Source organism: Bufo bufo, chromosome 2, assembly GCF_905171765.1.
Source record: "Bufo bufo chromosome 2, aBufBuf1.1, whole genome shotgun sequence".
In the NCBI taxonomy this organism is placed as follows: Eukaryota; Metazoa; Chordata; class Amphibia; order Anura; family Bufonidae; genus Bufo; species Bufo bufo.
Window position 1 is genome coordinate 704680483 of NC_053390.1, and position 144179 is coordinate 704824661.

Consider the following 144179-nt stretch of genomic DNA (forward strand, 5'->3'; position numbering starts at 1 on the left):
ATATATACAGGGGCCCTGTATATATTCATTTTGCCCCCGGAGCCGGGCCCCTGTGAAGGATTTGCTGGTGCCTGCCAATAGTGCCATGCCAGGTGCGGTGCCCCCCTGTGTGAGTTATGAAGCCAGGCTGCGGTGCGCACATTTAAAAAAAAACAAAAAACACTTATCTCGCTCTGAGAGTGAGACTGTTCTTGCTCTCGCTCACAGCCTCCCACAATCCCGTCTTCGGGCATGTGAGATCACAGCAAGAAAGCAGCGCCGGGCCCAGATGGGTCGAGGCCGGGTGGAGCGGGCCAGGATGGGTGGATGCGGAGCAGGGGCAGTGGCGGATCCAGAGTCTGGTCTCGGGAGGGGCACCTCTGCATCCATCATACAGTGGGGCACACGTCCGGTGCCCGTATATATTGGGGATCTGCTATTACGGGCCACAATACAGGCACAGCCATGTGCATGAGCCCTTACACATGATAAGCTTAGATATGTGGTTCAGCAGGCAGTATTACACATGATAAGCTTAGATACAGTAGCTCAGCAGGCAGTATTACACATGATAAGCTCAGATACAGTGGTTCAGCCAGCAGTATCATACACAGTCTTTGGCTGCTATCAGTAATATTTTCCTTGCAATCTACCACTGCATTTCCAGTAACAGCCTTCACAGCACACGATGACATCACACAGATATGCTATTTTGACCTTCTCATCATGGCCGATCTTTGCAGACAGGTTTAGCTTGGCAGGAAGTAGCCGCTAAGCCTGCCGGTCTATCAACCACCTAGAACATGACGTCACTTTCTGCTGCTGCTGTTTAGATGCCGGTGTCCGTGGGCGGGGTGTAGTGCAATGGATGGAGGTCAGGGGCATTGCTAGGGTTGAAAAAAATCCGGGCCCAAGCCCCAATAATTATGGCCCAATTCTCTAAGTCCCCCCTCCCCCGACACCGCATTTTGTTGTACTTGCTATACAGTCCCACATACCTCTTACAACCAGTGACGTCTCCTTTGATGTAGATGTTCTCTTTCCTCATCTTCTCCTTTCAGACCTTCAGACCAGACCATCATTTTTCAGCCATTTTTCATCTCTGCAGTTTGACAAACAAAATCTTAGTTTACTACTTTTCCATCCTCCTCCCATCTTCTGGACAAATCATCCTACTACCCCCAATACTCTTCCACTGTGCTCCCCAATATTATACTGCAGAAACGGATAAACCCCCTGATTATACTAGTACCACACAGAGCCCCCTATATAAAATACCCCTTTGTGGCCTCAGTAGAAGCCCTCATAGTGTTCCTCTCCCCCTATAAAATATTCCTTTGTGGCCTCAGTAGATGCCCCCATAGTGCCCCCAATAATGTGCCAGTAAGAGGTGCCCCCATAGATGCCCCCAATCATGTGCCAGTAACAAGTGCCTCTCCATGTCCCCCCCAATTCTTTGCCAGTAACAAGTGCCTCTCCATGCCCCCCCCAATCATGTGCCACAAGTATTGTCCCGTATAAAAATATAGAACACTTATACTTACATCCATGGCAGCGATGCGATGCAGGCCTCTTCCAGCCTGTGTCCCGCGCTGTACGGCTCAGGCGGCGCAATTACATCATCACACCGCCTGCATCGGCCTCTGATAGGCTGCCGACACAAGGCCCGCAGCCCATCAGAGGAACAGGGAAAGGAGACACCTCTCCCTCCCATGCCCCGCCGCAGCACAGCCATCTGTATCGCTGTCCTGAGGATGGCTATACAGATGACTATGGAAATGAGTGCTTCCACAATGGAAGCGCTCATCTCCCCCGATCCGCTCTCCGCCCTGACTCTCACTATATTCTTGAGGGGGGCAATTGACCCATTAATCCCCCCCCCTCGTGGATCCGCCAGTGGGCTGGGGGTGGTGGGGAGGCTGGAGGCGCAAATGATTTATTTTAAAAAAATATATATTATTTTTCCGCCCCCCCCCCCCTCTCTGTGCCCTAAGGCAGCTGCTTGGTCTGCCTTATTATAGCCCCGGGCCTGGGTCAGACATCCATGCCCACTCCTCGCTTGTGAATAGTGGAAGCTGAATGGAAAGGCGATGACCATGTTGCAGCTGGTATTCCACTACTGCCCTCTGCTGCTCAGAAAGCCTGGCCAACATGTGGAACGTGGAGTTCCAGTGCATGCTCACGTCGCACAACAGCCGGTGAGCTGGCAATTTCAAGCGCTGCTGCAGCGTTGACAGATCAGCTAAAGCTGTTGGTGGCTTGCGGAAATGTGCAGACACGCGGCACACGTTCACCAGTAGCTCAGGCAAACTGGGGTAGGTTTTGAGAAAATGCTGAACCACAAGGTTGAAGACGTGGGCTAGGCATGGGATGTGTCTAAGCTTGCCGAGCTCTAAAGCCGCCACCAAGTTACGGCCATTATCAGACACAATCATGCCTGGTTCTAGGTTGAGTGGCGAGAGCCACAGCTCAGTCTGGTCTCTAATACCCTGCCACAGCTATGTGGCGGTGTGCTGTTTGTCCCCTAAGCATATCAGCTTCATCACAGCCTGTTGCCGCTTCCCCACTGCAGTGCTACACTGCTTCCAGCTAACGACTGATGACTGACTGGTGCTGCACGTGGATAATTCGGAGGTGGAAGTGGAGGAGGAGAAGTGGGGGTTGGAGCCACTAATGTAGGTGCTGGCGGAAACCCTGATTGACGTAGCGCCCGCAATCCTTAGCGTCGGTAGCACCTGTGCCATCTCAGGGTACGACTCGCTCCCAGCCTCCACAACATTCACCCAGTGTGCAGTCAGGGAAATATATCGTCCCTGGCCGAATGCACTTGTCCATGTGTCCGTGGTTAAGTGGACCTTCCCAATAACTGAGTTGGTCAGGGCACGTGTGATGTTATGGGACACATGTTGGTGTAACGTGGGCACGGCACACCTTGAAAAATAGTGGTGGCTGGGGACTGCGTAACGCGGGAAGGCCGCCATCAGGCTGCGGAAGGCCTCAGTGTCCACTATCCTAAATGGCAACATTTCCAGGGCCAGTAATTTGGAAAGCTGCGCATTTAGTGCTATGGCCTGTGGGTCGGCGGCTGGGTATTTTCGCTTGCGTTCAAAGGCCTGGAATAAGGACATTTGGACGCTGCGCTGGGACACGGAAGTGGATGTGGTCGCTGATGGTGCTTGCGAAGGTCCAGGTGCAGGGTGGGAGGCATCCGGGCCTGCGCCTTCGACAGGGGATTGGCCAGCACGTAACATAGGGGAAGAGGAGGCAGTGGTGTGACCCACAGACACAGATTGTGGACCCAGGCGTTCGTCCCACTTATTACGGTGCTTGGATGCCATGTGGCGGATCATGCTGGTGGTGAGGTTGCTAATGTTCACGCCCCGGCTCATTTTCATATGGCACAGTTTGCAAACTACTATTCTTTTGTCGTTCGCACTTTCCTCAAAAAAGCGCCATACTGCGGAACATCTACCCCTTGGCAAGGGAGATTTCCACAAGGGGGTGCTCCATGGAACATTTGCGGGCCTGTTTGGTGTGGCCCGCCTTCTCCCTTTTGCCACCCCACTGCCTCTTCCAGCCTGTTGCGGTGCTGCAGATCCCTCCCCCTCTGTACTGCTGTCCTCGCTCGGCTTGCCACCTTCCCAGGTTGGGTCAGTAATCCATCTAGCTAAAGTTCCCTTACTAGCCGATTTCCCTTTGTTCTGACCGGAATACAAAACTAATAAGATTGGAAATTAGCAAATGTTGTACCCATTCACAAGCAAGGTAGTATGAAGGAATCGGGCAACTATAGGCCCGTAAGCCTGACATCAATAGTGGGGAAATTAATGGAAACCATACTTAAGGAGAGGATTGTGGAACATATAAAATCCCATGGATTGAAAGATGAACAACATCATGGATTTACTTCAGGGAGATCATGTCAAACTAATCTTATTGATTTTTTGGATTGGGTGACTAAAATAATAGATGGCGGAGGTGCAGTAGACATTGCTTATCTAGACTTTAGTAAGGCTTTTGATACTGTCCCACATAGAAGGCTTATCAATAAATTGCAGTCTTTGTGCTTGGACTCCCATATTGTTGAATGGATTAGGCAGTGGCTGAGGGTTGTAGTCAATGGAGTATATTCAGACCATGGTGTTGTTACCAGTGGGGTACCCCAGGAATCTGTTCTGGGACCCATATTGTTTAATATCTTTATCAGCGAAATTGCAGAAGTCCTCAATATTAGTAAGGGAACTTTAGCTAGATGGATTACTGACCCTACCTGGGAAGGTGGCAAGCCGAGCGAGGACAGCAGTAAAGAGGGGGAGGGATCTGCAGCACCGCAACAGGCTGGAAGAAGCAGTGGGGTGGCAAAACACCTCTGCCCAGCGAGCCTTAAAGGGAATCTTTTTTTAATGAATCCATGTGTAATAAAGTACCTTATTTCCATAGGTCTTGTTCTTTTTATTGTGAATCTTGTCATTTCTTCAAAAAAATGGTTCTTATGATATGCAAATGAAGCTGTAAGGAGCCCAGAGGGGAGTTATTCTTTCTCCACGCTGCCCAGGAACGCCCCTCTGAAGTGCCGTGCCCGCCGAAATTTGAAAACTAAGAACTCCTCCAAGTTCAGCTAAATCGCCTCCCAGAGGCGCGGCTAAGTGCTCACCCCCCCAGCGCCGCGCTCTGCAGCAAACACCCCCGATCTTCCTCTCGCCCGCATCCGAAATCCCACGCAGGCGCAGTGCCGGCGATTGCCTGCGCGATGATAAGACGACTGAGGGCAACAGCGTCACTGGGCATGCGCCAATCCCAGTGACGTGTTCGCTGTTTCCTCTGCCAGCTAAATCGCCGGCACAGCGCCTGCGCAGGATTTCGGATGCAGGCGCGAGGAGGATCGGGGGTGTTTGCCGCAGAGCGCGGCACTGGGGGGGAGGGGGGGAGGGGGGGTGAGCACTTAGCCGCGCCTCTGGGAGGCAATTTAGCTGAACTTGGAGGAGTTCTTAGTTTTCAAATTTCGGCGGGCACGGCGCTTCAGAGGGGCGTTCCTGGGCACCGTGGAGAAAGAATAACGCCCCTCTGGGCTCCTTACAGCTTCATTTGCATATCATAAGAAGCGTTTTTTTAAAGAAATGACAAGACTCACAATAAAAAGAACAAGACATATAGAAATAAGGTACTTTATTACACATGGATTCATAAAAATTTTTTTTTTGCTAATATGCTAGTGACAGATTCCCTTTAAATCCAGGAAGAAACTACTCCCCATGTAGCTTCACAAAATAAAAAACCTGCAGGTTGTCCTTCCAGGACAGGAAACCATTTAATGAGGGAGAGGCTCCTTTTCATTTATACCTGTGGGTTTCCTGTCCTGGGAGGCAGATCCTCTCTCCTGGTGCTGTCATAGGACGTAGGGATAAATATATTGCTGCTGTCACACACAATAGTCCTTACAAGGACTTTTGGGTCTCTGAAAAGTTTTTGCACACTTATACTATTCGATTACACTCCCTACACGCTCTGTCTCTTCCTATCCTCAGCTCTCTGGCTTAGAATAAGCCAAACACGCGTCATCGGGTGCTATATAGCACCCGATGACGTGTTCCGGCCAGCCAATCACTGTAATGGCAGTAGCCAACATGGCTACTGGCATTACAGTAAGGGCAGTACTTACCTGCACGTTTATTGGCTGCTTAGCAGCCGCGAAACGTGCAGGAAGGAGACTCGAGCATTGCGCTCGAGCACATGCAGTACTCGGCTGAGTACCACCATGTGTCGAGCATAGCGATGCTCGAGCCGAACTGGTATTTGGCCGAGCATGCTCGCTAAACACTAGTGGACATGTTCTTCTCTTTAGTGTTGAATCTATTTTTATTGAATAGAAAAAGAACACAACAATCAAACATAGCAACCAAGACATTGTATGAAAAATATCCAATTCCATTTCCAAGACCATGCGAAACATAAAATAAAGTGCACAGATGGATTCAGAGACCACCATATTTCTCTGGGCCGCAACAATGAGGACCAGAGAAGACAATTGCCATCAAATAAATGCTAAAGGAGAGATTCAGCAATACTAGGTACATACAGTGTGATATGAAGAACCTTGACTGCTAAACGGGAAGGCAAAAGGAACTTAGGACACATTCCTGAGATATTCAGTGATGGCGGTTTAAACAAAGGGCTACTAATATGTAACTCTTAAGTGAAACAAATTAAATCGTTAACCTAGTAGAGACAGGGGGACAGACAAGAACAAAACACGACAAAACAAAAGACAGGGGAGGGAGGGGGGGTGGAAAGTGGAGGGGGAATAGGGAAAAGGACATGATAGCATATCACGTGTCCCAGGTACAGTCACCTGAGACCAACCAGGTTTGAAGACGAGAAGAGCTCCTGAATTGTTTCCAGGGTTCCCAGGTTAGTGCAAATGTTTGGACTTGATTAAAGGCCTCAGCTTCCATTTCTTCCATCCTGAATAAGGCATCCAGGGCACGTATCCACGTAATTCTCTGCAAACTGTCTGAAGATCTCCACTGACGTGGTATGATCTGTCTCATAGAAAGGACAAATGTTTTAAGTACTCCCTTTTTGACATGTTTGATCCTACCCGGGAATATAGAGAGCAGGGCAATCAAAGGGGAAGGAGATATAGTAGACCGGTAAAGTGCATTATACAGAGCAAAAACGTCTTGCCACAAAGGGGCGACCCCAGGGCAGTCCCACCAGATGTGTAACATGGAACCAACCTCTGAATGGCAACGCCAACAGGTGTTGGGGACCGATGGATAAAAATGGTGCAACTTAACCGGAGTCCTATACCAACGAGTAAGGATCTTATAATTCAACTCCTGTAAGCGACAAGACATGGATGATTTATGCATAAATAAGAGGGAGCGATTCCATTGCTCCGAGGACAGGGAGAACGTCAGTTCACTCTCTCAACCAGAGGCAAACCCAACACCTCTCATCTGTTCAACGAGTGATAGGTCCCCATCCCCACCGGCACCCAGCAGGCCATATATCAAAGAAATACCATGATCTGGGCCTGTGTTGGCAACACAGAGCTTTTCAAAATTTGTCAGAGGGGCAGACAACTGCGATCCGGGAGCCAGAGAGCCCAAGAAGCTACGAAGTTGAAAGTAGTGGAACCAGTGACCCGGGGAATTTTGGAATATGTGTGATAGGTCCTCGAGAGGTAAGAGCCCCAAGCTGTTAAAGATGTCCCTAATTAGGATCCGGGGAGGGGGAACTGCGCGGAAGAATGAGAGATTCCTGATCTGTGAGGGGAGGCCAGGGTGAGCCACAATATGTGTCAAAGGACCCGGTGCGGAAATTAACTTGATTTTGGAGGCAAATCTACTCCACAGTTTAATCAGGATCTGAAGTAGGGGAGAACAAAGAGTATGTAGAAGGCTATTTAGTGTTGCTGTAGGGAGCCAAAATATCCCAGGTACCATATGGGGCTCGAGGGTGTGTTCTATGTCTACCCAAAGTTTCAGAGATCGTTTGTGTACAAGGTCTAGAACACAATTAGAGATGGAAGCTCTAAAATATGCCTGGAAGTCGGGTAGGCCAGCTCCCCCCACACTCTTCGCTCTGGATAAAACTCTGTAACTCACCCTGGCCTTAGTGCCATTCCAGATAAACCTAGAAGCTAATGACCGCAATTGGGCAAAAAAACTATTTGGTATAATACACGGGGCAGTCTGGAACAGGTAGAGGAATTTATGTTCTTCTCTTTAGACTGTGTTGACTGACTCCCTCTCTACTGTGATGTAGTACTATCATGAATGGGGGGAATGATGAACGTGAAACACAAACCATTAGTCAAATAAGTGGAAAATTTAGAAATGGGGCATAGGACTCAAACACTAGAACCACATCCAAACATGAGTTTAGACCTCAGTTCACACCCATAAATAAATGTAATCCTTGGGCCTCTTAAACAAATAGACACCTGACCAGACCCTAAAATTAATTCAGACTATAGCCTAAACCCCACAATTAATTCAGACCTCAGACCAAACCTAAACTAAAGCAGACTCTAGACTACTTCTTGAAGGAGCAACCAGGGGCACAAATACAAGTATGTGACATCAATATCTAGAAACAGGAATATTTTTTATTTCAGATGATTCCAACTGATTTTATGTTTTGCAAGATCCACCAGAGAAATGAAAAATGTTATCCCTTTCAATAAATTTACTATCATCAATTACAATAACAGTGCATCCTGTGTACAAGAATAAACATCTGCATAGGTTAGAGAAATTTGCATTTTTAGAACGGAGCCCACAAAGTGCAGGAAGGTGCACCACACTTGTGTCACCGCCCTCCATTCATTCTTATGGGAGCGCTGAAAATAGCAGAGCACTGGATCAGCTATTTCCATCAACCTCATAGAAGTGAATAGAGCGGTTGCAGCACTTGTGCGCTGCACTTCCCATTCATTTCTATTTTCAGTGCTTCAATAGAAATGAATTGAGGGAGGCTGTGCATGCACAGTGCACCTTTCAGCACTTTACGGGCTCTGTTCTACATATAGTTGAGGGTCCCAGAGGTGGAACCTGCAACCATGAGACATTGGGGGCATATCCTAGCGATATGCCCGCAATGTCTGAAATGGAAATACCACTTCAAAGCTTTTAATTTTCAGGCTGTGTTTTTCTTTACTAAGGTGGTGTGGTTTCCATAACTTCCTCATGTACAACATGTGAGAATGTGCAGTTTCTCTTCTTTCACACCCCTATTCAGACTATCAAAGGCAAAAAATACTGTGTAATAAAGGAGAAAAACAACAGATTCAAGACTTTAACAAATAGAACTGCAATTAATATTTATTTCTCAATCCACAGGATAATTTGCATTCTACATATTAGATCAATAAATCAGTTTCATGTTAGGAAACAAAAATTAAGAAATGTGCCTGGAAATTGACATTCTGCTAACAAACAGGAAACTGAGTCATAAAATAAATCTGTTGTATAAAAAGACAAAAACAATTATATTCATTTTATATTTCTTTCAAATTAAATATGCCCTGTATAAAACAATAAAATAAACTTTGGGAGAGATTAGTTATATCTTTCTAATTTGCATAATATTAATATTTGCAGGGAGGCTATACAATCGGTGAAGAGAACTAAATTCCTATTGTACCTCAAGTATGAGCAAATTTTTAAAATACGCTTTATTTTAATAATTATTTCATCATAAATTCTGTAATTTTAATTTATAGTACACAAGCCGTTCCTTGCTAGAGGAGGCAGTCGTCTTCTTTGCTTTTGTGAATATTTATGGTTTGTCATGAATGAAAATCCGTGCAGACAAAATAATTTGGAGGTGTTGCCCATAGTAACCAGTTAGGGGATTTCTAACACTCTGTAACCTGCACTAGGATCTGATTGGTTACTACTATCCACACCTTAACTTTTTGATTGCACTAGTCTCCTTATATGAGGCCTATGATATGCCCAACCAGGGCTGTGGAAGGCGATGGGCCTTAATAGAATTTACAGCAGTACTATAGACAGCCATGTTTCCTGTGTAAGTGCTTGTCTTTTAAGGTGCACAAGCAAAATGCAAATGTGCTAAAACTGCTGCATAATTATAATGTACATATTTACAATATAGATTTATGTATTTGGGTAGGATATGAATATATCCCATCGATATCTAAACTAAGGCCATTGTTATTTTGACTCACAGTCTTGGTCCTGTTTTCAGTTTGTCCTTCTTGCAGGCCTTACTCCTGAGAAAACCTTAAAGGAGTTGACCACGATTTTAAGAAACTTGAGAAATAGTACATCATAAAAACGTTTCTTAGCCCTTAAATCCCTACCATTTTATCACTAGCTCTCTAGTGGTCTATGTGATTGACTACAGTGGACACATGAATGTTGTGGTGTCATCACTGCAGGACCAGTGGGAACCAGTGGAGTGGAGCTGCTGGAGCAGAAGAGGATTTAACGAGTGCTTACTTTTTTATGCTGTTCCAATTCCTTTGCTTACGCAAAAGAACCCCCTTTAAGTGTTTCCTCATTGATCTTCCTTGAACTAAACAGAATCCAAAAAGGCAGACAAATGTGAATTAAATACTATGACAACAACTATGAAAACAATTTTCTCTCTCCTGAACAAACATAAAAAAAACTATGGACAACATAAGTCCTTGTTAGAATGTCTTGAGTCTTGACTGAGTAACATCTGATGTTTTCTTAATGACGGTAGCTCTGGGTTCATTGTCTTTCCTATTGCTGGTTAATGTGGAGATACTGGATGTTTGTGTATAAGAGTTTCCTTCTGGAAAAATTGGCCATGATGCATTATAGGGCATGGGACATTTCTCCTCTTTTATAGTAACCTGGAGGTCTGGTTTATTGGAAGTTACAAAAGTTGCCATGCCAGGGAGATTGTACAAAGGTCTTGGGCTTGTTGTCCGTACACATTCTTTATTTTCAACGATCTTACGTCTCTGTAATCGGCTCTTAAAAAAAAAATGGGAAAGAAAGTGTTAGTATAGATACTCATATAGGCATTGCCACTGTAATTCAGTTAGTTCATTTCTGCAGCAATTATAGCATAATACCATAACTAATAATAATACCACAAATACACATTCAATGGTTGTACAGGATTAAGGCTACTTTCACACTAGCGTTCGGAGCGGATCCGTCTGATGTTTCATCAGACGGATCCGCTCCTATAATGCAGACGTTTGCATCCGTTCAGAACGGATCCGTCTGCATTATAACTTAGAAAATTTTCTAAGTCTGAAAGTAGCCTGAGCGGATCCATCCAGACTTTACATTGAAAGTCAATGGGGAACGGATCCGCTTGAAGATTGAGCCATATGGTGTCATCTTCAAGCGGATCCGTCCCCATTGACTTCCATTATAAGTCTGGACGGATCCGCTCGCCTCCGCATGGCCAGGCGGACACCCGAACGCTGCAAGCAGTGTTCAGGTGTCCGCTCACTGAGCGGAGCAGAGGCTGAGCGCTGGCAGGCGGATGCATTCTCAGCGGATCCGCCTCCACTGAGAATGCATTGGGGCCGGACGGCTGCGTTCAGGACCGCTCGTGAGCCCCTTCAAACGGAGCTCACGAGCGGACACCTGAACGCAGGTGTGAAAGTAGCCTTAGAAAAACATGTATTTCAGTAAGACAGATAGATACACATATGTATTTGCTAAGGCTTAACTAGTGAGTGGAAAATGTCTAACATACAAACCATTTACAATGAAACATCTTTGAGACCCAGGCCCTGTACCAACGTTGTTGGAGACCTCCAAGCCCAAAATTTGGTAGGGTGTGGTTCATTGAAGCTGGACATAAACATTAGATAAGCATGAGCAGATGCCACCAATGTCAACAAGACCCAACAATGTATAAGGGTCACCCAATGCCTGCAGTGGGTATAAACAAGGTTTGGCATGTTAGTTTTCTACATGCATTAGGCATTTTTAGGATGTGGGAAATAAGAGGATATTGAAGGGTCTTACAGCAGTTTATCCACGTATCCCTATGGCAATTAAAAGCCTTGGTTAGCCACTACAGACCTTCACAATTTTTCCAGTTGGGAGAGCAGGCCCCATAGTAAAATCTGTGTATTATCTTTATAAAAGCATATATATATATATATATATATATATATATATATATATCTCCATAAGGAAAATCTGGCAGCACTCCCTTCAGCAGTATCACAGGGTGCAGGCGGTAGTCCCTCGATTTTTGACAACGAGACACACGGGGTCTTTCCAGTGTCTGGGATGTGTGAATTGTAAACTGATGCACAAAGGGTCGGTGTTCACACACCCAGACACGGGAGAAACATTTAACACGAGATATTACCCTACATGTAATTCAACATGGGTGATATACGTGTTATGGTGCCCGTGCAAAAAGCTCTATGTGGGTGAAACCACGTGCGACATGAAAATTAGGTTAAATAATCATAGACAATCCATCAGAAATAAAAGAAAAGATTTGCCGGTGTCTAAGCATTTTTGTGAAAAAAATCATAGGGAAAATGATCTGAGATTTATGATCTTGGATCATGTGAAACCGTTAGATAGAGGAGGAGATAGGTTGACTATATTAAAAAAAACGGAGCTCAGATGGATTTTTCGTCTGGACACCTTGAAACCCAAAGGGTTAAATGTCGAATTCAGGGTAACAGGGGGAATGGTTAGTTAGCATCCTTTTATAGGGCCCGGTTTTTTTGTGTATCCAGCTTGCTGTACAGGGTGGAAGTAATAGAATGTTACGTGAAGATGATATTATGTGATTTCGAATCAGGCGCTCTACCTATGCGGGGAGGGTTATTGTAACTAAGAGGAAGTAATAGAGTCAGAAAGATGATGGATATTGTCATTGCCCAAAAGTTTGCCCTAATGTAAAATGGCGGAAGGAATCAGTGAAGTGACGCTGGTGACTGGGATCTCGGGTGTGCGGGCACGTGATGTGCGTGATGCGCGCCGGATCGCAGTAAACCGGCGGTCATGACGCATGGTCTCCGCCAGCTAGTGACGTAAAATGATTATGTACCGCCTAACAGGAGGGGCAAGAGACAGACACATGCGCACTGACCAATAGTAGACGCGGAGGAACGGCGTGCTTTCACAGAAGCCAACACGCCAACTCCACAAAACCTCCAGCGAGGTATTAGATGTTTTTAGAGCACTATGCACTTTGTTATATGCACTTTAATGTATCACTGTTGAAAATTATAAGCGATATTGGGGTTATAAATACACAGTATATATGTACGACAGTGGACACATTGATGTTCATGTGAACAAATGTTGTCAAGTAATGAATTGTAACATGTCTATAAAAGGAGAGTGCACTTTATTTGTACTGGTTGATGAATTAATTGGTAACAACCTGATTATGTATTTATACAGGCACCACTGCACTTTATGTTTCACCTGACTTGAGAAAGGTTCTGTGAGAGAACCGAAACGTTGTCAATATTTTATATGTGTGAATAAAGAGCACATTTTATCTTTCAAGGAGTGCTGCGGATCTTCTTTCATTATTTATATATATATATATATATATATATATATATATATATATATATATATATATATATATACATACATACATACACACACACACACAGTCATGGCCGTAAATGTTGGCACCCCTGAAATTTTTCAAGAAAATGAAGTATTTCTCACAGAAAAGTATTGCAGTAACACATGTTTTGCTATACACATGTTTATTCCCTTTGTGTGTATTGGAACAAAACCATCAAGCAGCCGACTACCAAAAAGTAAAGGGTGAGATTTTGGCAAGACTGGGGGTGAATGTGTTGGTCAGGGCACAGCGGGTACATCAGTGGGGATTTAAGCCAGCTGAGCCTGCGAGGACCCAGTATTATGACCTACTCCACCTGTTGCAAAAGTGGCTACAGCCTGATGTGCCGAGTCCCCCGGCTATGCTGGATAGACTATTAGCCGATATGATCTGGAGAGCTTTGCCATACACTCTCCAGCACTGGATCGGTCAGGTGTCTAAACCAACTACGAGGTGAGCCTATTGAACAGGTGGTGGTGCCCAAGGCTTATCCTAAGCTTGTGTTAGATCTAGCCCCCCAACACGTTCTCGGGGGTCACCTAAGTCTGCAGAAAACTCTGGATCGTATTCTACAGCAGTTTTACTGGCCCAGTATATTCAAAGAAGTGGAAGAGTTTTGTAAGTCTTGCCCGACCTGCCAGATAACTAGCCCCCAGCCACATTTCCGTAGTCCCCTAGTACCTCTCCCGATTATCGAAGTACCGTTTGTCCTCATAGGCTCAGTACCAAAGTCCGCCAGAGGGCATCAACACATCTTAGTCATTCTAGACTATGCCACTCGGTACCCGGAGGCGATTGCACTGCAATATACCTCGGGCAAACTCATAGCTAAGGAGTTAATGGAGATATTTTCCCGAGTAGGACTACCTTAAGAGGTTCTGACCAACTGAGGGACCCCTTTTATGTCCAAGGTGATGAGGGAACTCTGTAAGTTGCTGCACATAAAACAACTACGGACGTCCGTTTACCATCCGCAAACGGACGGTCTGGTTTAACGGTTTATGGCAGACACCCTCACGGTCTCTTGGACGTGGCCAAAGAGGCATGGGAACAACAACCCACTCCACATAAAAGTGTCATTGAGTACGTTACTCAGATGCAAGATCGTATAGAGACAGTGTTGCCTCTTGTTAGGGAGCATGTGGAGAGAGCTCAGCGAGCACAGAGTCGGTCTATAATCGGCAGGCTCCGGTCCGGATCTTTAACCCGGGTGATCGGGTTTTGGTTCTGGTGCCGACCGTGGACAGTAATTTCCTGGCTAGGTGGCAGGAGCCCTACAAGGTACTCGAGAAAATTTGAGATGTAAACTACAAGGTACACCAGCCAGGGCGGCAAAAGCCGAAGCAGGTTTACCATGTGAATTTACTCAAACCATGGAAAGATAGGGAAACTTGTACAGAAGACAGCCCACAGACGGGTTTTCTAGGAGAAGAGGTACCGGCCCTTCTGTCTGATGCAAGAGAGGCGGCTGCCACAGTAAAAATTCATGACAGCCTCTCCTCTAAACAGACTCAGGAGGCCAGGGAGTTCGTTAGTCGGAACACTGATGTGTTCTCGGACCTCCCTGGACGCACTTCCATAATCCAGCAGGACATTGTCACTGAGCCTCAGGCAAAAGTCAGATTAAAACCATACCGGGTGCCCGAGGCTAGGCGACAAGCCATATCGGAGGAGGTGCAGCTAGACGTCATTGAGGAGTCAAAAAGTGAGTGGGCCAGTCCTATAATATTGATAACCAAGCCGGATGGGACGTTGCGGTTTTGTAACGACTTTTGAAAACTTAATGAGGTTTCCAAATTTGATGCATATCCCATGCCCTGGGTGGATGAGCTCATTGAGAAGTTAGGACAAGCCTGGTATTTTTCTGTTTTGGACCTCATGAAAGGGTACTGGCAGGTGCCCTTAACGGAGGCTCCCAAAGAGAAAACTGCCTTCATTACGCCTGAGGGGCTGTATCAATATAAGGTCTTACCCTTTGGTCTGCATGGCGACTCTGCCACTTTTCAGCGACTAATGGACATTGTGCTTCGTTCACATAGTCGGTCCGCTTCAGCTTACCTGGATGATATTGTCATCCACAGTACCGACTGGGAAAGTCACCTACACAAAGTGCAGGCTGTAGTGGACTCCCTTCAGAAAGCTGGCCTAACCGCTAACCCCAAAAAATGTGCGATAGAGTTAGAAGAGACTAAGTACCTGGGGTATGTCATTTGGCGCGGAGTCATCAAACCCCAAGTGAACAAAACAGAGGCGATACGGAATTGGCCCCATCCTGTCACCACTAGGCAAATAAAGTAATTCCTGGGAATGGTGGGCTATTATGTTCCTGCTTTTAAGTCAGCCCTGTGCAGGTCACCGGTTTTGGTGACGCCCGACTTCAAAAGGGAGTTTATAGTACAGACCGATGCCTCCGAAGTAGGCATCCCATTGTCTTCCTCAGCTGTAGGCTCACCCCAGCCGAGACCCAGTATAGTATAGTGGAGAGAGAGTGCCTGGCTATCAAGTGGGCACTAGAATCTCTCCGCTATTATTTATTGGGGAGAAAATTCCGCCTGGTGACTGACCACTCCCCTCTCAAGTGGATGAGCTAGGCCAAGGACAGAAATGCCCAGGTCACCCGATGGTTTCTCTCTCTACAAAACTAAGTTTTCGGTGGAACACAGGGCAGGCCGGTTACAGGGAAACGCGGATGCCCTGTCCCGGGACCGGACCAGATTTTAGTGCCGGTCTGGGTTTTGGCAGTAACTGGCTGTCCTTAAATAGGCAGCTGGCCTCAGAAGCCAGGTCTCTGTGTTGGGATCTGGGAGCCTTGCGGCTGGATGAAGCCTTGCTACCTGTTTGGCGTGAAAACAGGTTTGTGCTGCTATCAGCAAGGAGTGTTTGAGGAAGAGTTGCCACATGGTGTGAATTACCACCAACACTGCAAGGTGACTTTGTTTGAATATGACTGCTTGTTTTGTCACTTGCCTAAAGTGTGAATAAAACACTGAACTGTTTGATCCAAAGAACTTGTTGTTGCTTCTGTACTGTGTCCGCTAATCCTGTCTACCAGAGCGAGTTCCCACAATTATATATATATATATATATATATATATATATATATATATATATATACATATACATACACATACACACACATACATACATACACACAGTTGTGTTCAAAATAATAGCAGTTAGACATCACTAACCTGATAAATCACTGTTTTTGGTAGAAATGATATTTCTACATGGCAAATAATTTACTAGCAGGTGTAGTAGAGTAATAGAAACCCAACAGACCCAACAGTCATGACATGCATGCTGCTGATTCTGTGTAATTGAAACACTAATTGAAAGGGACATGTTCAAAATAATAGCAGTGTGGAGTTCAATGAGTGAGGTCATTCATTCTTTGAAAAACAGGTGGCAATTATTGCCCTTATTTAAGGAAAGAAGGCAGAAAATGTTGTACATGCTGGTTACAGTGCATTTCTCTCTGAAATTCTGAGGAAAAATGGGTCGTTCCAGACATTGTTCAGAAGAACAGCGTACCTTGATTAAAAAGTTGATTGGAGAGGGGAAAACACATAAAGAACTGCAGAAAATGATAGGCTGCTTAGCTAAAATGATCGCAAATGCTTTAAAATGGCAACCAAAACCCGAAAGACGAGGAAGAAAGTGAAAAACTACCATTCAAATGGATAGAAGAATAGCCAAAATGGCAAGGACTCAGCCAATAATGAGCTCCAGGAAGATCAAAGAAGGTCTAACGTTACCTGTGAGTACTGTTACAATTAGAAGACGCCTATGTGAAGCCAAGCTATCTGCAAGAAGCCCCCGCAAAGTCCCACTGTTGAAAAAAAGACATGTGCTGAAGAGGTTACAATTTGCCAAAGAGCACATTGACTGGCCTAAAGAGACATTTTGTGGACTGATGAAAGTAAGAGATTGTTCTTTTTTCAGTCGGAGACAGTTTGTCAGACGACCCCCAAACACTGAATTCAAGCCACAGTACACTGTGAAGCATTGTGGCGCAAGCATCATGATATGGGGATGTTTCTCATACTACGGTGTTCGACCTATTTATCGCATACCAGGGATCATGGATCAGTTTAAATACATCAGAATACTTGAAGAGGTCATGCTGCCTTATGCTGAAGAGGAAATGCCCTTGAAATGGGTGTTCCAACAAGACAACGACCCCAAACACACCAGTAAACGTGCAACATCTTGGTTCCAGACCAACAAGATTGACGTTATGGAGTGGCCAGCCCAATCCCCGGATCTTAATCCAATAGAAAACTTGTGGGGTGACATCAAAAATGCAGTTTCTGAGGCAAAACCAAGAAAGAGAGAAGAACTGTGGAATGTAGTTCAATCATCCTGGGCTGGAATACCTGTTCACAGGTGCCAGAAGTTGGTTGACTCCATGTAACACTGATGTACAGCAGTTCTCAGAAACACTGGTTATACAACTAAGTATTAGTTATTCAAAGGAAAGCAAAATCTTCACACATTGTTCAGTTTATATAGTGAATGTTTGAGTTTGTAAAGAAGAATACAAACACTGCTATTTTTTGAACAGTATAATATTCACTTTTCTTCAATTTTTTTAGAGAAACAACACAAATTTGATATATTTTTCTTCATGTTTTGATTTGGAATAGAATGTGTAGTGTTCCCAATGCATTTGTGTGTATGGAAATAAAAGCTATTAGAAGGATTTCGAGCTTTATTCACTTTTGTAAACACACTGCACACTGTTGTAGTTTATAGCTTTTCAAAATTTTATATCATGCCCTCCTAAAAATCAACCACTTGAGCCAATGTATACAGGATAGGGCATCCAGATTGGGACGCTATTTTTTTAAATGGGCAGTCTTTTTGAGAAGTTTCACTGTACTGTATATAACACACACAAATAAAAAGCCGAGCTAGCAAGGACACCATTCCCAGAATAAAGCATTTCTCTTGTTTCCTCTGCTGAAATCACATCCAGTATGAATACAGCATCAAGAAGTTTCAAATAGGTCAGTTCACAGGACAATGTCCATAGATCTTAAAGACCAAGCATATGCTCACAGGTTGCCCTTTTTAATATACATCATACCTTTGGCCTGGATAATTTGGCATCCCACAGCCCCAACTGTACTGCTGTTAACACTTTTCAATAAAACTGTATCCCAAATAAGGTATACATTATGTTTCTTAGCCATCAATGGCAGACATACACATTAGATCCACTGCCAGCTCCCGATGCTGCTCCTGTGAGGGGACGAGCAGCCTCCCTAGTGTCACCCGTGATGCTAGGGAGGTTTGTCCCCGTCTGCCATTGGCTGCTCCCCCCGACACCGGATGAGAACATCCGTGTACAGGGAGAAGCAGCGGTGCGGGGAGCAGGGTAAGTATATTACCTGTGAGGGGCAGGGAAGTTTTAGAAATCGGATAACCCCTTTAAAGAGAACCTGTCACCCCAAAATGCAATGCAATCTGCAGTCAGCATGTTATAGAGCAGGAGGAGCTGAGCAGATTGTTATATATATTTGTGGGAAATTCAGTAAAACTTATAAATTTACAGATTTAAATCTCTGCTCTTTCTGACTCTAGTTGTACACAGGGTAGGTGTTATCAGTGATTGATAGCATTCTCTGTGTTTACTAAATCTTTTCCCACAAAACTAAATATCAATCTGCTCAGCTCCTTCTGCCCAATAACATGCTGCCTGCAGACTACATTGCATTTCCAGGTGACAGCTTCTCTTTATAAGAGAAAATAAATCCATCCATCTCCACCTGGAACTTGAGATTATTCTCATCTCAGCCATGGAAAAACTTGAGAATAACCTCATCAAGTGCCTGGAGGGGGCTGGATGGACTTATTTTTATGTTACTCACTTATATAGCACAGACATATTTCCCACTTCACAGAAACTAGCATCACGCTATACCAAATGGGGCTCACCATCTAAGTTCCTTATCATATGTCTTTTGGAGTATGGGAGGAAACCGGAGTACCTGGATGGAACCCACGCAAACACAGGGAGAACATCGAAACTTCATGCAGATGTTGTCCTTGGTCGGATTTGAACCTAGGACCCCAGCGCAAACGACTGAGCCACCATGCTGCCCACTTATGAAAATATCTGAGCAGCCGGCACTCCACTGTTTCCATAACTCTCTTAGCAGTGAATAGGAGCTGCAAAAACTGCGTACCACAGAAAGCTAAACTGATTCCATAATTCCTGAGATACATAGATAGTGTAGCTTATGGTGCTATGCTGCTTACATAGCCTCCCATGCAGTGCTATGGGAGTTAATGAAAAGCAACATTGGCCACTCAGCCACTGCCATCACTCCACCTTCTTTGGCCAATGCTTACGGCAGTTATTCCCATCTTGGTCTTAAAAGGCCCATATGTGTAAAATTCTTTAAAGGGGTTGTCCAACTTATTTTTATTGTTGACCTAGGCTTCCCTACATTTTTTACCTGCTCAACGTTGCAAACGCAGCAGCGAGCAGGTGTAATTACAAGAAGCCATCCCATTCATTTTTATGGTAAAGCTCCTTTCTATTCAAGTGTATAGGAATGAGCAGTACCATTGAAGTGAATGGCTTCTTATAATTACACCTACTCACACCTGCTGTTGCGACGGTGAGCAGGAAAACAATGAAGAGAAGGCAGCGCTGGCACAGTGCGCGCCTTCTCTTCAAACAGCTGATTGGCAGGGGAGTCAGACCCGCGCCAATCTGATATTGATGACCTATTCTTAGGTTAGGTCATGAATAACAATAACTTTGACAACCCCTTTAACTCCTTAACACAAAATGACGACAGGTACATAATTTTGTGTTAAGGACATGTATGGACTGTGTTCATAAACTCAGATCTCTTGATAAATGCCGGGTGTCAGCTGTAAAATGCAGCAGACACCCTGCCGCAATGAAAGGGATCAGAGATAATTGGGTCCCAGTCATATAACCTCTCAGATGCCACTGTCAATAGCAGCTGCAGCATCTGAGTGATTAGACAGAGGGAGCAAATGCAACTTGCCCCCAAAAAAGGGATCAAAAAGTCTTATGTACCCTAAAATGAAATAAAAACTACAGTTCACCCCACAAAAAGATGAGCCCTTAGACAGCGCTGCAGACAGAAATATGAAAAAGTTATGAGTGTCCGAACTTGGTGATGCAAAGAAAATGTTTTTAAAGGTTTTTATTTTTTTAACATAGTGAAACAAAATGTGGTATCATTGTAATTAGGGATGAGCGAATCGACTTCAGATGAAGTTGTAGGGTATTAGAATGTATTGGCTCTGATGAGCCGAAGTTAATGCTTCGCGAAGACTCGCGAGACTTCAAGTAATAACCTTATAAATTAATTAGTTCTGTAAAAAAACATTTCCCGAACTCTGTTTCGGTTCCAAGGTTCCAGTATTAGAACAAAGTTTTATGCAAATCGACGTTGGATGTTTTATCCGGAGCCTATTCGCTTATCCCTAATTGTAATCGTACAGACCCGCAGAATAAGGTCGTCAGCTCATTTTTTCGCATAGTAAACACCGTAATAACAAAACCCAAAAATCCTTGGTTGAATTGTCGAATTTTCTTTTTAATTTCACCCAATAAAGATGTTTTCCATTTTCAAACAAAAGGATATGGTCAATTAGATAGTGCCATCAAAGCATACAACTTGTGCTGCAAAAACTAAGCCCTCACATGGCTACCTGAATAGAAAATTTAAAAAAGTTGTGGTTCTTGGAAGGAGGGGGAAGGAAAAAAAAATTGGCCTGGTCCTTAAAGAGTAGATGTTTTAAAGCTTCAGTCTAGTTAGTATAAAGTTAAAAATTCTCTATTGATGCTGGGGGGCACTCATCTTGAGGTCCCATCACACATTAGGCTATTGTTGGATGAAATACTTGAGAAACCTTGGCGTGGTGCTCGGGCTCAGACATGTCCCCCTAGTGGGATATGTTGGCTAATCTCTCAATTTTATCATCAGTTTGAGGGTTTAGCAAGTCTGCAGAGTGCAACTGTCTTTGCTATTATTATATTGTAATACTGATTTTCACATCCACATAATTGCTATCTTGTGTAGGATGTCTATTGTGGTACTTGTGGTCCACTGTAGGCATCCTCCACTGTATGCATTTTTGCTGGGGATTGCCATTAGCAATGGGTGCACAAGTGCAGGATTTGCTCCCCTGTTTATATATGCACAACTGTATATGGATTTGAGCACTTCTTGCCTGTTTAACACCACACCATTTTTTTCAGTTTATTGTTGGATGAACCTGCCATTTTTGGTGGGACTGGACGACAGATGTGACCTTTTAATTTTAACCGATCCTCCTGTTCTTCCAGGAGATAAGCCATTACCACTGAAGACACATACACGCTAGGCTATGCTGAGTGTGTGTGTGTATAGGGGTGTTGGGAGAGATAGCTTTTGACAGCTGTTTGGCTGACAGATATTGAAAGTGTATGGGTATCTTTAGACTAGAGAGATGATGATCATAATGTATATCAACAGATTTAGTGCCAGGAAGTCCAGGGGAATGCCTGCCTAAAATAATTACTTTTATTACTTTTTGTTAAACTGTATTTCTTTCTGAATTCTTGTATTTTTTATTTATATATTTATTTTTTTCATTTATACCCGGCATTGGACAAGCTAAAAATACCAGCCAGCAGAGTGCCGGTAATTCTCCCCCCCCATGAATGATCCGGATGAAGCATAGTATTGCATTTTACAAGGTGGAAATTGACTACTCCATTAAAACATAAGACAGTGCTCCAGACTAAAAAAAATATCAAGGAGCCATTGGCTCCTAACCTGAAAAATTTAGGAGCCAAATTAAATTTTTAGTCGCCAAACTTAAAATACGTATAATATAGCTGGGATGCTTAGGAGCATGGGGTTTTCTAAGCTACAGCCCCCGCAGCTAAAGGGGTTGTGCACTCATGTCAATGACCTGTCGGACTAGCCGCGTTGGTAATCCCTAGGTGCTGGGTCCCGGCTCATTCGCTTCCCGGCCTCCACTGCTTGTCTTGGGTTTCTCCATGAAAACGTTTGGCTGCAGTGGCATCAAGACGATCGCTGGCCACAGTGTGAGGGTCTTCACCCAGCAGACGTCTGCAGCGTGTGTCTGCTGGAAGAAAGCCAGAGCAGAGGGTCCAGGCGCAAATGGCGACAGGACAACAAAGTCTTGTTGCCATTCTGCAATTCTATTCAATTGCATTTTGGTCGCCATCTGCAGCACTGGCGTCCGCAAAATCCTATTTTTTTGCGGATCTATTGCAACAATGTCTATCCTTGTCCGCAAAACGGACAATTTCTATCTTTTTTGCAGGGCTACGTAACGGACATACGGACACAAAAACAAAATACGTTCGTCTGAATGTTGCCTAAAGGTGTATTCACACGCAGCAGATTTGTTCTAGAAATTTCTGTGACCGAAACGCACTTCCAATCATCTGAATGGGGTTGTTCCTGCAGCAGGTGCATAGTTTACTGCCTTCAGTTGAATGGGACAGTCACAGAAATGTCTCCAATAAATCCGCCACGTGTGAACACACCCTTAGACACCAGAATTACTGTAAAGGATTTACTAAGAGCTAAGGGGGTTCATCAAACTGGTGTAAAGTAGAACTGGCTGAGTTGCCCATAGCAACCAATCAGATTCCTCCTTTCATTTTCCAAAGGAGCTGTCAAAAATGAAAGGTGGAATCTGATTGGTTGCTATGGGCAACTCAGCCAGTTCTACTTTATACCAGTTTGATAAATGAAAAAAAATAAAAAATAAAACCTTCATAAGGCTGTATCCCCGCTGAGGTGCACCAAAAACTGCAGGTGTCCAGCCTAAACAGTCCCCCCCAATTATTCTACCAGACAAGAACATTTTGGGGCGTCATATCCTCTGTGAGGCAGTTGCCCATAGCAACTAGTCAGCCTGCAGCTCAGAGAACATGAACGGGTCCGATTGGTTGCCAAGGGCAACTGCTAACCGTCCTCTCCTACCTGCCGCAGTGAGCGCCTCACACGCCGCCACCTGGAGCTGTCGCTCTCCTCCTGTCCCGATGTGAGCGCGGCGGCCCGGACTTCAGCGGTCACCAGGAAGACGGCGCTGAGGAGGGAGAGAAGAGTGGACACCGCAGACCTGGTACACACCGGGGCCATTCACCTTACTGGCAGGCAGCATAACCATCCCGACCACAGCGCCCCCTGCAGGCAGGAGCTTACAGGTATCCCTCAGTATTTCCCGCCGCTGGCGCTGTGATGCCGGGAGTACCAGCGATTTACGGGCGGCACAGGAAGAATATCAGTCCGAAGCGAATAGTCTGGTTGAGGGGAGGCCGCGGCTGGTCTGGGCCCGGTTTCTCCCGCTTGCACTGGTTTTCATGTTTCGGGGTTCCATGCTGTGAGGCCCCCTGTTCAAAGAGGCAGAGCAGTGGAGGGTCTAGGCGCAAATGGCGACAAGACAACAAAGTCTTGTCGCCATTTTGCAATTCTAAGTCGCATTGGCGACCATTTTGGTCGCCATCTGGAGCCCTGTAAGAAGCTTCATTTCCACCTGCAGCATTCTAATTTTATATTTAACCAGTATAGAGCATGACTATCGTTTGAACCTCTTAGTGACCAGCCTGTTTTGGGCCTTAGTGACCAAGCGATTTTTTAAAAAGATTTCATTGTCGCCTTACAAGAGTTATAACGATTTTATTTTTCTGTCAATGTAGCCGTATGAGGGCTTGTTTTTTGCAGAACAGGTTCTTAATGGCACCATTATAGGGTACACATAACTTACTGATTAACTTTTATTACGTTTTACTTGGGGGAAGGGGGGGTGAGAAAAAACAGTTATACTGTGAGTTTTTACATTATAAATTTTACATAATTTATTTTTTGGCTTTTACTCTCCGGGTCAGTACAATTACACTGATACTAAATACACTGAACAAAAATATAAACACAACACTTTCGGTTTTGCTCCCATTTTGCATGAGCTGAACTCAAAGATCTGAAACATTTTCTACATACACAAAAGACCCATTACTCTCAAATATTGTTCACAAATCTGTCTAAATCTGTGTTAGTGAGCACTTCTCCTTTGCCGAGATAATCCATCCCACCTCACAGGTGTGGCATATCAAGGTGCTGATTAGACAGCATGAATATTGCACAGGTGTGCCTTAGACTTCTTACAATATAAGGCCACTCAGAAATGTGCAGTTTGATCACACAGCACAATGTCACAGATGTCGCAACGTTTGAGGGAGCGTGCAATTGACATGCTGACTGCAGGAATGTCTACCAGAGCTGTTGCCCATGCAATGAATGTTCATTTCTCTACCATAAGCATCTCCAAAGGCGTTTCAGAGAGTTTGGCAGTACATCCGACCAGCCTCACAACCGCAGACCACGTGTAACCACACCAGCCCAGGACCTCCACATCCAGCATGTTCACCTCCATGATTATCTGAGACCAGCCACCCGGACAGCTGCAGCAACAATCGGTTTGCATAACCAAAGAATTTCTGCACAAACTGTCAGAAACCGTCTCAGGGAAGCTCATCTGCATGCTCGTCGTCCTCATCGGGGTCTGGACCTGACTGCAGTTCGTCGTCGTAACCGACTTGAGTGGGCAAAAGCTCACATTTGATAGCGTTCTGTTCACGGATGAGTCCCGGTTTTCACTGTTCATGGAAGATGGCAGATAGCGTGTGTGGGTGAACCGTTTGCTGATGTCAACGTTGTGGATCGAGTGGCCCATGGTGGCGGTGGGGTTATGATATGGGCAGGTGTATGTTATGGACAACGAACACAGGTGCATTTTATTGATGGCATTTTGAATGATATAGAGATATAGAGATACCGTGACGAGATCCTGAGGCCCATTGTTGTGCCATTCATCCACGACTATCACCTCATGTTGCGGCATGATAATACACGGGCCGATATTGCAAGGATCTGTACATCCCAGTTCTTGCATGGCCAGCATACTCACCAGACAAGTCACCCATTGAGCATGTTTGGGATGCTCTGGGCCGGCGTATACGACAGGGCGTTCCAGTTCCTGCCAATATTCTGCAACTTCGCACAGCTATTGAAGAGGAGTGGACCAACATTCCACAGGCCACAATCAACAACCTGATCAACTCTATGCGACGGAGATGTGTTGCACTGCATGAGGCAAATGGTGGCCACACCAGATACTGACTGGTTTTCCGAGTGTTTTTTTATTGTGGGCTGTCTAAGGCACACTTGTGCTGTCCAATCAGCACCTTGATATGCCACATCTGTGAGGTGAGATGGATTATCTCGGCAAAGAAGAAGTGCTCACTAACACAGATTTAGACAAATTTGTGAACAATATTTGAAAGTAATGGGTCTTTTGTGTATGCAGAAAATGTTTAAGATCTTTGAGTTCAGCTCATGCTAAATTGGAGCAAAACAGAAAATGTTGCGTTTATATTTTTGTTCAGTGTACATACAGTTTTTTTTTACATTTTACTACTTTTGCTGAAAAAAACCTTTTAAAAAAAATGGTTTTGCATCACCACATCTCAAGATCCAGAACTTTTTTTATTTTTTGGGTTACACTTTTTGATCAATTTAAATAATTATTTTTATTTTTTTCTACTGACAGTCACCAGCAGACTACACCAGAGAGGCACAGCCTGCTAGGCACACACTGCAGACAGGCCCCAGGCTGCCATGTGAATACATCGGCACCCCCGCAATTTCATTGATAGGTGCCGATGAACAATAAGAGGGAGCTCCCTCCCTCTAAACCACTTAGATGCTGAGGCTGCTATTGACTGAGGCATGTGAGAGCAGAGTCCCTGCTCTCCGCTGCACAGGAGACCTGTGCAATGCTTAGAATAGTCCAGCCTAAGGCCCCATAGTACAATCTCTTCAAAAGAATAAATAAAAAATAAAAATAAAATAAAAATACTGAATAAAAATAAAATATAAAAGTTTGCCGCAGTGTTATAACCACGGAGATTTTATCCTGTTTTATGTCTACTGATTTTATACCTTAACTTTTATATCTACAGAAGGGTGGTTTTGTAAAAAAAAAATTTCCTCCTGTGGAACTTCGATGTTTGACAATACCAAAAAGCTGTTGTATCCCATCCTGATCAGGACTCGTGAAATATAGCCAAAGTGAGGCAGCGCGACTCCCTTTTTTTAATTAAAGCCCCATAGTGACCGCCATAGAAAGGCATATGGGTGGTCACTAAGGAGTAAAAGTCCTATAAAACCATGTGCCAACTTTACAAAATGTGTAGTACAATCTGTAACTATGTCACCTGAATTTCCTTTGTATCCTGCTTTACTTCATGGAAGGACTCCTCCATAAGCAAACAGTCGTGCCAGTAAACACGAAGCTGGCACATTAATTTGTTTGCTTTTTTTTTAATTCAGTTTTTGAAGCCACAACCAGGAGTAGAGTTAAAAAAAAATAGGAGAAGACCCATCAATATCTGATAGGGGAGGGTACAAATCCCAGCACCCCCACCTTTCAGGTGTTGGAAAGCCTTCGGGCAGGTTGCATTCACAAAAATTAAATTAAAAAAAATGCGTTTTAACTACAATGACATAATCTTTTTTTTTTACAAGTGAAACATTAATTCAATGTGTATGACATGTAAAAACTTTTTAAAAAGCAACAAAACAGCAACATGCAAACCTCCCCCCCTCCATAGACACATGACCAGTTGACATGTTTGGAGTCAGTGTGCAATGAACATACTCTGAAGAGCAAGAGACGGATAAGATATACTGTAAAATAAACATATGGCTTACACTCATATAAACCAGTTTTATAAAGGTAAACTCACCGAACCCTCTTCATCACTGGGCACACTGTCTGTTTCACTTTCTCCTGGATAAATGAGAAAAGGAAATTAACACAATACATTGCATCAATATCCACGCAAAGGCCCTGGCACCTTATAATATGCATACAAATGCATTCAGAAAGTCTTCTGACCCTTTAAATGTTTTTTACATTTTATATTGTGCTAAAATAAAATAAAAATCCACATCATTCTGCACTCAATACTCCATAATGATAAAACAGTAAAAAAAAATGTAAAAACAGAATGTTTGAAATCTTTGCAAATATATTGAAAGGGGAAGACTAAAATCTTACACTGAGTATTCAGACCCTATTCTCAGTACTTAGTTGAAGCACCTTTGGCAGCAATCACAGCCTCCAGTCTTGGGTATGATGCCACAAGGTTTTCACAATTGGAATTTGGGAATTTCTGCCATTCTTCTCTGTAAATCCTCCTAAGCTCTGTCAGATTGGAAGGGGACCATCAGTAGAAAGCCTTTTTTAGGTATCTCCAGAGATGTTTGATTGGATTCAAATCAGGGTCTGGCTGGCCCACTCAAGGACATTCTCAGAGTTATCCCTAAGCCACACATGTTTTGTTTTGGCTGTCTGCTTATTGTCATTGTCTTGGTGGAAAGTGAACCTTTGGCCCAGTCTGATGTCCAGAGCACTCTGGATTAGATTTTCATTAAGAATATATATGTACTTTGCTCCATTCAACTGTCTCTCAACCATGACCAGGCTGCCTGTCCTAGCCACAGAAAAGCACCCCACAGCCTGATGCTGCCATCACCATGCTTCATTGTGGGGATGGTATTGGGCAGGTGATGATCAGTGACTTGTTATACCAGATACAACATTTAGAATGGAGTCTAAAAAGTTCAGTCTTGGTTTTATCAGACCAGAGAATCTTGCTTCTCACAGCCTTAGCATCTTTTAGATGCTCTTTTTACAAACTGCAGGTGGGTTTTCATGGGTTTGACTGAGGAAAGGCTTCTTTCTCGCCACTCTGCCATAAAGCCCAGATTGGTGGAGTGCTGCAGTGATAATTGACATTCTGAAATTCTCTCTCATCTGCACACAAGATCTTTGGAGCTCAGCTAGATTTACCGATTACTTAGTTCCGTGGGGCAGCCAGCTCTAGGTAGAGTCCTGGTTGTTCCAAACTTCTTCCATTTAAGAATTATGGAGGCCACTGTGCTCTTGAAAACTTTGAGTGTAGCAGAAATTATTTTGTACCCTTATCCACATTTGTGCCTCCACACAATCCCGTCTCTGAGCTCCACAGGCAGCTCTTTCCTCCTCATGGCTTGGTTTTTGCCCTGATATGCATTGTCAGCTGTGAGACCTTATACATACAGGGGTGTATCCTTCCAAATCAGGTCCAATTAACAGAATTTACCGCAGGTGGACTCTAATCAAAATGTAGTAACATCTGAAAAGATGATCAAGGGAAATGCGACAAGGCCACAGCATAACAATATGTGAAAAAAAGTGAAACGGTCTGAAGACTTTCCAAATGAATTGTATGTCCGGCTCATTAACAACGCAATCATGCATAAATAACAAACACCAAAGATAAACAGTCATAAAGTAAAGCGGTCCATATATGTTATTTATTGGGAGAAGCTCTTATGTGGATTAGTGCTGGCAGACCTGTGCTCTCCACTGTCAGGGTCAAAGATAACCGACCATGTCGGTTTTAGACCTTCATACGTGAACAGTGAGAGACATCTGGTATCCACTCACCTTTCTGTACCTTCAGTCAAACGAAAAAAAACATTCAGCCAGCATTTACCTACAGTACTTACCTATCCTGATGATCTACAATGTGCTATCACAGGACTGCAGCTAAAACTACAGAATGTGATAGCACAGTAAAGGAATGATGAAACTTCAAATAGTTAAATGACAAGTCCAACTCTGCTACTTCTGTACACCATTATAGATGCATTAGTGTTCTGCTTTTGGGTTAATGGTTATAATCACATAACTGCTGCTTTTTTATTGCATTCTAGTTCCCAGTTTCATTTTAGGATTTATTTTTGTTCTTATCTCTAAGTAAACAAGTCCAAGACATGAACACAGAAGTGAACATAATGACGGGTTGAACATCACCTAGATAAATCAATTTGTGTTCTCGGAGGCCTAGTTTAACATGACAGATGCTCAGCTGGTTACCATGGTACAAGAGGAGCCTTCCCAATTAACCAAGGACATAAATCTCAGAAGGGCAGGGGAATCGGCACCAGCAGAGTTTACAGCCAGCAAACTCCACTCTGCAATTCAATTACATGTGAATGCACAGGGGTAAATGAAAAATCTACAACAGGCCCCCAACCATGAAACCCACATCTTTCTGTAAAAAAAAAAGAAGGGAAAAGTGACCTAGAGTTGTCCCCTTACGTGAGGTCTAATAAATGTCTGTTGGCAACAATCCTGCGCACACGGTGGTCATCACCCAGGACTTATTTTTTTCTATTGAATTTTTAGCAGTGCTTTGTAATTCTAATGACAGACCGCCCACTAGTGACAATGTCACCGTAGTCCAGACAGTCGTGCTGCTCAGACATTTAAATGAGCTTTCATCAAGGCGAAACACGTGACATCAGTAAATAATACCGCATCTGTGACTTCAACCTATTGCGAAAACTCAACGCTGGATGTGGCGCCTAAACAGAGTTCCATGAAGTTCAGCTGCTGCATTTTCTTCCCAGAACAGCACCTCTGCAGAAGAATACTAAACCGTGTCCTATAATGTCTAAGTACAGAGCCAACCTCATCGTTATATGCTGCTTATCCCACTAGCTAGTCTTCACACAGTGAAGTATTTTATGAATGTCTCACCTGCACACGAAGAAACTGGCGATATCTGCAGAGGGTAATGTTGTGGCCGAAGAGATGGCTGCTCGTCACTTTCTGTCATCACTTCCACAACCTGGCAAACATCGGGGGGATTGGTGACTATTAAATCTTCCACTGTATTGGAGCTGAAAGTGGTGTATGTCGTTCCATCAGCTACAGTAAAGAAATATAGATAAGAAAACCAAGGGTGGAAGATAAACTTTGAATACAGATATATTTTAGTAATGAAATACCGCTAGTTTCCTGCTGTCAGTTATCAGTCCCCTGTTCAGTGGCATGCATCATATTCTGCAACTGATATACTCCTTCTTGAGGGATACCAACAGCTGATATGCCAGAATTAGCGAATCTTCCCAAAGTTATTGCTTAAAGGGAACCAGTCACCGAGAAAATGCATATTAAACCACCAGCAGTACCTGATTGCAGCCTGTAACATGATTATAAAAAGGTGTCTGTGTCTTTTCTGTGCAATGCGGCAAAAGTAAAAAAAAAAAAGACTTTTATTCAACGGGCCACACTATGTGAAGGATAGTCTTGAAGTCAAGGGGGCAGCAGCTTTCTCGCCTGAAGTCAAGCGCCCCACCCCCTCTACCTCCCCATAGAGTTTGGTTGATAGGATGCCCGATTCCTTCACTGCCGGTTGCTTGAATGTAGTCTCGCGCATGTGAGGGCTCTCGTGTGCGAGTGCCTGAGCATTGATCTTTTGAACAATACCTCATAGCGCAGTGGAACAGTGCACAGGCGCTGGTATTGCAGGGACACAGCGCATGCGTAAGACTACATTCAAGCGTCCAGTAGTGAAAGAAATCCTATCAATCAAACGCTATGGGGAGGTAGAGGGGGCGGGGCGCACTTGACTTCAGATGAGAAAGCTGCCGCCCACTTGACTTCAAGACTATCGTTTTACATAGCGTGGTCAGTTGAATAAAAGTATTTTAGACTTTTGCCACATTGCATAGAAAAGATAAAGACACCTTTATAATCATGCTATAGGCTGTAATAAGGTACTGCTTGCGGTTTAATATGCATTTTCTAGGTGACAGGTTCCCTTTAACCCCTTAAGGACCGGGGTCATTTTCACTTAAAGGACCAATCCATTTTTTGCAAATCTGACCAGTGTCACTTTATGCATTAATAACTCTGGTAAGCTTTTACCCATCACACTGTTTTATCGTGACATATTGTACTTTACCACTAACATAAATTTTCACCGATACTTACCTCATTTCTTTGTGGAAAATTCCCAAATTTCATGAAAAATTGGAAAAGTTAGCATTTTTCTAACTTTGAAACTCTTTGCTTGTAGGAAAAATGGACATGCCAAATTATATATTGATTCGCATATTCAATATGTTTACTTTATGTTGGCATCATAAAGTTGACATGTTTTTACTTTTTGAAGACGCTAGAAGGCTTCAAAGTCAAGCAGCAATTTTCCAATTTTTCATGAAAATTTCAAAATCTGATTTTTCAGGTACCAGTTCAGTTTTGAAGTGAATTTGAGGGTCTTTATGTTAGAAATCCCATTATGAAAACTGCACCCCTCAAATTATTCAAAGTGACATTCAGAAAGATTGTTAACCCTTTAAGTGTTTCACAGGAATAGCTGCAAAGTGGAGGAGAAAATTCAAAATCTCCTTTTTTTACACTAACACGTTCTTGTAGCCCCTTTTATTTAATTTTTACAAGGGGTAATAGGAGAAAAAGCGCCACAGAATTTGTAGCCCAATTTCTCCCGAGTCAGAAAATACCTCATATGTGGATGTAGGGTGCGGGTGAACTACACGGCTCAGAAGAGAAGGAGCGCTATTGGGATTTTGAACAGAGAATTTGGCTGAAATGTTTTTTGGGGGCATGTCACATTTAGGAAGCCCCCATGGTGCCAGAACAGCAAGGAAACCCCCACATGGCACACCATTTAGGAAACTAGACCCCTCAAGGTACATAACACCCCACAGGTGTTTGGCGCAATGTTGTTGGACGTCAAAATGAGTTGGACGTCAAAATGAAAAATTTGATTTTTTTACACTAAATTGCCGGTGTTACTCCAAATTTTTCATTTTTACAAGGGGTAATAGGAGAAAAAGCGCCCCAAAATTTGTAGCCCCATTTCTCCCGAGTAAGGACATACCCCATATGTAGACGTAAAGTGCTCTGCGGGCGAACTACATGGCTCAGAAGGGAAGGAGCGCCATTGGGATTTTGGTTGTCCAAAATCCCAATGGCGCTCTGCAGGGAAAAAGCGCCAGCCTCTCTGTTAATCGCGACCACGGGACCGCACATAGGCTAGTGCTTTTTCAGGGTGGCCGTAACCATGGAAACAAGTGATGTATAATGTGATGGAAAAATTAATCCAGCCAGCGAAGAAAGCAATATATAGAATCACAACACATTAGTAGGTGCCTTGTATTAACTTTCTCTACACGATAAATGCTATTTGCTGAAGGGACCCTTTAAAAAGGGTTTTCCCATCTCAGTAAGACCCCATTCACACAACCGTGACTGTTTTGCGGACCGCAACCAGTGCATCTGCAAAACACAGACACTAGCATCTGTGTGCTTCCGGGTTCATGTGGCTGCACTGCAAAAGATAGGACATGCCCCATCTTTAAGCTGGAAGAGTCCGCATCGCGATGCAGGGTGCATATGGCCAGTATCCATGTTTTGCAGATCTGCAGTTTGCAGTCCACAAAATGGACATGGGTGTGTGAATGGCCTAATTCATGGCAGAGATCAGAATAACCACATTATGCAGCAGCCAGGGCTCCCATTCACCTCTATAGGAGTTAGGAAACAGCTTAGTATAGTCTGCACGGCATGTCTCTGGCCACCTTGGCCATGCATTAAAGATGGATATTCTCCTTGGCCATGCAAGGCTGAGGTGAGAATACCCCTTTAATGTATAAATCAACACACAAAAATAACAAATTATGATTGTTAAGGCCAATTTAACATGAGCAATGGTCACTGACCCATTCAACTGATCCACTTTCCGGATGAACCATGCCAAGAAAATTGCAGCATGTTCTGAATTTGTCCACTTTTCCTGCAAGACTCATTTATTAAAATGAACTAGTCTAGTCTACACAGACTCCATCTGTGTGTGGTCCATTAAAAACTCATCCGTGTTCATGTCTAGAACATGAATGAGTTTGCCATCAGCCGCTTGAAAGAAGCTTTATAGACCAGATGAAACTAAAGAAGTTGCCTAAATGGGTTCCCCAGGAATGATAGGTTGGACAGGTTGCTGGCGGCCATTTAAAATTATTCCTGGAAAACCAATTTAAGACAACACTGGCGTAAGGTCACTGAGTCACTGAGATTTATTTGTCCACTACAAATTAATCACTTAATTACAATACAATTTTTGTGTTTTCCTTTTTACCTTATTGCCTTCCTGGAGCCATAACGTTTTCCCTTTTCTGTTCACATACTGTATGAGGGCTTATTTTTTTGCGGGATAAGTTGTACTTTCTTATGCATACAATGTAGTGAGAAGCTGGAAAATTCCAAATGGGTTTCCACCACAGTTTTATGTGTTTAGTTTTTACAGTGTTCCCTATGCGGCAAAACTGACCAGTTACCTTTATTCTCCGTGTCAGTACAATTACAACAATACCACATTTGTATAATTTTTCTTTCTGTTTTAATACTTAAAAATAATAAAAACTTTGGAAAATATATATAATTTTATTTGCATCACCAAATTCTGAACTATAACTTTTTTATAGTCATGTGCACAGAGCTGTGTTATTTTTTGCGGGGCGATCTGTAGCTTTTAATCGTACGCCATTTTGGGAAACGGCGGGTCCTATGATCATTACTTTTTATGGTTTATTTATTTTTAGGGGGGGGGGGGGAGATTTGAATTTTTTTAATATAATTTTTAAAAAACATTTTTCTTTAACTTTTTTCAAACATATTTTAAAGAAGACCTGTCAGCCCTCTTAGCATTTGAGTTTTAGTAACTACTTGCATTCCTCATGTAATAATTCCGGAGCATTTATTCTTATGACTCCGTGTTGTCCCATTCCTGTATTATTCCTGCTAGAAGTTTACAAATAAATTGCCAGCAGTTTGTAATAATGGTACTACTGGGTGTTACCAGTAGTGGGTGCATCTAACTCTGTCCAATTAGTGCTGCCAGTATCAGTAGAGAAGTGGTTGAAGATCTTTAGATATTGTTCCATTTAATGTTAAAATGGATTGTATATAGAACAACAAATGTATATTTATGATTTTTATCCAAAACTAAAACTAAAAATCAATATTTCATGACTAAAAATATATAAATCAATGTTCCATAATTAATCCATGAAATACAATTCATAATTAATGGGGCCCCAATTATATAAATCGCATTCTTATAAATTATAAATAGTTCAATGTCTTGATGTATTGTCATTACTAATGGTGTTCATATTTGTTTACTGTTATAACAATACATCAACTATTGGTTCCACCCATATACCGTACATAATTTTTTAAATAAAAAAAAAAATAATCAAATTGATTCCCAAATTGTACAAATAGGTGGTGAGTGGTGGTCACTTCCCTGGAACTATGGTCCACATTTACTAATATAAATCTGCCCCTATGTTTCAAGATACCATAGGGCTGTATTTTTAAGCATGAACAATCACCTCTAATGTTGACATTATGGGGATAGGTCCAGACCACGGCTTGAAAAAAAGACTAGCCAAATAGCTACACTTTATTTTTTTCTCTCAACCATGCAGCTAACATAGCTAATAATGGTGCAGACAGGCAGGACAGCTATGGCGCGGTCATGCAACCCATGGCAATATTCTATTAGCTCATCTGAAACTGATTGGTTATTCGGTGATTAACGATGATGGCCGACCATTAACCTGTAAAACAACTCGGCCGTTAGCAATGCACACTAAAAGACCAATCAGTCACTGCCACCCAGTCTGGCTGTATCTTAAAAGTTCTGAACATTAAACAGATTCCCAGTAGTCCCATTGAATGCTGCCATACATTGACGTCAGTACTCATTAATGGCTTAGTGATCTAGAAGATACAGTGCAGCCCATAATTATTCATACCCCTGGCAAATTTGACTTAGTTACTTTTATTCAGGATTTTTACGGGAAATGACATAGGTGTCTCCCAAAAGATAATAAGATGATGTACAAGAGGCATTATTGTGGGGAAAAAAACATTTCTCAGCTTTTATTTACATTTGAGCAAAAAATACAAGATGTTCCGCACTGTGGAAAATCTCAGAGGACGTGGTCGGAAGTCAAAAGTGACATGCGCTGGCCAGGAGGATAGTTAGAGAGGTGAAAAAGAATCCAAGGATCACCACCAAGGCCATCCTGGTGAATCTGGGCTCTGCTGGTGGCAATGTCTCAAGGCAGACAGACACTGCACAATGCAGACCAAGGAGGACGCCACTTCTCCAGATAAGGCACAAAAAAGCTTGCTTGGCCTTTGCAAAAGCTCATCTGGACAAAGAAGAAGACTTCTGGTCTTCTGTGTTATGGTCAGATGAAACAAAAATTTAATTGTTTGGTCACAATGATGTTTCCTTCATTTGGCGTAAAAAAGGAGAAGCCTTCAACCCAAAGAACACCATCCCCACTGTCAAACATGGTGGTGGGAACCTAATGCTTTGGGGGTGTTTTTCAGCCAATGGACCAGGGAACCTAATCACAGTAAATGGCACCATGAAAAAAGAGCAATACATGAGGATTCTCAATGACAACATCAGGCTGTCTGCAGGGAAACTTGGCCTTGGGCACCAGTGGACATTTCAGCATGACAATGACCCAAAACACACAGCAAAAGTAGTGAAGAAATGGTTAGCAGACAACAACATTAACATTTTGGAGTGGCCCAGCCAGAGTCCAGACTTGAATCCAATTGAGAATCTGTGGAGGGAGCTAAAGATCAGGGTGATGGCAAGAAGACCCTCCAACCTGAAAGATTTGGAGCTCATTGCTTAAGATGAATGGGCAAAAATACCTGTGGACATATGGAAAAAGCTGGTCTGCAATTATAGGAAGCGATTGATTGCTGTAATAGCCAATAAAGGCTTTTCTATTGATTATTGAGAAGGGTATGAATAATTTTGGACTGGACACTTTCTGCTCAAATGTAAATAAAAGCTGAGAAATGTTTTTTTCCACAATAATACCTCTTGTACATCGTCTTATTATCTTTTGGGAGACACCTATGTCATTTCCAGTCAAAAAATTACTTGCTGGTTGAATAAAAGTAACTAGGTCAAAATTTGCCAGGGGTATGAATAATTATGGGCAGCACTGTAAATCTAGTGGTGAAAGATTCAAAAAATAAAGGAAAAAAATAATGAGCATTACATATACTTGCTTCTCGTAAGTAGACAGGCATGTGGGATACCTACCTAGAATATTTATAGTACTATCCACTTCTACTTTTATTGCTGAACACATGAGTGTATACGGAGAGGTAGCTGTACACGCCCCATTCATGGCTGACATCGGCGTCCTGCTCAGCTCATCCTGTGTCAAACACAAACAACTGATTCACTGAATGTGCTCATTAAACTATCATTTAGAATATAGTAACAGATGACAGTAAACATTATGGCGTGTGGGATTCTGTATTTCCATAAACTGCTATTGGTTCTTCCACAAATGTGAACAATAAAGCTCCAAACTGAGAAAATGAGCCTAATTTTACACAAGTTTGTTTTCCTAAAGGGAATGTATCAATAGAAAAAGAATTACATTATTTAAGTTCCATTTTTATAAAAAATTGTAGTAATTTGGGGTTGGGTTTTCTATGTGACTACTAGGGCTGGGCGATTACAACAAAAATGAAAAATCGCGATTAATTGAATATGTAACCTTGATTCCGAATACTGAATGACTATTTGGGGTGTGGCTTGGGCGTGGCTTAGCACGGAGTGTTATAGGACACCAATGGTTAGATCATATTTTGAGTTTTGCGCTTTTAAAAATAAAAAATAAGGCACATTTTTTTTTCTCTATTGGGGATACTCCTGTGTATATATGCATAAGTATGAATTGGCCTGGCCCACATATACAGTATCCCAGGCAGAGAAGGCTGTATACTGGTCTGGCCCGGCCCACATATATCCCAGGCAGGGAAGGCTGTATACTGGGCTGGGGCTGGCTGGATTCCTATTGGTTGTTTGCATCTCCCCTCCACCTCCAGAACAGAGGAGTGGAGGAAGTTGGGAAGCCGCTCCTCCCCCACCCATGACCATTCTGCAGGGCCATCCATCTCTGAAGCAATATTATTGGCAATATTGTTTGTGTAGTGCAGGTAATTATGGACGCGGCAATATCAAACGTGGAGTAGATTTTATTTTTGCAATTTTTTTATTTAAATATTTTTTTTTCTTACTTTTTTTTTTAACCACTTACTAGTCCCACAAGGGGACTATAACAGGCAATCTTTTGATTGTTTCTAAAATACAATGCAGTATCCCTATAGTGCAATGCATTTTAATGTCAGTGCTATAATAACATTGACCAACAGGCTGCGCCAGAGAGGTGCAGCCTGCTGGGGAACACTCAAGGCAGGCTTGGGGCCTACACCAGATCCCGGCCTGGCTATACACACACCTCAGCATCTTGCGATCGCATTTAAAGGGTTATGATTGGAGACAGAGGGAGTCAGCTCCCTCTGCCATCACTTACATGAGTTGGGCGCCATTGCCTGAGGCATGTAAAAGGTTACAGAGCCAGGATCGGCACTCCTGCTGGTCCAGGTTGTTAGAGCTGGAGTGCGGCTCTCATGGGAGAGCTGAGCCCCGACTCTCCACTGTGAAAAGGCGGTGGCCCAGCCAAAGGCTGCCGTAAAAAGGTGGTCACTAAGGGGTCAAGGGAAAACTGTACCGAAAAAACCAACATAGGCAAATTGCCGTCGGTTAATCGTACTGATATTCAGTTTAGTTTTTTCCCGATTAATCGCCCAGCCCTAGTGACTACCCATATAAAAATTAACATATTACCGTTTAAACTCTAACCACTACAGCACACACAATAGACTGACACTTTCTGTTTTCTGCCGTTCACGTGTCTACACAAACAAGGCAGGCAGGAAGACTGCAAGAAGGTTACGTTAAAAAAAACACTGGGACAGATTTATTAAACTGTCTAAAAGAAAAATTGGATTTGTTGCCCAGAGCAACCAAGTGCACTATTAGGAATGAAAGCTGCCCTGTGATTGGTGGATATCAGCAATTCTCCGATTTTCTTTCTACTTTTGTTTATAGTCTTAAATATAATAAAATGAAAATTAAATTGGCGATACATTCTCTTTAAATATTTTAGGCCAGGAAATTTGGCATTGAATGATATACTGTAATCAGAATTGCCAGAAAAACCCTACAAATATTACAACATGGACTTTTAGACCTATGAATTTTGTCTAGTTAAAACAATGAAAAGAAAGAACATTTTGCTGTATGCAGTACATTTTAATGGCAACAGTTTCAATATATATATATATATATATATAAATAAATAAATAAAATAAATAATCTGCAGCACTATGAGGCTTATAATTAAAGGGGTCATTCCCATCTGGGACATTTATGGCAAAGCGACAGGATATGCCATAAATGTCAGATAGGTGATGGTGGCGTCTGTGGGACCTGGTTTTATCTCCAGAATGTGGCTCCGAAGTGAATGTAGAGCACATCGGCATGCTGTGTACTCTCTATTCACTGCTATAGGACTTCTGAGAAGTCAGTGCGCTCAGCTATTTTTGAAAGCCCAATAGCAGTGAATACAGGGTGGCAGCGCATGTGCGGCTTGTCCTCCCTTCCATTCAGTGACCCGTCCTGAAGATAGGATCAGGTCCCTCAGAGGGGACCTGATCCTATGTGACATTTATGGAATATCCTATCGATATGCCACATTATGTAGATTTTTTTTCTACTAAAAGTATTGCCCCTTCAGAGTAACCATAAAGCAGCACATAGGGTGCCTACAAGTCCTTAACATTAACACATGGCACTCCGTTTGAGTGCAGGGGTTTTTGCTGTGTCCATGAGCCCTAATAGTCAAATGCAGCTTGCAAGAATTTTTACAATGCTCTATCATGGGCCATGCATTTTCAAGAGATGTCAGATGATGAGCCACATATGCATAAAACACATTTTCATGTACAAAAGGTGTCCAAAAAGTATGACCGTCAACAGCTTTCATAAATGGACCGATTGTAAAACACATTGTTCATATAATGGCAGACAGGTTATTTTGCATTTGCACTGGGTATGAAAAAAAAAAACTCCATTACTTTTCCATTTCCAAAAGTGATGTGAAAATGATACTCTATATACATGACCCGGTCTCTTTCTGTAACTTGTGCAGACAAGAGTCCACGTGGTATCAGAATCCTGATTTCTTCCCTTTTAACAGAAAATATACTGCAAATGCAAAATCCATTGTTGGCATCTGCTGCCTGTAGAATATGTTTATTTTCAGGTCTAAAAGAACCTAACGCGGCATTAAAAATAATTCCTCCTGCACCCACTGAATCAAAGTGAAACTGCACATCTAAAAAACAAGTTTCACATATGGTTAGTCTTTTAAAGCCATTTGGACCAAGACCAAAATCCATGTGTCAGAATTCTGGGACAGACCCCAGGACTGGCCTGGTAACAAGCACCGGTCGATGAAATAAAAAATAATAATTAGTGCCACAAGAAAGAGGTGATAACTTGACAAATAAGCATTTGTTCACAGGGCAATGACTGAGAATGTACAACTCTCATTCCCAATCATCCCTCTAAATAAGTCATTATAATTAGCCATCTTTTTGGTTATATTATTAGCTCTCTAAAGCTATCCCCCCTGGTGTTGATCGAGCACCATGGTGCTCGGGCCGAACACATCGGGATGCTTGGGTGCTCTACCGAGCACCCAAGTATAATGGAAGTCAATGGGAGAACCCGAGCATTAAACCAGGCACCCCCTGCTCTGAAGAGGGGAGGGTGCCTGGTTCATAAGAAAAGGTCAGAAATTGATGCAAACACCACTGAATTGGTTCGGGAACATGGGAGGATGTCTGGATGCATCTTGGACTCCCAGGTCGCTGCTGGGAACGATGTTGTCCGAGTACGCCACTTTTACAGACTGACAATAATACGCACCAAACCGAAGACAAAATCGATTTTAGAGGAAAAATTGTTAGGAAACATTCTTTCCTGTATATTTACTTGTATATAAAGTGTAAGTGCTGCCAAAAATTACAAGGAAGAGGCACTTTGATACAACCTGTATATCACATAAAGGAGGGCCTCATTCACATTGTGGTATAATTGTTCATGTAGTGAGACTCCTACACTCATAAAGCCTATGCACTAAGTGAAAGGGCTGCCAAAAATTACAAGGAACTGGCACTACAATACACCCTTTGTTACACATAAAGGAGGGCATCAAACACAGCCTTGAAAAATTATGATTGATGGCCTTAAAACATTATGTGCGAGGGCCTGCTGCCGCTTTGGTGACTCTAGATAACCTGCTGGTGAGTTGACCCTGTAAAAAATTATATGCGAGGACCTGCTGGTAAGCTGACCCTGTAAAAGATTATATGCGAAGGGCATATATGCGAGGGCATTATATGTGACGAATAAGCATGCTTATCTGTTATAATGCCACCAGCAGCACTAAATACCTGCTCAGACAAAACGCTGGCGGCAGGGCAGGCCAGCACCTCCAAGGCGTAGAGCGTCAGTTTGTGCCACGTGTCCAGCTTGGACACCCAGTAGTTTTTAAGGCACTGAGGGATCATTGAGGATGCTGACACGGTCTGCTATGTACTCCTTCACCATCTTCCAAAATTTTTGCCTCCTTGTGACACTAGGCCACGCATCAGGGTGAGGGAGCTAGCGGGGTGTCATGAAACTGTCCCAGGCTTTGGAGAGTGCTGCCCTGCCTATGTTGGAACTGCTGTGTGTTCCCATTGTCTCCCCTCATCAGTTGGCCAAGAAACTACGGACTCCACCAGCGTTGTCAGATGGAAAGTTTTGGAGCAATTTTTCAACAAGGATCTTCTGGTATTGCACTGTTTTGCTCGTCCTCTTTACCAGAGGAATGAGAGATGAGAAGTTCTCTCTGTAGCGGGGGTCGAGAAGGATGAACAACCAGTAATCCGTGTTGTCTAAAATGCATATAACGCGCGGGTTGTGGTAAAAGGCAGCCTAACATGAAGTCTGCCATGTGTGTCAGAGTACCAACAGGCAAGACTTCGCTGTCATCAGGAGGATCACTCTCAATCTCCTCATCTTCTTCTTCTGCCCACCCACGCTGAACAGATGGAATTAAACTTCCCTGGGTACTACCCTCTGTAGCGGAGTCAACCGTCTCCTGCTCCTCCTCTTCATCGTCCAATTCGTGCTGAGAAGACGAACTGAGGGTGGACTGGCTATCACCCTGTGTAATGTCTTCCCCCATTTTCACCTCTTCCACATGCAAAGCGTCGTCCTTAATTGTGAGCAGCAAGCGTTTGAGTAGACACAGAAGTGGGATGGTTATGCAGATAATAGCGTTATCGCCGCTCACCATCTGTGTTGATTCCTCAAAGTTTCTTAAAACCTCACAGAAGTCAGACATTCATACCCACTCCTCGCTTGTGAATAGCGGAAGCTGACTGGAAAGGTGACGACCATGTTGCAGCAGGTATTCTACTGCACTCTGCTGCTCACAAAGCCTGGCCAACATGTGGAACGTAGAGTTCCAGCGAATGCTCACGTCGCACAACAGCCGGTGAGCTGGCAATTTTAAGCGCTGCTGCAGTGTTGACAGACCAGCTGAAGCTGTCGATGACTTGCGGAAATGTGCACACACGCGGCGCACCTTCACCAGTAGCTCAGGCAAATTGGGGTAGGTTTTGAGAAACCACTGAACCACAAGGTTGAACATGTGGGCTAAGCATGAGATGTGTCTGAGCTTGCCGAGCTCCAAAGCCGCCACCAAGTTACGGCCATCATCAGACACAACCATGCCTGGTTGTAGGTTGAGTGGTGAGAGCCACAGCTCAGTCTGGTCTCTTATCCCCTGCCACAGCTCTGTGGCGGTGTGCCGTTTGTCCCCTAAGCATATCAGCTTCAGCACGGCCTGTTGCCACTTCCCCACTGCAGTGCTGCTCTGCCTCCAGATACCGACTGATGACTGACTGGTGCTGCATGCGGATAAATCGGAGGAGAAGTGGGGTTTGAAGCCACCAACGTAGGTGCTGGCGGAAACCCTGATCGACGTAGGGCCCGCAATCCTTGGCGTCGGTAGCACCTGTGCCATCCCAGGGAACGACTCACTCCCGGCCTCCACAACATTTACCCAGTGTGCCGTCAGGGAAATGTAGCGTCCCTGGCCGAATGCACTTGTCCATGTGTCCGTGGTTAAGTGGACCTTCCCAGTAACTGCGTTGGTCAGGGCACATGTGATGTTACGGGACACATGTTGGTGTAAGGCGGGCACGGCACACCTTGAAAAATAGTGGCGGCTGGGGACTTCATAACCCGGGACGACCGCCGACATCAGGCTGCGGAAGGCTTCAGTGTCCACAAGCCTAAATGCCAACATTTAGAGGGCCAGTAATTTGAAAAGCTGCGTATTTAGTGCTATGGCCCGTGGGTTGGCGGCTGGGTATTTTCGCTTGCCTTCAAAGGCCTGGGGTAAGCACATTTGGACGCTGCGCTGGGACACTGAAGTGGATGTGGTCGCTGATGGTGCTTGCGAAGTTCCAGGTGCAAGGCGGGAGGCATCCGGGCCTGCACCTTCGACAGGGGATTGGCCAGCACGTAACATAGGGGAAAAGGAGGCAGTGGTGTGACCCGCAGACACATATTGTGGACCCAGACGATTGTCCCACTTATTACAGTGCTTGGATGCCATGTGGCGGTTTATGCTGGTGGTGGTGAGGCTGCTAGTGTTCACGCCCAGCTCATTTTCGTATGGCACAGGTTGCAAAGTACTATTCTTTTGTCGTTCGCACTTTTCTCAAAAAAGCGCCATACTGCGGAACATCTACCCCTTGGCAAGGGAGATTTCCGCAAGAGGGTGCTCGTTGGAACAGTTGCGGGCCTGTTTGGTACCCCACTGCCTCTTCCAGCCTGTTGCGGTGCTGCAGATCCCTCCCCCTCTGTACTGCTGTCCTCGCTTGGTTTTCCACCTTCCCAGGTTGGGTCAGTGACCTCATCGTCCACCACCTCCTCTTCCACTTCCTCACTCTGATCATCCTCCTGATTTGTGGACCTAACCACAACCTCAGTGATTGACAACTGTGTCTCATCCTCTTTATCAACCTCTTGAGACAGTAATTGCAGTAGACTCATTGGCAACTGTGTCTCATCATCATCCACCTCATTAAACACCAAGTGCCGTTCCCCACCGTCATGTTCTTGTGACTGTGGATGCTCAAGAGGTTGGGAATCAGGGCACAAGATCTCATGTCCCTCTTCAAGCGTGCTTGGCGAGAGAGCCAAATCAAGTAATGGCGATGAAAAGAGCTCCTCGGAATATCCGAGTGCGGGATCACTTGTTTGGCCAGACTGTACATGGTGGGAGGAAGGAGGATCAGGGTGAGGATTGTGTTGACCAGACTCCTGGCTACTGAGACTGGACTTGGTGGTAGACAGGGTGGTGCTTAACCGACTGGAAGCATTATCTGCTACATTCCAACCGACCACCTGGTTGCACTGGTCTGACTTCAACAGTGGTGTCCTGCGCCGGCCTGCAAACTGGGACATAAAGCTAGGTATCGTGAATGATTGTTTTTCTTGTGCTCTGGCAGCAGGCACAGTTTCTCAGCGCCCAGGCCACGGCCTCTGCATGCACCATCAGCATCACGTCCCTTACTGCTCACCTTCTTCATATTAAATGTTATATATGCTTGAAAGTATGTCACATGTACAGTATGTGCAAAGATTTTTAGAAAGGTATTTGTGATTAGGAAACGTTATACAGGACAGGTACCACAGGTAATGTCACTGTTCGCAGTGTCTACGGAAAAAGGTACACTGGATGTCACTGATATTGTAGGGATGCGCACACTTTAAACAGGAGATGTGGCGTGGAAAATTTAACTGTCCGCAGCGGCCTATTACACGGTATTTAGTGCAGGATGCGCTAAAAATATATATTGCTGCTGTCACACACAATAGTTCTTAAAAGGACTTTTGGGTCTCTGAAAAGTTTTTTGTATAAAAATCTTCCTATTACCCTCCCTACACTGTCTTTCCCTTCCTATGCACACCTCTCCCTAAGGGCTCATGCACACGAACGTATTTTCTTTCTGCTTCCGTTCCGTTTTTTTTGCGGACCGTATGCGGAACCATTCACTTCAATGGGGCTGTAGAAAATACAGAAGTTACTCCATGTGCATTCCGTTTCCGTTTGTCCGCATGGCCGTTCCGCAAAAAAGTAGCGCATGTCCTATTATTGTTCGCAAATCACGGTCCGAGGCCCCAATCAACTCAATTGGTCCGCAAAAAATACGGAACCATATTGCTCATGTGTTTGGTGATTAATAAGTTACTGTGTCTGTATACGATCCGCAAAAAACTGATCAAATACGGAAACCATACGGATATGTTTTGTGCAATAACGGAACGGAAGAGGACTTAAAATCAGAGGAAAAAAAACTTCCGATACGGAACAACAGATCAGTGAAAAACGGACTGCAAAACAACAACGGTCGTGTGCATGAGCCCTAACACTGAGCAATTTAGCACAGGTTGCGCTACAAACATATATTGCTGCTGTCACACACAATAGTCCTTACAAGGACTTTTGGGTCTCTGAAACGTTTTTGTACAAAAAAAATATTTTATTACACTCCCTACACTCTCTGTCCCTTCCTATGCTCAGCTCTCCCTGATTACGAATGAGCCGAACATGCTGTTCCGGCCAGCCAATCACTGTAATGCCAGTAGCCAACATGGCTACTGGCATCACTGTGAGGGCAGTACTTACCTGCACGTTTATTGGCTGCATAGCAGCCAAGAAACGTGCGGGGAGACTACTCGAGCATGGTGCTCGAGCACATGCGGCACTCGGCCGAGTACCGCCATGTGCCGAGCATCGAGATCCCCCCTACCTTTTCTAATACTGTATCTTTTTGAAAGGGAGTAAGTCCCATGCATTGAAAAGGAGTCAAATAAGTGGCACGTCAAGATATCCCACCAGAGGAAATAATTCAGTGGATCCAGGGTCTTTCTATATAGAATAGATATATGACCACTTTCCAGTACAAACATTTCTCATATCATTGGAGCAAGTGACAAACTTCACATTGGCTTGCCTGCTATATCTTATAGGCCCCTAAGCTGCAAACTGTCCCATTATCATGTCAGTCTTGGGCCATCAAAAGATCCTGTGGTGTATTGGTCCAACAGTGCAGCCAACATCACCATGATAGTATGGTACCTATGCAATTAGCAATAAGAATGTCTGAAAACACATACCTTCTCTTGTTTTAACTTTTCCTCTTTTTCTGCTTTTGCTCTTTTTCCTGGAAAAAAAAAAAAAAACTATTTTAGATTTCAATTTTTTTCAATAGCATCTCTAGCTAGCAATCCATCTATCTACATATATATACAGAGACCAGGTTACTGCAGACTTATTTCATTAGACTTTGGTGCTACCTGTACTATTACAGCATATGTCTGACATAATATGACTAAGTGCTTCCTAAAACAATTCTTGCTCAACATTTTATGGTTTCACAATCTGGCCAACAAAAAACCTCTTAGTGACTGCTATAAAACTGTAGTTGCAGAAGTCTGATCAATATATTCTTTGTACACAGCTTTGGAAAATGAAAGAAAGGCTTATCATCAGAATGACAATGTATAATCAAACATAAGGAACACGTTTCTGAGATTTTGACTGATATTGTATTGAAATCAATCCATATATCTCAGTACTTTCATGTTTCTACATCTAGCAATCTCCTTATTATGTGTATTATTACTTTACCGTTGTATCAAAAACTATCAATACTTAGCAATAGTCTACCTAAATATTAAGCATTGTAAAGTGGTGTTTAGCGGGATTTTCATAACGAGCATTCATACGAACGTTTGTTGGAGATAATCTACCGATGTTAAGGTGCCACTGATTACCTGATGAACGAGCAAAACATTCATTGATGGGGGTAACAGGATCGTTGGTGCAGACACCTAAATCATCATTTACTAGCAGCAGATCGTGTTGTCTACTGCAGGCAAACAATGACACAGTATGGGGACGAGCGATGGCATTAGTGATTGCTCCTCTACTGACAAGAGGCGATTGTCGGGAAGGAATGCTTCCTTCCCAACAATTGTGTGCTCCATTGGGCTACGTAAAGGGGCCTTTAATATATACAATTATTTCGTTATAAGTTAGCATATGGGTTCAAGCACATGCTTTGTTGTCCACAAATTGCGGATCTGCAAAGCACAGATACCGGCAGTGTGCATTCCGTGGAACGCAACAGCCGGCCCGTAACGTGGACAAAAATAAGACACGTTTTATTTTTTTGTTGAACGGACATGCGGACACGGAACGCACACAGAGATTTCAGTTTTTTCTGCAGCCCCATTGAAGTGAATGGTTCCGCATATGAGCCTGGAAAAAAAAAAAGGAACGGGCATGGACAAAAAAATAATAATTGTGTGCATGATATATATATATATATATATATATATATATATATATATATATATAATGTTTGCATGCAATGTGCTCCTGACAAATTGGTATTACATAGATAGATATGAAGGAATGACCCTTACAGATATGAGGAAGTAAAAAAAAAAGGAGACTATGAAAAAAAAATATATATATTTTTTTAAATGATCCAAAAAAAAAAACCACTTGCAGGGAACTTGTAAACAATAAGACACTACAAAAGAAGCAATAGTTAAAATAGAACAGATAGGGCACCCTTGTGCCCTTCAGCTTCCTGCAAAAATCCAATAATGTATGACCACAGGGCCAAATATCTACCGTTTTTTTTGTTTGTTTGTTTTTGTTTAGTTTTTTTAGTTGATGATCGGCATTTATGCATTTTGGAAACATTTTACTTTGAGGGGGAAGGAACTAATGTCATATAACTCACAGAATATTTTTCAGCAGTTTTCAAAAAGTTTCATTCCCAGATGTGTAAAAGCATCAGTAACCCTTTCATGTATGGTGGTAACTAACCAAAACGGTTATGATGCTCAATTTATTTTGTATACTTTTACTTTTCAAAGCTAAGAAAAAGGTTAGTCAGATCAGAGTGACAGTATATCACTAAAATCAATGGAGGTCCAACCTCTGGGGGCTCCCACCAATGAATAAGAGGCTGCAGCAACGCTTTAGCGCTGTGTCATAGTTCATAGTTTTCACCAGACCACTGGATGTGCAAGGAGCAGCAGCATGGCCCCATTCACTTGGATGCACAGCTATATCACTGTTGCAGCCTCTTCATTGACAATTAATAAATATCCTAGCGATATGCCATTATTTTATAAGACAAGAACAGCCCTTTATGTTTTGATATATCATTTACTAAGCTAAGTTCTTTTAACACAATGTTTTCTGCTGCACTGTAGAAGGCAGATTTGCCAGAATCAGCTTATTGCTCAGTGCCTCGAGTAAAGACTACATTTTCGAGAAAATTAAGGGAAGGCATTGAACAAGCATCTCTTTATGCTGAATATATTGATATGAAAACTGTAACATGGAGTTCAAAAGGTAGACCAATATTGTCCATATCAACAAGCCAATGCTTTCATTTTGTAAACCTCATTAGAAAAATAAAAGGGCAAATGATATGTGTTCAAGCAGAAACCTGGCCGTGATCATGCAGGAACCTGGTCCTGTCAATCAATAAGATGGAGGGGCTGACAGAGGAAACAGGAGGAGCACTCAGAGGCTTGGGTCCACCCTTGGTGCACTTAACTGCTCATTTGCCTATGGATTAAAAAAACAACAACAGAATTCTCCATAATGATGCAACAGATCACTAAGTTAAAGGCATCATTCACTTGAGTTAGTCCTACAAGGTGTTGTGCCTGGTTTAACAGTAAATTTCCTACTTATAGACTCCCTTTATTTGGGCACTTGTAGCACTGTGGCAGTAATAAGGACACTCGGGGAGGAAGAAGAGCAGAAGACAGCTTCATGTATTTCCCATGTAATAATTATAGAACAGCTATTCTTATGTCTGTATGTTGTGCCATTCCTTTATTATTTCTACCAGAAGTTATAATTGAATTTCTATTAGCCTTCAGTAAGGGTACAGAGGGGAGGTAACCAGTTGGGGCGGTGTACCTGCACAGACTGACTCCATCCAATCAGTGCTGCCATGTTCAGACTGTGCAGGTACACCCCCCCAACTGGTTACCTCCCCTCTGTAGCATTACTAAAGGTCTAATTGCAATTCATTCATTCATAATTCACAGAAACATTTTTGTTATTGCCAGGGGGCAGGTCTTTCAAGTCGCATCTACAATGCATTTGTAAAGCCTTAAGACCCTTTAACCCTTAACCCTCTTTTCACAGTTGGTTATATTGCGGCCTTGAGCTAAAAAAAAAACGTTTTCTCCCATGAGTCGGCACTCAATCTCCCTTAATGAGAAAGTGAAAAAAGAATTTTAGAAGTATTTGCAAGTTTATTAAAAAGGAAAAACCATAATTTTGCATGGACATAAGTATTCAGACTAGAGATGAGCGAAACAGACGAGATTTGTTTTGTTTTACATTTGAGCGAGAGAGACAGACAGACCAGTACAGAAATGTGTATTTCGAAACAATGTGTGTTATCTAAGGGGTACTATTTTTAATTATGGATAGTTTATTATACACAGTATGCGTACGCAGTATTGTAGTCCAGGTGATGCACCTGGTATGCCGAGCATGTGTGCACAGTCTTGTAGGCCAGAAAATGCCCCTCTGGGTTTCTGGGAAAGATATTAAAATTAGCTTTCCTAAACCAATCTGAAGATGTTAGGCATGATAATTTGCATATATTTTACCCCAAAAAGAAAGGATTGTCTAGCCTACAATAGTCATCACGTAAATCAACTGGTCTCCATAATAGAAATAGTACCCACCCAGAGGTTTCCCCTAAGGCCTCGCAACTAGAAAAGCTGTTCTCATCTACATTTTTCTGATTAAGGGCTTTTGTCCTGAAAGAACTACTGGAAGATGTGAGGCTGACCAAGGGCTGTCAGATTGAGGCCATGGTCTGAGAAGTGCTTGAAAGCGCAGAAGCTGGAGTGGTGACCCTGGGGTGCCTGAACTCACTGGGTTGGGTGTCGACTGAATGACAGCACATTTTCACTTCACTTTCACACATTTTGAGGGAACTCACCATTCTTTAGCTCAGCTACGGCTGGCGTAAAATGAGTAATTTTCAGAATTCTTGCTGAATGTCTGGGCTGAAACTGGCACCCATTCACTTTTTTTTTTTTTTTCGCTCACGTTTGTCACTAGGATTTTTCATGGTTGCGGCACCCTTACTGGCTACCCCCTGAGGTCTGGGGGGAGAGGGGGTGGCTATCAGGTTCCTCACCGCACTGCAAACTCCTTGGTCTCCGGGGAGAAACCAGACCTCACCAGAGTCACTTGTCTTGGTCCTTTGCAGGAGCCTTCTGGCCTTAAGGGATCGGGAATGGTTTATGGGGGGGGGTGGGGGGGGGGGGGCTTCTCTTATGGAGAGGGCCTGCGATAGACCGCTACTTGTGCACATTTTTTTGGGCGTCACTCTGCACAATTTTGATGCACGGTTGTAGAAAGTCCCGTTCCTCGGGCTTAAGAAAAAAAATATATGAAAACTAGTTCATTGAGAGAAGTGAAAGCTTTGTAGGATGTTGTAATTCTGTTGTCTCGCTTCACGTTTACTTTGGAGATGTCTTTGTCTGAAGCTGATGCAAAATAGTGAAATAAAGTTGCTGAAGGTGTGGTCTTGAAATAAAATTCACTTTAATACGTTGCCTGTATTACTAGCGTCGTAGGTCCAAGTGTGAAGTGGGTAGTATTCACAAAATCAATCTGTGCGTTTTCAATGTAGGACCGCGCTGCTATTTCGCCAGTAGGGAAGTCTTCAATCTAGCACAAAACCATGCGCATATCTGGACATAGGAAGCAGTATAAACCTCCACAGATGCACTCCTCTCCTCCAACACACTCCTGTGGGATATCGAGAGATCGCACCAATAGTGAAGCATTGATTCCTCCAGTCAGATAAAAAGGTTTATTATACTCACAAAGCCAATCTTTGTTAAAAGCAGGTCACAAATCGATGAGACAATTCGTACTCTTGCCCGACGCGGGTTTCGCTTTCGCGCTTCTTCGGGGGCGAATGATCCACCCCTTACGGGGCTGTCTTAAATCTCTGAAAGCGTCCCACCCATACCTTATGATCAGCCAATACCAGTATACACATACAACCAAATAAAAAATATATCAAATATGTAGCATACAGTTAAAAACATGTAACATAAAATGCACATAAACAACTCTAGTGTATTAAGCAATAAGATATATAGAAAAATCCTGAGCCTATGTCTCATAAATTAAACCACAGTGTTTTCCTATGCACTCCTGTACTAGCTCCCTCATTCATAGAAGTCTATACTAATTCCTCTCATTTATAACCTTCCTCTCTTGCGTAGTTGTAATCTGATATTACTCAGACCACGTATCCTTCTCTATTATAATTGCAACTTGCCCCTATAGTTAGTTTGAGCCCACTTTTATTTGAGTGATATTCCTAAAGTCAACGCACATATTATGTTATAATTGCTGCTCTCCATTCATAAAAAAACTCCTACGTCATCTGTCTGTCTCTCACATGGAAGGTTTCAGCCTATCCACTTTTACCACTTGCCCATTCACCCGAAGGTCCTTTCTTTCTGCATGGTTATGAGAGACCTTCTGCGTATTAGGAAGGATTTTTTCGTGGAAAGTTTTATACAAGACAGGGTTTTAAATCACATTCTATATTTAACCCTTGTGGCTGAAGTGTGTCTAACTGAAACGTCCATTCAACTTCTTTCCGATTGATTTGTGTGATAGGGTCCCCTCCTCACCACGGAGTCTTAACCAATTCAATCCCGAAGGGTTTGTGCTTTATCGGATTGAATGGGTTAAGACTCTGTGTACTAGGCTTCCGCTTTCTCTCTGATTCGCCGGAAAGGAATCACAAAAAATTCGGGTTCAACACAATCCCAACTTTTTGAGAAGTTCAGACTGAATCCCGAACCAGTTCCCTCATCCTTAATTCCGACCCTTTGCTATGACACTTGACATTTAGCTTTGGGGGCCTCCCATTTCTCTTGATTATATCTGAGATATTTCTTCACCTTGATTGCAGTCCACCTGTGGTAAATTCATTTGATTGGGCATGTTTTGTAAAGACACCCATCTGTCTATGTAAGGTCTCACAGCTTACAATGCATATCAGAGCAAAAACTGAGCCAAGAGAAAGACACAACTGCCTGTAGGGCTCAGAGACATGATTGTGTGGAAGCAAAAAAAACTTCTGCTGCACGGAAAGTTCTCAAGACCATATAAGAATTTTGGAACAACCAGGACTGGCCACCCCACCAAAGTAAATAGTCCAAAGATCGTGTGTGCAAATAGGAGAGACTTCCAGATGGTCAACCATCACTGCAGCATTCCATCAATCTGGGCTCTATGGTGGATTGGCCAGAAAGAAGACTCTCATAAGTAAAAGACACATGAAAGTCTGCCTGGAGTTTGCAACAAAGCACCTAAAGTACTCTCAGCTTATTAAACCAATATTGAGCTTTTTGGCTTCAATTCTAAGCTTCATGTCTGGAGGAAACCAGGCACTGCTCATCACCTGCCCAAGACCATTCCTAAAGTGAAGTATGTGAAGCATCATGCTGTGGGGATCTTTTTTAGTGTATGGGAGAGAAAGAGTGGCAGAAATGGGGGAAAGATGAATGGATTAAAGTACAGAGTTATTCTAAATAAAACCCTGATCCAGTGTGCACTTGACCTCAGACTGGGATGAAGGTTTACCTTCCAACAAGACAATGACCCTAAGCACACAGCCAAGAAAACACAGGAATGGCTTAGGGACAACTCTGTGAATGTCCTTGAGTGGCCCAGCCAGAGCCCTGACTTGAACTCAATCTGAAAATGGCTGTCCACCGATGGTCCCTATCCAACCTGCCAGAGCTTGAGAGGATCTACAGAGAACAAAGGCAAAAATTCCTAAATCCGGGTGTACAAACCAAGTGACATCATACCCAAGAAGACTGGAGGATGTAATCACTGCCAAAGGTCGTTTAACCAAGTACTGAGCAAAGGGTCTGAATACTTATAACAATGCAATATTTTAGTTTTTCCTTTTCAATATGTTAGTAAAGATTTCTAAAATTCTGTTTTCACTTTCTGAGTGCAGAAAGATGGGGAAAAATGTTTTATTTTTATACTTTGGCATAATGCCGCAACATAACATTATGTGAATAAAAGTGCAAGGCTCTGAAGACTTCAAATTCATTGTATATCCAACAACTTTTCTGTCCAGACAAATGGTGGTGAAAGTCACCAGGTACAACCCCTTATTGTAGGGTGAACAGATGTATAATATAGGAAAACAGTCGGTTATTGCAACTAAACGGATTGTGGCTTTCTTTTTTCTTTAGGCAACACTGACAATTTTTGGACTGCTTTAAGGTTATGCATGAAGCCCTTTGTGTCAGACACCATGTCCAAATAAAAATCCTGGTAAAATTGTGATCAAAACGCAACTATAATTGTTGACTATGGAAAAAGTCATGGGGCAGAATATATACGTTATAGTTGTAAGGTTGCTTGTGAATGTTTTGCCTCATAGTGAACAATTAAAGTTGCCAACACTAATTTACCATTACTCATGCACAAACATCACATGCAACTTCTCCGCTGGTCACTCAGGTGAATGATTACAGATGGCTATAGTGAGATCAAACCTCTTTTCGATGGTCTTTCTGCAACTGGTATCATCCTGTAGACTCTGAAGGCATTGTTTCCCTTCTTCATACTTTTATCCTTCACCTCTTCTATATCCGGCAAAGAGTTCATTGCACATCTGAAGTTTGCCTTCCATGTTTTTGGGTCTGGTTTGTCTACTCCAGGTTGATATTTACCTAAAAACACACTGACATCAGAAAACATACAGATACATAGACCACACAGTTCGCAGTCTAGTTAAGCGCATTGTAATTCTCATATTCAATACCTGTATGAATTGCCCAATTTCTAAATAACGGAGCATCCTTTTCCACATCCCACCCATGTCTGGCTGCATGCATCCATGGAATTTGAAATATCTTCTTCTCCTGAGTGTGGAAATAATAAAACCATTAATGTTTCTGTCCTTAGAAGCAGGGCATTATTTTAATCAACCATGATAATCTAATAATCTGACTACCTACAGGTACTCGTATCCCCTCCCTCTTCAAACTAGAGACAACCAGAAGAATGTAACTGCCATCAGCAATGCCTTAAATTCACTACTAAAGTATTATCACAATCCAATAAAAAGGTTTGCAGTATAATATTAAGGTATGTTGATACGGCGGATTTTGATTCATATGCAGTGCTGAAATCTGTGTGGAACCTATTTAAAATCTAGCCTCTGCTGTCAATGGGAAATCTGTGCTGTAGTTTACACGGTGTGGATTTTTCCCACACGTAGATTTGAAATTCATGTAACAAAAAATAAAAATAAAAATCACAGCCATTTCACTTCTAGGCATGGTTTCCAAGCAGATACTGCAGAAAAGGTTGTAAAAGGTCTGTGTAAAAGGTGGCGGTGATCACCTGATGAACAAGTGTGATTGTGTCTTTTTGCCAGCACCTAAAATCTTCATATCTGTCCAGATTGGCCTGTGGAAACAGGGATCTGCTGCACAGAAACAGTGATTTTCTATGGGGACAACTGATGTCAGTGATGATCACTTGTCTCCATACAACAGAGGCGACTGCTACATGTAAATGCAGTCCTCATCTCGGCTGATGATCAGGCAATTATCAGGAGTGTTTGGTTTGTTCCTGATAATTGCCTGAAACATCAGTGTGTGTGCGTGTGTAAAAGGACCTTAAAGGGAACCTCTCATCACCTTTATGCTGCCCATACTAACGGCAGAATAAAGTAGAGACAGGTGAGTTGATTTCCGCGGTCTGTCATTTATACGTAAAAAGTAAGTGGTTGCCGACTCACAATCATTGCAGACTGGGCCTGGAAAAGACTCCCGGCCACCTGAGAAGAGTCCTGGTTATTCATGAATTCCTGCTCTCCCTGCCACCTGCTGATGACTGACAGTCTTCTACCTAGTTTTCTCGCTTTCTCTCTAGGAGAGAACTGCCAATCATCAGCAGATGGGTGAGAGAGCAGGAGATTATAACTCTGACTCTTCTCAGGGAGATTTGACTCTTTTCCAGGCCTGGGCTGCAATGATCATGATGCTGGTTCTCGGCAACCACTTACTTTTAGCTCATGAGTGACACACCGCTGACATCAGCATTTCTGTCACTATTTGCTGCCAGTCAGTGAGGTCAGCATAAAGTTGATGACCGGTTCCGTTTAAAGGAAATGTCACCAAAAAAAATTTATGCGAGTTAACCATTTTTCTAATGTCTTAATTTTCTGATTGCAGATTTATTTATTCTATTCCCTGAACATGATTATGGGGGAGGGGTTGGCAATCTTGCTGAGCTGTTCTTAATAGCATTTACAAAGCATTAAGAAAATTGCTTTATGGCAGCCCCATGGGCATAATGGTCAGGAGGGAACCTCATTGACTTCTATGGGAGAGTTCTCTAGGCATGCTCTGCGACCTGTGCAGAGGTCATTGTACAAGGAAAGAATAGATAATCTTTGATAATCAGCTATTGTGAATAGTGGATCCTGTCTTATCTATCATTCTAATCCTGTCTGTAATGATATCACCTCTGTGTAAAGATAAGCAGGTAACTGCAGTAAAGGGATCTGTACAGACCAAGAAGTGGCTGTAGGATTTTATGGTTTGTGAGTTCACAAAAGACGATCGGCAGAAAAAAATAAATAATTATGGCTCTCAGAAAATGGTAGCGTTGCAGCCTCATCTTTCTCCTGCTTCCCAAAAAGCTAAATAAAAAGTGATCAAAAAGTTGTATGTACCCCATAACAGAATCAATGATAAAGCTCCGTATGGTTGTACAGGTCTCCAGAGGCTGATTAATAGCAATATGGCGCCAGTAAACCATCCCATTAAAATCTGCCCTCCAAAAAACATATGGCGCTCCTTCTGAGCCCTGCTGTGTGCCCATACAGCAGTTTACAACCACACATGGGGTGCTTCTGTAAACTGTAGAATCAGGGTAATAAATATTGAGGTTTGTTTGGTTGTTAACCTTTTCTGCCTTAGAGGGAAAAAAAATGATCAAAATGTAACATCTAAAAAAGGGACATTTTAAAATATCACCTCCATTTTCCTTTAAATCTTGTGAAACAAAGGGTTAACCACATTTGTAAAATCGACTTTGAATAACTAGAGGGAGTTTATAAAATGGGGTCATTTATAGGTGGTTTCTACTACGTAAGCCCCACAAAGTGACTTCAATATTTGAAAATTTGCTTTTAAAAATCTAAACCTTCTAATGTTCAAATAAAAAATTAAAATTCACAAAATGATGTTAAAGGGCTTCTGTCACCCCACTAAAGTCATTTTTTTTTTTTTTGGGCTAGTTAAATTACTTATATTGCGATATATGAAAATATAATGGTCTTACTTACTTTGATTCAGCAGTTTCTTCTAAAAACGAAGTTTTATAATATGTAAATTAGGTCTCTACCAGCAAGTAGGGCGGCTACTTGCTGGTAGCAGCTGCAGAAAACCGCCCCCTCGTAGTGTTGATTGACAGGGCCAGCCGGGATCTCCTCCTCTGGCCAGCCCTGTCGTCAAAAATCGCGCGCCTGTGTTCATTCGGCGCAGGCGCTCTGAGATGAGGAGGCTCGCCTCCTCAGAACTCCCTCAGTGCGCCTGCGCCGATGACATCACCGAAATAGAAGACGTCATCGGCGCAGGCGCACTGAGGGAGTGCTGAGGAGGCGAGCCTCCTCATCTCAGAGCGCCTGCGCCGAATGAACACAGGCGCGCGATTTTTGAAATGCCGACAGGGCTGGCTGGAGGAGGAGATCCCTAGCTTTCCCCATGGAGAGCCCGGTACATCACCAGTTCTCAAAAAGAAAAAAGTCTTTGCCCTGCACGATTCAGTGCAGGGAAAAGGAGAGCATCGGAGTAGTTCATGCTTCAATTCTGATCTCAGAGGGGCTGCCTGGGTGAAAATGGGAATATGTCCAGGTTCAGCTATGAACCCGGACAACCCCTTTAATTACAATCTCGACAGGGTAGCATGGACTGAATCTTGCATGGTCACACTAGTTACTACATGCCTGTTCTGCTGGACTCGGCTTATCTTGCAATCAGAAAGCAGAACCTGGTATCCAAACACTTTATACTAAGCTGGCTCAACCTGATAACAGCTTGAAAACACTTGCCTGAAACAATGGTGCTGTTCAGACCTTGGTTACATGCTGCCAAATAACATAAAACCTTCTCAAATAGCACCCCATTAGGATATTTAATTCATATCTTCTACGCATAGATAATGCATGTAAACACACACACCCTTGCAGTTCCACATGAGAGCAATACTTCAGTGTGAACAATCCATTCACCATCATCATATTCAACATTTTGTGCATTTACACTGAGAAATGAGACTCAAAAACTGCATGTGTGGTTCCAGCCTTAGGGCCCATTCAGACAACTGTATGAACAGGTCCACACCCAATCTTGCGGAACCGGTGCAGACCCATTCATGTTAATAGGGTCGAAAGAGATGCAAACAGCACACTGTGTGCTGTCCGCATCCGTGGTTCCATTGCACGGCTCCACGGACAGGATAGAGCATGTCCTATTCTTGTCTGCAACCACAGACAAGAATAGGAATTTTCTATTATGGTTGCGGCCATGACCAGTCCGCAAATTGCGGAACGCACGCCGCCGGTATCCCTTTTGCGGATCCACAAAATACTCCGGCCATCTGAATGAGGCCTTATTAAGAATTGTTTTGTGTAAGAACTCATGCACATGACCGTTGACCGTTTTGCAGTCTGCAAATTGTGGGTCCGCAAAAAATACGGATGACGTCTGTGTTGCATCCTTTTTTTTGCGAATCCATTGTAACAATGCCTATTCTTGTCCACAAGACGGACAAGAACAGGACAAATTCTATCTTTGTTGCGGAACTGCGGAATGGGCATACGGATGCGGACTGCATCCAATATGCAAAAAAAGCGGATTGAGTGCGGACCAAAAATACAGTCATGTGAATGGGGCCTAAGGATGAGTTCAAATCACCTTTTGGTTTTCCGTTCCTGTGTTCCATCAGAAAAATAAAGTAATACACATTTTGCATTTGTTTGTAACCCCTTTAAGGCCCCTTTCACATGAGCGAGTTTTCCGCGCGAGTGCAATGCATGATGTGAACGCATTGCGCCTGCATGGAATCTGGAACCATTCACTTCAATGGGTCTGTGTACATGAGCGTTGGTTTTCACGCATCACTTGTGAGCATGTTCTATATTCTGCGATTTTCACGCAAGGCTGGCCCCATAGAAGTGAATGGGGCTGCGTGAAAATCGCATCCGCAAGCATTTGCGTTTTTCACTGATGGTTGCTAAGAGTTGTTGTTTGTAAACCTTCCATTTTTTATCACGCGTGTGCAAAACGCATTAAATCGCATTGCACCCGTGCGATAAAAACTGAACGCGATATAATAAACTTGCTTGCGAAATTGCGCAGTTTTCACTGAACGCATCCGGACCTAATCCGCTCATGCTTGTCTGCAAGGGGACTAAGGCCTCATGCAAACGGCAGTTGATTTGGTCCACATCCGAGCCGCAGTTTTGGCGGCTCGGATGCGGACCCATTCACTTCAATGGGGCCGCAAAAGATGCGGACAGCACTCTGTGTGCTGTCCGCATCCATTGCTCCGTTCCGCGGTCCGCAAAAAATATATAACATGTCCTTTTCGGATAAGAATAAGCAGTTATATTAAAGGAACGCACACAGACAACATCCGTGTTTTGCGGACCACAAAAACACACAACGGTCGTGTGCATGAGGCCTAACTTTCCCTAAAGGGAGCCATTAGATAAACTACTTCTGTTTTAGGTCACTATAAAAAGCCTTTTAAAAGGTGCTTTCACGCAGCTTTTATGCAACAAAACACCAGCTTCAGATATTAGCAAAAGTCTATGGGAAATTTGAAATGCAAGACACACAAGCGATTGTTTGCTACTTCCATTTTCTTAATTAGATGGCATGTTTCTTCTTTTTGGCTACTTTTCAAAAACCCATCATGCTATAGCTCGTGGCAGTTTTTCAGCCATATTCACATCACCTCCTCTATAGGGAAAAGGGTGTGTGTCAAAAAAAGGCGCCAGAAATAACATCAGTTAAGAAAAAAAAACGCTTGCACTAAGGCTACTTTCACACCTGCGTTAGGTGCGGATCCGTCTGGTATCTGCACAGACGGATCCGCACCTATAATGCAAACGCTTAGATCCGTTCAGAACGGATCCGTTTGCATTACCATGAACAAAAAAAAAAAAAAAAAAAGTCAATGGGGGACGGATCCGTTTGAAAATTGAGCCATACTGTGTCAACTTCAAACGGATCCGTCCCCATTGACTTACATTGTAAGTCTGGACGGATCCGCTTGCCTCCGCACGGCCAGGCGGACACCCGAACGCTGCAAGCTGCGTTCAGGGGTCCGCCTGCTGAGCGGAGCGGAGGACAAACGCTGCCAGACTGATGCATTCTGAGCATCGTTCGGGGCCGCTTGTGAGAGCCTTCAAACGGAGCTCACAAGCGGAGCCCCGAACGCTAGTGTGAAAGTAGCCTTATTCTGGAGGTTTTTGTTTGTTACTGGTTAAAAACCAAATTCATGTGTGTAGGGACCTTAAGAGCGAGCCAATAAAACTGCTTGACACAAATCTGCCGTTTCCTGTGCCTCACGATTTCTATATTGACTACAATACTCTCATGTCGCAACTTGCCGTCCCCTCCACAACACTGAGATAAGCCATGAACTTCCCACCCTGCTTGGTCCAAGCCTTGACTTGACAAACAGCCAGGGAAGTCGAGTTAATCATTATCCTGCATGTAATTGCTGCAATGTACTAACTAGCTAGAACAACCAAGGAGGCACTCTTTATAAACTCACCGATCATCCTCCCCAATGCACAGTTAACACATGACACAAATCAACAGTCATAAAATATTGTGTAACTCCCTGCAAGCAGTAACAAAAAAAAAACCATTCCTTTTTGTTGCAATAGTCAATAACATTAACAAAATGATCCATCAAGGAAGTGCTAAATGTAATATGAAAAGACAAAAGAACATGAAAATGACAGAGGTGCGTGTATTTGCATAAAATTCAAATAAGGGGAAATTTATCAAACTGGTGCAGATCAAAAATGAAACCACTGGAAATATAGCGCCGTACACTGCCGCCTCCAGGGAGGAAGCTCTCTGCCAATTAGGGTTTCTACACAGGTAGCAAATGTTCAACCAACTACTGTCTCAGCCTGATGAAGGGTATTTACCCAAATGTTGCCCTACATACAGTGATAAGTACACAAGCTGTGCTTATGGGATGTGAACTACCAGAGTGAAATCAATCCTCTTGAAGCATACCTGTTGTGGAGTCTGTTCTGTTTCTATCATATGGCAACCAACCTTAAAATAATACAATATTTTCAGCATACAATGGTCTTTCCTGGGGCAACATAAGTTGAAACTAGACTCAACCTACAATGCCTCAGACTTGGATCCAACCACTCATTATGGCCATTTCTCTGGTAAAACATCTGTATTGGTTGTCTAGTAGCTTCTCTTTGATAGTACACTGTAGGTACTGCGCTCTGTCCATGCCAGGATGAGATGCTCCATTGGATGTCCGGTGAAGGCAGCTCCATTTTATTCTCCTGGTACCCTGTGTACTGTAGAGGACCCAGAAAAAGCTCTTGTCCTCATTATAGATAGTGATTTACATTTATTTATTTTTCTTAACTCGGTACCAAAGCCCACTTTGGATTCCTATTTTAAAACGTTTTTAAATAAGCAGATTGGAATACCATACTAATTCAATGGAGTCTTGTACAATTTCAGGCGATACAAAGTTTGCCCACGTGCAGACAATACATTTTAATATTGTAGGGAAACAGCATTAAAAACGAAGCTTTTGAACGAATCGACTTTGGATCTCTGATCAGAAGCTCGATTCGCTCAAGGCAAGCCTAGTCATCAATATTAAAGTCTCGGGAAACCCCTTTAAGCAGCATGCATACAACCATGTGAATTATGTCCCAGTATACCATACGAATAATAGAACCTTATTGCAGGCTGTTTAGGTCCATGTGAGGTCCCTTAGAAGGATTGAAACAAAGGGGGTTTTCTAGAACATTTATATTGATAGCCTATCCTGCTGATCCCCCTTACCTTGCAGTTTCAGTACTGGACTGGACCTACCGATCTCAATCTACTGTGTCGTGGACGGAGCTGGTTATTGGGAGCAGCGCTGCCTTCACTTCAGTGGGGGCAGCAATGCAGTAACCACTCCTGCCCATTACATAGGACGGAGCTGTGTAGTTCCAGTGCCTATTTCTGCTACTTGGAAGTACTTGGTAAAAGCTGATTGGTGGGGGTGCAGGCTGTCGGAGCCCGGCCACTCAGACATTGACGGCCTATCCTGAGGCTAGGCCTGTGACGGCTAACCTCCGGCACTCCAGCTGTGGTAAAACTACAACCCCCAAGATGCACATTTGCTTGGCTGTTCTCAGAACTACATAGAAATAAATGGAGCATGCTGGCAGTCGTAGTTTCACCACAGCTGGAGTGCCGGAGGTTAGCCATCACTGGACTAGGCCATGAATGTAAAAATCCCAGAAAACCCCTTAATGCTTCTACAGGAGAACATTGTCCAACATATGGCATCCGTTGGGGCATGCTGCACTTGGTTTTGTTTGTTTTTACATTTCGACTAAGGGCTCATTTACACGACCGTATGGCTGTCATGCCCATGTTGCGGACCACAAAAGGCGGGTCCGCGATACATGGGCACCGGCCGTGTGAACTCCGTACCCATTGACTTGAACAGGTCCACAATCCGTAACATACAGCAAAAGATAGGATACATGTCCTATCTTCTGTGGTGCAGAGTCATGGATCTGAAGCCCACGGAACCACTAGGAAGCGGACCGAGCATGGCGGACATAGGTTCAGCTGAATGAGCCCTAAAAACAATCTGCATCTACCCCTTTATGTAGGTTTGATGACATGTGCAGCCACACTACATTACATCAAACATGTTCATGTGCACAAGGCTTTAGGTATACAAACTGACGAACACTGATGGGCCAAATATCGTCCCATTCAGCTATAAAAACACTATTTGACAGGTGAGTGTACCGCATTAAATAGATAGTAACTGTAGGCTCATTACTTTATACAGCAAAGCATAGACACTGCTAAATGTTAGAAAATAGAAATGTCACAACTGACACATTGAGGCAGATTTATCAAATTTAGCATTTGACAAGTCTCCCCCATTGACTTGCTGAAGTAGGAAAGAAATAATAATATCATATATCCTGGGCACTGAAGAACGTATGAATATATTAATAGAATCAATATGCAATTACCTTATTCAACCATTTTAGGCCTGGGATACAGTCCTTATTTATCTGTTCCTCTAACCAGGGCCGCATACGCATCCGTTCCACGGGCATTTTTCCAGAAATGCTAGGTGAAAGCTGTAAGAAAACATTGATTAAAATTATTTTAATCACTAGACAATGAATCTGTTAATGTATCATGCAAAAAGGAAGTATTACTGTAAAGCTATTTAGAAGAAAAAAAACTTGATCGCACTAGATGATAAAAGCTGGTGTCTATATGTGGCAGACTAGAGCGGTTCTTCTCGCTGAGGCCTACGTCTTTCCAGATGATCCAGTACCAGGCTTGGATCAGGGGCTCACATTTCTTACATCTGCTGACTTCTACTGTAGACAGCGCAGAACAAATCCCATGAAATACCACATATTAGGGAATGTTCACATGGCTAAAATCTGATTTGTATTTTGCATGGGATCCGTGGCAGAAATTTCTCTCAGATTTTTTACGTGAATTTGTAGTTCGTCATCCCGGGGACCTGGATAATCCCCATACAATGGAGACATGTCAATTTCTGACCCGGATTTCAAATCTAGGAGGAGTAAATCTACAGCCATAAGTACAACGTAGGTTCCCACTGGAAAGCAGATTTGCTGCCGTTTTTTATGCAGATTTCAGAGCAGAATACAGGCTGAAGTCAGAGTAAAATTTAAGCCAAACTCCTTTATATGGACAGGAGTCTACAATATTCTATCTAAACATTTATGGCTGCTTAAAGGGGGTGTCCAGTATATATATTTTTTCAGTTATGGCCGTATAGCTTAGGAAATCAGATTTGATAGTGGATTTCCATAGAAGTCAATGGGCACTCAAAAACTTTTCTAAAACACTTGTAAAAACGCTTCCCGAACTGCAACCAAATTACAAAACCGCAACCAAAAACAACCTGTTTTCTGCTACTGATTTCTCTGCTGTGGGTTTTACAGTGTGAACCTAGCCTTGTATCCTTCTTCGACTCCTCTGTCTGCTTCCAGTTCTTTTAATAGTTAACTTTATTAACAGCTTACTGACGTCACCTAGAGACAGCTGTATATAGACACAGCCAAAAGTAACTACATATACTGTATAAAGAAGAAGGTGTTGTAAAAATCATAATCCACCATTATTTCTATACAGTTAGCCCATGCTACCTTATTGCTAACTATATGCCCAGGTCACCATAATTGCCTACATTATTGTTAGCATATTTGAGGCATGTAAAAAGGAAATGATAGTAAAAAGAGAAAGGATAGTTTTTTATGTTTTTTAATTCCAGAGAGAATGGGTTGGGGGGGGGGGTATAAGTAGGGGTGGAGGGGTAGGGATCATTCCTTGGGGTTAGCAAGAGGATAATTAAAATAAAAGAAAAACAGAAATTTATTTACTGAAGAATTGTATTTTTATAGTATACGCCTTATTTCTAATAAAGAATATTGAGGGGGGGGGAAAAAAACTTGAGGCATGTAAGCTTTGCCCCAAATCTAACCAGGACTACCAACTTTGGACTGGGCTTACATAAGCCCTGCATATTTTCAGCCTGGGACAGGCCAAATTTGCCTGGACTTTCTCTGAAAATTAGGGATCATCCCTGCAAATTCAAGACTGTTGGCAACTATAAATCACATGACTGACACCATGTTTAGTCCTATTCAGTTTGTCTATGGATGCATTACATAGGACTGATCCATGGGCAATGCCATTCTTCTGTGCAGATATGGGCAGCTGCACTTGTATAAGAATATTATGGAATGGGAGGGGGATTGGCAGAAGAGCTCATGAATATGAGGACCCCGTCCTCTCAGGGCCAGAGCTGCAGCTAATAAAGTGTAAATATTAAATGAAACTACATTACAGACAACACAGGTAACGCTGGAACCAGAGAGGACATCATAAAGGTGGTGACAGATTCCCTTTTATGTGACCTGCAGCCAAGGAACAAAATTAATTCAATAAAGATCAAAGACCATGCAGAACTGAAGGAGAGTACACAGAAGGAGCACACAGTTCTTCATGGAGATCAGATTGAAAAGCAAACAAGATATTGCATAACTAAAGAGTTTTGTTTTCCCTTCCCCCTCTAAAGTGCTCGTGCTATTCACAATATCCAATATAAGCTAGGATTTGAAGTTCTGTTACCTAACCATATCCTCTGACCGGAAAAAAAAAAATTATGGGGCAGATTTAGCATTAGAATACATGACTTTTTGGCGTGAAAAAATTGCAAGAAATTTGCCACCAGTCTATAATGAATATGGATGTGTACTTTATTCTTTAAGCGATATATATTCATACAGAAAGTGATCTTGAAATGTTTCAGTTTTCACTCTGGCCATGAGAGCACGCACAGTAGGCTAACATTTCCTGTTTTCTGCAGCTCACTTGTCACCTTTGCTGTGTAGACCGAGACAGGCTCAGCAGATGGAGGGGGATTTAATAACAGCTTTTCTTAGGGTGCTGGGACATGTCATGGCTGTGCTGCATTTATGATGCGTTTTCCTCCAGTAAAGGAAATACACATAGCAAAACTGAAATACATTAAAGGGCTTCTGTCACCCCACTAAACTCATTTTTTTTTTGGGGTACTTATAATCCCTATACTGCGATATATCTATACATTATGTTATTAATCATTTTCATTCTGTAGATGAGGCAAAAAACGTACTTTTATAATATGCTAATTACCTGTCTACCAGCAAGTAGGGCGTCCCCCCCTCCTGTTGATTGACAGGGCCATGCGCGATCTCCTCCTCCGGCTGGTCCTGCCTGCATTTCAAAAATTGCGCGCCTGTCTTGATTCGGCGCAGGCGCTCTGAGAGAAGGAGGCTCGCCTCCTCAGTACTCCCTCAGTGCGCCTGCGCCGATGACGTCACCGAAAGAGAAGACGTCATCGGCCTCATGCACATGAACGTATTTTCTTTCCGTGTCCGTTCCGTTTTTTTGTGGACCGTATGCGGGAAAAAAACACATGCGTTTCCACATTTGGTTTTCTGCCACATCCAAAATGCTGCACAGCCGCGACGAGTGGCAGAACCCTTAAAGTACTTTTATACCAATGGCCTATCCTCAGGGAAGGCCATCAATATTTGTTTGTTGGGTGTCCGACACCCTGCATTCCTGGTGATCACTCTTCAGCAGTAGCTCTGGTGTCAGAAGTCGTGAGAAACTACCCAGCACTTTCCACTGTGAAGCACCGAAGCTACTACAGAACAGCCGACTGGCAGGGGAGCTTGGTGTCCTACTTGGGCCGATCATTGATGTTCTATACTGAGAATAGGCCATTAATACAAAAGTAATGGAAAAAAAAAACTTTAATAACAGGTCTCCAAAGCAAAATTGTACAGACACATAAGGCTCTTAATACATCTCCCCTATCCCTAGTAATACTCAAAAAGGAATTGACAGTAGCTTCAAATTGCATGCATCTATGATATTTTGAAGTCTGGGGTAATTAACATCATTTTACAGTTCATAGTAAATGCTGCTAATATGTTCACATTATTATAGACATATATTACCTAATAGGAGTCTGTTACCAGGAATTTCAGTATTAAACCAACCACAATGCCTGGTAGGGCTTGGTGAGCATAATTTAAAGGGGTTTTCCAGCATTTTCGGTCATCAGTATCTGATTGGTAGGTGTCCGACACCCAGGAACCCTGCCGTTTAGCTGTTTGAGAAGACACTTCAATGGTGTTGAGGTGTTGTAGCTGGCCAGCTAGGACCTGTCCTAGGTTGCTAAAATAGCTTATATGTGTATACAGCTAAACCTGCCAATAGCTTTAATACAGTTCCTATGTTTATGTGTTAAAGACAAAAGCAGAGTTATTTACTGGGACATCATGTTTTGGATGTCATATAACTGTTATATTTTGTGTTTACAGAAGCAGAAAAAGATAATATGCCTTTAAGATTCATTTTTTAATGTAAGGTAAGCGCAGTGACACAGCAGAAACAACAGAATGGATAGTGTTAATCTGTTGTTACTGAGCAGAAGTCTAGACCAATCACAGCCAGCTTCTCATACAGCATAAGTTTTCACCAATCACAGCCAGCCTCACAGACAGCCTGTCTGGGAAGTCCCCCAGCTCCTGCTGCTAGAATCATTATTCACCAGAGACAAGAGCTGAAGAGACATTCACTCCACTGAGTGCCAAGAGGCCAATATAGTTCCACCAAACTACAATTGCAAGCAGAGGTCGTGCTACATTTTTTCTGGAAGAGTAAAAATACTCCTCTTACCATTTTTGAGGAGTATTTTCAGCCGATGAGGAGTACGAAAGTTACAGTAATTCAAATAGTTAATACGAAGGCCTGTATAACATTAAGGGGTTGCTATTTATGCAGGGAAACCATTACTAGTACTCTAGAACTATCTTCCATGCATAAATAGCAAATTTAGACAATTTTTTATTTAGCTGAGGTCACTGTTGGGCTGAGGGGGTCGGTACCACTAAGGACATTGTTGGGCTGAGGGGGTCGGCACCACTGAGGACACTGTTGCTCTGAGGGGGTCGGCACCACTGAGGTCACTGTTGCTCTGAGGGGGTCGGCACCACTGAGGTCACTGTTGCTCTGAGGGGGTCGGCACCACTGAGGTCACTGTTGCTCTGAGGGGGTCGGCGCCACAGAGGTCACTGTTGCTCTGAGGGGGTCGGCACCACAGAGGTCATTGTTGCTCTGAGGGGGTCGGCACCACTGAGGTCACTGTTGCTCTGAGGGGGTCGGCACCACTGAGGTCACTGTTGCTCTGAGGGGGTCGGCACCACTGAGGTCACTGTTGCTGTGATTTTATGAGGTTTAAAGGGTTTGTCCTAAGATTGATATTTAACCACCTCCGGACCGCCTAACGCAGGATCGCGTTCCGGAGGTGGCAGCGCTGCGCACAGTCACGCATATACGCGTCATCTCGCGATGGCCGAGATTTCCTGTGAACGCGCGCACACAGGCGCGCGCGCTCACAGGAACGGAAGGTAAGAGAGTTGATCTCCAGCCTGCCAGCGGCGATCGTTCGCTGGCAGGCTGGAGATGTGTTTTTTTTAACCCCTAACAGGTATATTAGACGCTGTTTTGATAACAGCGTCTAATATACCTGCTACCTGGTCCTCTGGTGGTCCCCTTTGTTTGGATCGACCACCAGAGGACACAGGTAGCTCAGTAAAGTACCACCAAGCACCACTACACTACACTACACTACACCCCCCCCCCCGTCACTTATTAACCCCTTATTAGCCCCTGATCACCCCTGATCACCCCATATAGACTCCCTGATCACCCCCCTGTCATTGATTACCCCCCTGTCATTGATCACCCCCCTGTAAAGCTCCATTCAGATGTCCGCATGATTTTTACGGATCCACTGATAGATGGATCGGATCCGCAAAACGCATCCGGACGTCTGAATGAAGCCTTACAGGGGCGTGATGAATGACTGTGGTGATCACCCCATATAGACTCCCTGATCACCCCCCTGTCATTGATTACCCCCCTGTCATTGATTACCCCCCTGTAAAGCTCCATTCAGTCGTCCGCATGATTTTTACGGATCCACTGATAGATGGATCGGATCCGCAAAACGCATCCGGACGTCTGAATGAAGCCTTACAGGGGCATGATCAATGACTGTGGTGATCACCCCATATAGACTCCCTGATCACCCCCCTGTAAAGCTCCATTCAGATGTCCGCATGATTTTTACGGATGCACTGATAGATGGATCCGATCCGCAAAACGCATCCGGGACGTCTGAATGAAGCCTTACAGGGGCATGATCAATGACTGTGGTGATCACCCCATATAGACTCCCTGATCACCCCCCTGTAAAGCTCCATTCAGATGTCCGCATGATTTTTACGGATGCACTGATAGATGGATCCGATCCGCAAAACGCATCCGGACGTCTGAATGAAGCCTTACAGGGGCATGATCAATGACTGTGGTGATCACCCCATATAGACTCCCTGATCACCCCCCTGTAAAGCTCCATTCAGATGTCCGCATGATTTTTACGGATGCACTGATAGATGGATCGGATCCGCAAAACGCATCCGGACGTCTGAATGAAGCCTTACAGGGGCGTGATCAATGACTGTGGTGATCAACCCATATAGACTCCCTGATCACCCCCCTGTCATTGATTACCCCCCTGTAAAGCTCCATTCAGATGTCCGCATGATTTGTACGGATGCACTGATAGATGGATCCGATCCGCAAAACGCATCCGGACGTCTGAATGAAGCCTTACAGGGGCATGATCAATGACTGTGGTGATCACCCCATATAGACTCCCTGATCACCCCCCTGTAAAGCTCCATTCAGATGTCCGCATGATTTTTACGGATGCACTGATAGATGGATCGGATCCGCAAAACGCATCCGGACGTCTGAATGAAGCCTTACAGGGGCGTGATCAATGACTGTGGTGATCACCCCATATAGACTCCCTGATCACCCCCCTGTAAAGCTCCATTCAGATGTCCGCATGATTTTTACGGATGCACTGATAGATGGATCGGATCCGCAAAACGCATCCGGACGTCTGAATGAAGCCTTACAGGGGCGTGATCAATGACTGTGGTGATCAACCCATATAGACTCCCTGATCACCCCCCTGTCATTGATTACCCCCCTGTCATTGATTACCCCCCTGTAAAGCTCCATTCAGATGTCCGCATGATTTTTACGGATGCACTGATAGATAGATCGGATCCGCAAAACGCATCCGGACGTCTGAATGAAGCCTTACAGGGGCGTGATCAATGACTGTGGTGATCAACCCATATAGACTCCCTGATCACCCCCCTGTCATTGATTACCCCCCTGTCATTGATTACCCCCCTGTAAAGCTCCATTCAGACGTCCGCATGATTTTTACGGATCCACTGATAGATGGATCGGATCCGCAAAACGCATACGGACGTCTGAATGAAGCCTTACACGGGCGTGATGATCAATGACTGTGGTTATCACCCCATATAGACTCCCTGATCACCCCCCTGTCATTGATCACACCCCTGTCATTGATCACACCCCTGTCATTGATCACCCCCCCTGTCATTGATCACCCCTCTGTAAGGCTCCATTCAGACATTTTTTTGGCCCAAGTTAGCGGAATTTTTTTATTTTTTTCTTACAAAGTCTCATATTCCACTAACCTGTGTCAAAAAATAAAATCTCACATGAACTCACCATACCCCTCACGGAAACCAAATGCGTAAAATTTTTTAGACATTTATATTCCAGACTTCTTCTCACGCTTTAGGGCCCCTAGAATGCCAGGGCAGTATAAATACCCCACATGTGACCCCATTTCGGAAAGAAGACACCCCCAGGTATTCCGTGAGGGGCATATTGAGTCCATGAAAGATTGAAATTTTTGTCCCAAGTTAGCGGAACGGGAGACTTTGTGAGAAAAAAATTAAAAATATCAATTTCCGCTAACTTGTGCCAAAAAAAAAAAATTTCTATGAACTCGCCATGCCCCTCATTGAATACCTTGGGGTGTCTTCTTTCCAAAATGGGGTCACATGTGGGGTATTTATACTGCCCTGGCATTCTAGGGGCCCCAAAGCGTGAGAAGAAGTCTGGTATCCAAATGTCTAAAAATGCCCTCCTAAAAGGAATTTGGGCACCTTTGCGCATCTAGGCTGCAAAAAAGTGTCACACATCTGGTATCGCCGTACTCAGGAGAAGGTGGGGAATGTGTTTTGGGGTGTCTTTTTACATATACCCATGCTGGGTGAGAGAAATATCTTGGTCAAATGCCAACTTTGTATAAAAAAATGGGAAAAGTTGTCTTTTGCCAAGATATTTCTCTCACCCAGCAAGGGTATATGTAAAATGACACCCCAAAACACATTCCCCACCTTCTCCTGAGTACGGCGATACCAGATGTGTGACACTTTTTTGCAGCCTAGGTGGGCAAAGGGGCCCATATTCCAAAGAGTACCTTTAGGATTTCACAGGTCATTTACCTACTTACCACACATTAGGGCCCCTGGAAAATGCCAGGGCAGTATAACTACCCCACAAGTGACCCCATTTTGGAAAGAAGACACCCCAAGGTATTCCGTGAGGGGCATGGCAAGTTCCTAGAATTTTTTATTTTTTGTCACAAGTTAGTGGAAAATGATGATTTTTTTTATTTATTTTTTTTTCATACAAAGTCTCATATTCCACTAACTTGTGACAAAAAATAAAAATTTTCATGAACTCACTATGCCCATCAGCGAATACCTTGGGGTCTCTTCTTTCCAAAATGGGGTCACTTGTGGGGTAGTTATACTGCCCTGGCATTCTAGGGGCCCAAATGTGTGGTAAGGAGTTTGAAATCAAATTCTGTAAAAAATGACGAGTGAAATCCGAAAGGTGCTCTTTGGAATATGGGCCCCTTTGCCCACCTAGGCTGCAAAAAAGTGTCACACATCTGGTATCTCCGTAATCGGGAGAAGTTGGGGAATGTGTTTTGGGGTGTCATTTTACATATACCCATGCTGGGTGAGAGAAATATCTTGGCAAAAGACAACTTTTCCCATTTTTTTATACAAAGTTGGCATTTGACCAAGATATTTATCTCACCCAGCATGGGTATATGTAAAAAGACACCCCAAAACACATTCCTCAACTTCTCCTGAGTACGGGGATACCAGATGTGTGACACTTTTTTGCAGCCTAGGTGGGCAAAGGGGCCCACATTCCAAAGAGCACCTTTTGGATTTCATAGGTCATTTTTTACTGAATTTGATTTCAAACTCCTTACCACACATTTGGGCCCCTAGAATGCCAGGGCAGTATAACTACCCCACAAGTGACCCCATTTTGGAAAGAAGAGACCCCAAGGTATTCGCTGATGGGCATAGTGAGTTCATGGAAGTTTTTATTTTTTGTCACAAGTTAGTGGAATATGAGACTTTGTATGAAAAAAAAAAAAAAAAAAAAATCATCATTTTCCACTAACTTGTGACAAAAAATAAAAAATTCTAGGAACTCGCCATGCCCCTCACGGAATACCTTTGGGTCTCTTCTTTCCAAAATGGGGTCACTTGAGGGGTAGTTATACTGCCCTGGCATTCTAGGGGCCCAAATGTGTGGTAAGGAGTTTGAAATCAAATTCTGAAAAAAATGACCTGTCAAATCCGAAAGGTGCTCTTTGGAATATGGGCCCCTTTGCCCACCTAGGCTGCAAAAAAGTGTCACACATCTGGTATCTCCGTACTCAGGAGAAGGTGGGGAATGTGTTTTGGGGTGTCATTTTATATATACCCATGCTGGGTGAGATAAATATCTTGGTCAAATGCCAACTTTGTATAAAAAAATGGGAAAAGTTGTCTTTTGCCAAGATATTTCTCTCACCCAGCAAGGGTATATGTAAAATGACACCCCAAAACACATTCCCCACCTTCTCCTGAGTACGGAGATACCAGATGTGTGACACTTTTTTGCAGCCTAGGTGGGCAAAGGGGCCCATATTCCAAAGAGCACCTTTCGGATTTGACAGGTCATTTTTTTCAGAATTTGATTTCAAACTCTTTACCACACATTTGGGCCCCTAGAATGCCAGGGCAGTATAACTACCCCACAAGTGACCCCATTTTGGAAAGAAGAGACCCAAAGGTATTTCGTGATGGGCATAGTGAGTTCATAGAAGTTTTTATTTTTTGTCACAAGTTAGTGGAATATGAGACTTTGTAAGAAAAAAAATAAATAAAAAAAAAATCATCATTTTCCGCTAACTTGTGACAAAAAATAAAAAGTTCTATGAACTCACTATGCCCATCAGCGAATACCTTAGGGTGTGTACTTTCCGAAATGGGGTCATTTGTGGGGTGTTTGTACTGTCTGGCCATTGTAGAACCTCAGGAAACATGACAGGTGCTCAGAAAGTCAGAGCTGCTTCAAAAAGCGGAAATTCACATTTTTGTACCATAGTTTGTAAACGCTATAACTTTTACCCAAACCATTTTTTTTTTACCCAAACATTTTTTTTTTATCAAAGACATGTAGAACTATAAATTTAGAGCAAAATTTCTATATGGATCTCGTTTTTTTTGCAAAATTTTACAACTGAAAGTGAAAAATGTCATTTTTTTGCAAAAAAATCGTTAAATTTCGATTAATAACAAAAAAAGTAAAAATGTCAGCAGCAATGAAATACCACCAAATGAAAGCTCTATTAGTGAGAAGAAAAGGAGGTAAAATTCATTTGGGTGGTAAGTTGCATGACCGAGCAATAAACGGTGAAAGTAGTGTAGGTCAGAAGTGTAAAAAGTGGCCTGGTCTTTCAGGGTGTTTAAGCACTGGGGGCTGAGGTGGTTAAAGAGGACCCCGCACCTCTCCGGATATCTCTGTTTTGGAAACTACTTGCATGCACCCCCCATGTAATAACAATCCTGGAGCATCTATTCTTATGACTTTATGGTGCACCATTCCTCTTATTTCTGCTATTAGTTATGAATGACTTGCTAGCAGTTTGCAGTGAAGGTCCAGATGGGGGTGTCACTGCACAGCCTGATATTCAATTAGTGCTGTCAACTGGTAACCCCCCGCTGGACCTTTATTGCAGACTCGCAATTTGTTTATAAGTTCTAATAGGAATAATAGAGGAATGGTACAATATAGAGTCACAAGAATTGATTCCCCAGAATTGTTATTGCATGGGAAATGCAAGTCGTTACTAAAACAGACATGTCCCCTTCAAGTACATGATCGCTGGGGGCCCCACCTTGGTTACCATGTTCTAGTGTTCTCTGGGTCAAGTATGGATAGGTAAATAGTGTTGATCTTGGGACAATCCCTTAAATATTTGCTGCTGTTTGTGCCGCTGGTCACTGGGGTTTGCCATCCATCACGTGGCCATTGCTGCCCACCAAAGTTACGTCCTTGTAGAGGAGCTCTCAGGTGGGTATGTCGGTACCACCGGGGCTGTTGGTAGACTCTGAAGAGACCTGAGGCACTGGCAGAGCAGGACACAGGCACAATGGATGGTGGTGCATGCTGGTGCCAAGTGCACAAGCGAAAGACCCGGGCACATACCTCTGGTGCCAGGTGCTCACACCGCCACAGTCACATGTTGTGGATCTGGATGATGAACACCCAGCATGCACATTTGCTCAGTTGTTCTTGTAACTCCTAAAGAAATTAAAGGAGGATACTGGGAGTTGTAGTTTCAGCACAGCTGGAGTGGCGGAGGTTGCTGATCCCTGATTTTGTGTTATGCTTGATCTTGCTATAAAGAGGAGTTTGTCTTCCATGACCCATTGCATCTCATGCCACCAGATAATGCCACAAAATTGCCACCACACCACCGCTGTGGTTATTGGATTATACAGAGGGACTGTATGTCCTGGAGGCTGTAAATGGCCACATGCAGTCCTTGTAGCACCATGTGTCGCCGCATTACAGAAGAAATCCTTATAGCACACAATATCCCTAGTTCAGCGTCTGATGGAACATGCTGCAATTAATTATCCTTGGATTCATAGGAAAAGCTGACAGGTGACCTAGGTAGAGGTCTACAGGTGACAGGTCTGTCAGTTACGGAGGTCTCCTGTTGGCGTGTCCAGCGCTGAGACCCTCGCTGACTTCTATGAGCAGGAGTCTGAAGCGCTCAGCTACTTTTCCTCACTGCTGAGCGCGGTAGTGAAGAGGGTCCCCTAGACCTTCTATTGAGGCCGTCTTCAGTACTGCACTCAGCAGGGAGGAGAGACGGCGCTCGGCTGAGCGTTGCAGACTCATCACTATAGGGAAAAACAAGGCGCTCAGACCACCACAAAATTTCCCAGCAAGGCCACTTACCCAGTCAGTGAGGATCGCGCGCCTCCTTCCTCACTTCAGAGCGGTGTGCCATAAGCGCCAGCAGCCGCTCAAACTGACCAATCACAAAGCTCCTCACTGTAAGGAGCCTTGTTATTGGCTGTTTCAGGAAGCAGCAGCATCGCTGCGCTGCCTGTGCCGTTCACAGCGCTCACTGCGCTGATGAATAGCAGGGAAAAGTCTAAGGCGTATCGGTACGCCTTAGATTTTTTCCAGGGAGTAAAATGGCCTGAACAGGCGTCTCAACAGCCCAGTATTAAAATCATTGGTGGCAGTGGCCACTGGGTCCCCTCCCCTTCTCATTGGTGGCAGTGGCAGCTTCTGATCGGAGCCACAGCTGTGTAATCCAGTTAACCATGGCATCCAGGATGCTACTAAAGCCCTGGCTGCCATAGTCAGCTCCCTGCTGCTCTGTGCACAAAGCACAGGGCAGCAGGGGCAGTGTGAGGTCATATTCACCCTGATAGAGCTCTATTAGGGTAAATAGGACGAGGGATTAAAAGATCCCAGGTTCTAGCTCCTAAGGGGGAGAATAGTTATTAAATAAAAAAAAGTGTAATAAAAAAAAAAAAAAAAAAAAAAGTTAAAAAAACAACAAAATATTAAGTATAAATCACCCCCTTTCCCAATTTCACATATAAAATATATAAACAATAAATAAACATATCACATATTGCCACGTCAGAAGTCCAAACTATTAAAATATTTAAAAAAATCTATGCGGTGAACGCCAGAACAGAAAAAAATAAAATAAAACTGGGTGATTCGCCATTTTTTTAAAATGTGGAATGCACGTGGCTTTGTTTATTTTCGCAATACTTTTTTATGGTATCGGAACAACTCTACTCTGTACACTGCCACTGTATTTGTGTGTGCGATTCTGTACACTGCCACTGAATAGGTGTGGGCAGTTCTGTACACTGCCACTGTATACGTGTGTGCGGTTCTGTACACTGCCACTGTATACGTGTGTGCGGTTCTGTACACTGCCACTGTATACGTGTGTGCGGTTCTGTACACTGCCACTGTATACGTGTGTGCGGTTCTGTACACTGCCACTGTATACGTGTGTGCGGTTCTGTACACTGCCACTGTATGCGTGTGTGCGGTTCTGTACACTGCCACTGTATACGTGTGTGCGGTTCTGTACACTGCCACTGTATACGTGTGTGCGGTTCTGTACACTGCCACTGTATACGTGTGTGCGGTTCTGTACACTGCCACTGTATACGTGTGTGCGGTTCTGTACACTGCCACTTTATACGTGTGTGCGGTTCTGTACACTGACACTGTATATTTGTGTGCGGTTCTGTACACTGCCACTGTATATTTGTGTGCGGTTCTGTACACTGCCATTGTATATGTGTGCGCGGTTCTGTACACTACCACTGTATATGTGTGTGCGGTACTGTACACAGCCGCTGTATATGTGTGTGCGATTCTGTACACTGCCGCTGTATATGTTGTTAATGCCCATGTTGTTTGGTTCTACACTTCTTTATATGTTAATTTAAGAGGTTATTTTTGTCGCTGAAAATAAGGCTTTATAAAAGGTAAAAAAAAAAAAAACGGCTCCTAACTTTTTAGCTGCCTCCTAGATTCCAAGAAAATTTGTCAAGCACTGTTATACCGTACTACATATCTTACAAAAATTGCACAACTACTAGATTTTATTTTATGCAACGTTTTTGGCTACTTTCACACTCGTTCAGAACGGATCAGTTTGTATTATCTTTAACATAGCCTAGACGGATCCGTCTTCAACACCACTGAAAATCAAAGGTGGACAGATCCGTTTTCTATTGTGCCAGATTGTGTCAGTGAAAACGGATCCGTCCCCATTGACTTACATTGTGTGCTAGGACGGATCAGTTTGGCTCAGTTTCATCAAATGCAAGCAGCATTTTGGTGTCCATCTCTGAAGCGGAATGGAGACTGAACTGATGCATTCTGAGCGAATCCTTTTCCATTCAGAATGCATTAGAATGCAAACTGATCCGTTTTGGACGGCGTGTGAGAGCCCTGAACGGATCTCACAAACAGAAAGCCAAAACGCGAGTGTGAAAGTAGCCTTACTAAGTGACCATTGCTCCCACATGGATGACTAAACAGGAGTCATTATTTCCGTTCAACCTTAATACTGATATGTTCAATAATGCAATCACTAAGCCTGTAAAAGTTTTTATCAGAGCAGAGATTGCACAATATAAACCAAAGCTTGCTAATGCTAGAAAGATTAGCATAAAATAAAGTAATGAAAAAAAAAAAAAAACTCTTCAAGTGCACTTGTCCTAGTGACTTCTCAGAATAAGTTGTAATGTGTGCACCTGAATAAAGCAAGGGCATGAATAAAGCTAGGGTGGTGACACATAGTTGCAAAACACAAGACCAAAATGTCATGCTACTACATTGCACCTAATGATAATGAACGTGGTCGTATTACGACGGGTAAGGTCCTGAGACTGCAACCCAACAGTCAGCAGAATTCCTACCATGCTAGATTTCATCACGATTGCATTGACTATCATTAGTTGTGAATGGTAGGCAACGTGATCCTAATGTTGCTTGGTCGGAATTCAACAGTCACCTTAGCCTAAGGCTATATGCAAACGACAATGAAAAACGGACATGTGATATACATTTTTTAACGTCCATCACACATCCATTTTAAGACCAATGATAGTCTATGGGGTTCTTCACATGGCAGTGAAAAACGGACATAAAAAAATAGAACATGCTCTATCTTGTCCATTTTTCACTGACAGACTGCCCCCATACAATTGAATAGGTCAATTTTTAAACATCCGTTTCTTAGAAAGGCATCAGTGGGGAAAAAAAAAAAGTTAAAAATGTCAGTTTTTACCAGACTTTTGCATGTAGCCTAACACTATATATTATACTATATTTGGTCATTACATGACTTCAATCCAGCAGTTTTCACCCTCAGCACGCTCCATCCCAAATTGTGAGTTTTCCCTGAGCTAGTGGGTAAGGATTTGCTGAGACAATGCCTCCTATACACAGCACACATAGAAGAGAGATCATGCTCCCCTATATCTCTGTACCACACCCTCAATATCAGCAGCATCATGGAGGACATTATAGCAGTACTGAGCAGTGTAGCTGTGAATCCAGCACTGGGCTGCAGGACAGCCCCTATGTATCTGTGCCTCTGTCTCCCTCTAGCAGTTACTCCTCCTGCTCCCCCCACTAGACTTCTATGTTGCCAGCATATACCCTGATCCCTCAGTGACCTATCAAGTCTCTCAAGATGGATTTTACACTGCGTGCAGAATTATTAGGCAAATGAGTATTTTGACCACATCATCCTCTTTATGCATGTTGTCTTACTCCAAGCTGTATAGGCTCGAAAGCCTACTACCAATTAAGCATATTAGGTGATGTGCATCTCTGTAATGAGAAGGGGTGTGGTCTAATGACATCAACACCCTATACTAGGTGTGCATAATTATTAGGCAACTTCCTTTCCTTTGGCAAAATGGGTCAAAAGAAGGACTTGACAGGCTCAGAAAAGTCAAAAATAGTGAGATATCTTGCAGAGGGATGCAGCACTCTTAAAATTGCAAAGCTTCTGAAGCGTGATCATCGAACAATCAAGCGTTTCATTCAAAATAATCAACAGGGTCGCAAGAAGCGTGTGGAAAAACCAAGGCGCAAAATAACTGTCCATGAACTGAGAAAAGTCAAGCGTGCAGCTGCCAAGATGTCACTTGCCACCAGTTTGGCCATATTTCAGAGCTGCAACATCACTGGAGTGCCCAAAAGCACAAGGTGTGCAATACTCAGAGACATGGCCAAGGTAAGAAAGGCTGAAAGACGACCACCACTGAACAAGACACACAAGCTGAAACGTCAAGACTGGGCCAAGAAATATCTCAAGACTGATTTTTCTAAGGTTTTATGGACTGATGAAATGAGAGTGAGTCTTGATGGGCCAGATGGATGGGCCCGTGGCTGGATTGGTAAAGGGCAGAAAGCTCCAGTCCGACTCAGACGCCAGCAAGGTGGTGGTGGAGTACTGGTTTGGGCTGGTATCATCAAAGATGAGCTTGTGGGGCCTTTTCGGGTTGAGGATGGAGTCAAGCTCAACTCCCAGTCCTACTGCCAGTTTCTGGAAGACACCTTCTTCAAGCAGTGGTACAGGAAGAAGTCTGCATCCTTCAAGAAAAACATGATTTTCATGCAGGACAATGCTCCATCACACGCGTCCAAGTACTCCCCAGCGTGGCTGGCAAGAAAGGGTATAAAAGAAGAAAATCTAATGACATGGCCTCCTTGTTCACCTGATCTGAACCCCATTGAGAACCTGTGGTCCATCATCAAATGTGAGATTTACAAGGAGGGAAAACAGTACACCTCTCTGAACAGTGTCTGGGAGGCTGTGGTTGCTGCTGCACGCAATGTTGATGGTGAACAGATCAAATCATTGACAGAATCCATGGATGGCAGGCTTTTGAGTGTCCTTGCAAAGAAAGGTGGCTATATTGGTCACTGATTTGTTTTTGTTTTGTTTTTGAATGTCGGAAATGTATATTTGTGAATGTTGAAATGTTATATTGGTTTCACTGGTAAAAATAAATAATTGAAATGGGTATATATTTGTTTTTTGTTAAGTTGCCTAATAATTATGCACAGTAATAGTCACCTGCACACACAGATATCCCCCTAAAATAGCTAAAACTAAAAACAAACTAAAAACTACTTCCAAAAATATTCAGCTTTGATATTAATGAGTTTTTTGGGTTCATTGAGAACATGGTTGTTGTTCAATAATAAAATTAATCCTCAAAAATACAACTTGCCTAATAATTCTGCACTCCCTGTAGTTGTGAATTAAGAATGAATAATCAGTTCTGGAGGTAGGGAAATGAAGCGCTAAAGAAGTGAAGAAGGTTTTTTTTCTAATAAGAAATATTACAAAGTTTCTTATATTTGATACTATTGATTTAAGGTAATTTTGATGAAAGTACAGTATCTCCTTACTATGAAACAAAGTAGTTCTGTCTCTCCATTCTCCTAGGAACATACTGTATGTAAAATATCAGTTGTGTAGTATATGATCTGTAGTAATATATTCTCTGGCTGAGGGCATGAGTCATTTTTGGTCATTAAATGGGTTGTGCCAGATTCATACACACCCTATTGATGTATCTGGAACAGGCAAAAAAAAAAAAAAAAAAAAAAAAAAAAAAAAAACAGCGTTGACCACAACAGCATTCACCACAAGACTCATTTGTCGCAACTCTGAAGCACCACCCACGGAAAACGTGGTGCCGTGTCTTCATTAATATAACTGCCTGAAATAAATCTGCCTCATTGTCTGCACTTCATCAATATACTAAAATGTATTCTTGTTATTAGCATTTACACTGGTAATCTTGGAAAACCAATGTAACCAGAACTGGTGTCAAAAACAAGCACACAAAAAAGTGTGAAATATTACCAGTTCACTATTAGTTCAAGCACATTTGCTGGAAATGGAGAAAGTCTGGCAGGGGTCATTTCCCTCCCTCTGTTTAGTTCTGGTAGGAGTCACTCTGGAAGGAGATTCCAAAGAAGAAGCACAAGTATACATATACACTGAACAGTACGAAATATTCCGTACTAGCCACTAAACTTTGTAAACTGTTTTGGTGTATTTATTCTTTATACCCTCAATATTAAATATACCAATAATTATTCAAGCTCTTCATACAATTCACTATTGCAATGTACAATTAGGGGATAAAGCGCTGAACATAATACTAGAGTAAATATAGTACAACTGAGAAGTGCATTTTTCTATAGCTCAAAGTCTTTAACCCCTTAAAAAAGTGCTTTCTGAAATTTTAACATACCCTGGATAGGTCATCAGTATGTTAAATCGGTGGGTTTCCAAAACCCGGGACCCCCACGATCAGCTGTTTTGAGAAGGCAGCAGCGCTCGCTCCTGTGAGCAGCACTGCCTTCTCGCAGCTTACCAAGCACAGCCATACATTGTATAGAGGCTGTGCTTGGTATCGCGCTCAGAGCCATTCACTTGAATGGAGCTGAGCTGCTCCTAGGCCACGTGACCGATGAACGCGTTGTCGGAAAGCAGAAAGAAGGCCTCAAACAGCTTATCGGCGGAGGTCCCAGTTGTCGGACCCTCACCGATCAGATACTGATGACCTACCCAAAGGGATAGGTTATCAGTAAAAAAAAAAATAGCAGAAAACCTCTTTAATTACCAAGCCTACTTTGGCATTAAGCCCACAGGAATTCTTTCGTTTTGGCATCACCTCCGTTTTAGACCTATAATTTTTCCATTATTTTTCCGCTGAAATGGCCATGAGGGTGTGACTATGGACTGTCACTTTCCTATGATTTTGTGTATACCTGGTCAATGTGTGTTGTATTACATAGTGGGGGTTTTGCAGTGATGGTCTTCACATCTCCCTGGTACCAGAGATAAGGTATGTTGATGACCTCTGTGACCCTGAGGAGTTTGGGAAATCTACACTTCTAAAGGGGTCTGGCTGTGCTTCAAAGCAAACCCCTGCTAATGATAGTCAGATATGTTTCTAGATATCTCTGAGACTGGGGGTAGTCTTCTTTAAGTAGTCTCTGTTTGGTTGACAGCTGACCCACAGGGGTGAGGGACACCGCTGAAGGGCAGTGAGTGGTTAGGCAAAAATCACAGTCAGTAACAGGCCAGAGTACATGCTATACAGGTAGGTAGGTACATTTAAGACCTCCATTTTATGTATATTCCGGGACATATACTAGATATACGTCAAATGAATGTCTGTGACAAATGCCATAAAAAAATAAAAAATAAAAACACAAGAAAACACATGCGGTATGCACAGCATACTTTTTTGTACTGGTTATTGTATGAATAGCAACAGTCTACTACACTTCTGCATTACACTCAGGCATACTTGTCATAAGGAGATCTAAAATGGCACCCTTCTTGCCTCTGCCTGGCTAAGGCACTGAAGACAGAAACTGTCTGGATCCCTGTCGAATCCCACTACAGTCAATGGGATCTGGCAGCTCATAGCATTATCCGGCTATGCTGGATAAGGTAAACTCCAGCCGGCTCTCTGCCCGAACAGCCTGCCAGATTTCGGAAAGCAGATGTGAACCTAGCCTCACAAAACTGAACTATACCAGAATACATGTATGACTTGGAAAACAAGTCCATTGGAATCAATAAGTGCCATAAACTGAACTGTTGTGACAAAGTAGCACTGGAGAAGTCAACTATGTATACAGTAAAGGTGTAAAGCACACAGAAAAATGTACGGTAACTTAGGGGTGGGCGATATGGCCTAAAATCTATATTGCGATATAATTTTAAGCATGTGCGATATGCGATATATATCGCAATATATTGTTTTCTATATTTGGGGGGGGTGTTTAAACTTTTTTTTTTACTTTTTATTTAATAACTATTAGCCTCCTTAAGGGCTAGAACCCTTGTCATATTCACCCTAATAGAGCTCTATTAGGGTGAATAGGACTTTACACTCTCCCTGCTGCCCTGTGCTTTGTGTACACAACAGCAGGGAGCTGACCATGGCATCCAGCCTCTCATGTGCCCCCCCAGCCTCTCCCTCTTATCAGCCCCCTCTGGTAACTAAACCCACCCTCCCTCCCCAGTATTAATCATTGGTGGCAGTGGCCACAGGGTCCCCCTCCCCCATCATTGGTGGCAGTGGGCAGTTACGATCGGAGTCCCAGCAGTGTATTGCTGGGGCTCCGATCGGTTACCATTGCAGCCAGGACTCACGCTACTGAAATCCCGGCTTCCATGGTATGTTAGTGAGCAGCATTATACTCACGTGCGCCGTGGCCGCCGGTCGCTCCTTCTTCTCATAGGTCTGTGCGGCGCATTGCTAATGCTATAAGCATTATCAATGCGTCGCACAGACAGAAGAAGGACCGACCGGCGGCCACGGCGCACGCGAGTATAATGCTGCTCACTAACATACCATGGCAGCCAGGACTTCAGTAGCGTGACTGCTGGCTGCCAATACACTGCTGGGACTCCGATCGTAACTGCCCACTGCCACCAATGATGGGGGGGGGGGGGACCCTGTGGGATATGGCCGGCATATTCATTGGTGGTGCAGTGGCCACAGTCCCTCCCCTCCTCCTCCTACTCTGTCCTCATTGGTGTTCAGCGGCAGCCGTGCACAGTGGGGAGGGAGGGACTCCCTCCTTCTCCACTGTGCCGGCTCAGGAGAAAATGGTGCGCGCAGAGAGCGCGATCATATCACGGTCCGGCGATATGGCGAAAATCCATATCGTGGACCAAATTTATATCGCATATCGCCCACCCCTACGGTAACTATATGCAGTGTATGGGAAGACAGAAGGGATAAATCATTTGTTTAGTACAAAACTAACTGCGGAAAAAGACTTAGAAAGATTCCAACTGAGGAATGCGAAGGGCAGGTTAAAGGGTACAAGATAGGAGAGTACCGAGTACTTTGGGCAGAAGAATCACTGTTTACATATAATGTAGAAAAAATTGGAGGCGAGTGTTCACATTCATAAGGCTGGAAATAAGTCTAACAACTCTCTTTTATCCCTCATACACATACATGCATGGTTCAGCTGAGCATGCAGGTGTAAATGACAGAAAGAAGTAAGGCTACTTTCACACTTGCTTTCCGTTTGTGAGATCCGTTCAGGGCTCTCACAAGTGGTCCAAAACGGATCAGTTTTGCCCTAATGCATTCTGAATGGAAAAGGATCCCCTCAGAATACATCAGTTTGCCTCCGATCAGTCTCCATTCAGCTCTGGAGGCGGACAACAAAACACTGCCTGCAGCGTTTTGCTGTCCGCTTAACGAAACTGAGCCATGCGGATCCGTCCTGGCACACAATGTAAGTCAGTGGGGACGGATCCGTTTTTTCCCGTTGACTTTCAATGGAGTTCATGACGGATCCGTCTTGGCTATGTTACAGTCTTGGGTGGGGCTCAGAGCTCTCTCCCTCCTCCCATTGTAAGCATGGCTGCATGCTGGAGGTAACTTGGAGTTTGCTCTGAGTCGGACCTTGCGCGCCTTTAATTTGCCCACTGGCTACTGGTATAGCCCATACGGCACAGATAGGTTTCGAGTTAGGTCCCCAGCTACATGAGAAACCTTGGCGCGGTGCTCGGGCTCAGACATGTCCTCCACAGTAGGATATGTTGGCTAATCTCTAAATTTTACATCAGTATGAGGGTTTAGTAAGACCGCAGAGTGCACCTGTCTTTGTAATTAGTTATTGTTATTATGCTACAGATAAGACATCTCCTCCCCCTGCCTATGGTTGGCCAAACCTTCAAAAAAATGAGTCAGTTCTTCAAATATACATAAAATGTGTATGTCTAGCTCAAATCTGCTAAAGGGAAAGACTCGCTCACCTTGAGCTCCAAGCATATGAAAGGAACCACAAAGTCCAGGTAAAAGGTAGAAATACCTAAGAAAGAAGCCGTCTTCATACGTGTGCTTTTCCTTCATCACATAGAAATAAGTGGTTTAAGCATGCTAAGCAAATTAAAGGGCAACTGAAACTTCTGGGTTTCACACAGAAGTAAACATCTGTTCAACAAAAACCTCATACTATACGTGTAGTATATTTTCTGTTACATCCCACATCAACCATCAGATTTTATTGCTTGCCTTCCAAAGAACCCCACTGAAAGAAACGGAAATGACGATTTAAAAGATAAAAAAAATTCTACAACAAAATCTGCTGTGTGTAAAGGCACCCTTAAGATACCTGCACACAGATGCAGATTTCCATGTAGATTTCTCTGCACCAAATCCGCACCAAAATCCGCATGTGTTAGTTACGGGTTTTGATGCAGATTTGCCCTAAGCTCGGTGAAAGCCACACTACAAATTAGCAAAAACAATTGACGTGCAGATTTCAAAACTGGCAGGTCAATTTTTGCACAGAAAATACAGTGCCTTGAAAAAGTATTCATGCCCCTTGAACGTTTCCACATTTTTCCACATTACACCCACAAAGTATTTTATTGGGATTTTATGTGAGACAACCAACACAAAGTAGGAAATGTGTGAAGTGAAACAAAAATTATACATTGTTTTCAAAATGTTTAATAAATAAAAATCTGTAAAGTGTGACGTGGATTTGTAATCAGCCCCCTGTACTCTGATTATTAAAATCCAATGTGACCAATTGCCTTCAGAAGTCACTTCATTAGTAAACAGAGTCCACCTGTGTGTCATTTATTGTCAGTATAACTACAGCTGTTCTGTGAAGGCCTCATAGGTTTGTTATAGAACATAAGTGATTAAACTGCATCATGAAAACCAAGGAACACACCAGACAGGTCAGGGATAAAGTTGTGGAGAAATGTAAAGCAAGGTTTGGTTATAAATATCCCAATCTCTGAACATCTCACGGAGCACTGTTCAATCAATCATCCGAGTATGAGCCGAGCATGCAAAACTGCAAACCTACCAAAACATGGTCGCGCACCTAAACTGACAACCCCAACAAGAAGAGCACTAATTAGAGAAGCAGCCAAGTGGCCTATGGTGACTCTGGAGTAGCTGCAGAGATCCATAGCTCAGTTGGGAGAATCTGTCCACAGGACAACTATTAGACATGTACTCAAATCTCCCCTTTATGGAAGCGTGGCAAGAAGAAAGCCATTTTCGAAAACAAGCCATAAGAAGTCTTGTTTGCAGTTTGCCACAAGCGATGTAGGGGACACAGCAAACATGTGGAAGAAGGTGCTCTGGTCAGGTGAGACCAAAGTTGAACCTTTTGGCCTAATTGCAAAACACTATGCATGGTGAAAAACTAATACTGCACATCACACTAAACACACCATATTAACCACTGAACAAGGTGGTAGCAGATTCCTGCTGTAGCCATGCTCTTCTTCAGCAGGGACAGGAAAGCTGGTCAGAGTTGATGGGAGGATGGATGGAGCTAAATACAGAGCAATCCTGGAGGAAAACCTGGTAAAGGCTGCAAAAAACCTGAGACTGGGTGGAGGTTCACCTTCCAGCAGGACAACCACCCTAAACATAAAGCCATAACTACAATGGAATGATTTAGATCAAAGCATATTCGTGTGTTAGACTGGCCCAGTCAAAGTCCAGACCAAAATCCCATTGATAATCTGTGGCAAGACTTGAAAATTACTGTTCACAGACGCTCTCCATCTAATCTGACTGAGCATGAACTATTTTGTAAAGAAGAATGGGCAAAAATGTCAGCCTCTAGATGTGCAAAGCTGGTAGAGACTTACCCCAAAAGACTTGTAGCTGTAATTGCAGCAGAATGTGGTCCTACAAAGTCAGGGGGCTGAATACAAATTTTGAAAACCATGTATTATTTTTTCACTTCACACATACTTGCTACTTTGTGTAGGTTTATCACATAAAATCCCCCCTCCCCCCCCCCCCCAAAAAAAAAAACATTTAAGTTTGTGGGTGTAACGTGAAAAAATGTGGAAAAGTTCAAGGCATATGGATACATTTTCAAGGCACTGTATACGCAAAGTGTTTGTAAAATCTCATTCACTTTGCCGGTACTGTATTATGCTACAGTTTTTCCACATGAAAATGTGCCTGGAAAAACTGCATGTAATCCACAATGTATGTGGGTAGTCTTAGGGCAAGGACACCGTCTCAACCAATTATTGTAATGCAACAAATGGTTACCTACTATGGGAGTGCAAAAATACACACCAACCCAAACAAGGGGTTACCAATAAGTAAATACCCTAGGAACGAGCTGACTCGCAATTAGCAAACACCAAAATAACCAAATAAATAATAGGGTCGCTATAGCTCAATTATAAAAAGACATATTTGACATTAAAAAAATTAAAAAAGATGAATGACATCAACAAGAAAAAGTGCAGTCATCCTGAGGAACAGTAACATACAGTATATGGCATATGGGATCTTAAGTATACAATGATTGTAAGGCTACTTTCACATTAGCGTTTTTTGCGGATCCGTCATGGATCTGCAAAAACGCTTCCATTACCATAATACAACCGCATGCATCTGTCATGAACGGACCCGGTTGTATTATGTCTTCTATAGCCATGACGGATCTGTCATGAAAACCATTGAAAGTCAATGGGGGACGGATCCGTTTTCTATTGTGTCAGAGAAAACTTATCCATCCCCATTGACTTACATTGTGTGTCAGGACGGATCCGTTTGGCTCCGCTTCGTCAGGCAGCGTTTTGGTGTCCACCTCCAGAGCGGAATGGAGACTGATCGGAGGCAAACTGATCCGTTTTGGACCGCTTGTGAGAGCCCATGATGGATCTCAGAAACGGAAAGCCAAAATGGTAGTGGTGAAAGTAGCCAAAGTATAATAGGAGTATGGCGACTCTTTAATTCTTAGGTAGGTTTATTCATCAATTCTTGTAAAGGTCCACGTCCCTGGGTCTACTGTTAGTTTGAGGTCCAAGTTGAACATAACAGTAAAGTTGTCATCTTATCATGAAGATTCGTTTATGTGAGGTAAACTGAGATTATGGGAAACACTCTGTAATGTTGTGCCATGAAGAGGCACCATACATTGGCACCCAGAGTGACTCTGTAGTACACTACCCTAGGTAATTTGTGCGGTGCCATAAAAGTTCCATGCATGAGGCCTGAGGCGAAGTACACAGATGGACAGGAACTTTGGCTGAACCTGACAATTTTCAGCAAGAAACGATCTAGAAAGGTGTTTGCGTTCAAAAGACGTTAAATTGCACAAAAAAAATTGCTGAATATTTTTGCTGTTTTCTTGTTATTGTGATTGTTGTTCATTCACACCCCTAGAGCATTTACACTGCTAACGGCTGGCAGATTTCTAATTAGATGAGGGGATGAGGCGTCAACTAAAGGCGGGTTTACACATCCCGATCTAACAGCTGATTGTCGAGAAGGAAGCCTTCCTTCCCAACAGTCGGCTGCTCGTTCAGTGAAGGATCTCCTTCACAGTATGAGGACTAGGGATCGCTACTGAGGGTTTCGCTCGTTCATCGGGTGATCGGCGGCACACTTAGACTGGCAAATTGACGGGAATGAGCATTCCCCGGAAACGTTCGTCTCCGATAATCTGCCCGAATATCAGGCCATGTAACTCCACCTTGACGATAATCTTTCAGTCTGGCAGATTTGTACGAACCAGGGAAAATGAACAATCATTTAATAGTTCAATGCTATTACATGTGGAGATAATTTCTTAAAAGGATAACTCGTATATTATTTTTTTTTGGAGTATTGGATTGTGGTGATTAATATCACCTTGGTGGCCCTATTTCAACTTTTCACTGTGTATTCAATTACCCCTTAATTCCACATGTTTGTTCCCTGTACTGCCTATTTTTACCTGTGCTTAAAATAGGGTTGGTCCGTCTATCTGTTGAAGGACGGAGCACGCAGCGTGCAAGGTCACATTACTGACAGCCAGGGACTGTAAGTAAATGATTAAAGCCAGGTCCTCCCCAGCAGCTGATAACAGTGCCTGGGCTGTGTGCACTTCTCCCTGTCTCTGCACTTGGCAGACGCTCCCTCACTCAGCAGAGCTGGACAATGCAGAGTTGAAGCAGCGCAGACCAGGGAAGGGAGATCTGCCGTCTGCTCAGTGTATAAATGAAAGCAACATGTGGTAAGAGGACCCCTTTGTGCTGCAGGAGATTAACCCTTTAGGGGGGAGGGCTCTGGTTACTGAAACTTTTGGGGGTTATTGTTACTGGCTAGTGAGGGCAGGCGGCCATCTTAACTGAATAGTGAAATTGCAGTTTTATGCAGACCAGTTGCTAAGGGCTGAATCTTATTAAATATGTGGTAAGTCAGTCTAATAGTAACTGATTCTGGAATATCATGTTATTAGTAACTACATATATGAAAATTGAAATTAGGGTCTAAATGTGACAGTTATCCTTTAGCCACTTCCAGACTGGGCCATTTACCCCCTTCCTGACCAGGCCTAATTTTGCAAATCTGAGTGTCACTTTATGTGGTAATAGCTTTGAAACACTTTTATTTATCCAAGCCATTCTGAGATTGTTTTCTCGTGACACATTGTACTTCATAAATAATGAGTCAATATATTTCACTTTTATTTATGAAAAAATCCCAAATTTGCCAAAGATTTTGAAAAATGCGCAATGTTCAAAAAAAATTATTTCTCCGCTTTTAAAAACAGAAAGTGATATCTCATAAAATATTTATTACTTAACATTCCCCATATGTCTACTTTATGTTGGCACCATTTTGTAAATGTCATTTAATTTTTTTAGGACGTTAGAAGGCTTAGAATTTTAGAAGCAATTCTTAAATTTTTAAGAAAATTTCCAAAACCCACGTTTTAAGGACCAGTTCAGGTCTGAAGTCACTTTGTTGAGCCTACATAGTGGATACCCCCATTGTAGAAACTACACCCCTCAAGTTACTAAAAACAGATTTTACAAACTTTGTTAACCCTTTAGGTGTTCCACAAGAATTAAAGGAAAATGGAGATCAAATTTCTAAATTTCACTTTTATGGAAGATTTTCCATTTTAATCCATTTTTTTCTTTAACACATCGAGGGTTAATAGCCAAACAAAACTCAATATTTATTACCCTGATTCTGCGGTTTACATAAACACCCCACATGAGATCATAAACTGATGTAAGGGCTCACGACAGGGTGCAGAAGAAAAGGAGCGCTATATGGTTTTTGGAAGGCAGATTTTGCTGAACTGGTTTTGAGATGCCATGTCCCATTTGAAGTCCCCCTGATGCACCCTTACAGTGCAAACTCCCAAAAAGTGACCCCATTTTGGAAACTAGGGGATAAGGTGCCAGTTTTATTGGTACTATTTTGGGGTACATTGGTACGTTTTGGCACAGTTTTTATTTTTTACAACATTCATCTGAAAGGGTAGATCATGTGCTATTTTTGTAGAGCAGGTTGTTACGGACACAATGATATCAAATATGTCTACCTTCTATTTTTACACAATAAAGCATTTTTGAAGAAAAATTATGTTTGTGTCTCCATTTTCTGAAAGCCATATTTTTCTGCCGATCGTCCTGTGCAGGGGCTCGTTTTTTGCAGGAAGAGTTGACGTTTTTATTGGTACCATTTTTGGGTACATATGATTTTTTGATCATTCATTATTACACTTTATGGGGCAAGGTGACTAAAAAAATTGGTTGTTTTAGCACAGTTTTAAATTAATTTATTTATTTTTACAGCGTTCACTTGAGGGGTTAGGTCATGTGACATTTTTATAGAGTAGAGTATTACGGATGTGGCAATACCTAATATGTATACTTTTTCTTGTTTATTTAAGTTTTACACAATAATAGCATTTTTGAAAACCAAAAAATTATGTTTTAATGTCTCCATGTTATGAGAGCTATAGTTTTTTTTACTTTTTGAGAGATTTTCTTATGTAGGGGCTCATTTGTTGTGGGATGAGGTGACGGTTTAATTGGTACCATTTTGTGGGACATATGCCTTTTTGAACACTTGGTGTTGCACTTTTTGTGATGTAAGGTGACAAAAATGGCTTTTGTTTTACACAGTTTTATTTTATTTTTATGGTGTTTATCGGACGGGGTGGATCATGTGATATTTATAGAGCCGGACGTCACAGATGCGGCAATACCAAATATGTCTATTTTATAAAATTTTTTCTATTTTTAAATTACTTAATTGGGGATTTTTTTTAATTTTTTTTACATGCGAAACCTTATTTAAATTTTTTTTTTTTTTTAAAAACACTTTGTTTTTTTGTATAAAAGCGATCTAGAAGGCAGGGACACCTGGACACTGTCCCTGCCTTCTTTCTAGGGTGCCCTGCTGTTACTGACAGCAGGCACCACTCTCGGCAGCTGCACGATTAGCGTGCAGCTGCCATCTCTGAATGGACGTTCTAAAATGTCCATTCAGAGTTAAACAACCCATGGGACGTTTATAGTCTATGGGCGGTCATGAAGTGGTTAAAATTAAAACGATAATCACTCCAAAATGCCTTTAAAAGGTATATGGACATTTAAAGTCTGCCGTGGAATACAGCACAAGCTAAGCAGATGACATTTTCTAAATCTCATGTACATGGTGCTGAAATTTGATCTGCAGTGAGCGTTGTGAAACTGCAGCATATCAATTTTTTGTAGAGAATTTACCCTTTGCCATAGTAAAGACCCTTCTACACAGGCAGATTATTGTTAAGATGATCACTAACGAGCGTTCGTAGTAACGCTCGTTAGTGATCATCTTGCTGTATAGTACTGCGGCGATTACCCAATGGACAAGCAAACACTCGTTCATCAGATAATCGGGATCTTTTAACGTGTTTTCCGGGGACAGATTGCACCGTGTAATAGGCACTCTGCTGCCAACAAACAGTGAGACAGCATAGGGAGGAGCAATGCATTTGCGATCGCTCATCCCTATACTGAGAAGGAGATTGTCTGCATGTAACAGCAGCGGTCTACTTTGCTAACGAGCAGGAGATTGATGGGAGGGGACGCTTCTGCCCATGTAAAGGCTACTTTCACATCTGTATTTTTAATTCAGGTTTTGAGATCTGGCAGACAGGGTGGATTTGATTTAAATCACTAGTCAGTAAGGCTTGATTTAAATCATAGTTTTCGACATAAAGACTAATTCTTGCTGGTATAACTTATAATATGCAAGTAGATGAAGATTTTTAGAATAACAACTTTTCATATTAGTTTGATTAGGTTGATTCTGCATTCATAGGTTTGTAGAAGTTAGGATTAAGGTATTTTTCTCAACTCTGTTCATGTTATAACATTTTTGCTGTGACGAGGCATGTGATCTCTGCTGAGTCAAATTCAGTTTTGAGAACTGCAAAAGTAAACCAAGCATCTGTGATAATATCTTGTAGGCAGAGAAACTGCCCAATAATCTTACAAAAACCTCTGGAAGAGCATGACATTTTGAATGGATTAATGGAATTTATTTACCAAAAAAATTAAACATATAGAAACACAGAAACATAGAATGTGTCGGCAGACAAGAACCATTTGGCCCATCTAGTCTGCCCAATATACTGAGTACTATGGATAGCCCTTGGCCCTATCTTATATGAAGGATGGCCTTATGCCTATCCCATACATGCTTAAACTCCTTCACTGTATTTGCAGCTACCACTTCTGCAGGAAGGCTATTCCATGCATCCACTACTCTCTCAGTAAAGTAATACTTCCTGATATTACTTTTAAACCTTTGCCCCTCTAATTTAAAACTATGTCCTCTTGTGGTAGTTTTTCTTCTTTTAAATATTCTCTCCTCTTTTACCTTGTTGATTCCCTTTATGTATTTAAAAGTTTCTATCATATCCCCTCTGTCTCGTCTTTCTTCCAAGCTATACATGTTAAGGTCCTTTAACCTTTCCTGGTAAGTTTTATCCTGCAATCCATGTACTAGTTTAGTAGTTCTTCTCTGAACTCTCTCCAAAGTATCAATATCCTTCTGGAGATATGGTCTCCAGTACTGAGCACAATACTCCAAATGAGGTCTCACTAGTGCTCCGTAGAGCGGCATGAGCACCTCCCTCTTTCTACTGGTAATTCCTCTACCTATACACCCAAGCATTCTGCTAGCATTTCCTGCTGCTCTATGACATTGTCTGCCTACCTTTAAGTCTTCTGAAATAATGACCCCTAAATCCCTTTCCTCAGATACTGAGGTTAGGACTGTATCACTGATTTTATATTCTGCTCTTGGGTTTTTACGCCCCAGGTGCATTATCTTATCTGATTTTTGACCATTCCTCTAGTTTTCCTAAATCCTTTTCCATTTGGTGTATCCCTCCAGGAACATCAACCCTGTTACAAATCTTTGTGTCATCAGCAAAAAGACACACCTTACCATCGAGACCTTCTGCAATTTCGCTGATAAAGATATTAAACAATATGGGTCCCAGAACAGATCCCTGAGGTACCCCACTGGTAACAAGACCATGGTCTGAATATACTCCATTGACTACAACCCTCTGTTGCCTGTCCCTCAGCCACTGCCTAATCCATTCAACAATATGGGAGTCCACGTACAGCCTTATTCTACATAATTAAAAAACTCATCTTTATTTCATGATGGAATAACCTTTATATGGTAATATTTTCCTCAAAAAGCATTTTATATTAAAAAAAAAAAAAAAACAGATTTTAATTTAAAAAAATCATTGATTTTTATCCACCCTGCTGGCAGAGGATCTCAAAACCTGAATTAAATGGATAAATTTTGTCCCCATTTATTGTCAATGTGGAGAAAACTGATCAAAATGCATAAGTATGCATCAGTTTAGTTAGGCTGCGTTTTGGGGGCAGACACACAACCGCTGCAAGCTGCATTTCTGTTTCCGGTTTGCGAAACTGAACAAACCTGATCAGGCATGAAAATCAATGTAAGGGCTCATGCACATGAGTTCACTTGAATGGGTCCATAATCCTGAAGGTCCCCAATGCATGGAATGGTTGTGCAGGAGGCCTAAGTGAATGGTGTCTGATCCGTTTTTGTTTTTTTTGTTACAGAAAAAAAAAAAAAAGATCAGGCGCCCATTGACTTAGGTTACTTTCACACTAGCGTTTTTCTTTTACGATATTGAGTTCCGTCCTATATTGAGTTCCGTCCTATATTGAGCAGAGGATCTCAAAACCTGAATTAAAAATGCAGGGCCCTAAGATCAGGGCAAATCTACATCTAAATCCATGACAAATCTGCAAGCAAGTCTACTTTCACACTTGCGTTTTGGCTTTCAATTTGTGAGATCCGTTCAGGGCTCTCACTAGCGGTCCAAAACGGATCAGTTTTGCCCTAATGCATTCTGAATGGAACAGGATCCGCTCAGAATGCATCAGTTTGCCTCCGTTCAGCCTCCATTCCGCTCTGGAGGCGGACAACAAAACGCTGCCTGCAGCGTTTTGCTTTCCGCTTGAGGAAACTTAGCCAAACGGATGCTGGCACACAATGTAAGTCAATGGGGACGAATCCGTTTTCTCTTACACAATCTGGCACAATAGAAAACTGATCCGTCTCTCATTGACTTTCAATGGAGTTCATGACGGATCCGTCTTGGCTATGTTACAGATAATACAAACGGATCCATTCATGACAGATGCATGTGGTTGTATTATTGTAACGGATCCGTTTTTGAAGATCCATGATGGGTCCATCCAAAACGCGAGTGTGAAAGTAGCCTAACACATGCAGATTTTTGTGTGGCTTTGACATGGAAATGCAGCAAAAATCCACATAAACTCCACTGTCCTGTGCACATACCCTGACAGTGTCTATGGTAACTATCTTTTCCATCTGTTGTAAAAAAAAAAAAAAAAAAACACACAAGGCTGATAAAAGGTATTCCTGGACTGCAGTCCTGATTGCCACAACTGCAGATCTGATAACACTGACCAGAGAATTTTCCACTTACAGCAATGTCCGTGATTACAGTCAGATGGAAGGTCTATCTAGCACAGTTTTGTAACACAAGGCACCAGGGTACAGTATAAAGAGCCGCTGGGCTCATTTCTCTAACTTCACAGGCTGACTTTTTTTCTAGCTGCTATACACCGACCCAAATTCTTGTCGTCCTTCTGAGACATTTTTGACACTATGCCACAAAATCCAGTAGAATGTAAACCATGTTGGCAACAGAAAGTGACACAAAAACAGCATCTCATTTTTCTGAATGTGCCCTACTGTTCCTGCTCCTCACCAGTTCTGTTAGGACTTGCAATCCTCTAGTAAAACATCAATACAAGTCCGAACACACCTTGAAATGAACAGAGCACATCTCGAAACTGCTGCTTTAACCCTTTTCCTGTCACATGGACTGCAAGGCTGAAAATAACTACGGTTTCGCTTTACACAACTCTGCCAAAAAGTTGCCTTGTTTCATCTTCAGAAGAACAGAAATAGAAACAACGATGGAAAACTGTTCAGAGAATAATGATCTTCATATTTTTAACAGGGTCCCAATTACTATGACCGGAACAATCACTTCTACTCCAGTAAGATCAACCAGCAGTTCCTAATAGAATTCTATTAGGGTGAATAGGACAAGGGATCAAAAGATCCCAGGTTCTAGCCCCTAAGGGGGGAAATAGTTATTAAAATATTAAAGTATAAATCACCCCCTTTCCCAATTTTACATATAAAATATATAAACAATAAACATATTACATATCGCCACGTCCGAAAAGTCCAAACTATTAAAATATTTTTTTTAAAATCTCCTACGCGGTGAACGCCATAACAGAAAAAATATAAATAAAAACTGCCTGATTCGCCATATTTTTTAGTCGCCTTGTCCCCCCAGAAAATAGGATAGGACTGTTCGATTATGAGCCGGACGTTTCATAAAATGCTAAAACGCACTCAGCTTTTTTTGGCGTTTTTATTTTTTTCGCATGGTATCAAATGGTATCGAGTATCGCAATACTTTTTTATGGTCTCAAAACCGAATCAAAATTTTGGTATCGAAGCAACCCTACAACATTGGTCTACAATCTAAATGTCCAGCTACAGGTGTTCCATTGAACTCATGCCGACACTCTCAAAGACTATCATGGTGCACAGCAAGACGACAAAGAGGTCTATCCTCTTCAGCAATGAATCCCACTTTTGTCTCAGAAGCAATAATAGCCAGCCTAATCTGGAGACCACGTGGGCAACATCATAAAGAGGCCTTCATAAGTGAATGTCATGCTAGTCCTACTCCCAGGATTACGGTGTGGTGTGGCCTAATGTATGGTAGCTAGCCACCACCTTCTTGTCTACATTTCAGGTACAATAACAGCTCAGTGTTACATTAATTTGGTCGTGAAACCAGTAGTACAGCCATTTCTCCATAGTGTCCCAGGAGCCATTTTTTAACAGGCCAACACTAGACCACATGCTACTCTGGTCAACCTATGTGGCCTAAACACACTAACATGGCCTGCAGCATCTCCAGACTTGTCTCTCATTGAGCACAACTGTGATGTCATTGGCGATGTCACTGGTTGGCGATAGCAGAGGGAGCTGCCAACAGCGGATCTTGATGATGTGTGCCCAAGTGCATTCAGAGTGGCAGAACATTCCAAGGCATGTATGTGCGTCTATTTTTGCACATGTCATTCAAACTCAATACTGAATAAATTGAGATGTATTGAATATTTTTCTTCCATTTTTTACCATTTGCATATCATTAAGGGTACTTTCACACTTGCGTTGTTTGATTCCGGCAGGCAGTTCCGTTGCCTGAACAGGCAAACTGTATGCAAACGCATGTCATTTTTTCTGACTGATCAGGCATTTTTCAGACTAAGGGTACTTTCACACTAGCGGCAGGACGAAGCCGACAGGCTGTTCACCCTGTCGGATCCGTCCTGCAGCAATGGGGACCGCCGCTTCGTCCCCATTGACTATAATGGGGACAGGGGCGGAGCTCCGGCGCAGCACGGCAGTTAGCGGTGAGAGGCCGCCGGACTAAAAAGTCGGACATGCAGTACTTTTAGTCCGGCGGCCTTTTGCCGTGCACTGCCGTGCTGCACCGGAGCTCCGCCCCCGTCCCCATTATAGTCAATGGGGACGGAGTGGCGGTCCGGCGGCATGGCAAAATAGTGGCAGGACGGATCCGACAGGGTGAACAGCCTATTAGATCCGTTCTGCGGCTAGTGTGAAAGTAGCCTAATCAGGATCCTGTCTGAAAAATGCCTGATCAGTCAGAAAAATGCATTGCAATACCAGATCCGTTTTTCCGGTGTCATCCAGAAAAACTGATCCGGTATTTAATTTTTTTCACATTTTTAAAGGTCTGCACTCATCTCCACTACAAATAGGAAAAAGAGGCTACAATTTGCACGCGCTCACCAAAATTGGACTGTTGAAGACTGGAAAAATGTTGCCTGGTCTGATGAGTCTCGATTTCTGTTGAGACATTCAAATGGTAGAGTCCGAATTTGGCGTAAACAGAATGAGAACATGTATCCATCCTCTGATGGCTACTTCCAGCAGGATAATGCACCATGTCACAAAGCTCAAATCATTTCAAATTGGTTTCTTGAACATGACAATGAGTTCACTGTACTAAAATGGCCCCCACAGTCACCAGATCTCAACCCAATAGAGCATCTTTGAGATGTGGTGGAACGGGAGCTTCGTGCCCTGGATGTGCATCCCTCAAATCTCCATCAACTGCAAGATGCTCTCCTATCAATATGGGCCAACATTTCTAAAGAATGCTATCAGCACCTTGTTGAATCAATGCCACGTAGAATTAAGGCAGTTCTGAAGGCAAAAGGGGGTCCAACACCGTATTAGTATGGTGTTCCTAATAATTCTTTAGGTGAGTATATAACACATACAGACATTCACACACTATATAACAAATTAAAAGAAAGCCTCTAAACGGTAACTTCCTTTGTGTACTTCCTTTTTCAGATTCTAACAATAAATAGTCTGTACTGAAAAAAAAAGTACAAAACAATACATGAGACATATCTGAAGATATTGTCTACCAAGTAATTTTGAGGGTTGATCTGCAACAGACAACCCTCTTTCCTAAGGCTCTATTACCGTATGGTGTTATGGAGGGGGTTTACAGTCTAGTTTTAATAAATTTGCTGCAATGTTTAGCATTAGTTTTAGCATATCTTGTTATTCACAGTTTTTGGCTCAGACCTAAACAAAGAATTTCAGCACTGCTAAGGCTTCATACACACGACTGTATATATTTTGCAGTCTGCAAATCGCGGATCCTCAAAATAAGGAAGTGACCAGCCTGTCTCCCACCTTTTTTTGCAGACCTATTGACTTCAATTGATCCCTGGTCTGAATTTTGCAAACATATTCTCTCCGGTGGATAGAGGATAAGTTGACTTACCCTACAGTGCCAGGTACTTAATATGTTTACTAGATGTGATAGAACCTACAGTGCCAGGTTCTGATTCTGAAATGTCAAAACAGGTGAAAGGTCCTCTTTAATGGGACAACCCATTTAAAAGGGAAAATTAATGGGATAAGACATCATGTGCCTCTTATCTCCACTGCACCTGGTTCCACCACCCAACCCCCTTTTCTACCTCTGAAGGGACACAGCAAGCCCTAGTAAAAAGTCAACAACTGTGCTGCACAGACCTGGGCAATATAATAAAAATTAAAAATACCTACTTCAGAGCTATGGTGGCACCATTGGTTAAAATTCAGACACTTATTGGTACTTTTGTATGTTTTTTATAAACTGAATACCCGAACTAATGTGGAGCTATAAGTAAAGAAGCATTAATTTCATAATGGAAAAAATGAGCAGTCATAAGATAGACACCGGAACAACTTTTTGTGCCCACACAACAGAGCAGAAGGTAAAAAAAAACTCCAACATGACAAAATATTCACCCAACCTTTGTACCACATCACCTATTTCAGTATGCTGCTGCCTGTCATGTGATATATCAATCTACCACCATGCGTGTATTAGATGTAAATGTGTGAACATGCACTGTAAAGGCATCAAGATGATGTATATCAAATATAGATCCAAAATGTTACCATATGTGAGGATAAAGACTATTTCCATCCTTTCTCACTATCTTTTACACAGGCGTGACAACCATACACCTGTAAAACGTATTGCATAGGGACAAAAGACACAACGTCCCGCACGTACTGTAGCTGAAGGCCTCTGATGTAAGCTCCATGCATGGTGCTCAGTTGTTCTTAGACCTATGTGAAATTTTACACTCAAAACTTTCAGTTGTCAGACCTGTTTTCCAAGAGCAGAGAGCTGAACAGTAACCCATTCAGGCTGACATTCTTGAGCTGTTCTGCTGACAGGGGTGTGTCCTTCCCTTCAGCTCTTTAATCTGAACTTTTCAGGAGCCTTCACCACAGCTGAGCTCATTGATAAAGCTGCATCCATAGTACAAGCAAAAAAGAAAAGAAAAAAACAACATTCTATACTTACACACTGATTAGATAAAGGGGGAAAGGCTAACGCTATCAAAACTTTTTATGAACTTTAGCCTACTCTTACTAGAGCTGGTTTTACTATGCCGTATAGAAGACAACACCTCAACTCTATTTATTTATATGTATAGGTCATCTTTATACGTGATTATGTATTACCGTATGTACATTGCCAATAAATTATTCTATAGAACTGATGAGGTCTACAAGGATTGTGTCCCAAAAAAAACAAACTGATGGGAGATGGAAATAAAAACGTATGTTGAAATAAGAATGGACGCGACTATGAGCCCTTACAGTAAACGCCTCAGGTTTTGTACTAAAGAACTGTGCAACTAGGGCATTATTTGCTTCACCCCAAAAAGGAGAACATTGCAGGCCATGCCCCCCCCAAACTCAACTTAGTAAGCCATGCCCCTTCTCAGTAAAGGTGCCACACATAAATAGAAAAGAAAATGGCCTGGAGACCCGAAGGTAAGCTGTGTGCGGAGAGTGCTTCTCTCACCGTCAGTCAGTCAAAGAGTGGTATGTTGCCCGGCTGTAGTGACTGACTGACCGAGGCTTCTCTCACCACCAGTCAGTCTGTAGCTCATGGGTGTGGAGCCATGGAAAAGTTGGATATATATTACACTGATATATACCCTGCACACGTAGAGGCACTTATATTGTATTTACATTTAGTCATCGACTACTAATTGCCTGCTCTTGACATGTGCATTTGTGTTGTAATTTTTATTGATTTAAAATTTAACTTTTATTGGTTTGAAAATAATAATAAATGATGAGCAACTTATATCTAACCTACTATTTAAAACTATCTCCGGGCCTCCAGATGATGTTTCCTATTATATTATTTTTGCTACATTGACTGCAGTGGTATTATATTAGCAGTTGCTATTCAAAGGTTAGCCTTTTGGTACATACTGTCTTCTATTCAGGTACCTATTTGTACCTTTATCTTTATTATGAAATAGGCAGTGGTGGCTGATATACATTGACTCAGGCAGTTGGATACATAGGAACCGACCAGCTTACTGCTGTTTATCCAAGGCTGGTTACTGTAGCTTGTATATTGCAACATTTGCTGCTTCTGATTGCAGTATGGCTGTTCCTATGATGCTACTGCTATTCACACTGCTGTCTACTGGTGGTGCTGTTGCTATATGATCTGGCTTTTTTTATTGTCAGACTGATCGTGACAGCTTATCTTCTGTCTCAGCTGTCTATTATCTAACTGCTGGCAGCTTGCTTAGTACGCTACTGATGCTGATACCAGCAGATTGCCTGTGTGGGCTGTCACTATAATAGTCCGACACTGGGTCATAGGTATCTGGAAGTCCTGAAGCCTAAAATCTAATTACTGCAGTAATTAGATTTTAGGCTTCAGGACTTCCAGATACCTATGACCCAGTGTCGGACTATTATAGTGACAGCCCACACAGGCAATCTGCTGGTATCAGCATCAGTAGCGTACTAAGCAAGCTGCCAGCAGTTAGATAATAGACAGCTGAGACAGAAGATAAGCTGTCACGATCAGTCTGACAATAAAAAAAGCCAGATCATATAGCAACAGCACCACCAGTAGACAGCAGTGTGAATAGCAGTAGCATCATAGGAACAGCCATACTGCAATCAGAAGCAGCAAATGTTGCAATATACAAGCTACAGTAACCAGCCTTGGATAAACAGCAGTAAGCTGGTCGGTTCCTATGTATCCAACTGCCTGAGTCAATGTATATCAGCCACCACTGCCTATTTCATAATAAAGATAAAGGTACAAATAGGTACCTGAATAGAAGACAGTATGTACCAAAAGGCTAACCTTTGAATAGCAACTGCTAATATAATACCACTGCAGTCAATGTAGCAAAAATAATATAATAGGAAACATCATCTGGAGGCCCGGAGATAGTTTTAAATAGTAGGTTAGATATAAGTTGCTCATCATTTATTATTATTTTCAAACCAATAAAAGTTAAATTTTAAATCAATAAAAATTACAACACAAATGCACATGTCAAGAGCAGGCAATTAGTAGTCGATGACTAAATGTAAATACAATGGAAAAGTTGGACACCCCTGCACACCCTGCTCTGGACGAAGGACAGGGTGACGGGAAACCGGACTGTCCGGCTACCCTATGTGCAACACTGAGGTTTAGGGCCACCATACGCATTCAACAACTATCTTGCCCAACTCACACCCGGCTTCCACTTACACATACACCTCCTGCTAAGCTGAACATGTATGTGTATTCACTGGGGAGACAGGAGATGCCACCGTGCCACTGTGGCAGCGGCTTATCTCCCAGAACAACAAAAGGATAGGGCATACATGTTCACTTCGCCCAATCCTTCTCTCCCCCGACATCATCCGTCAGAGGATCACCGGGAGCTCCACACAAACATTAGACTGTCTGCCCAACCCACAAGAACGGCTAGTTCAGCCAACCATACACTATTGTGTATGGGGGCATTTTTCAAGTCACACTTCTCAATAGAAAAGAGAACAGCATAAAGAATATATAACATGACAATTATTAAAGGAAATGTGTCACGAAATATTTTAAGCTGTCATTTAAAACCAGATAGTGACACATATCCTTTTTTTATAATCTGATTTTATTTTCTGATTACAGATTTTTTTATTCATTTCCTGAACATGATTATGGGGGCGGCCATCTTGCCTGAGCTTTATAGCATTTAGAAAGCAGTAAGAAAATTACTTTATGCCAGCCCCATGGTGCATAGACGCAATGGTCAGGAGCGGACCTCATTGTCTTCTGAGGCAGAGTTTTCTGGGCATGTTCTGTGACCTGTGCAGAGGTCATTGTACAAGGAAAGAAGAGATAAGCTCTGACAATCATCTCTTGTAAATGATAGATCATGTCTTATCGGCACACAGAGGTGATATAATTATAGGAAGGTGTAGAAAGGTATATAACTGCAGTAAAGTGATCTGTACAGACCAAGAAATGGTGCATATTATTAGGCTTAGTGACCAGTGCAAAAACTGCAAGAATTTATGGTTTTTGCTTAAAGGGGTTGTCCGTGTTCAGAGCTGAACCCGGACATACCCTTATTTTCACCCAGGCAGCCCCCCTGAGGCTAGCATCGGAGAATCTCATGCTCCGATGCGCTACCTTGCCCTGCGATAAATCACGCAGGGCACGGGCTCTTTTGTTTTCAATAACACACTGCCGCCCGGCAGTGTGTTCGGTGACGCCACCGTCTCTGATGGGCGGGCTTTAGCGCTGCCCTAGCCGTTTTACTGGCTAGGGCAGCGCTAAATCCCGTCCATCAGTGCAGGTAACGTCACCGGGGTTCCTGGCAGCCCCATGGGGAGCCCCGGTACGTCACTGGATCTCCAAAAAAAAATGCCTTTGCCATGCGCGATTTAGCGCAGGGCAAAGGAGAGCATCGGAGCATTAACTGCTCCGATGCTTAAGTCAGGGGGCTGCCTGGGTGAAAATGGAGGTATGTCCAGGTTCAGCTCTGAGCCCAGACAACCCCTTTAAATATAGGAAGTAACATGGAAAATTAAAAACATCAAAAATTCTTAAAAAATATGTTAAACATAAAAATGTCATTTAAACAATTAGTCATTTTCTGATGACACATTCTCTTTAACCAGACCAACAAAATTAGACACAGGGAAACAGAAATGCCATCTCCATGGGAAATATCAAATGCAAGACACATAAGTGCTTTTTGCCTAGCAGGATTTTTTTCTATTTTGTGTTATTAAAAAAATATTTTAAAAAATAACACAGCATGTTGAAGCTAGTGTTCGGCGATACACGGTATTGGCCATATGCCGCGGTATTAGGAAACAGCGATATGACAATATCACTATTTAATTACCGTGGAATATGTGACGTTAGGCCTGCTTCTTTCTCTCCTATACAAGGCTCAGGCTGTGGCGTAAAATAAAACACCCGGCATCAGTGAGACCACAACCAGAGGATCCACAAAAAGTGGAGCCGTGGCTAGAAGCTTCCGCCCTCACTCAGCGGCTCCTGAGTCCAGACAGCGGAGCGTAAGTTAGTTATTCACGAAGTCGCGTGTGACTTACGTAGTTAAATAACTTCAGCAGATGATTTTTAAAGTGGAAAACCACTTTAAAACTTAAGACCGAATTCTGCTTCGGTTTCGAGGTACTAGTCGGTTTTCAACTAGAGAAGTTATTCAACAAAGTCATGCGCAACTTCGTGAATAACTTACTTCGGCTCATCGGAGCCCATACCTTCTAATACTGTACGGAGACGAATCTCCGTACAGTATTATTCTGAAGTTTTGAACGAAGCGACTTCGGATTAAGCATCCGAAGCTCGCTTCGCTCAACTCTAGCAGCGACCTAGTTAGGTGGTAAGTCACTGCTAAAGAGTATTAAGTGGAAAGAAAAGCAATGTGCAGCCACATTACACCGTTGCTTCTTTTATTATTTGTTTTGCCCACAACAGGGCGGCAGCGCTGTAAGCAGTCTTGTGACCACACAGCCCCTTGTCCTGATCTCTATAACCTAGACTTATGTGTTCAGTGCACGATCCCTCACAATGCAAGGCAGGTGCGTGTATGCTGGGTATAGCTGTGCGGACTCCCCTCTCCTGATCAAACCTGCAAAGGGAAGCATACTTACCTGCTCCCCAGTGCGGGATCCCAGCACCTTCGCCCCCCAGCCTCGCTGCCTCTCTCGGCTACCCATCTATCAACATCTGGTTTGACATTGCTGCAGTCAATTGCTGGCTGCAGTGGTAACCTGCTCCCCTTACATCACGTGATCAACTGACCTGACACAGGGGGAACAGATCACTGTCGCAGCCGTGTCAATTGCCCCCATACAGTATAATATCTACTTGTGTGGCCCCCAGTGTTTTTTTCTTATAAATGGGTATTTATCGCAATATATATCGTTATCGTGGGAATATGTTTGATATCACCCAAACCTAGTTGAAGCTATTGGGGGTCATTTTTCAAAGATCCTCTTTGATCCTCCCCCTGCACTGCCGGAGGATGAGCATAAATTTAAGACGCGACTGTTTCCAGACATAAACGTTAGTGAATTTACAGGGGACGATGGCTCAGCCCTCGCCACTCCAAAGCGGTAATGAAAGCATAAAAACACCTCTGAATATAAAAAAGTGGCAAAAAGGGCCCTTGCAACTAGGTTATACCAAAATGGCTTTACTAAATGACCTTTAGGCCTAGTTCACACAAACGTATGGCTTTTATAGTTTTTTTCAGTCCGTTTTTCATGGATCCGTTGTCCCGTTTTTGAGTTCCGTTGTGTTTCCGTTTCTGTTCCGTTTTTCCGTATGGCATATACAGTAATTACATAGAAAAAATTGGGCTGGGCATAACATTTTCAATAGCTGGTTCAGCAAAAACGGAACAGATACGGAAGACATACGGATGCATTTCCGTATGTGTTCAGTTTTTTTTGCAGTCCCATTGACTTTAATGGAGCCACGGAACGTGATTTGCGGCCAAATATAGGACATGTTCTATCTTTCAACGGAACGGAAAAACCGCAATTAGACTTACCGGTAATTCCGTTTCCTTGAATCCACCATGACGGCCCACCTTGAGATTGACCCTTGACCTCTGTAGGGGCAGGAACACATAGAGAGTTTAAGAACCCCCCACCCCTCCACCTCCTCAGTGCTTTACAATTACCCGAAAAGGTGGAACAAAAGTAAAAGGATATTAATCCATACCCTTAAACTCCTATCTATCCTAAAGTACGTAAGTATGAAAAGATATATTCGTAAGCATATATCTCCCCCTTTTTTTTTTTTTTTTTTTTTTTTTTGGGAAGGGGAATAGTATGGGCCGTCATGGTGGATTCAAGGAAACGGAATTACCGGTAAGTCTAATTGCGGTTTTTCCATTTCATCCACCATGACGGCCCACCTTGAGACATAACAGATAACTAAAAGGGTGGGGATAACGCCTGTAAAACCCTCCGGCCGAAAAGAGTTTCATTAGAATCCGGAAGATTAAGACGGTAATGTTTTACAAAGGTATTGGTGCTTGACCAGGTTGCAGCCTTGCAAATCTGGTCAAGCGAGACTCCTCCCTTCTCAGCCCAAGAGGAGGCAGTGGCCCTAGTAGAGTGGGCCTTAACATTATCAGGACTGGGCATATTCTGGAACCTGTAACAATATTCAATGGTGGATCTGATCCATCTGGCTATGGAAGACCTAGCTAGTTTCTTTCCCTTATTTTTCCCCGAAAACTGAACAAGGAGATTGCCATCAACCCTAAAATCCCTGGTATAATCCAGGTACTGGATCACTGTATCCCTGACATCTAAGAGATGTAAATTAACACTAGACCCTGAAGATTCAGATCTGGGGATGGAAGGTAGAAAGATCTCCTGTTCCCGATGGAAGGGAGAGACTACTTTTGGGAGAAAACCTGGATCGAGAGTTAAACGGATGTGATCTTGGGTGATCTGGAGGTAGGGTTCCCTACAAGAAAGGGCCTGGATCTCTCCAATACGTCTTGCTGAGGTGATAGCAATTAAAAAGGCAGTTTTTAGGGAAAGGTGTTTTAAAGAGATTTCTGATAACGGTACGAAGGGAGGTTTTGTTAGGCCTTCTAGGACTATGTTAAGGTCCCAAGTAGGAGCCCTTGATTTCAGAGAGGGTCTCAATCTTGAAACCGCTCTAAAGAACCTTCTGATCCATCTGTGGCTAGCTAGGCTGCAGTCATAAAAGGAGCTGAGAGCAGAGACCTGGACTTTCAGGGTACTAGGTCTTAGGCCCAATTCCAAGCCGCACTGTAGAAAATCCAAGATCCTATTGATGGGAGGGGAGGAGGTGTCTGGGCGCTCCACTCCTAACCAGGAACAGTATCTCTTCCAGATCTTTAGGTAGATGGCAGACGTCACATTTTTCCTACTGGCCCTTAGGGTAGATATCACTTTTTCTGAAAGACCCCTGTTTCTTAATGTCTCGCTCTCAGGATCCAGACTGACAGTTTGAATATCCCGGGGTCTGGATGAAGTAGAGGGCCCTGTACTAGAACATCTTTCTGGAAAGGGATTTCCCATGGATCCTCCAGCGATAGCTGTTTTAGAGTGGAGAACCAACTCCTCTTCGGCCACAAAGGGGCTATTAAGATCAGAGTAGTTGGTTCCCCTAGGAGTTTCTGGATGACCCTGGGAAGAAGAGGTATTGGGGGGAAGGCGTAGGCCAGGTTCCAATTCCAGTGTATCGATAGGGCATCGATTGCCCAGGGTCTGTCTTCCCGGTTTAGGGAGCAGAAGCATTCCACCTGCGCATTCTTTCTGGAGGCGAACAAGTCTACCTCCGGACGGCCCCATCTTTCCGAGATCTTCCGGAAGATGTCCCTGTTCAGAGACCATTCTCCTGGATCTATCGTCCTCCTGCTCAGGAAATCTGCTATCGTATTTTCGCAGCCCTTTAGGTGGATGGCGGAGAGAGATAAGACGTTCTCTTCTGCCCAGGAGAAGATTCTTCTTGCTAACGCACCCAAAGGCCGTGACCTTGTCCCTCCTTGATGTCGCAGATAGGCCACCGTTGTGGTGTTGTCGGACATTACTCTTAGGTGTTGCCCTTTTAAAAAACTCTCTCCCCTTACTAACGCCTCCAGGACTGCATACAGCTCTCTGTAGTTTGAGGATTTGACTCGTATCTCGGCTGGCCAGGAGCCCTGTAGAAGATGATCTCCAATCTTTGCACCCCAGCCTCCGAGGCTTGCGTCCGTGATAACCTGAACTGCCGGATGGTTCTGCCACTGTAGGCCTCCAAGCAGTCTTCCTCTTTCTTTCCACCAGTCTAGGTCTGTTTTTACGGCCTGCGGGATCCGGAAAGTCTTGTCCAGACTTACCTGCTTCCCGTCCCAGATGCCTAGGATCCAACTCTGGATCACCCTTGTGTGGCCTTGGCACCAGGCAACCGAAGGGATGCAGGCTGTTAGGCTTCCCAGGAGACTCATGGCCTTCCGGATGGAGCAACTGCGAGACCTCTGAAATGCTCGGATCTTTTCCACTAGAGTCGTGGCCTTGTCCTGAGGGAGGAAGGTTCTTAACAGGGATGAGTCCAGCTCCACACCCAGGAACCTTATTCTCCTGGATGGGATTAGGGTGGATTTCTTTAGATTTATGATCCAGCCGAGATTGTTTAGGAATTCCGAGAATCTTTGCGTAGCTCGGAGGTTCTCGGACTCTGTTTTGCCCAGAATCAGGAAGTCGTCGAGATATGGGATGATTGTAATTCCCTCTTGACGAAGATAGGCCACCATCTCTACTACTACTTTTGTGAAGACCCTGGGGGCCGAGGAGATACCGAAGGGAAGGGCCACATATTGAAAGTGATGGATTGATCCGTCTTGACCCTTTATAGCAAATCTTAGATACCTCTGAGAGAGATGATGAATGGGGACGTGGTAGTAGGCGTCCTTTAAATCGATCGATGTCATGAACGCCCCCTTCAGGATCAGGGGAATTATGGATGGGATTGTTTCCATCCTGAACCTCCTGTATAGAATGGACTTGTTTAGGGGTTTCAAGTTTATAATGGTGCGAAAGGATTGGTCTGGCTTTTTTATTAAAAAAAGGCTTGAATAAAACCCTCTCCTTTCCTCTGGGATAGGGACCCTTTGAATCACCCCTAGGTCCAAGAGGTCTTGGACGCCCTGCCAAATTTTTGGAAGTTCTGATCTGCGCTGGTGTGAGATGCAGAATCTTCCTAGGGGGACTGATGCGAATTCTATCTTGTAGCCCTGAGAGATTACATTTAGAACCCAGGGATTTGAAGTTACCTGTTTCCAGGAAGATAGAAAACCCATCAGTCGCCCCCCTACTCTGGCGTCACTGCTGTTTGTTTGGTCTATTTTGGGGGTTGAGTATGAAGCCTCTTCCTCTCCCTCCTTTGGGATAGCTCCATCGGCCAGTTTTCCCTTTCCCCCTGTAGGATCTCTGCTGAGGCTGGAATTGACGAAAGGGCTTCTTTTTAGAATCTTTCTCCTCTGGGAACCCCTTTTTCTTGTCTGCTGCCCCCTCTAGGATTTTATCCAAAGTGGGACCGAAGACAAATTCCCCTGAGAAGGGGATGGAGCAGAGTTTAGCCTTGGAAGCCTTGTCCCCGGACCAGGCCTTCATCCATAACGCCCGCCGGGCTGCATTAGAAAGAGCCGCATCCTTGGCTGAGAAGCGGATCGACTCTGCCGAAGCATCGGCCAGAAATGCAGTGGCGGAGCGTAGAAGAGGGAGCGAGTCTCTGATCTCTTCTCTTGGGGTTTTATTTTTCAGGTGTACGTCCAACTCCCCTAGCCATATATACATTGCTCTAGCAACAGAAGTAGCAGCGATATTAGTCTTGACCCCAAACATGGCTGATTCCCAGGATTTTTTTAGGAGCCCGTCCGCCTTTCTATCCATAGGATCGTTCAACTGTGAGGAGTCTTCAAAGGGTAGAGCGGTCTTCTTTACTACCTTAGCCACTTGTAGATCCACTTTAGGGGTCTGATTGTAAAGTTTGCATTCAGTCGGATCAAAGCAGAGCCTGTTTCTGAACTCCTTAGGAACGCCTAACCTCTTCTCCGGGTCTGACCATTCTTCCATTATCATCTCCTTTATATTTTCATTAATGGGAAAAACTATAGGGGATTTAGATCTAAGGCCCCCAAACATTTCGTCTTGTACCGTACGAGGTTTAGGGGTATCCTCGATACCCATTGTGGATCTAACTGCTCTCAGCAGCTCCTCCATTTCATCAGCGGAGAAGAAATATTTTTTATCCTCGTCCGGAATTTCCCCGTCAGACAAGGGTTCCTCATTAGGAAATTGTCTGGACGAGATGGAAGCCACTTCCACCTCCTCGCCCTCAGAGGAGGAGATAGCGGACAACTTGCGTTTCTTGGAGGGGATAGGAGTACTAGCGGGGGTTGTCAGGGTGGCTAAAGAGGACTTAATTTCGTCTGCAATAAAAGATTTCATTTCAGACAGAATATCTGGTTGTTCTTCTTTCCAAATTTCCGATGTGCAAGATTTGCACAACCTTTTTTTGTAGTTCTCAGGGAGACGCTTAGAACAAGCGCAGCATTTTAGGAGTTTAGACTTTGGCTTTGACTCCTTGCTGCCCTGGAGAGGAAACAACCAGATATGCCAATTAGAATTTCAATGTCAAAAGACTGAAATATATACCCCCCAGAAGGGGACTCACGGTACTGGCAGTAGTGGGATCAGGGCCTTCCTGGCGGGGAGCAGGTGTCTCAGACATCGCGGTGCTGCAGGCAAGAGCTGGAGGGAACCGCGGTCTACTTTCCTTTTCAAATTTTCCCGGCGTCTGACGTCATCAAGCTGCGCCTCTAGTGACGGCAAGAGCCGGTGTCACACGAGCCTATGAGAGGATGCGTGCGGCGTCCGGCCTGCCTCCTCGCCGTACCTGCTCCCCCAGCCGGTCACAAGCGCACAGCATGCAGAGGAAGAACGTCGCATACCGCACACCGCGCGCCCGCGAATCCGGCACCCCCGACTGCTTCCCTAAGGAGGGAAGGAAGTACGAGAGGTATGGGGGAGGACCACAGGCCTCAGCATAGGCCGAGACGAGGGTCCTCGATGTTCCAAGCTGGCCAGCCTTAGCCCATGCCGCGGGAGGCCAGCTGGAGAACCTGCAAAGTAAAAACTAACGATGTAATCCTCCCTGAGGAGGATCCTCTCCACGTGTTGGCCCCTGTAGGGGCAGGAAAGCACTGAGGAGGTGGAGGGGTGGGGGGTTCTTAAACTCTCTATGTGTTCCTGCCCCTACAGAGGTCAAGGGTCAATCTCAAGGTGGGCCGTCATGGTGGATGAAATGGAAAAACGGAAATACGGAAACGGAATGCATACGGAACACATTGTTTTTTTTGCGGAACCATTGAAATGAATGGTTCCATATACGGAACACAAAAAAAAACGGCCCGTACACTCGCAAAAAAAAACGTTTGTGTGAACTAGGCCTTATTGTGTTTTTTCATCTCCCTCTCTATAGAGAAAATAAACTTTAAAAAAAAGGTCATCCACGAATAGTTCTGAAAAAATGCCACAAAAAAATTCCATAAAAAACAGTAAAAACCCAAGTTTCTATGGTATTTTTGTTAGAGAACCAAAAGCGCTGCCACCATTTCATGAGTGCAGGGCCCTTAGGATGGTTTCACACCATCTTTTTTGTTTGTTGTTTTTTCTTTTCTTTCAAAACTTTTCTTTGTCAGCAGAGATAAAAGAAACAAACAAAAAACAGACATAGTGACCAGATTTTACATGCTGGTTGACAGGAAATTATAAAACACCCAAACACTGTTTTTCACATTGTCGGTTTTGGCTACACAGCGATTTTGAGCGTGACACGTTCTGGATGTGCCGCTTATCCCAAAGATAAAAAAAAGTCTGGAGAAAAGGCAAGTAAAAAACTGCAACTTCTGCTACGACCGTAGTGTCCGCAAAACAGATACCGGCCTGTGTGCGTTTTGCAATTGCTCTATTTATTTATTTTGAAATTAATGGTTTCGCACCCGTTCCGCAAAATTGCAGAACGGATGCAGGCTCATTCATACGGTCGTGTAAATATAGCCTTAGAATAACACCCCAAAAATTGAGCATAAAAACTGCATAGCTCTTTTTTAATTCCTGCATCCTAAGGAAAGAGAGACCGGTCCACACAATAGAAACGGCTAGCTATTATTTTGAAGAAAGAATATAAATTCCTAAAACCTTTGCCCAAAAATAAAGCATCAACCACAGACGTTACATTTTTGTTGCTGATAAGGTATTATCTGTGGGGCACAGCCTTCACCTCCACAGATAAGTGCCACTTATCTATCTCTGCCCCATTGTCTCAACTGAATGAACATTATTATGACTAGTTCTAGGCCAGTGTAAAGGGGGTGTCCAAGTTCCAATTTTGGGGGCGCAAACTGCAAGGAAGCAGTATATATAATAATAATAATAAAAAATAAAGAAAAGGACAAACATCCTCCAGAGCTCCCCCCAGACCAGTGTAAGCGCTCCATACTTCCCGCCGGACTACGGCCATAATGTTTTGGCTACAGTGGCGACACCAGTATACGGCATGTGAACCCTGCAGCCAATCACTAGCCGCAGCAGCTTCATGCCATACACCTCTGAGGCCAGTAACTGGCTGCAGCAGTTTGTTCCCCAAAACCTGTTCCTCTTTTGCAGATAAGATCAATATGGCCAGACCCCGTATTTAATCCTAATTGTTCGGCCCACTTTGTACAGCCCCCATTCACTGAAGACCATGCTTTTTTTTTCGGATCAGGTGATCCTGCTCTGTAGGCCGAACCATAGTGGCACACCAGCCAGAATAGAGTATGCAATAAAAGTGATGCCATAAATGGCAGGCGCTGTCCTATCCCTCTGCAAACAGATCTTTGTGTAGCCTTCAGGTCAGTGAGGCTCCAGGGGCGTGACCTATAGGAAGCAAGGACAGCAGTGGTGTCTGAAAGGGTCCAAAGGTCCCTGTGCCACACGAGAGGTGGGGGTTACAGATTGTACATCCGGGTGCAGAGGCTTCACTACATGGGGCAACATGAGGCTGCCAGCCCTCCATACACGAGTGTGTTCAGCAGCCAGCCTGGGCCTGCCAGTCCCTTCCCCCCTGCTTATTACAAGTTGCCAGCACACAGACCTTCCTTCCCTCTCAAGTGTAACAAGTGCAGTGATTGGCCGAGCTGCGCTCAGCCCTGCAATCTCATTGGCTAGCCGACACATCAATCAACCAACTTACTGGACTGAAAGGAGAGAAGACGCTCTTTAACCACTTCAGCCCCGTGCAGCTTCTACTCCATCCAGTGACATGGAGAAAAACAGAATACAGCAGGACGGACGGCAGGGGCCCTGCCAGAAGTTTCTGCAAAACCAACAGATCCCAAATAACTAGGGGACATGGCAAGTGCACACCAGCTGCTGGCCATGAAATCCAGTGTATTTATTTATAGACAGCTCCATTCTCACACAAGCACTGACAGATACAGCTCCTGCTCCCAGTATAGCTGCCCTCCCTTCCCACTGACACACATGAAGCATGTAAAGGAGATCCAGGAGAAGCAGTGTGATACCTGCAGGCGTCCATAATAGTCATCTGGCGGAGGCAGCTCTAGGACAAACAGTCGGCCGACACGTCAGCGATCTTCCATCCAAAAGCGACATTAAAACTTCACCTTATTTGTGCCCCCCACCTAAAGCCCCCCAGCAGCGTCCCTCTACGGGCTTTCATTTGGCATCCGCCGCTTCCTGTGTTTGCAGTAAATGTGGACAAGCTGGGGAGGATCAACGATCTCCCCCGACGGAAGGTCTGCTCGGCGGCAAGGTGCGCTTGAAAATGCAAGTTACATACCAGTAGTGAATGATCGCAGGATCAAAACTAAAAGTGACGGCTCCAGATCGAAAGCAAAACAAGGAGAGGAAAGTGAGAGCTGCGAGCGGCGCGGCCCCCTCCCCGGGTTGTTTGTTCCATGCTCAGCAGCACGGGGAGGGCAGCACGGCTGTTCCGCCGCTTCTCATTGGCGGGGCCGCCCCCCGCAGCAGCCATTCTCACAGGCAGGCAATTTCATTTTCACTTCCCTGTGCTGGGCGGGGAAGGTCGATGCTATCGGCGCGAACATCAGCAGCTGACGACCACTGCATCCATGTCCGAGACCCGGGGAGGAAGGGCAAACAGTGCCAGCAAGTACCACACAAATCATCTACACTTTGCGGATCTGGACCTGCATTGCAGTTTTCACATTTAATAGCCTGTCAATTATGTTTGCGGTTTTAGCTGCGGATTTCACCCTTTTCAATGGAAGGGCGAGATCTGCAGCAAATCTGCACCAAAAACCGCAGTTAGAATTTGCGGATACGCTGCAGAAACACACAGAGTGGATCTTATGTGCGTTTGCTTGTGTGCAGGTGGCTTAAAGGGGTTATCCAAAATTATAATGCCCCCCTAAAATGCCAGGGCACAGCATACAGGTTATACTTACCCGGCCGGCCCCCGCGTAGATCCTGATGCCCACACGGCCACTGCTGTATCTCCCCATCGCGCAGATCAAAACATTCACACACCATGCAGACAGATTGCATCAACGTCTATGTGTTTCGGATATCGAATGAATATATGATCCTTACCCGTGACATAAGTAAGGACCCTATATTTGTTTGAGATCCGAAATGTGTAGACGTTAACGCTCTCTGTCTGCATTCAGTCAATTTGGATCTTATTTGTTTGAAAAATAACGTCAACTACGCTTTTATGGGAAGCTGGATTTTGTGCTATATTTTGGATTTTGCTAGTACTGTATTACACTGTGGTTTTTCTGCATGAAAATCCATGCAGAAAAACATGTAATCCACACCAAGTGCTTTACCCTAGTAGGTTCATGTGAGGAATATGGATTAATATTTACTGTCAGCCATGTCCCCACACCAGCCATCAGCTGAAAGGTAGCAGAGGTAGTGAGCTCCACAGGGGGGGCCTGCTTCAAAGCCAGCAGATGGCAGAGGACCTCTAGTAGTCCACCAATGTTTACAACTTTTCACACTTCCATTCAGCCAGCCAGGAACAGGAAAGACCTGTCTGCAGGAGGTCTAGTCCATTCCCTAGTTCAATGAAAATTATCAGACTTTGTGGGGCCGGCAGTTCATAAGGAATTAGGAATCGCCCGGCCATCACAGGCACACACCGGATACGTATTTGTGTCCCTGTGGCCACGATGAACAGGCCCGTGGTCATGGTTTGGTGGAGGGATGCCAGGCAAGGGAGATATACATATCTCGCCACAGAAACTAAATAATGGTACCATGCTTGGACTCTACTTGTAGCCGGAACCCAGGCGGGTCTGTTGGTCCTAGAACCATCTCCCTGTGACCTTCTGGTCTGGAGCTATGAACCCTAAAGGGTTTTGTGGGTCATTGAGCTGCCAGGATCAGCAGGGAGGTGGGGAACCCTTCCCAGAGGCGAAAAGAGGAGGGGCCGGCTACAATTTAAAAAGCTTGTGCCAGTGGTCATACCCTCACAGGAACCTGCTTCTTCTTATATGCCATATTTATCATTCATGTCATGTCTGCCTAACAAGCCTATCTTATCATATTGTCTGTATCTTTACGCTGCTGTACCTACAATTTACATCATTGTATCGTATATGTCCTCCTCGATTGTTGGGCTGTTGCCCGCATATTGTTCTTGTCTTTTCTATCATGCTTGTTGTGATAAATAAAGATTTGTTAAAAAAAAAGCTTGTGCCAGCATGCGGTCGTGTCTTTTCTCTGAAGGAGGGTCACATCGTGCCATGTGTTTAAAGGGATCTGCAACCTGCTGAAATCACTGCCCTCTATGTGAATACAGCTAAGAACTCATCACCACCCAAAAGGACTCCTATACCTGGTAAACTGACTTTTGTTCTGTTTAATCCTGTTTGTACCACGCCATCTGTATTTGTAACCTCAGACCACTGTATATATCCTTTTGTGTATAGTGTGTTGTCTAGTGAGCCCTTAAGGCGATTAAATATATAATTTAATATTGTGCTGTCTTGTATCCTGATCACGAATTCCCACGTCTGTGTTTCGGCCCAGTAATACGCTATCGCAGGTTAGTTTCTTACCCTATATAATCCCGTTAGCGGACCGGGCTTATATCAAACAAGAAACCGGTGGCAGTCTTCCCAGGCTGAGAACGCGCTGTTTCAATGGAGCAGTCAAAAGGATCTCTCAGCTTGTTGCCTCTCTGTGCCCGTGTGGACAGGAGGAGTCTGTGAAAACTGTACCAAGACTGACCATACCCGCTCCTCCCAGAGGGCGTAACGTCACGCCTTGGTAACCAGTGACCATACTGTATCTCGTGAGCTAGATGTAGTTGACGTCCGGCATCAGTCGGGGCACGGTATTCGTCACATATTGGTGGCAGCACAGTGGGATCGAGATACTAGTGTGTGTGAGTGTGAGACCCATACTCCCAGACATTAAAGACTACCAGCAGTAGCTTTTGCCCCTGGAGTCTTAAGATCAGCTCAACACTAGACAGTCTGAGTGCAAATACAATAAGGTGTGTATGTGCATCAGGTTGCAGTCTGTGTCAGTGATCATCAGTTGCCAGTGATCATCAATGAAGGCCAGTATCACAAGGAGCAAAGGAGATGGTCGATGCTATGAATGGTGGTGGGGAGGACACAGTCCAGATAGGGGGCCGAGAGGAGGTGGAAGGCAACTTTTTTCAAGGCGAGGGGGAGCACAGCCAAAGCTCCCCAAGGAGCCAATTGCCGGAGGTGAGGTCCGCAGTGGGCCTCACTCCACCTGCCCATCCCCCCAGCCAGGCAGGCTCGGCTGCTCTCCTACAGGCTGCCCTAGACCGTTCCCAGGCAGGAGACCAGGCTTCCTACGAGATACTCATGGCAGCTGCAGAGCGTCGCGAGCAAGCAGAAGCTGCAGAACGCCAGAAACAAGCAGCAGAGCATCGCGTGCATGCAGAGGCGGCAGAGCGTTGCGAGCAAGCAGAAGCTGCAGAACGTTGCGAGCAAGGACAGGCCGAGCGTGAGCATCAGCTACAAGTGCTCCAACTCCAGCAGCCCTCTCCAGCCCGATGTGAGTCTCCAGAGATCCGGATTCCCAAACTGTGGGTGGGGGACTTCCCCCTGCTGGACAAAGATGGGGACTTGGACACATTCTTGTTGGCGTTTGAGACGGCCTGCCATCAATACCAGCTTCCAGAGGACCAGTGGGTCCGATTCCTAACAATACGTCTCAGGGGAAAAGCCCTTGAAATCTTCGGGTACCTGCCCAGCGAGACCATCCTGAGCTATGAGGACATCAAGCAGGCTCTGGTCCGGCAGTACAACTTAACCCCTGAGTCATACCGGAAAAAGCTCAGAAGTTTGCAGCGGGGTCCTACCCAGAGCTGGGCCGATCACATGCGGGCCTTGCTGAGAGCGGTCGACCAATGGACCACGGGATTGGAGCTCACCACCGTCCAGCAGCTGAAGGAGCTCATTGCCACAGAGCAGTTCTTGTGGGATTGCCCGGAGGACCTCCAGCATTACCTCCGTGACCGGAAGCCAAAGGGGGCCTCTGCAACAGCAGCCCTGGCTGACAAATGCACCAATAACCGGACTTCAGAGGCCCTGAAACCTGTCGCCTGGCGAGGGGGTAAGACACACTCTGCCCCTACGCCCAAGTGGGCACCGGCCCCGGCTTCACTTTCCACATCGGTGGGGGAATACCAACTTTGCCACCTCTGTAAACAGCAAGGACACTTCAAGGCCATGTGTCCCCAGCGCCCGAGGGACCCGTCCCAGTCATTGACCCGGAAACCGTCCACTGTGTGGGGTGGTTGGAGGTCCCTTGACAATTTTCAACCGGTCACCGTGGGCCAGGCCGTGGCCATGGGACTTAGAGACACCGGCGCTGAGATGACTCTGGTACGGCATGAACTGATGGCACCCCATGATTTATTGCCTGGGAGATCCCTTACTGCCTCCGGGATTGGAGGAGTAGAATCGTCGCTGCTCGTCACCAAGGTCTATTTGGACTAGGGGGCCGGCCAAGGAGTAAGGGAGGTGGGGGTATCCTCAAATTTCCCTGCCAGTGTTTTGCTGGGGACGGACCTGGGGCGACTTGTGTCTAAGTACGTGGCCGCTGACACCCCGAGGTCCGATCCCCCAGAATGTGATGTCATGTCCACCCCTGTTAATACTGTTAATGTACCTAACATGCCTGTTGATGGGCGGGGGGGATGTAATGTGTGCCTCTCCTCTCAGTGGGGAGGGAGTCATTCACGCCAGCTGTGCTGAGGCCCCAGGGTGTGGCCAGCAAGCATGCTGGAACTTGTTGTCCTCAGGTGTGGCTACTAAGGGCACAAACGGGGGAGGAGGATGCAAACGAGGTCAAGCCTGTCCCAAAAGAAGTATGGCTCCTAGGTAAAGCATCAGTGCAGGGTTCCTCCACAACCGGTATGTTAGAGGGCCAGGTTAGTCCGTCTGGACCCGCGACTTGGTCGGAAGCCAAGGGGAAGCAGGCACTACCAGCGGTGGCACTCTAGACCATGCCTAGCAACCCTATTTTAAGCACAGGTAAAAGTAGGCAGTACATGGAACAAAAATGTGGAATTAAGGGGTAATTGAATACACAGTGAAAAGTTGAAATAGGGCCACCAAGGTGATATTAATCACCACAATCTAATACTCCAAAAAAACAAACAAAAAAAACAGTTATCCTTTAATGAAATTGGAATCAAACTTATGTTAAAACTCAAAAGAGTGTTCACATTTCTGTTCCTTTCAAAATCAACCAAAATGTGCAGCTTATCCATCTCATTTATTTTAACCCTTACTTCTACTTATAGAGAAGAAGTCACTGTATTTGAATTAGTTTTTATTGTTTGTATTTGATTTTAGGACTACATTTGTGTATCCACATAAACCCAATTGAGTGAGTGCCTGTCAAAATCTATTCTATTTCCAAAAATTTTCAGACAGGGTGTGTCTATTTGCACAGTGCACCCTATCCGTGACGATTAGTAGGAGAGCCCCCTTAAGACACTATATTATCTAATTTTTATTTTTTTTTCACCCAATTAAGGCTTAGCTCCCTACATATGGATAATAGACATTTGGAGTCATGTGGAAAGCCAACGTCTTAAGGTAGAATCATTCATGTTTGACACAGCAGCCAACATAAATGAATATCGATGTGAAAAAACCATGACTGATACATTTAGAGATTTAGAATCTCTTCTAATCAGACCGTTAAAGCAACGGTGGGAAATTAGATCACTGAAACATATTGATTGTAGAAAAATACTAAAAGGGCTTCTCTTAACTAAAACTCCAGCACAGGATTTATGGGACCCAGATTTCAACAAAGAAGGGAATAATACACTACATGAACAGTCTATAATGCTGATACAGCTAATTATTAAGAAAAGATGGCAAATATTAGAACAAACAACAATAAAAATAAATGAAATGAAAGAGATTATTGATAAATTCTTAAAAAATGAAGATTATGATATCTAGCAGCAGAGAGTATGTAAGAGTTTGGATAAGATTGAACAGGAAATTATAGAACAAAATGTGAAGAACCCTAAGTTCAATAGCAATACACGTCAGAAAAATGAGGATCATATGAGGATCATACCACTCAAGGGAAAACTAATAAAAAGAAAGAGACTGATAGAGCTTTGGAGATAGATCCAATTACACAACCCAAATTCTCAGTACCAGTGAATAACAGGTTTGAAACATTGGAGGAATTACATTTTTTAGACTGGACCCCACCCCATCACAAACCCCGCACTCGTAAGAGATGACCACAATCACCAGCACAAAAACAGAATCCAGGATCACCATTAAATCGCCAATACAATCTGAGACACAGACACTATTCCCAGGAGCAGAATTTCATAACACATCATCAACAGAGGACACAGGAATCAGTAAGTGCACCATATATAATGAAGGACAATCACACACAAAGGTATCAACACAAAACATGGACACACGAGGAAAGAAGAAGAAATTACGAAGGGGAGGGAGAAAGAAGAAAGGGAGGGAGAAAGAAGAAAAATACACGGATAGAGAATAACAAGATTGAAAAAGATTCCATTGTAAATTTAAATTCCACAAATCTCACGGAAGCACAAAGTATTTTATTAAACAAAGGGTTAAAATTTGCACCTACTAACAAACTCAATAAGTTTGACACCTATATAGGTGTAGAAAAAACTGTTAAAAAATTGTGTCTAAAAAGGTATTTTATGAAAGATTCAACTGTAAGAGGATCAGCAATAAAAGATAAATACTATCACACAGAATTGAGAAACAATTCTAAAAAATATCCTAGACAGAAAATTAGTGAAGAGTTAGCAACGTTCCGCCAATGTGTCGAATATGATATTCGGAAAATAGGGAATAAACAAAAAATTAGAAATAACAATTTAACAAAAAAAGAAATAGAGGCGATTAAGCAGTTACAAACACAAAAGGAGATTATAATCTGCCCCACCGATAAAGGCGGGGCTATCGTTATCCAAGATGTGAAAAAATATAATAGAGAATGTAACAATTAGAGGATGATACAACATATATATGAAATTGAAAAAAGATCCCACAGAAGAATACCATTCTAAACTGATACAGTTTTGTAATAAAGGCCTAGAACAAAAGATTTTATCAGAAGATAAATACAAATTCATATTCAATACACAATGACGCCTACCAGTTTTCTATTGTCTGCCCAAACTACATAAAAATAATCAGGATCCACCCGGACGTCCAATAATTTCCGGTGTACAGTAGGTTCATTAACAGCCAATTTATCTTTGTATATTGATAAATTGCTACAGCCAAGAGTGAAGAAAATACCTTCTTATGTGAAGGATACTACACAGATAATACAGTTAGTAGAACACCTTGATTTTGAATCACACTGGATTATAGGGACCCTGGATGTCCATTCCTTGTATACCATAATCAATCACAAGCAAGGGATAGAAGCTATGAGAACACAATCGATGACTGATGATGAACTCCCCTTGGAACAAATTAATTTTTTGGCAGAGGGAGTCGAATTCATATTAAATCATAACTATTTTTACTTTAAATCTGATTTTTATTTACAGATACAGGGTACTGCCATGGGCACCTGATTCGCCCCCAGTTATGCTAATTTATTTATGGCACATTGGGAAGAACAGACCATTATTCCAAGACTAGGGATGGACCTGATTGATCGACGATGTAATATTTATTTGGCAAAAAGATGAAAATTCACTCCAGGAATTCCTGAATGGGATTAATATTAATGTTTATAATTTGCAATTCAAATCAACCATTAGCAATCTTCAGTGGAATTCCTGGACCTTTAAATTACAATAGATAATTGGAAACTGATTTGTAATACTTATCACAAACCTATAGCTAGAAATAGTTTTATACTCTACACAAGTTGCCACCTCCCAGGGTGGCTTCTAAACATACCACAAGGACAATTTTGTAGAATTAAAAGAAACTGTACCCATGAACACCAATTTGAGGAGGAGGCTGAAAAAATGAGACAACAGTTCTTAATGAAGAAATATCCACCCACACTGATAGATACATCTCTAAATAGAACTCGCAACATGGATAGGCAATAATTTTTTGATAAGGACCATATAAAACAGAATGGTTTGGGTGATGAGACAATGAGAATTAGTTTACCCTACAATTATATTCAAAACATCATCAAAAAACACTGGCACTATATATTAAAATACAAAACGGTAGGCCCTTTGGTTCCTAGTACCCCCCTAAATAACATTCACAAAAGCGCCAAATTTGGGCTTAAAAGTAGCTCCATCTATAAAAATGAATCAGAAGAAACCACAATCCATGCAGAAATGGACCAATATGTCCCATTTTTACAGATGTGGGAAGTGTTCTAATTAGGGCTGCAGCTAACGATTATTTGAATAATCGATTAGTTGTCGATAATTTCATCGATTAATCGGGAAAAAACACCAAAATGGCAAAAAAAGGAGTTTATATGATTTTACTTGAAAAATTATGTTCAAAGGCCATAGTAAAACAAATTGTGAATTGCACTGTTATGGAGGGATTCTGTGGATGGCACTGTTATGGAGTGGTTCTGTGGATGGCACTGTTATGGAGGGGATCTGTGGATGGCATTTATGGAGGGGATCTGTGGATGGCACTGTTATTGGGGATCTGTGGATGACACTGTTATTGGGGACACTATGACCCTGGCTATTAGATTGGACAGATGTGTTAGGGAGAGACAGCGGGAACATTTCTTTCTTTCACAGACTGTCCCTAACCCTGAATCCATTCCAGTGGGACTCAGGGTAGAAGTGCCGACTGAAGAACCTGTGGAATTAGGTATGACCAGAAGGGAACAACGCCGACAACAGGGTACCTGCTTCTACTGTGGTGGCACTGATCATTGGGTCCATCAATGTCCTAAGATTCCTCCCTACGAAAGCTCATCCATTCCTGAGGGATCCAAAGCCAAGGTACTTTCTGTGGTGGTAAGAAAAAAGTTGCTGGTTCCCATTACTGTTGTTTTTGGGCCTAATAAGGGTTCAGGTAATGCTTTTATTGATTCCGGTTCTGCCGCTAGCTTTCTAGATCTAGGGTTCGCCCTACAAGTGGGAATACCAGTGTTAACCTTGCCCACTCCTATAAGTCTTGTAGCCATTGACTCTACTCCTTTGCGGGGAGGGGGGGGGTCACTTATTTCGCACCCCAGAGATAACTTTGTCCGTGGGAGTGTGTCATACTGAGAAATGCTCCCTATTCATACTGGAGAATTTGCCCGTTGAAGTGGTCTTAGGAATGCCATGGCTCCAAGTTCACAACCCGACCATCAACTGGGCAATGGGGGAATTAGAAAGGTGGGGTCCTAACTGTTCCTCTTGTGTATCCTTAGTGGTAGCGGGGGTTGCTTCTAGCCCTATGGCCATTCCTCCATATATTGAGGACTTCCGCAATGTTTTTTCTACCTCCGAGATCGAGAAACTTCCACCCTATAGGTCTTACGATTGTGCTATTGAGTTGGTGCCGGAATCCAGGTTTCCCAAAGGTCGTATTTTTAACTTGTCTGGACCGAAATGTGGTGCCATGAAAGATTATATTAGAGAGCCTAAGTAAGGGGCATATCAGACCATCTACTTCTCCTATGGGGGCTGGTTTCTTTTTTGTTCAAAAGGACAGTGACCTCAGACCCTGTATTGATTACAGACAATTGAACAAGATCACCGTTCGAAATCAATATTCCCTCGCTTTGATTCCTGACTTGTTCAATCAGGTTCTGGGAGCATCGTGGTTTTCTAAACTTGATTTAAGAGGAGCATATAACCTGATTCGTATCAAGGAGGGAGATGAGTGGAAAACTGCCTTCAATACTCCGGAGGGACATTTTGAGTACCTGGTAATGCCATTCGGACTCAGTAATGCCCCAGCAGTTTTTCAGAATTTTATGAATGACATCTTCAGGGAATTTATCGGCAGGTTTATGATTATTTATCTGGATGACATCCTTATTTTCTCTGCGGATTGGGATTCCCATATGTCCCATCTTAAACTTGTGCTCGAAGTTCTCAGAGAAAATAAGCTATCCGCCAAGTTCGAAAAATGTGTGTTTGGGGTACAAGAGATATTGTATCTGGGTTATGTTCTTATCCCTCACTCATTTAAGATGGATCCGGGGAAGGTGCGGGCTATCCTGGAGTGGGTGAGACCATCTTCCCTAAAGGCATTACAGCGTTTTTTGGGGTTTTCGAACTATTATAGAAAATGTATTTAAAAATTTTCTGTTATTGCCAAGCCGCTAACCGACCTAACCAAATAAGGGGCAGATCTTGTTAATTGGCCGACTGAGGCCATCGAAGCCTTTGAAAGCCTTAAGAAGTGCTTTAAAGATGCCCCAATCTTGATTCAGCCGGATCAGGAGAGACCTTTTGTGGTTGAAGTTGATGCTTCTGAGGATGGAGTGGGGGCAGTTGTTTCTCAGGGATCGCCTAAGCTCACCAATCTAAGACCCTGTGCTTTTTTTTCTCTTAAAGTTTCTTCTGAAAGGAATTATGACATTGGGAATCGTGAATTACTGGCCATTAAGTGGGCATTTGAGGAATGGAGACACTTTTTTGAGGGGGCCAAACACTGTGTCACGGTTCTCACTGATCATAAAAATCTATTGTTCCTTGAGTCCGCTAAACGTCTCAATCCTAGGCAAGCCAGGTGGGCTTTGTTCTTTACTAGGTTTAACTGCTCTATCACTTTCAGACCAGGAAGTAAGAATGTTAAGGCTGATGCCTTATCTCGAAGTTTTTGTGCCTTCCAACCTCCTGACACGCCTCCTGAACCCATCTTACCGGCTAACATCATCATAGCATCGGTGTCTGCTGACCTCTCTTCGGAGATTAAATCTGCACAACATCTCGCTCCTGCACGAACACCCACAGATAAGTTATTTGTTCCGGGCCATTTCCGTCTCCGACTTCTGGGTGAGTGCCATGATTCTGTGGTCATCCTGGTGTTGAAGCCACTAAGGAATTGGTATCTAGAACCTTCTGGTGGCCTACATTATTTAGGGACATCAGTTCGTATGTGTCCGCCTGCGAGATATGTGCAAGGTCCAAAACTCCTGCGGGTGAGTTGCTACTACTACCTACACCGAGTAGACCTTGGTCACACATCTCTATGGATTTCATCACTGACTTGCCACCCTCCGAAGGAAAGTCAGTGATCTGGGTAGTGGTAGACAGATTCAGCAAAATGGTACATTTTGTTCCTCTAAGTAAACTCCCTAGTGCCAAGACTTTGGCTTCCTTGTTTATTGATCACATTGTTCGGTATCATGGAATTCCTGAGAATGTTGTCTCTGACAGGGGTGTCCAATTCGTTTCCAGATTCTGGAAAGCCTTTTGCCAGAGATGTGAAATTTCACTGTCCTTTTCGTCGGCCTTTCATCCTGAGACTAATGGGCAGACGGAACGCTTGAATCAGGCTGTCGAACAATTCCTTAGGTGCTATATCTCTGACAACCAACATCTGTGGGTGAAGTACATTCCATTGGCGGAGTTTGCCATTAACAATCGGGTGAACTCATCCACAGGGGTATCTCCGTTTTACTGCAATCTAGGGTTTCATCCTCGTTTTGGTTCTTGTTCTTCCGTGGCTTTGCCTAATCCTGAGGCGGATGTGGTTACTTCAGAACTATGCACAGTCTGGGCCCAGGTTCAGTCGAACCTGGAGAAAGCCTAGGAGGTTCAGAAAAAGCAAGCTAATAGGAAACGCACTAAGGGAGCTAATTTTGAGGTCGGTGTGGCTATCCACCAAAAATCTGTCCTTAAAATGGGTGTCTAGGAAATTTGCTCCACGCTTTATAGGACCATATGAAATACTTGACATTGTTAACCCGGTATCTTTTAAGCTGAAACTACCAGACACGTTTCGAATTCATGATGTGTTCCATAAATCTTTGCTCAAAAAGTACGTTTCGCTGTTGTTCCTCCACAGGAATCTCCATCTCCGGGGGAGGTTAACGGTCAAGATGAATTTGTTGTTTCTAGGATCATTGATGTTAGGAAGGTCCGAAACTCACTGCAATACCTGGTTCATTGGAAGGGTTTTGGACCTGAAGAAAGGTCCTGGATACCTGCTCATAGAATACACGCTGATAGGTTGATTAAGAGGTTTCATCTTGAAAACCCAGGGAAGCCGTCTCCACTGTCCTTGGGTCCTGAGGCCCCTCGTGAAGGGGGAGGTACTGTCACAGGGCGCCGGCGACGCAATCTTCCTGCGCTGCGCTGCCGGCGTCCTGTCTCTCTCCCTGAGCAGCGACGCATGCTGCGTCCCCGTCTCCCAGGTAACAGGGGGCAGAGCGGACCCGACTGCACTCCTGCTGTCTGTGCGGTCGGCGTCCTCTGTTCCCCTGGCAACAGTATCAGGCTGAGCACCAAGCTGGCCACTCGGTGCTCGGCTTCTGTGTCTGAGCGGGTCATGTGACGCTGGCCACGTCACATGACCTTAGCCTTTCACTATTTATACAGGCAGCCTGCTGGCCACAGGTTGCCTGCGATTTTGGTCCTGTGCCTAACTGCTATTACTCTGTGCTTCTGCTACTCTGGATTTTGACCCTTGGGCTTTGTTCCTGACCCGACCTCACCTTCCCTTGTGTACTGATGTGACCTCCAGGTTTGACCCTCGGCTTGTACTCTGACCCATCCTTGCTATTCCTTGTGTACTGACGTGACATCCTGGTTTGACCCTAGGCGTGTTTGTTTACCGTCCTTGTTACCCCTGCTCGCCTACGTTAGTGTTGATCTCTGGCATTTCAGTATTGCTCCTGACACTTTACGTGACTTCGGATCCATCTGCAGGGTTCCCTCCTACTGCCTCTGCCTGGCTTATTCTGTCTCTGTCCGCTCTGCCTCTCTGCACTTATAGAGGTTAGGGACCGTCGCCCAGTTACGCCCCGTCGCCTAGGACAGGTAGTGTAAGTAGGCAGGGACAGAGGCGTGGGTGGCAGCTAGTGGGTGCACTTCCTCTTCCCCACTCCCTAGTGCATGACAGAATCGCAGGCCTTCTCTCCCTATGGATCCCCTGCAGAGCCTTACTGACCATGTCCAGAACCTGGCGCAGATTGTGCAGAATTTGAGGGAGAGATTACAACTCCAAGAATCCGCTCAATCTCTCCCTACTTCTGATCTACCTGTACTTCAGGCAGAACCCCATGTGAAACTGCCTGAAAGATTTTCTGGGGACCGCAAGTGTTTTTTGACCTTCAAGGAGGGTTGTAAATTATACTTCCGCCTGCGTCCCATTTCGTCTGGGTCCGAGCCGCAAAGGGTGGGAATTGTTATTTCCCTCTTACAAGTGGACCCTCAAGAGTGGGCGTTTTCTTTGCCTTCCGACTCTGTGTCTTAGGTCGGTTGATGCATTTTTTCAGGCCCTAGGGGTCCTTTATGATGAACCTGACAGAGCATCCGTAGCTGAGTCCCAGCTTAAGTCCCTAGTCCAGGGTGATCGGCCGGTAGAGGATTACTGCACTCAGTTTCGTAAATGGTGCGTTCCTTCTGGCTGGAATGAACCGGCGCTCAAAAGTCAGTTCAGGTCCGGACTCTCTGAGAAACGTAAGGATATGCTGGTGTGTTATCCCTGTCCCGAGTCCTTAGAGGACACTATGACCCTGGCTATTAGATTGGACAGACGTGTTAGGGAGAGACAGCGGGAACATTTCTTTCTTTCACAGACTGACCCTAACACTGAATCCATTCCAGTGGGACTCGGGGTGGAAGTGCTGACTGAAGAACCTGTGGAATTAGGTATGACCAGAAGGGAACAACGCCGACAACAAGGTACCTGCTTCTACTGTGGTGGCACTGATCATTGGGTCCGTCAATGTCCTAAGATTCCTCCCTCCGAAAGCTTATCCATTCCTGAGGGATCCAAAGCCAAGGTACTTCCTGTGGTGGTAAGAAAAAAGTTGCTGGTTCCCATTACTGTTGTTTTTGGGCCTAATAAGGGTTCAGGTAATGCTTTTATTGATTCCGGTTCTACCGCTAACTTTCTAGATCTATGGTTCGCCCTACAAGTGGGAATACCGGTGTTAACCATGTCCACTCCTATAAGTCTTGTAGCCATTCCTTCTCCCAGGTAACAGGGGGCGGAGCAGACCCGATTGCACTCCTGTTGTCTGTGCGGTTGGCATCCTCCGTTCCCCTGGCAACAGTATCAGGCTGAGCACCGAGCTGGCCACTCGGTGCTCGGCTTCTGTGTCTGAGCGGGTCATGTGACGCTGGCCACGTCACATGACCTTAGGCTTTCACTATTTATACAGGCAGCATGCTGGCGACAGGTTGCCTGCGATTTTGGTTCTGTGCCTAACTGCTATTACTCTGTGCTTCTGCTACTCTGGATTTTGACCCTTGGCTTTTGTTCCTGACCCAACCTCGCCTACCCTTGTGTACTGACGTGACCTCCAGGTTTACCCTCGGCTTGTACTCTGACCCGTTTTTGCTATTCCTTGTGTACTGACGTGACATCCTGGTTTGACCATAGACGTGTTTGTTTACCGTCCTTGTTACCCCTGCTCGCCTACGATAGTGTTGATCTCTGGCATTTCAGTATTGCTCCTGACACTTTACGTGACTTCGGATCCATCTGCAGGGTTCCCTCCTACTGCCTCTGCCTGGCTATATTCTGTCTCTGTCCGCTCTGCCTCTCTGCACTTATAGAGGTTAGGGACCGTCGCCCAGTTACGCCCTGTCACCTAGGACGGGTAGTGTAAGTAGGCAGGGACAGAGGCGTGGGTGGCAGCTAGTGGGTGCACTTCCTCTTCCCCACTCCCTAGTGCATGACAGTATGACAACTACACAATCCCAATTCCAATCTGGGATCTAGTTCGGAGTTTGGATGAATCCCAAGTTTACTATTTAAAGGATCAAACGAAATGGAGGCCCCTACCACTTAGGAAGGAACCAGTTAAGGTTCCGAAACGCGTTTTGTAAAGCTGGGGACCTTCCAGATTATGATACATGCATTGATTGGATCCAAGTAATCAATATAGCGCTCCATAAGGACTCATACCTTTCTTCCTGGAAGATACTTGTGTTGTAGAAATATTTTGCGACCGCGCTCAGGTTACCACTTGTACTACGCTATCGGCAACATCTATATTGACACCTAACCACGTGGAAAGCTGTGTTCTCATACCAGCAATATCAGCAATGTCTCTTGTCCACGTGGGACGCCGAGCCTCGCAGCCACAGTGCAGAGGGGACGTGCTAAATCCTAGAGTTGCGGCGCTCCTAATGAGGAGAAATAATGGAGGTGAGTTACATCAGTGCCGGAGACCACGTGAGACGCCACGCCGAAGCACAAGGCTCTGCTCCTCACACTGAAACCTCAGAATTGTAAGTAACTGCTGATAACTATCTATTCATGATGAAATTGTGTGATTGCCATAACTAAAGAGAACTGATCGTGATGTGAATATCCAGCTAGATACCTAAGTGGAACATGCATACACGCTCTGCTTTACAATCATATTTATCTGAATTGCGAGCATTACTCTAAGTCCAATGTGAATACTTACCTATGCACCAAGGAACCCTGAATTGAGATATATCATCTCACTAGAGTGACAATATAACTATTGGGATTTCTTATTATATGGTATAGTGACCTTACCGGATATTCCAGTGGATTAGCTGAACATTTTGGTTGATTTTGGGAGGAACAGATATGCGTTTTTTAAATAAAAGGTGAACACTTTTTTGAGTTTTAATGTAAGTTTGATCCTAATTTGATTATAGGTGGACCATCTCATTTATTTTAATCCTTACTTCTACTTATAGAGAAGAAGTCACTGTATTTTAATTAGTTTTTATTGTTTGTATTTAATTTTAGGAATAAATTTGTGTATCCACATGAACCCAAGTGAGTGAGTGCCTGTCAAAATCTATTCTATTTCCCAAAATTTTCAGACAGGGTGTGTCTATTTTCACAGTGCACCCTATCCCTGACGATTAGTTCTAGTTATTTGCTATTTATTTAGACGTTAGGTTGTCGAATATGGCACCATGCCATTATAGTCAGTGGGGCTGGCGGGCCTTGCGGTAGCTACGGCAAGACTATTTTTCGCCGAAGCCTACTGGAACTCATAACGTTAGTGTGAAAGAAGCATAAGGCTACATCAAAAATTGACACTTTTAGCACCAATGAAAGTCTATGGGGCTATTCACATGGCAATTTTTTTTATCGGCCAGTGAATAGCCAGCGTCAAAAAAATAGGATGGCCAGATGGACCCCATTGAAATCAATGGCGCCATTATTAATCGCCACTTAGACAGGAGTACACCCATCTAACAACCATTAACCACCTCCGGACCGCTGTACGCACAGACGCGTCCTGGAGGTGGTTGTTTCATTCCGGGTGGACGCGCCGGCGCGTCTTCTCGCGAGACGCGAGATTTCGGTCTCAGCCGGCCCGCGCATGCGCATCGCGGGCCGGCAAAAGTTCGAGGAGAGTTGCATCAGCAACCTGCCAGCCAATGATCGTCGCTGGCAGGTTGCTGATTTTTAAAAAATCGAATCACAAGCCAGATAACAGATCATATTAGTAAATATGATCTGTTATATGGCTTCTCTGCTCCTCTGCTGGTCCTTTTCGTCGGTTGGATCCAGCAGAGAAGCAGACATCACTGTGAGTACACACAAAACACTGCCCTTAGCCCCTGATCACCATCCATCACCCCCATCATCCAAATTAACCCCTTGATCGCCCCCTGTCAATCACTTAGTGAAAGACAAAAAGTGATCAGTGTAAACTGACACTTTTTTTTTTCACTAGTATTGGCTGTTAGGTTTTAGGGATAGTTTAGGCCCCTTGGTAGGTAGTTAGCGTCAGTTAGCGCCCACCCCACCGCACCGCAGTCACTTTTATTCGCTGATTAGCGTATCGCTAATCAGCATTTGTACTTTTATAGTATCTGTAAGTGATCAAAACTGATCACGGTCAGATCTATAATAGTATTAGTGTCACTTTAGTTCGCCCTCCACCCAAAACGCAGTGTTTGCCCGATCAGGCCTGATCGGTCGCCCACACGTGCGTTCACCCACGCCCGCCCCACCGCAGTGACAAAAAATTATTATTTTTTGATCACTGCACATTCACTTTACACGCACTGCGGCGATAAAAAAATCAGTTTTGATATTTTTTATCAACCGCAGCGGCCTCCGGTACTTCGCTAGCCTCCCCTTTGTAAGACAGGTTTGCTTTTTTTCTTGGGTAGTCTCAGGGAATACCCCTAAATTTAGTAGTCCAAAATGTCAAACAGGGGGTATTCTTCTGAAGAGGCCTACAGGATTCTGACCCAGTCGGATGAGGAGTGGGAACCCTCATCTGACGAATCTAGCGGGTCAGAATATGAACCTGTGGAAAGCAGTGGCTCTCTGACCCAAAGTTCGGACGAGGAGGTGGAGGTCCCTGGCAGCACCAGGCGTACCCGGCCCCGTGTCGCTAGACCACAGGTTACGCAGGATCCGTTTCAAGAGCAGCAGAGTGGGGCTGTCGCTGCCGGATCACGTGGTGAGGCATACACCAGCAGCGCAGCCCTTCCTGGACCTAGTACCAGCACTGCCGTACAACCTGGTGAAGTAGCGAGCACCAGAAGGGCAGTTGAAGCTGGTACGGTGGCACGTGCAGTAGTTACCCCGTCGCAGCCACCGCGCAGACAGGCCCGTAGACCCCCTAGAGTCCCTGAGGTGCTGGCAAACCCTGATTGGCAGTCACCAACTTCAGCCGCACCTGTAGTTCCCCCTTTCACCGCCCAGTCTGGAGTTCGGGTTGAGACGGCTCAAATCGGTTCGGCCCTGGGATTTTTTGAGCTGTTCTTGACTGCGGAGCTCTTGGACTTAGTCGTGGCAGAAACAAATCGGTATGCCACACAATTTATAACCGCAAACCCGGAAAGCTATTATGCCCAGCCTTTCCGGTGGAAACCAGTCCAAGTTTCCGAAATTAAAATTTTTCTGGGCCTTCTCCTCAACATGGGCCTGACAAAAAAGCATGAATTGCGGTCATATTGGTCAACGCACCCAATTCATCACATGCCCATGTTCTCTGCTGCTATGTCCAGGACACGATTTGAGACCATCCTGCGTTTTCTGCATTTTAGCGACAACACCACCTCCCGTCCCAGAGGCCACCCAGCTTTTGACCGGCTCCACAAAATTCGGCCCCTCATAGACCATTTCAACCAGAAATTTGCAGATTTGTATACCCCTGAGCAAAACATCTGCGTAGACGAGTCCCTAATACATTTTACCGGGCGCCTTGGCTTCAAACAATACATCCCAAGCAAGCGTGCCCGGTATGGGGTCAAATTGTATAAGCTCTGTGAAAGGGCCACAGGCTATACCCACAAATTTCGGATCTATGAGGGAAAAGATCAGACCCTGGAGCCGGTCGGTTGCCCTGACTACCTGGGGAGCAGTGGGAAGACAGTCTGGGACTTGGTGTCACCCTTATTCGGCAAGGGGTACCATCTTTATGTGGACAATTTTTACACAAGTGTGGCCCTCTTTAGGCATTTGTTTCTAGAACGGATTTGCGCCTGTGGCACCGTGCGACCTAGTCGCGTGGGCTTCCCCCAACGGCTTGTAACCACCCGTCTTGCAAGGGGGGAGAGGGCTGCCTTGTGTAACGAAGAACTGCTCGCGGTGAAATGGAGAGACAAGCGTGACGTTTACATGCTCTCCTCCATTCACGCAGACACGACAATCCAAATTGAAAGGGCAACCCGTGTCATTGAAAAGCCCCTCTCAGTCCACGACTATAATGCGCTCATGGGAGGGGTGGACTTCAATGACCAGATGTTGGCTCCCTATTTAGTTTCCCGCAGAACCAGACGCTGGTATAAGAAGGTGTCTGTATATTTAATTCAATTGGCGCTGTACAATAGTTTTGTTCTCTACAGTAAGGCTGGGAGAACACGATCCTTCCTCAAATTCCAGGAAGAGATCATCGAGAACCTCCTGTATCCAGAAGGTTCCGTGGCCCCATCCACCAGTGTAGTTAGCCGTCTACACGAGCGACATTTCCCCAGTGTCGTTGCTGGTACCTCAACCCAACCGCCACCCCGAAAAAAATGTCGTGTCTGTAGCAGGAGTGGAATAAGGCGTGACACCCGCTATTTCTGTCCTGACTGCCCTGACCACCCTGCCCTATGCTTAGGTGAGTGTTTCCGGAAGTACCACACACAGGTACACCTAGCATAGGGATTGCATCTCACAGGACAGGCACACAGGGCTATTAGGGCCCATTCACTCACAGCTGCTGCAAACCTCTCCTTTCACCTGGGATAAAGTGCATAACGTACTTCGCCACATCTTTGGGCGATTTGCGCTTTGCACATTGTCCCATGGGGAAGGAGAGGTTTGTTCTATAAAGGTAAAAAAAACTAAACAAAAAAAAAATTACCGGTAAGTAAAAAAGTTAAAAAAAGTTAAAAAAAGTTAATATGTTCTGTTCTAAAGTTAATAAAGTTATTGCTTTGCGGCCTGGTTTTTTCTTTTTTGTTTTGTTTTTTTTACCTTTCAGGTGGACCAACCGATCGACCAGCTGCAGCACTGATGTGCATTCGGACAGAAGCATTGCGCTGCTGTCAGATTACACGCAAGTCGGTGTATGCGGCGCTGCAAGACGAGATTTCTCCTCTGCAGTAAAAGATATGTTTGCCGAGGCATATGAGCTGAGGAGGTGGCGGTGTTCATATACTTTGGCAAACACTTTGTATATATAAAAAAAAAAATCCCGGCAATGATTTATTCATCCACATCGATTGATGTGAATGGAGAAATCGGGTTTGCCAGGGCATACGAGCTAAGTGGGCATGGATGTTGGGCGGAGCTCCTATGTCCTGGCAGACGCCTTTCCCCTCCTTTTTCTTTTTTTTTGGCAGAGATTTTTTCATCCACATTGATCGATGCGAATGAAGAAATCTGTGCCGTTCATTTTTTTCTTTCAGCCCAGAGGCTGAACGGAAAAAAAAATCTCATTACCTGTATGCTCAATATAAGGAGAATAGCAGAAACTCCTAATGCTGGGCATACATGTAATGATTGCGGAGACCCTCAAATGCCAGGGCAGTACAAACACCCCACAAATAACACCATTTTGGAAAGAAGACACCCCAAGGTATTCGCTGAGGGGCATATTGAGTCCATGAAAGATTGAAATTTTTGTCCCAAGTTAGCGGAAAGGGAGACTTTGTGAGAAAAAAAATTTAAAAAATCAATTTCCGCTAACTTGGGCCAAAATTTTTTTTTTTCTATGAACTCGCCATGCCCCTCATTGAATACCTTGGGGTGTCTTCTTTCCAAAATGGGGTCACATGTGGGGTATTTATACTGCCCTGGCATTTTAGGGGCCCCAAAGCGTGAGAAGAAGTCTGGTATCCAAATGTCTAAAAATGCCCTCCTAAAAGGAATTTGGGCCCCTTTGCCCACCTAGGCTGCAAAAAAGTGTCACACATGTGGTATCTCCGTATTCAGTAGAAGTTGGTGAATGTGTTTTGGGGTGTCATTTTACATATACCCATGCTGGGTGAGATAAATATCTTGGTCAAATGACAACTTTGTATAAAAAAATGGGAAAAGTTGTCTTTTGCCAAGATATTTCTCTCACCCAGCATGGGTATATGTAAAATGACACCACAAAACACATTCCCCAACTTCTCCCGAGTACAGCGATACCAGATGTGTGACACTTTTTTGCAGCCTAGGTGGGCAAAGGGGCCCACATTCCAAAGAGCACCTTTCGGATTTCACAGGTCATTTACCTACTTACCACACATTAGGGCCCCTGGAAAATGCCAGGGCAGTATAACTACCCCACAAGTGACCCTATTTTGTAAAGAAGACACCCCAAGGTATTCCGTGAGGGGCATGGCGAGTTCCTAGAATTTTTTATTTTTTGTCACAAGTTAGTGGAAAATGATGATTTTTTTTTTTTTTTTTTTTTTCATACAAAGTCTCATATTCCACTAACTTGTGACAAAAAATAAAAACTTCCATGAACTCACTATGCCCATCAGCGAATACCTTGGGGTCTCTTCTTTCCAAAATGGGGTCACTTGTGGGGTAGTTATACTGCCCTGGCATTCTAGGGGCCCAAATGTGTGGTAAGGAGTTTGAAATCAAATTCAGTAAAAAATGACGAGTGAAATCCGAAAGGTGCTCTTTGGAATATGGGCCCCTTTGCCCACCTAGGCTGCAAAAAAGTGTCACACATCTGGTATCTCCGTACTCAGGAGAAGGTGGGGAATGTGTTTTGGGGTGTCATTTTATATATACCCATGCTGGGTGAGAGAAATATCTTGGCAAAAGACAACTTTTCCCATTTTTTTATACAAAGTTGTCATTTGACCAAGATATTTATCTCACCCAGCATGGGTATATGTAAAAAGACACCCCAAAACACATTCCTCAACTTCTCCTGAGTACGGGGATACCAGATGTGTGACACTTTTTTGCAGCCTAGGTGGGCAAAGGGGCCCATATTCCAAAGAGCACCTTTCGGATTTCACAGGTCAATTTTTACTGAATTTGATTTCAAACTCCTTACCACACATTTGGGCCCCTAGAATGCCAGGGCAGTATAACTACCCCACAAGTGACCCCATTTTGGAAAGAAGAGACCCCAAGGTATTCGCTGATGGGCATAGTGAGTTCATGGAAGTTTTTATTTTTTGTCACAAGTTAGTGGAATATGAGACTTTGTATGAAAAAAAAAAAAAAAAAAAAAATCATCATTTTCCACTAACTTGTGACAAAAAATAAAAAATTCTAGGAACTCGCCATGCCCCTCATGGAATACCTTGGGGTGTCTTCTTTCCAAAATGGGGTCACTTGTGGGGTAGTTATACTGCCCTGGCATTCTAGGGGCCCAAATGTGTGGTAAGGAGTTTGAAATCAAATTCAGTAAAAAATGACGAGTGAAATCCGAAAGGTGCTCTTTGGAATATGGGCCCCTTTGCCCACCTAGGCTGCAAAAAAGTGTCACACATCTGGTATCTCCGTACTCAGGAGAAGGTGGGGAATGTGTTTTGGGGTGTCATTTTATATATACCCATGCTGGGTGAGAGAAATATCTTGGCAAAAGACAACTTTTCCCATTTTTTTATACAAAGTTGTCATTTGACCAAGATATTTATCTCACCCAGCATGGGTATATGTAAAAAGACACCCCAAAACACATTCCTCAACTTCTCCTGAGTACGGGGATACCAGATGTGTGACACTTTTTTGCAGCCTAGGTGGGCAAAGGGGCCCATATTCCAAAGAGCACCTTTCGGATTTCACAGGTCAATTTTTACTGAATTTGATTTCAAACTCCTTACCACACATTTGGGCCCCTAGAATGCCAGGGCAGTATAACTACCCCACAAGTGACCCCATTTTGGAAAGAAGAGACCCCAAGGTATTCGCTGATGGGCATAGTGAGTTCATGGAAGTTTTTATTTTTTGTCACAAGTTAGTGGAATATGAGATTTTGTATGAAAAAAAAAATAAAAAAAAAAAATCATCATTTTCCACTAACTTGTGACAAAAAATAAAAAATTCTAGGAACTCGCCATGCCCCTCATGGAATACCTTGGGGTGTCTTCTTTCCAAAATGGGGTCACTTGTGGGGTAGTTATACTGCCCTGGCATTCTAGGGGCCCAAATGTGTGGTAAGGAGTTTGAAATCAAATTCAGTAAAAAATGACGAGTGAAATCCGAAAGGTGCTCTTTGGAATATGGGCCCCTTTGCCCACCTAGGCTGCAAAAAAGTGTCACACATCTGGTATCTCCGTACTCAGGAGAAGGTGGGGAATGTGTTTTGTGGTGTCATTTTATATATACCCATGCTGGGTGAGAGAAATATCTTGGCAAAAGACAACTTTTCCCATTTTTTTATACAAAGTTGTCATTTGACCAAGATATTTATCTCACCCAGCATGGGTATATGTAAAAAGACACCCCAAAACACATTCCTCAACTTCTCCTGAGTACGGGGATACCAGATGTGTGACACTTTTTTGCAGCCTAGGTGGGCAAAGGGGCCCATATTCCAAAGAGCACCTTTCGGATTTCACAGGTCAATTTTTACAGAATTTGATTTCAAACTCCTTACCACACATTTGGGCCCCTAGAATGCCAGGGCAGTATAACTACCCCACAAGTGACCCCATTTTGGAAAGAAGAGACCCCAAGGTATTCGCTGATGGGCATAGTGAGTTCATAGAACTTTTTATTTTTTGTCACAAGTTAGTGGAATATGAGACTTTGTAAGAAAAAAAAAAAAAAAAATCATCATTTTCCGCTAACTTGTGACAAAAAATAAAAAGTTCTATGAACTCACTATGCCCATCAGCGAATACCTTAGGGTGTGTACTTTCAGAAATGGGGTCATTTGTGGGGTGTTTGTACTGTCTGGGCATTGTAGAACCTCAGGAAACATGACAGGTGCTCAGAAAGTCAGAGCTGCTTCAAAAAGCGGAAATTCACATTTTTGTACCATAGTTTGTAAACGCTATAACTTTTACCCAAACCATTTTTTTTCTACCCAAACATTTTTTTTTTATCAAAGACATGTAGAACTATAAATTTAGAGCAAAATTTCTATATGGATGTCGTTTTTTTTTGCAAAATTTTACAACTGAAAGTGAAAAATGTCATTTTTTTGCAAAAAAATCGTTAAATTTCGATTAATAACAAAAAAAGTAAAAATGTCAGCAGCAATGAAATACCACCAAATGAAAGCTCTATTAGTGAGAAGAAAAGGAGGTAAAATTCATTTGGGTGGTAAGTTGCATGACCGAGCAATAAACGGTGAAAGTAGTGTAGGTCAGAAGTGTAAAAAGTGGCCTGGTCTTTCAGGGTGTTTAAGCACTGGGGGCTGAGGTGGTTAAAAAGGGGACACTAGGACGATGTAGCATTTTTAGGGGTTAAAAAAAATGAAAAGAGGAGCGACTGCAACTCTCTCCGCGTGAAAGTGGATGAGGTGGGAACATTACATTTGGGGGCCACTATAGTGGGCATTTTTACTGATGGGGTCCACTATGAGGGGACATTATGACAGATGGGGGGCCTTTTTACAGATGGGGACCACTTTGGGGGACATTATAGATGGGGGCTAGTATGGGGGATATTATTACTGCTGGGGGCTATTATGGGGAACATTATGTGTACTGAGGGCACTGCAGTGGTTGGGATCTTTATTTAAAAAAAAGACAATGAAATTAATCCATTTTTCATGGCCGTGAACAATGGATGCAAAACAGATGCAAAAAGGCCATTAAAAACAGACAGAAAATGGTTGAAAAATGGCCATGAAAAACTGACAGAGTGCCCGTTATTAATGGACGTTTTTTTCACTGTTATGTGCATGTAGCCTAACTGCACAATAGACACATTACTAGCAGTACTGGCAGTGGCCAGCAGAGGAACACATAACTCCTGTACAATGCAGGGAGTTTAGTGCGTTTGGTGGCTTCTCTGTGGCTGTGAGCACTAGATACTGCATGAAGTACTTATTGTGCACAGCATAATAGCAATCCGCACCTCCCAACCATCCCAGATCCAGCAGGACAGTCCCGTATTTCAGTGGCTTTTTGGCGGTCCCTGAACGGCTGAGTTATATCTCAGCTGATTGTAATGGTGAAGCAGGGGGCCGTCCACTCCGCACCCATATTAAAATGTGTGGTGATGTAGTGTGTAGAGTTGTGTTGTACAGTGTGTAATATTTGGTGGTGTGTAGTAGTTTATGGTGAGATATAGCATACTGTAATGTGTGGTGAGGGGTAGTGATGTGTGTTTTGGGGTAGCCTCCCCAACGGCACTGACAGGATGGTGCTTCCCTCCCCAAGGACAGAAAACAACGCAAAGCTCAAACTTTAAAAGGGCCTCTTCCCCTTACCTAACCAGTGTTGTTTCCTGTCCTAGATAGCGTGGAAGCTCCTCCTGTGTTTCTGAGCAGGTTCACAGTGAAAACAAGCACACAGCCTGGTCTCTTCCCCCACTAGTTGGGAGGGCTGATGCAGTGGACAGGGGCTCCAGAGACGCGTGGCCTCCCTTCCCTGTACCTTTGGCATAAGTCCTGTTGGAAGGCAGCACAGGGCTCTATCCTGCTTGCTCCGTTTGGGGAGCGCAGCAGTATCCTTGCAGCATTCCGTTGGGCGGAGACTCCCTGCAGGTTTGGGGAGTCTTATTCTGGTAGCGGGAGTCGTGACATCATTCCGCTGCGATGCACGCATGTAGGAAAGTCATGACGTCACGGACGTCTCTCAGCAGGCCGGGAGATTTAAATGGAAGCCGAATTCAGGGAGCAGTGACATGTGCTGTTCCCTTCACTGCAATGTCGGCGCCTACTGACCCAGATACCGCCTGCAAGCCTCTGGATGTGACCGCAAGCACCATCAGCCCGGTAGGCCTCCTCTCCTGACTTGGGCAGATATGGGTGTATAGAGATGTCATGCCTATTATCCACCTTGGGTGCCTGGTGCTGGTGTCTATTCCTGTGGGAGTCCCAAACACTACTTCTTTTTTTTTTTTTTTGTATGGAAGAGACACCTTCACCTCCAAGGCACCTGGGTCTGATTCTAGTCGCAAAAAACGTGCCATCTGCAGAAATTCATTTATATCTAAAGCCAAGAAATCACTTTGCCCAAAATGTGCCCCTTCCTTCTTAGACTCCATGCGGAGTATGATACGTGAAGAGGTTAATGCTGCTGTGGAGTCTAGGTTGCCTCGCTCTTCACCGCAAGCCTCTACATCTCAAAAATCCCAGAGTTCCCAGTTACTCGGGTTGGATTTGGATGAAGGTGAGATTGCTTCAGGCATAGACTCTTATTCATCTGACAACGGGCAGGGGAGACCATTGTTTCTCCCGGAAGATACAGATAGTCTAACTATAAGAGCTACTATGCACCTGGAGGAGTCTAAAGAAAGTCGCTCCATCCAGGATCAAATGTTTCAGGGTCTACGAGAAAGGAAAAGATGTGTCTTTCCGGTCCATAATAATGTCAAGGCCCTAATCTCGAGGGAGTAGAAGGATCCCGAAAAGAGAACCCCGATTTCAAACACTTTCAAAAGAAAGTATCCATTTTTGGACTCAAATCTTTGGGATAAAACTCCAAAGATTGATGCTCCAGTGGCACGGATATCCCAAAAATCCGCCCTCCTGTTTGAGGACATGGGATTACTTTGTGATCCGATGGATAAGAATTGTGAGAACTTACTAAAAAAAGGCTTGGGAAGTAAATACAGCTATGTTCAGACCAAGCATTGCATCCACCTGTACCGCCAGATCCATATCAGTATGACTCAATCAGCTAGAGGATCATCTTGCAGCAGGAACCCCAAGGGAAGGGATTTTGGCCTTATTGCCCATGCTAAAACAGGCCTCAAATTTTCTGGCCGACGCCTCGGCAGATTTAGTCAGGTTGTCAGCAAGATCAGCTGCTATTTTAAATGCCACCCACAGGGCCGTATGGCTCCGCTCTTGGTCAGGAGATGCTGGTTAAAAAAGAAACGGTTATGTTCCATCCCATGTGAGGGGGATATGCTTTTTGGGTCAGTGTTGGATGATATTTTAGACCAGGCTTCCAAAACACTTGCTCAAAACATTTTTATCAGAGACGCTCCTTTCGTAGTCAAAGGAAGCTTAAACCAGAACAAAAGAAGAGAGAATACTCAGGAAGATGGCAATCGTCAAGACGAAGAAACAAGGGATTCCTCTTCAATCCTGATAACTCGTCAAAAACCACTCAATGACGCCAGAGACTAGGTGGGAGCAAGATTGAAAATTTTTGTTCCACAATGGAGAGATATAGGAGCCTCCCCTTGGATACTAGCTGCTATCCAAAGTGGTTTCATGCTAGAATTCAGTACTTACCCACCAGACCATTTTATCATTAACAAACCTTTGGCAAAGAAAGAGGAACAGTCATTCCTAGAGACAGAGATAACCAACTTGATTCAAAAAGAGGTCCTGCTACCAGTTCCAGAAAGCCAGCAACAGCGAGGTTTTTATTCCCTAGTTTTTTTTCATAAAAAAACCAAGGGGATCCTTCAGGCTTATTATAAATCTAAGGAGCCTGAACAAGTGCCTATCTTACAAGAAGTTCAAGATGGAGACCATCAAATCAACAATAAATCTGCTTCCTCAACATTGTTACATGGCAACAATAGATTTGCAGGACGCATACTACCATGTACCCATTTTTAAAGATCATAAAAAATTTCTCAGAATAGCAGTATTTATGAGAGGTCGCCTTTGTCACTTTCAATTTCAAGCACTCCCCTTTGGCCTGTCATCAGCTCCCAGAATTTTCACGAAAGTAGTGGCAGAAATAACCAGTTATCTTCATCTACAGAGCATTCTTATTGTGCCATACTTAAACGACTTCCTATTAGCAACTGAATCAGAAGATCAGCTTTTGGTACATCTAGACCTTGTTCAAAAGACCTTCATGGATCTGGGATGGATCATAAATGTCAACAAAATCCAACCTCGTTCCGGCTCAGCAAAGTCTTTTTAGGGGTTCTTCTCGACTCTTGCTTACTAATGTCCTTCCTCCTAAGAAGAGAAGCAGTCGATCCTTCAACTAAAAGTAAACCAGTTTTGCAGTCTAAGATCTGCTATCAGAAACGTCATGGCAATTCTGGGAATTCTGACATCCTCTATCCCTGCTGTCAGATGGGCACAAAGCCACACCAGAATTCTGCAAGCCTTTCTTCTAGCATCTTGGGATGGCAACAGAAACTCTCTGGACAAAAAAGTTTCAATTCCACCGTTCGTAAAACATTCACTGGCTTGGTGGAGGATAAAAAGAAATCTGCAGAGAGTCTTCTGGTGTCAAGAAAATCTTCTAGTGGTATATACAAATGCCAGCAGACGAGGCTGGGGAGGCCATGCGGGGGAGCTTATGGTTCAAGGAGTCTGGGATGATTCCATGTTAAATGCATCGTCAAAACTAAGAGAGCTCAGAGCAGTCTATGAATTTCTTCTATCCCTTCACCCAAGATCCTCTCTCGATCATATAAAATTCCTGTCAGACAATATGACGATAGTCGCTTATTTAAACAGGCAAGGAGGGACCCGAAGCAGATCTCTGGCAGCAACATCACTAATCAAGGTGGTACATATAGGTGTGCTTGCTCCTCCTTTCATTGGTTGCTTGATGCACATAGAGGTGACTAGGAGCAGCACACCATATGTGCGGAGTCAGCGCTCCTGAATATAGAAGCCCAATGGCTTAGGTAGGTTTAGTGTAGGACCCGCCTGACCTGAGACCACCTTCGTGCTGGGTAGGTGGGCACAGATGGGTTTTGATCAAAATATATTGGCTAAGGGTCTCAGATTTTATTACATCAGAGTGAGGGCTTGGTCCATATATAATGCTTGCATCTATTTTGTTAGTGCATTATTACCTTTTTTTTCTGTGATTTTTTTTTTTCTACTATATGCATGCCCCCCATTCGGCCTAATTCTGAGAACCCTGATGAAGGTGGCGGAAGAGGGTGCACAGGTCTTCATGATTGCTCCTTGTTGGCCAAAAAGGGCCTGGTTTCCCCTCTTACTCAGGCTATCGCAAGGAATATCCTGGACCCTTCCAGTGTTTCCAGGCCTCCTTCAACAAGGGCCAGTACACCATCCAGGGATCTCTTAGTTGAAGTTGACGGCATGGAGATTGAACGCGAAAATCTGAAAAAGAAGGATCTCTCTGACTCTGTAATCTCTACCTTACTAAAAAGTAGGGAAATCATAACCTCCAAGATCTATCTCAGAACGTGGAAAGCTTTCCTTTTGTTTTCTAGTAACAGGATCCAGCAAAGTCCCTTACTCAACATACCTGTCATTTTAGATTTTCTGCAGGCGGGTTTAAACAAGGGGCTTAGGCCAATCCACCCTTAAAGTTCAGATCTCCGCTTTAACACTTTTTCTAGAGACAAATCTATCTGATCATCCTCTAATCAGGCAATTCATCAAGGGAGCAATCAGAGATTCCCCAAGATTACACTCTACCATCCCACCTTGGGACTTGAACTTAGTCCTTACGGCGCTGATGGGCTCTCCGTTTGAGCCTATTGAAAATATTTCTCTCAAACTCCTGACTTTAAAGACTACCTTTCTCCTGGCCATAACAATGGCAAGAAGGGTGGGGGAAATACAGGCCTTCTCTTGCTGTCCTCCTGATCCTAGGATCCTAGATGACAGGATAATCTTAAAACATTGTCCATCCTTCCTCCCGAAGGTAGTATCCAGATTTCACTGTAATCAGGAGATTAATTTACCATCATTCTGTCCATCACCTTCGACAGACCTGGAGAGACGCTTTCATAACCTAGATGTGAGACGTTGTGTGCTGGCCTACTTAAAAATCTGGAGAGAAGATCCCACCCTAGTAAAACTCCTCTGTTATTCCTCCTGGGCCCGACACACATTTGATCAAAAATGTACGGAAAGAGCTACTATTTTTTCATTTATAGTAGGTATAATACCATTTTAGTTTAGAATGATCCCCATTTCACAGTTCTATTGTTTGTATGTGAAATGTTGTGCAGCCATATTTTTGTTAGCTTTCTGTATGCTCGCTTGATGGATATGCACCTGTGACCATAATTGTGCTAGTCTAAATTTTCTTGTAGTACTCTGTTATTCCTCCTGTCAGTGCTGTTGGGGAGGCGCTGGGGAAAAGGGTCAATTACTCTTACCGGTGATTGGATTTTCCAATAGCCTTAGATTTATTATTTCATGTTCATTCTTGTATTCCAGTTGGATTAATATAATTTTTTTCTTGCATCACTTCTGTGTATTTACTGATTAGGTAAGGGGGGGAGGCCCCTTTTAAAGTTTGAGCTTCCGTGTTGTTTCCTGTCCTAGCGTTTTTCTTTTCCGGCACTGAGTTCCGTCATAGGGGCTCAATACCGGAAAAGAACTGATCAGTTTTATCCCCATCCATTCTGAATGGAGAGAAATCCGTTCAGGATGCATCAGGAGGTCTTCAGTTCAGTCACTGAACGGCGTTTTGGTCGGAGGAAATACCGCAGCATGCTGGGTTATATCTCCGTCCAAAATTCCACATCAGTTGCCGGAATGCCGGATCCGGCATTAATTTGCATTAAAATGTATTAGTGCTGGAGCATTCAAAATACCGCAATGCCGGATCCGTCCTTCCGGTCTGCGCTAGCACAGACCGGTAAAAATGTTTAAAAAATATATAACGGATCCGTTTCTCCGGATGACATGCGGAGAGACAGATCCATTCTTGCAATGCATTTGTAAGACGGATCCGTCTATAAATGCTGTCTCTTTGCATGCAGATTGCCGGATCACTCTGCTGCAAGTGTGAACGTAGCCTTATGTTGAGTGTAATAGTGTGCATGTGGTGTGGTATACAGTGTACTGTAGAGTGTGGTATAGTGTGTAGTGTAGTATATGAGGTGTGGTATAGCGTACTATAGAGTGTGGTGTAGTATAGTGTGTAGTGTTGTATGCTATATGAGGTATAGTATAGTGAACTGTAGTGTGTGGTGTAGTATAGTCTGTAGTGTTAGGTGTTATATGAGGTGTGGTATAGTGTACTGTAGTGTGTGGTGTAGTATAGTGTAGAGATGTGTTGAATGTTGTTGTGTAGTATATGTGGTATACTGCAGAGTGAGATTCAACTTTGGATGATGAAATATAATATAGTAGAGAATTTAGTGTAGTTTCAGTGTAGTGTCTGGTGTAGTGTTGGTGTGGTGTCTGATGTAGTGTCAGTGTCGTGTCTGAGCTAGTGTAGTGTTGGTGCAGTATTTGGTGTAGTATAGAGTGTCTGGTGTAGTGTGGTGTCTGGTATAGTGTCGGTGTGGTGTCTGTTGTAGTGTAGTGTTGGTGTGGTGTCTGGTGTAGTTTAGTGTGTCTGGTATAGTGTCGGTGTGGTGTCTGTTGTAGTGTAGTGTCGGTGTGGTGTCTGGTGTAGTGTCAGTGAAATGTTGGTGTAGTGTCCGTGTGGTGTCTGGTGTAGTGTAGTGTCGGGGCAGTGAAGTGTGGTGTCTGGTGTAGTGTAGTGTTGGTGCAGTGTAGTGTGGTGTCTGGTGTAGTGTCAGTGTGGTGTCTGGTGTTGTGTCAGTGAAGTGTTGGTGTAGTGTCCGTGTGGTGTCTGGTGTAGTGTCCATGTGGTGTGTAGTGTAGTGTTGGTGCAATGTAGTGTGGTGTCTGGTGTAGTGTAGTGTTGGTGCAGTGTAGTGTGGTATCTGGTGTAGTGTTGGTGCAGTGTAGTGTGGTGTCTGGTGTAGTGTAGTGTCCGTGTGGTGTCTGGTGTAGTATCCATGTGGTGTGTAGTGTAGTGTTGGTGCAGTGTAGTGTGGTGTCTGGTGTAGTGTAGTGTTGGTGCAGTGTAGTGTGGTATCTGGTGTAGTGTTGGTGCAGTGTAGTGTGGTATCTGGTGTAGTGTTGGTGCAGTGTAGTGTGGTGTCTGGTGTAATATAGTATGGTGTGTGGTGTATGTTGTGTAATGTGAAGTGTAAGATGTATATAAATAAATAATTGACCTTTCTTGAATTTGTGAGTTTCTCTCATCTGCTCCATGCACATCTATTCAGACAGAATCCTCTCATGTAGTTTCTAGTCCTGCCCCTTTGTAAGATAATGCAGTATGATTGGATACCCTGCACTTCCATCATGCTGAGCTCCTATTGGCTGTCTCTAGCGCTGTTCTATAAAGGGGGTGTGGCATAAGGGGTCAGTTCTGTGTATGAGTGTGCAGAGTATCTACATACATGTGGTTTCCTGCTGTATCACTACTGCTATATGTGAACATACCCAAAGTCAGCTATAGGCACTGACAAGTCAGCCATTGTAACTGGTCATTAAAGGGGAACAACATTTATCTATCCACAGATTGTGCTCACCGGGGCTCTGACTGTTGGGACCACCACTCCATTCAAATGGGAGAGAAATGACCACTGTTCTAGTAATCATGGTGGTCCCACCAGTTTGGCTCCGAGCGATCATACATTTATCACCTATAATCCTGTCAATAGGTCATAAAGATTGTTTGTGTGCCAACCCATTTAATTCCCATAATGATTGTCTTAAAGGGGTATTCCGCTTGTACACGTTATCCCCGACCCACAGGAGAAGGAATAACTATTAGATTGGAGGGTGTCCAACCAGTGGGACCCCTGGCGATCACGAGAACAGGGACACAATATCATGCAGGGAACCCTGAAATGAATGGAGCGGCAGGTCGAGTAGTGACAACTTGATCATCTTTTTCTAAGGACATTTGCCGCACAGTCATTGCTTAGAATGTCTTCAGAGGACAAATATCAACTGTAATCGGATTCATTCTCATTTAGTTATATACGGGATGAGGAATACACTGGGGAAGGGGCACATTTATCTAAACTAAGTAACACTGTCCTTGTTGCCTATAGGGACCAATCACAGTACAGCTTTCATTTCTCCAGAGCAGTTTAAGAAATTAAAGCTGAGCTCTGATTGATTACTACAGGCAACAAGGTAGCTTTACTGTTAGACAATGTTGACAAATCCCCCACATTGTGTTAATGAAAAATCTTAGACGATGTCCTCAACGAGTAGTAATGAGAGGAAACAACTTAAAATTCTCATGCATGATGTTCATTGTGCTCCATAGATGTCAGATCTCCTACATCCAAGATTGATGACTGCCCCACCTCTCTCTCATACCAGCTACCTGACACTGAACACCTGACATAAGTGCCCCGTATACACAGTAGTTGTCATAATATGTGTCATGTCTTTTGGGGTTTTCCAATTTGCATCAACATCCTTCACAATGCTCATTTATGAAGGTAGCTGTGCAGTGCATTCGGAAAGTCTTCAGACCCTTTCACTTTTTTCACATTTTGTTATGCTGCGGCCTTGTGCTAAAATATAAAAAGATTTAAGTTGTCCCCATCAATCTGCTCTCAATACCCCATAATGACAAAAGGGAAAACAGAATGTTTAAAATCTTTGCTAATTTATTGAAAAGAAAAAAACTGAAATCTTGCATTGACATAAGTATTCAGACCCTTTACTCAGGACTTAGTTGAAGCACCTCTGGCAGAGATGATAGTTTCCAGTCTTCTTTGGTATGATGCCACAAGGTTTGAAAACTTGGATCTGGAGTTTTTTTGCCATTTTTCTCTGCAGATCTTCTCAAGCTCTGTCAGGTTGGATGGGGACCGTTGGTGGACAGCCATTTTCATGTCTCCCCAGAGATGTTCTATTTGGTTCGTCAAGGCTCTGTCTGGGCTACTCAAGGGCATTCACAGAGTTGTCCCTAAGCGATTCCTGTGCTGTCTTGGCTGTTTGCTTAGGGTCACTGTCTTGTTGGAAAGTGAACCTTTGGCACAGACTGATGTCCAGAGCACTCTGGATCTGGTTTTCATTAAGAATTTCTCTGTACTTTGCTCCATTCAGCTTTCCATCAACCCTGACCAGTCTCCCTGCCCTAGCCACTGAAAAAGACCCACACAGCTTGATGCTTCACTGATGGGATGTTATTGGTCAGGTGATGAGCAGTGCCTGGTTTCCTCCAGACATGATGCATAGAATTGAGGTAAAAAAGTTCACTCTTGGTTTCATCTCACCAGAGAATCTTGTTTCTCACAGTCTGAGAGTCCTTTAGATGCTTTGTTGCAAACTCTAGGCAGGCCTTCAAGTGTCTTTTTATTTTTTTTGAGGAAGAGGGCTACTCTGCCATAAGGCCCAAATTTGTGTAGTGCCGCATTGAGGGTTGACCTTCTTCAATTTTCTCCCATCTGCACATAGGGTCCGTGGAGCTTAGCCAGATTGACCATATGGTCTTTGGTCACCTCTCTTACTAAGGTCCTTCTCCCCTGATTAGTTACTTTGGTGGGGCCGCCAGC

General features: G+C 43.7%; 1 protein-coding gene across 5 annotated transcripts; it reads right to left on the reverse strand.

Moving 5' to 3' along the window:
• Positions 1-8072: 8072 nt before the first annotated feature.
• IRF2 (interferon regulatory factor 2) lies at positions 8073-110745 on the reverse strand. Of its 5 annotated transcripts, none has more exons than XM_040418723.1 (10): positions 110606-110745; positions 109997-110119; positions 61480-61590; positions 52960-53059; positions 52691-52867; positions 45197-45243; positions 36134-36251; positions 29725-29895; positions 26879-26922; positions 8073-10456 (listed from the first exon to the last, which is right to left on the reverse strand). In XM_040418723.1, exons 3-10 carry the CDS (start codon positions 61564-61566, stop codon positions 10145-10147), a joined length of 1056 nt encoding a protein of 351 aa, XP_040274657.1. In that variant the 5' UTR covers positions 61567-61590; positions 109997-110119; positions 110606-110745; the 3' UTR covers positions 8073-10144. The 5 variants fall into 5 exon arrangements, with proteins under 5 accessions (XP_040274657.1, XP_040274656.1, XP_040274654.1 ...); XM_040418722.1 differs by lacking the exon at positions 110606-110745 and adding an exon at positions 110328-110593; XM_040418720.1 differs by lacking the exon at positions 109997-110119.
• Positions 110746-144179: the final 33434 nt, after the last annotated feature.

Coding starts and splice junctions, on each gene's coding strand:
- IRF2 (XM_040418720.1), bottom strand. CDS start 61,566: ATGCCCGTGGAACGGATGCGTATGCGGCCCTGGTTAGAGGAACAGATA. Junction 53,060..61,479: donor GCCTAAAATGGTTGAATAAG/GTAATTGCATAT, acceptor TTCCACACTCAG/GAGAAGAAGATATTTCAAAT. Junction 29,896..36,133: donor TAGTACTATAAATATTCTAG/GTAGGTATCCCA, acceptor TCTTTACTGTAG/CTGATGGAACGACATACACC.